The sequence below is a fragment of the Blennius ocellaris genome (genome assembly GCF_963422515.1).
Source record: "Blennius ocellaris genome assembly, chromosome: 15".
NCBI lineage: Eukaryota > Metazoa > Chordata > Actinopteri > Blenniiformes > Blenniidae > Blennius > Blennius ocellaris.
In genome coordinates, this window is record NC_137664.1 from 19248302 (window position 1) to 19392480 (window position 144179).

General features: G+C 43.7%; 1 protein-coding gene across 1 annotated transcript; it reads right to left on the reverse strand.

Moving 5' to 3' along the window:
• Nucleotides 1-7771: 7771 nt before the first annotated feature.
• On the reverse strand, nt 7772-105194 carry LOC308140438 (ephrin-A5-like). Its single transcript, XM_080510232.1, has 5 exons — nt 104430-105194; nt 21017-21309; nt 11723-11788; nt 11518-11598; nt 7772-10235 (listed from the first exon to the last, which is right to left on the reverse strand). Exons 1-5 carry the CDS (start codon nt 104552-104554, stop codon nt 10111-10113), a joined length of 690 nt encoding a protein of 229 aa, XP_080366358.1. The 5' UTR covers nt 104555-105194; the 3' UTR covers nt 7772-10110.
• Nucleotides 105195-144179: the final 38985 nt, after the last annotated feature.

Here is a 144179-nt window from a genome sequence, read left to right on the forward strand (position 1 = left end):
CATTGACGTTGCTAATCAGATATTTCACGCTAGTTGTTACCGTCATCACTGATCATCATGATCATTAGTGTACGTCGTATCAAGGCGAGGACGCTGGTGTCAAATTACAGGCACAAATAGTGGGCGTAGCCTCTCCCGTGGGACACGTTGAAGCTCAACACGGATCCAAACAGTCCTGAGGAATGTGGATCAGATTTGTAGGCTGATCTGGTTCTAGCGGGCTCGGGTGGTCTTTCATGTGGGCTCCGTTTGTCACTGGGCTCCAAACCGATATCCTCCATTTGTGCGCCACATGTGAGGACAGCCACTCCTGCAACCCACGTGTGTGTCGGACGCTTCCCAGAAACGCAACCCCATCACACGCTAATAAATCTGCTGCCTTTTGTTTGCTCCTTCTCTTGCAGTGTTGTGCCAGCCGTTCAGCCTTCAGTTGTTACGCTCTCGATCACACTCTGTGTTTTGAAATCAGACACAATTCACTGCAGCTCCGCGCACAATGTAAACAGTCATGAACATAAAGTAGATCAATGTGACAATTTTACGGGACACCACCGACAGAAGCAGAAGAAAAGAAGTCAGATCTTTAATAATAAGCGTTTTCTACAATAATTGGGTCAATCCTAATCCAAGTATAAACAATAGACAGGTACAAAGTTGTTATTCTGATACCACGAAGTAACACAAAGTGTACCAGAGAAGAGTCAAGATCTGTGATAGAATATCAATCTGCACGGCGCAGGATCTCCTCCTCTTCCTCCATATCTGTTTGCTGGAGTCTCTGTGTCTGCAGGAAACGCCCGTCTGTCTTCTCAGGCTCCTCCTGAGAATTCTGGATCCTCTCCTTCAGACTCATCTGGTCACAACTGCAGTCCTGCAGACTGTCGGAGTGTTGGCTTCCATCGGTTTCCCTCCAACGTGAGCTGGCCCGAGTTAAAAGGTTTGCAAACCTGTAGGTCATTCTCTCTCGCAGGAGTATTTTTGTAAAGGAACCACAACATGCACACAAATCTTTTTAATCGCATAGGCCTGATTCTTCTTCTTCTTCTTCTTCTTTTTTCCCACAGTGCAGGTAATTTCATGCTGTGATGCTCTTTCTAGCCATTCAGGCAAGCTGACTCCAAAGGTTAAAATAAACAAATAAAAAAGGGTACGAGTTTAAGGCTTTAAGGGATCAAACCCTCTCACCTCATCCAATCAAAGAAACAAAAGAACCGCTGAACATCTGAAGTTTGTTGTTGCTCGAGAGCTTTTCTTTTCTCGCAAGGTTGGACTAAATACGTACCGGCATGATAATCATCATTATGACGGCGCACGGTGGAAGAAGCTGCTGCCCCTCCTCAAAAAAAACCTTCTGAAGGAACTAAATCACAACCCAGACTTGAATCCAACAGAACATTTTCAGTGTTCCTTTTGGAAAGTTTGCACACTGAAATAAACCCCCCAAAAAAGCAGAAAATGCTGCAGTTTCATTGCCACGCCACTAGTGTGCGCTGTGCTTCTGTAATCGGACCACATGTATGATGGAAACGTGCACAAAGGGAAATGATTTGTCTTTTTGCAGGTGATGGTGTAGTAAATGGTAATAAGTTGGTAAGAATCGTTTGTAAGAATTATGCTCTTCGTCATTTCATTAGCACTTGTGTCGGTAGCCTCAGGTTTGTACTCGTCCTTTAAAAGAAGGACTTAAATAAATCATTGCCTCGCTACTAATAAATGTACACTTTGTTGGAGTGCAGCGAAAAGAGAACATGTTTCAATATTACATGTCAACATTTCATTGTCTCTCAATTCTTTCCTGAAGACTCCATGCAGGAACGTTTAAACCCTGACGTCTGGCTCCTTGTGGGTGGAGCGCGGTTCACATCAGCTCCTTACCGCTCGGATGTATTTAGGTTGGTTCGCCCCGTTCGGATTGAGTCATTTCTATGTTCAATGAATTTATGTTTTTTGGTTTTGGTGAGGTTTTCTTTGGTGCCGTTTCAAAAAAGGGTCCAACATTTTGGACCGACGGTCGCTGGTTGCGCTCCAAGTCAGACTGTGAAAATACCTGCGTGATGGCTTCTACGGCTCTGAAGGGAGCTTTGTTGGGTCTGAGAAAATAACCCAGATGATGTCAAAGACAAAAATTTATAAGCTTGCTTTACAACCTGGAAGCCGGGAGGCTTTCAAAGAAGGATGTGGGCATATTCCAGCGGGGGAGGCAGAATTGCAAATTGGAAGTGCAGAATTCTTTTGGGACAAATCCAGTGGAAGGAAATATCTGTCTTTAGCTGCAACCTAAGAAGTTTCTTCAGTTCTAAACGACCCAATCAGAGCCCTCCATTATTCAGGCGCTCCCGCATGCTTGCTAATAAAACAGCTTGTTGCATTAGGCCTCAGCTTCTGACACCCAAAAAAACTTCCAAACAACGAGATCCAAATTGTTACGTTCTCGCAGGAAGTTGTTAAACGGTGGCAAAGTCCCCGTGAAGACGGAGGCAGGGAGGGGAGGGGACGTCGGAGACAAAGACCCAGAGAGAGAAATGAAAGTGGACAGCGGGTGAGAGGCGGCGAGCGGCGGACCGGCGTGCGAGACCCGGGTTTTCTTGGCAGAGCTCTCCCCCGAAGCTCTCTTGCATTCCCGCAAGATTAATTGAAGCTGTTTTCTGTTTTTGTTCCTCCAGCCAGTGAATTACCTCCAGATTATAGAGGAGCAGCTGTTCTCCTGCTTCTTTCCCCCCGTCGACGCGGCCCCCTGTGATTACACGTGGAACGGCAACCAAGACAAACATCCAGCTTTTCCACGTTCTTTCCATTTCACAAGCCGTCACTCATTACCGTGATGATTAATAAAACAAATCAAGACAAGATAATCACATCCGAGCACTATTGATTCAATCTATTCTTGTTTGTTTTAGTCTGTCGGAGCAGCAGCAGCAGCATGTGTAGGAATGTCTTGAAATGTGTGCAATTTCAACATGACACTTTGATTTCCCCTTCTTATCCTGACCAGGATTTTTACTTTATTGTCAAATGTGTTTGTTTGTTCAGGTTTTCTTGATTTTTCAAATGACATTTTGTTTTGATCTAATTTTGCATTATTTTCTAATAATTCTGTGTTGTCATTTTAAACCGTGTGATGTGTGTGTGTATGTGTTAATAATAATAATAATAATTATTATTATTATTGTTGTTGTTGCAACTCAATTGTTTTTGTTTATACTCAATGTAAATGTTTTAATTTACCCCCCCCCACCCCACCAAGTAGTTTTGCAACATTCCTTTGACTTTTCCCTTTGATAAAACTTGCTTCATTCTGTAAAATACTTGTAAAATATTCAGTATTTTAATATTTGTTTTAGATAATACTACAATAAAAGTATTTCTACGTTTTTCTATCATCTTTCTAGACTTCCTTTTCTCCCTTTTGAAATATTCAATAATGGAATATATTAAAAAAAAAAAATTATTGATATATTAAATATCAGTCTTTATGTTTTTGATATAAAAAAAGTATAATATATCTATATATTATATCACAACACATTTTCCAGACATTTCACTTTTTTTTTTTTTTTTTAAACATTTGTTTAATTTACTATTGCGCAGTGTTTGTACTGTGATCTATTTATTTATCCATTTATTTATTAAACAGAATTTGGTTCCAATTCTTGAGCCAACCAACTAAGTAAACAAACAAACAAACAAATTAATGGCCTCTATTTGAAAAACAAACAAACTGTCATAGTCTTTAATTACACAGATATGAAGCCATGACTTGAAATTCATACTGCCGCTTTTCTATGTAAAGTTACACTTTTATTGTAAAACTCCATGTTCTCCTGTAAGTTTTTAACAGCCTACAATTAGTACAACTTGTAAAAAATACCATCTGATAATGGCGCAATGAACAAAAAACAAACCAGACAAGATAAACGACAAAGAAATATTTATTAAATCTTTTTTTTTTTCCTTTTTTTGTTGGTTTCTTTTAGTTAGTCATAGCTGCTCCAACACGTGTATTTACAAAGAAATGGCCTTTTTTTTTTTTTTTTTTTGTAGAAAAGTCTAGTGTGGGACTGAGCGGGAAACAGCTTGGATGAGTACAGAGGAGGACGGGACTCATTTAGGCACAAGGTACAGTTACGACAATGTTAAAGGAAATGTGCAGTTTTGTGGCACATCCATGTCTATTTGGGGGGGGGAGGGGGGGGAGTCAGGGAGGGGGGGTAAAAAACACAGTGGTGGCTAAAGTAACAAAAAGCGTCCCACTGCTAGATGCACTGACGAAAGCACACATCTAGTTTTCAAGAATACAAAGGATGCTGCGAACCAGAGACACAGTGGTGTTAGCTTCAGGCTACATGGCACCAGAATCAGGGGGAGGAAGAGGAGGAGGAAGAGGAGGAGGAGGAGGAGGAGGGACGCGATGTCGCGGTTTGTTTTCACCAGATTCTGATGCATTTTTTAAACGGACTTTCGTTGGCGCTCGGCTCGCAGTGAAAACGAGTCACCGAATCTCGCACCTTCAAGACACTTTGGATGCAACAGTACAATGAAGAAGAGCTTGGTTTTGTAAAAAAAAAAAAAAAAAGAAAAAAAAAGGGGGTTGAAATAGAGATTTTTGGAGCTCCATCTGTTCTTCCCTCAGGGCCGTTGGTTCATGATTGTAACCCGGCCATACTGCATGTTCCATATGTGCCACAAACACATGCCCACGTGACCTTCATCCTGTTTCTTCTGCTTCATATAAAAGACATATAAAATGAAATCAGCATATTTTTTGTTGTTGTATCAAACTTTTTTTTTTTTTTTCCCATTGTTTGTTTCTTGCTAATAATGTTAATGTGTCGGTTAAATCGCCCTTTAAAAGAAGTGTAGGGGGGGGGGGGGGTGGGACCACTGTATGTTACAACTAGCTGCTGGATACACGGTATCCACAAAACCAACGCCTTGGGTTTTTTTTTTTTTTTTTTTTTCCCCGGCATGGCGAGGCTGCAGGCGACGGAGGGCGGGACACGTGTTGGAGCGAGGTTACGTGAGGCGTACGCGGGTTGACGGGTGACAGGAGGATGAAAATATTCTTCTTCAGCTCTCAAAAAGAAAAAAAGAAAAAAAAATCTATCAACGACTACCAAGGTGCTCGAGAAATGTGTGAATCTACAGAACCTGTTAAAGGAGACCTGCGACGCTCAGAATGTCAAATGACGAAGGTTCGTCACATGATGAAGAAGCTTCATTATACATATCAATGCTGATTGCTTGTAGATTTCTTTAGGTCAATTGCTCCTGCCCTGATGGAGCTGGTGCCAAATTACACCGGCTCACCCAATCACGAAGGAAGAGATGTTTTGAGGAGAAGAGGAAAATATTTTCAAGAATTTCTATACTTCAATTTTCTTGTGTTTATTTAGTTTTCAAAGCTTCTATTCATTTTGAAGCTGGTGCCAAATTCCATTGGCTTCTTGGTCTCACCCAATCAGAAGGAAGAGATGTTTGTAGGAGGAGGCAATTTAAGTCTTTCAGAGAATTTGCACGTTTCAGACTTTCGTAAATGCTCGCTTCTCTTGAGTCAACGTCCACTTCTCGAAGCTTCAATACATTTAGAAGCTGCTGTCAAATTACATTCACCGATGTCACATGTGAGATCGAGCATGTGGAGTAAACACAAGCGAGCAATTGGAGAAAAAGTGAGTGTGGATGGAGTTGGAGGATGAACACTGAGGCTTGAATGTCTGGGTTGGCTTTGCTGTGAGGCTTCAGAAAGCTTCAGGCGTTCATCAGTAAATCTGAGGGTCAGGTGTCGACTTTCCTCAGGACCTTATTTTTTTACAAATAAAGACCATCAATTGAGATCCACTCCACTTAGAACAAGTAGCAATACACTGAGGTTGGTGTCAAATGACAACACTTAAAGTTCAAGCCACCCCCTTTAAAGAACCAGGGACTTTTGGTTCTTCCAAATGATTTTTTCTTAAAGGAACAGTCATTTTAAACGAGGATCATCTTTGTGAAGCGTCTCCTTCCCCCTCCTCATCTTAGTACTTTTGTTTTTATGCATTTACTTTGAATATAGAGAAACTACATATTCATAAAAGCAGTTTGGAGGCACATTAAAGTAGTGTAAGTGACTAGATATAGGAAACACATGTCAACAGAAATCTATTGAGTGCATTTTCTTTTAAGGTAAAAATCTAGATTTTTTTTTTGGTCACATAGATATTTTTCAAGTGACATTTTGAGTTGAAAATGACACATTTTAAGACTTTAATGTCTTGAAATCTCCCTCAATAGCACTTTGGGGTTGAACTTTCCAACATTTCAATGAGTATTTGATAAAACGGTTGAAGTGAACGCTCAGTTTGAATCTCCTTTGATCTCCTTATATAGTCATCTCGTGAGATTAAACAGCAGACAGTGAGGTTGATGTCAAATTACAAGCAATGGATACTGGCATTATGAGTGGTGTTTTTTAGTAGCCCAATCAGATAAAAGTGGACTTTCAGGAAGGGCAAACTCATGGATTTGACTATTTAAAAAAAAAAATTGACTGTGAATCCTGAAAAAAACTGTAATAAATAAGCGCAAGAGGTCCCCTTTAAATTAGTAGCTATTGCAGCCACGATCTAACTGAAACACAGCCTGAAGAGTGATGAGAGCTAGAAATTGTAGGTTCCCTTAAGAGGAATCAACACGATGGAAATGAATACATTTTGCAACAGTTGTTGAAATCTCAGCAAACCGAGAACACAAATCCCCTTCAGTTTTCTATCGTTGATTTAAACCTGACTCCAAAACCTGTGACGATCAAACGAAAAGGTAAATATCAGCATGTTTCCTTCTGTTTCTCCACTTTGGTAACAATAACATACAACGCTTCTTTAACCCGCCTGATGTTGAGCCTCTGAACTGGAGTGTTAGGGCCACTTCCACTGGGAATCAAATATATTGTGACATGAAAGAAACTAAATAAACTGATACTTCATTTTTAAATAGACGTTTACATCTTTATTACCTTTATTACTATCATAAAAACCTTCATTTACTGTCAATATATCTTTAAGTATCTATTTAGTTTGTAATATAATATTTGATTCATAACCTATTAATAAAGTTTTACATAAAATGAGTGTTGCTGTTATTAAATTAGTTTGATATATTCTTAAATAAAACTTCTTGTAAAGTTAGAGCTTAGTTAACATAAATTCAGATTTCCTCTTAATTACAGTAATAGTTTTAGTTAAGTGGCCCTAATACTCGAGCAATTCTGTAAAATTTGGACCCCGTTGACACGACAGTAAATCCAAGTGAAAACACATTGTTTTGGCGTTTCAGAAAAACTCTGCAATTACGGGCCAACGTTTTGAAAACGATGTCCGTTGCCGTGGAAACGGCGGAGAGGCTGAAAAGGACGTGCCTCTGGCGTTTTCACCCGAAGACGTGGTGGTGTAAACGTGGGCCCCGAGACTCGCAGAGGGAAACGTTGACCGTGTGGAAGAGAAGCGATCTCAGCAGGAGGCGCCGACGCAGCTCCTCGTATCGCGTTTCCCTCTGTTTGTCTTCCCAGGTCCCCCCACCGGGGGAGTTTTCCATGAAGAGCACACGACACCGTCCCTGTTTATTCTGCCCCGTTCCCATTCGCTGTGTTTTTCACTCGGGGCGATCGACACCGTCGCCTCACGCTGCGCCACCGCCTACTTCTTAGCTTACTCGTGGTCTCGCTGAAACACCTTTTAGCTCCAGCAACTCTTTATCCAAAAAAAAAAAAAAAAAACTTAAGAAAAGAGCGAGAGAGAGAGAAAAAAAAATCTTGTTTTGAACCTCATGTTCGGCATGGACACATCCCTGAAAGCTTTTTGTAGGAAATTTGCCTCTATTTACAATAGCTGTGTTATGACAGTGGTTCACGAAAACAATAGTGAAACAGTAAAATTACATCGGTGACATTCGTTAATGACAAATTCCAAACAAACTACAATTTCTACACCCTGATAGCACATCAGACTTCTTTTTTTTTCTTCTTCTTCTTCCTGGACTTTGTTAAAAACAGTTAAAAAAAAACAAAAAACAAACATTGTAAGCAATCAATCAAACACGTATGTAAACTGTGTTTTCTTTTTTTGTGTGTGTATAAGTGTATTAAATGTATGAGAGTGTATCGCTGCCTCGGGGTGTGGAAAATTAGAATCACAGTGTAATGAATTGCACTTTATCACAATAAAACTGTTATGAGTTTGTCATACACAAATATTTCAAAGTGATAATATATTCCCATGTTATATCGTGAAGCAATAATGAGTTAAAGCATAAAAATAGAATGGCGTACGATCATGTTATCATGAATGAATGTTTTTTGATACATGGAAATTTTAAGTGAACAAAATGTTAACGTGTTATATTGTGACATGTTAAAACATAAAGAAAATGTCGTAATACGATGTGAAGCCAAAACATGCTATGACATCATAAAATCGTATTGTGTTATATCGTGAAGTGTTTCGTCAAAATGTACATGTTTTCTCATGAACATGTTATGTTACCTAATATTATCATGTCATAACAGTAAAGGTGTCACAAGATGGCACTGATATGCTAAAACGCAATGTTATCAAATGATATAAAATGTATTACCATGTCATAACATAAGGTGTTACAACATGAAAAATGTTAACGTGGGAATACATTACCACTTTGTAACAAATATTTCATGTTAGCATGAAAGTAACTCTGTATTATGCCACAAAATGAAACCTTAACGTGTTACAATTTTGAAAAATATCACGTTAATACTTCATACGTTGATAATTACCTAAACAAAATACATTTTAACAACATTAATTTAATATGTCATCTTGTGACGCTGTAAAATCCCTTTAAAACAGAAAAATTTTAATTTTGCATTGCGGTCATGCAGTTTTGCTCATAATGTAAAAAGTTCAATCTTCCAATGTGATAACAAGGTGATAATTCTTTAACTACATAGCCTGACTGTCTTTCTTACATTATAATATGAAATTGTTGTATTGATGATAGATTTTCACATTATAATGTGATACGGACCTTCTTTTTTTTTTCCCCCTCCGAGGCAGCCGACAGCTTCATACATGTGATCTGAGTGTAACTAACGTAATGCATACACTTGCTTTAATGCCTTTCTATTGTACTTACAGACTAAACCGGAACAGAAGAAAATCACGAGGACTCCACAATAAATAGGAAAATACATTTTGCCTGGCAAAAAACAAAACAAAAAAACAAGACTTCTACACTCCGTTCCAATATTTTACTGTACACCTGTGTTGGCTGCTACAATTGAATTACGTGATTTATTAAAAAACAAAACAAAAAAAACAAAAAAAAACATACATTAATCTAACATTAAACCATCTCTAATGAACACTGAAAGATGAGTGCTTCTTGATTTACATTTTTTTTTCTTTCTTTCAACAAGGGTCCTTCTCATTCGGAGGCTTTTTAACGTGAGACGTTAAGTCTTCAGAGGCCCCGGCCACATCCTCAGTGGTCTCCTAGCAACAGCGTCCTTCCACCACCATTAGTTTTGATCTTCCACTTCTGGATCTTCTTCTGCTTCTGAAGCGAGAATTATTGGTGTAACGTGTTGTGTGGGGGGTGGGGGTGGTGCGGTTTATGCGATGTTTCTGAATAATGTTGCGTGTGGGGACGTTTGTAGGCGTCCCGCTGTGCTTTCCTAGCCGTTCCAACTAAAGAGTGAGCTGATTGTGTGTTTATATGTCTAAAAGCATGTTCGTGTGCTCGTCTACGACACAAACAAGAGGTGTAATATCTGCATACTGTGAGCGAGCGAGGCAAACAGGTAAGAGACACTTTTGACTTCCGGGGTGCGTCGAACGTCAGCGCCCTCGGACAAGTCAGAAATCAACACGAGTTGGCATTTTACAAAGTCAAAAAAAGAAAAAAAAAACAACAACAACAAAAGGCTCCAAATTCGAAGTCCCTTCCTCTCTTTCGTCCACAGAGAGATTGTCAGTGTATTTGTTTCGATTGAAAAAAGTGCTCCTTGAGGGGAGGGGTTGCAGGGTAAGAGTGGCCGATGGTCCAATCAGGACAGTCCATTCCCGGGGAGGGGGCGGGGACTTGTCAGACCGGGCGCTATAAAGACAAGATGGCAGCCAGGAGCATGAGGGCAGAGCTTAGCAGGAGGGTCGAGGTCTGAGGTCGACCGGCCAAGTTGACGTCCCGTCTCGCTGGCTCCGGCGACTCGTGACTGGTGCCGTCTGGACGGAAGAGAATAAAATGGATTAGACGAACGGCTAAAATCACTAAAAACAGCTTTAAACCTGCTAAAACAGCTCAAAAAGCTAAACCACAAGGACAGGTGGAAAATAAAACCTCTACAAATTGGTGAAAATGTGTAGAAACAGCTAAAACAAAAAGGTAGAATGGCTAAAACAGCTGAAGTTGATTCAATTTCAAAAAGACATAAACAGCTACAAACTTTATTATATCTTCAAAAATAAAAAGTTATGAGAAAAAAAAAACTGCTTAAGCCACAACAGAAAGTGAAAGAAACTATCATAAAGTGGCATACATTGTTAGCAACAATGAAAAGTAAAGAACTAAAGCAGCTAAAGTTGATTACATTTCTAAAAATATAAGCAACATTTAAAGAAAAAAGAAAAAGGAACTGCTAAAATACAAGATAAAACAAGTTCAACAACTAAAATCAGCTAAAATAGCTCCCTAAGGATGAAGAAAGTGATAAGACACACTGAAATGAATTCAAGTAGCTGACACCACAAAGACAAAAACCCCAAAACAGCTAAAATGGCTTAAAACTGCTAAAGTTAATTTAGTGGCCAACGACAGAGCCGAAAACAGATAAGCCTTAAAAAAAAAGAAAAGCTAAAAACCGCAAACATTTAAAAACAGCAAAACATGTTTAGCTCCATTGATAAAACAGCTGAAAACAATTTTAAAGCCATAACTACTAAAAATGGAAAATTAAAATGATTAAAACAGCCAAAAACATGTGTAAACAGAAAAATAAACAATCACAATAAAATTGCCCTGAACAGTCAAAAGGATTAAACAGCTAAACATACTATAATTCTTTTGAATATCTAAGAACAAAAAGCAGCCGTCATGTTAAAGAGTGAAAACAGCTCAAATGGCAAAGATAATTAAAAGCACCAACACTGTTCAAAACGTGGCTGAACATCTGCCATTCTGATTTCAGTTATAAAAGAGTTAAAAATGACAGTTGGATCCTCTTCAGTTTCAATGTTGAAGATGTTTTTCAGACCGTGGCGCCAAAATAAGAACTTAACTCATCTGCAATAATGAAAACCAGCTGACATTTAAAACACGGTCGGGAGCTTTTTTCTTTTTTCTTCTCTTGACTCATCAGTTTCTCAAAAGTGCCGAATGCGGTTTGGGAAACATTCAGAAGAAAAATGTGATTATGGTTAGAGGAAATGTAGAGCTTAACTTCTCTGAAATCACTCTAATTCGGTGTCTAATACCCAGCAGCGTTAAGAAGTGCGCGTCTCCACCCACCTCCGGGTTCTAGGGAGTTGTGACTGTTGTCGTCAAAATCCACTCCTTCCTGCACGCTCCCCGAGCTTTTCACACAATTGTCTTGGGGAGAAAAAACAAAGAGATATGGAGATTAGACGAGGCCGACGTCAGCGGGGCTCCGAGGAAAAAGAGAGAGAGAGAGAGAGAGAGGAGACCCGGGCAAGACACGGACCGGCCGACTCACTCTGAGGCCTGACGAAGACTTTGAGTCGGAGGCAGCTCCTTCGCCCTTTGTCGTCGGTGATGGAGGCTGTGGAGACGTGGAGACGGGTTACTCAAGCAACAAATCGCAAAGACGAGAACATTACCTCCGACTTCACAACGTCCTCCGTCTCGTCGAGCGCGGCACCTCCGGGGAGAATGTCATCAGGAATTAAAATGTCAGGCAAAATGCCACTGTTATTACCACACTTGAACTTTTGAAGTTGACGAGACATCAACCGTCCACTTCAGCGTCTGATCGAACGCTTTGAGGAGCGCGAGGCGTGTTCACGTCTCACCGGGGCCCCGTTTACATGGCAAGCTTTTCATGGTGAATAACGGAGAAGGTTTTGTTGTGTTTCCGAGTCTCTTCACACGACAACGGAGCCGACAGCCACTGAAAATGGAGCCCTTAGAGAGAGAGACTCCCACGAGGTGAAACTTTTTCGAAAACACTCGGGGGAGGGGACTCGACTTCACGTAAGAAGCAAAACTGCACATGCACACATCAAGGCTGCAGTAACTTCATCATGCAACTTCATCCTCTGTCCACACCAATGTTTGTGAACTCGCCATTGTTATTGTTTATAGGATGTTGTTCTCTGCACGCTTGTTTGTGTGTTTTACTTACGAAAACGAACAGCACCACCCACTAGTGGCCCGACAATGAAAACTACATCATTTTCCATGAAAATGCTGTGAATGCAAAACTGGAAAAAAAAAAAAAAAAATTTTTTTTTTACTGGAAACATTGTTGTGTCGAGTGTTCTGCAAAAGTTGCACCTTGAGAATCGCTTTAGGAAATTTTGGAAAATTCTAGAATTTTTTTTTGCCGTTTCCTGGAGCGTTTCCAAAAAGTTGCATTTTCTCCGTTCTCAAAATCCACGTTTATTCATAAACATCAGCGGAGCTATGGAAAACGAACGGTGCCACAAGGTCGATTGTTCCTCCCGTCAGAGGTGTCCCACACTTATCCTCTTCCCCATCGAGTCTGAAGAGCTTTATCTCGATCATCTGAACTTCCCTCTCATCCTCATGTAAAAGACTTCCTGCTCCATATTTGATGTCAAAGTCACCCTCATATTTCCAAGTCTAATTTGGCCACAGGCAGTCATTTCTGCAGATGTGTGGCATACGGTTACGCTCACCTACAAAATCTCATTTCCTTTGTTTCCTGATTGTGAAAGGAAAGTATTCCAAGGGTTTTTTTTCTTTTTTTTTCATAACGTGGGGGTGGTAAGGGTTGCTGGGATTGTTTTGTAGATCCAACAGAACTAATTAATTTGACGTAATGCAGTACTAATAAAGTACTGATGGTGTTTCCAGCTGTGACGAATGACTTGCACTTTTTTTTGTGTTCCATTAATACCTCGGAGTCTCTGGATCCCACATGGATTTTTCTTATTTCTGTCTCTGACTCTGTCTCACACGTGTTGAGGAGAGCTTGTGACCCGTCGGGTCTTCCTGCCTGCTCGATCTCTCAAACCGTTCAAACTCAATGACTTCAAAAGTGTCTGGATATTTCGTATTGGGGGTGTGTGTGTCGAGCTCGTATGTGTGTGACTGCTCACTGCATCGTCGGCGTGTGCATCTGTCCGCGGACGCTGCAGATGATGCTCGGTGCGATGTAATTTCAGCCCAGCGGTGGATTCCTGATAAAAGCGAACCGTGTCAGTGTTTCCACAGCCGAAGACGACTCGGGCTCCTATTTCAAAAAAGCCACTTTATCAGATGCTTGCGCGGCTGTGAGAGGAGATAAAAATCGTCCTTAAACTTTAGCGTGAGGGGAATATTGGAAGTGAAGCGGCGTAGAGAGGGGGAATATACGAGACGCAAACGTTGTCAATCACGCTGCTTCTGTCTGTGTCAGCGGGTATCCAGTAACTTACCTCACACCCCGACGGTGGTTGGAACAGACGCGAAGCGGACCGGCCAAACTCAAAACTGACTCTTTATGTCCTGATTCTCTGGTCTCAGTTTTCTTGGCCGTCGCCTCTTAACTTTATGCGACTCTCCTTAAGTCTGCATTTGTTAAGTCTTGCGCCCAGGGAAATGTTTCCCCACCTGGGGTTCAGGTTCACCTTGGAGGGCTCGCCAGAGGTCACAAAACAGCCACGGGCTTTCATTATGAGTGCTCTTGGTTTGAGAGTTGACGTATCCACCAGGATTTGGCTCCGCTGGAACGTTTTGACAGCGTGATTGGGAAGGGATGACATTTTAATGGGGAGTCAGCGGGAAGGGTCCCCCCCCCCCCCCCCCCCCCCACTGGGGCTCCAGGAGACAAAAGGTTGCAAAGCACTGATTTTGTGAAGATAAACACGATGTAGCGCTGGGGCGTCGAACACGAGGCCCGCGGATCAAAACCGGCCTGAAAGGGGCTCCAATCCGAGCAAACCGTCAAGCAAATTGTAAAACTATCAAAGAAAATCATGATCATAGATTGTTTTACAAAGAGTAGCAGACGCAACGAAACTCTGAGCGCCGAGCTGAGATATCGTGGCGCTGAGATGAAAGCTAGCAAACTAGCATTAGCCTCAAGGCCATGCTGTCAGGGCGAGTTTGTAAAAACATGCAGGACACGACAGCTGTAGGGGAAGTTTTTTTTTGTTTTTGTTTTGGACATTTCACTGTATTTCACACTAGAGGTTTTCATCAAAATTGGCTTTATGTATTGACTGTCGTCATTTTCAGGAGTAATAGTTAAGTCTTGTGAAAATATCGAAATTAGCCTGTATGTGGCCCCTGAAATAAAATATGTTTCAGGTGAAAAACTGTGACATGATGGTGCTAAATGACGATTAGATTAATGCAAATATATTATTAACTGCATTATATTTATATAGAAATGCATATCCAGTTAAGCCAGAATCCTTTGAACTGTTGCTAAAGCCATCAACTGCAGCCGTGGCGTTTGTTCTCCCCAGTTAGCGTCCTGCTTTACCTCCAGTTTGAGTTTTTGCAGACATTTTAATGGCACAATCATTTTTGGAGGAGTAAACGGTCCCTTTCTGTCACCGGAGTGACAGAATTCTGGCGCGCTTAATGCCGAAAGTACTCGTGTCATGTTCCACCAGCGAATCCAAAAGAAGTAAATTTACATTTCTTTTAAAATAGAATTAAAAAAAAAAAACCGGTGAGTCTCTTCAAGAGACTGGAGGCTTCATGTTGTCTTGGTTCATCTGCAGGAAGATTTATCGCCTGTCATTCATCATTTTAGCACAAGCACAATTCCTACGACCATTTTATAGATTTTTACACAGACCAATTTTTGCTTTTTACTGCGATCACTAAATCACACACCAAGACACATAAAACTGCAGGTAGCCATGGCTACCATGCGATCGCTTCACACTACATTCGGTGCCGAAACTGACGGTATTCAAAGTGGCTGCAGATGTTAAATGGCAGCACCGTCACACCGCAGTTATCAGCTGTCACGACATTTAGGCTTTTGCTTTCATTTTGATGCGAAGCCAAGGCAAACTGTGAGACGTTGTGAGATCTTCCAGCTATAATCAGCTTGATTTGCAAAGGCCTTAGGAAGATGGAGTTTGGGTAAGAGATCTGTGTCGGAACGCGCCAGTTTCTGACTCTCAAAGCATGCAAAGGCCAAACCTGCTGACCAATCAGAGAAGGACCTTGGCTCAGGAAACCAGAGCAGCTTTGCTATGAAAACAGTGGAGTGTAACAGTAGCTGCAGTTGTTTTTCATGGTATAAAATGTAAAAAAAAGAAGCCTTGAGAGAGATAAAGCTCTTGTTTTCCTTCGTATATGACCGCGGTATAGACCTGGTACTGCACCCCGAGGTGTCGTATATCAATAGACCTTGTCAAGCGCATTGTTTTATGTGTTGCAGACAACTTTGATGTGTTATTTGTTTGATGTTTTAAAGGTAGCGACTTCATAAAATGTTCTTCTTGCGAGAGCTGCCGCAGATTCGCTTCTTCCCTTTCCTTCTGTTTCTCGATTCCTCACTCCCATGCCTCGTCTTTTTCTGACATTGTGTCATCGTTGTCTTCCTCTCGTCTCACTTTCCCACCCCCCGCCGCCACTCGGCTGTGCCCCCTCCCCCCCACGACTCCTTCACAGATTCCGACGCACACACGCAATTACCCAACTGTCTCTCTTCCTGTCTCTCACGTCTGCCACTGAGGTCAGAGTCTGGGTTTTCTATCCTCGAGCAACACTGTCATGCTTCACCATGACTGTAACTTCAGCTCCGCCGTGCAACCCGAGACCGCCGTGTTAGTCAGGTCATCCGGCGTGCCATCCCGCCGTCCTCTCACCGTGGCGGAGGGACGGCGGCGGAAACGTCGCAATCGCACGCCTCGAGCATCGCAGCGCCGCACCGGTCTGGACTCGGCGCTGCCGTTCAAGGCCGTCCTTCGCCGGGTGAATTAAGCGAAATCCTGATATAAACACAGCGAGATTGGTTTGTTTTCCTTGCGATGATTGGTTTTTATCTCAGGGACAAAGCCTTTTGTCTCCGCCGCAGCCGCGAGAAGCTAAAGGGGAACTGCCGAGACACTGCGCTCGCCGGGGTTCATGTCATTATCGATGTAGATCTCCGCTGGCTGCACAGAGCAGGACCTGGGGTTTGAAGCGCGGGGGCTTTGCAGGGAGACAGTCATCTCTCTCACACGGGGAGAGCCAGACTCTCAACTGTCTCCTCTGAAAATTGGATTTCTATCCCCCGAGATTAGGATCAGGCTTCCCTCGCTGCACCGCGGCTCTATTAGAAAAACATGCCGCCCTCCGAGGCCGGGGAGAAGCTCGCAGCACAGACCCCGCCGTCATCCCCGTGACCTTTGCCCCTCCAGGACCGGTCGCGGTGCTGATCCCACACCAGCGAGGCTTTCCCCGGAGGTGTCAGTCTGTCTGCCAGACGGGGTGGCCTGTAGCCAGCCACAGGTGTCATCCATTTGACGTGGTCCCGCCCGGCCTTCCTTCACCCCCCCATACGCCTGGGGCGAATGACGATCCCCACGCAGGAGGACAAAGAAGTGTCTGTCTTAACTGAGACAAGCAAAACCCCCCCACCCGACCCCTATGTGTCACTTACATGCTCACTTAACAGACTCTCAAACCACACTATATGTATAACACCGGTATTAACTATCAGCTATTGTTAGGGTTCCGAACAAGACACTGTCAACATGCAATTTGACCCCGATAGGAGCAGCTGATAAAATACAGTCTACTGTCACACAGCCAGCTTCACTGGAGCTGGAAGGAGAAAAAAAAACACCAAGACTCCATCTCCAACCAGGAACGTTTCCCGTGTGTAAACAGCGGCTGCAGTTTTTAAGCTCATTCGGAGGGCCGACACTGGCTTAGAGCGTAATGGTCGTTGTTTAGTTTGTTTAGTGTTTAGTTTGATTGGACTTCACAGAGCCCGAGTACAAATGGTGCCTTGTTCTTTCAAGAAAAAAAAATTGAAGGTTCGAGCTTGAGGACAGATAGGAAAAAGCTCTTATGAAAACAACATTCGATCGACAAGCTTTAAATAGTGTTATTGTGTTGCCAAAAGCAAGCAAACTACTGAATTGTGCCGTGTAGAAACTTGATTATAAGCTCAGCAACTTATCAGTATTTCTATAACAATCCAACCCGAAGGGTGCAGTTTGTGATCAATAACACATGGAGGTGTTTTCAGCTTTACGCACATTTTTATCTGATTTTCCTTCTTGGTCATTGTCAGTTTTGTTTATTCTCATCAACCTTTTTCAAATGTAGAGGGATAGCTCAATAAAGTATATGCACAAAACGTGTTCAGTAAAAGTCAATCGCTATGTTAAAGGGTCCTTTAAAACATGGCATGAACCAAAAGTGTAACTATTTTAAAGATTAAGGCCTAATTAAAGTAGTTAGAGAGTTATAACTGTTGTGTTATTCACTGTTTCTCAGCTTAAACATCCTCCTAAGAGCCAAATGTAATGTGCTTTACTTTAAATTACTTTTCATCCACTTTTCTGGCTAAAACTAAAATACACTTTCAGCCACTTTGGTAAGTGGACTGGGGGTAAATATTCTGGCTGCACACTTTGTACGTAGCACAAAAGTGCAGGAAAAATGAGTAATGAAATATCAGAACTATAGTTTAGTGGCATCCAGAAGCAAAGGACACAGCTCATTTGTTGTGGATCCGGTGAAAAACGATATCAAAGCTGAAAGGGGGTACAGGAAGGTGCTTTCCACACCACTCCAGAAATATTTAATATCACTCGGTCTCTGCCAGATATGTAAATCCTTCCTTATAATGGAACAGTAAGTTATTGTGTGTTCCTTAACTTGTGTTGCTACACTTTCAGCATCCAAAATAATCCAGTAATGTTGCTTTAAAGGATATTTTCTTTCAATTCTTCCACTTTAATTTAACAGTGATGTGTCCAAATGCATTTTATTCTGTGTGATATCGCAGTGATAATATATAAAAGTAACTAGTATAATAGAAGGTGAACAAACCATACTGAGATAATAAGGTAGACTATTAAGATAAGATTTAATATATTTATTAGGCTAGACTGTAAAGAGCAATAACTAAAGGAAAGTGATCACCCTAAAGATGTCAAATCCAGGTAATATATGGATGTATTAATCTGATGTAGCTGTTAGGATCATATTCCAGATAGAGATCACTGCTCATCTGCCTTCACTCACCATTCAAATGAAAATGGAAAACTGCGTTTCGGTGTCTGTTTATACCACAACGAACACAACAACTTTTTGAAAACAATATGTTTCTCTAGAAACAGCTTTTCTTTTTACCTATTTTTTTGTCTAAAATGCTGCGACTGACCAAAAGTATACTTAGATTGTGTGAAAATGTCTTTGAATGTGATACGATTCTCATTGGATTTTTGAGGAAAGCTGTGAAATCTCATTGCCACATCATTAACACCTTGAAGTACCACGGTCCTATAATGTGATGCAGAATTAGAAAGTTTTTTTTAAAAATGTGACAGACTCCATGGAATGGACAGAATGACTTTGTGTCATGAATTACTTTGGTCAGCCACCGAATCATCGATTATTGCAAGCAATTGTCGAGTGCATGTCTCCCGTCGGGGCTGAGCAGACTTCTTAAAACCGCGTCTTCGGTGACTGCAGTTGATTTAGCGCAGTTCAGTTGGAAGAAACAGAGAGAGAATTGCTCAAGTTACCAAAAACACGGAGACAAGAAGTCATTCATGGTGCTTTTTATATGAACTTGGAAACACTGAAATGAGAGAGTGTGTTTAAAGTCCACGGGACACAGGTTAAAGACCACACTGCGGATCCTTGATAGCTGTCTGTACTTCCTCAACGACGGTGAATGGAGCTCCTTCAGGCCCTCATCCAAACCCCAATGTATATTTTGGTTGCAGTATTTTGTATTATGATGAATTGCATGTTTCTGTTAGATCTCCATGTCTTGTTTAAGTCTGCTTGAGTCCGTGTTTCGTAAATTGCGCCCGTATTGTTTTGGGAACTGCGGTCTACCGACGGCCGTGCCAGAGCCTTGTTGATGGCGCTCCTTGGACGTGGATGAGAAAAAGTGGTGGATTTGTTGCGCTGGCTCTGAAGTGAGTGACGGCCAGGCTCTCGTGGACGTTTATGATGATTGATCTTCACAAAGAGAGGAAGACGGAGGAGCAGTCCGTGTGGCTGAAAGCAGTTTTCGGGCCATATGGACTCCGTCTTGCTGACTCAGATTCATGACTCATCCGTCAGATCTTTAGAGTTTTTCTTTCCTCTGAGAACTTGAGACCCGAACATGTGACAGATTCACCTCCAGGAACATACCGAGACGTCGTGACTCGGAACAGATCTGTGTTACGCAGATGGTTGTCACAGAAGTACTTTTACTTCTCCACATCCTTCAAGCTCTTCGTGAGGTCAACGTATGATGGCTGCACAATCAACTAAACATTGACTCTAATATTATTAAACATATTTCTATAGCTTCAACACCGGTGTCTCTGTATGTGCTGTGGGGAAAACTCGGAACTTGTTCCCTTTCACACGTACTGCATTAGCAAATCAAATAGTGTAAATGAAGGTGAAACTTTGAGGTGCAAAGTTTCATGTTTGCCCGGCAATGTTTTGAAAACAATGTCCGTTTACACTGCAAAGGCAGGATCACTTCAAAATGATTGAATAGGCCACTAGTGGGTGCTGTTGCTTATTTATGTAATGAAACCACACAAACATGCACACAGAGAACTATACTGCTATAAACATTAACAACGGGAGAACACAGATATTCGTTCTTTTTCTTTCCTGACACAGTGACTTCATTCTTAGTAATAAAATGTGGACTAAAGTGACCAGACAAGTTCACAATCAATCAGAGGAATTTATAGTTTTCTTTTGAGGCAGCGTTTTGAGAAAAGGCAGCGAGGAACTTATGGAAAAACTTTCCACCCTTCCTCTTATCTTTAGTCTCTCCTTTGTTGCCTCTTCCCCTTTGTGATTACCACTTCCTGTCAATGTGGATAAAATTCTTGCCTGACCGCAACGTGTCAGCTGAATACCTTGAATCTCGCACTGTGCCTCATTGAGCCCGTCTCTCCTGGCCCTGCAGGGCGCTGACTTCACTTATGAAAACACGACTTCCCGGCTGCTTGTTTTCCTCGACTCTTCTCACGAGGAGGGAAAGCTGAGCTCAGCCGGTCTGCAACAAAAGGCTCTTCAGGCGAGACCTCGACAGCGGAGATGTTTTACTCCCTCCGGCTTGTGTTTTGGGTTTGGCCCTCAGTCAAAAGGAATTGCAAAACAAAATATGAACACTGCTGCGCCCCCCCCCCCAGTTTTGTGAGATGACGTTGATTTTGATCAACTGATGAAGCTCTTGGAGGTTGATAATATTCTGAACATTTCATGAAGGTGCTGATAGTAGACGGAACAGTCTCGGGATTCCAACTTTGAGAAATGCCAGTGTTTTATCAGGAAAACGCACAAACAAGAAAAAACATTTGCTCACAGGGTTTTTGCCGTCTACATCAAGCCGGAGATCGACCGTGTTAAGTGGCTCCGAGAAGCGTTGTCGTGTAAATGGACACTCGGAACACAAGAAAAGCTTTGCGTTTTAACTTGAAGATGTTGTCGGTAGACATAAGTATTAAGCCCTTACTTTGCGAGTCTGGGCAGTCCCAGTAGTTTGGGAGTCTACATGACAATGAACACTCCACTTTATCTGTGACTTTTTACAGACTGTGGCTCAAATTGCTGCAGACATTGACTTCCCCGGAGGTGCTACAACATTCAGGTGGTTTTAAGTCACGGCAATACTCACAGATGTAATAATACTCTCTGCCCGGACGGAACTCGAAGCCCAGGGAGAAGGGGGTGAAGAGCTGGAACTTCTCGGAGAACTTGAGCGGCCCGTTGGGCGACAGAGGCCTGTTGCACTCCCAGCGCTTGAAGCCCTTGGCGGTGTGGTCGCAGGAGCTGTAGCCGTCGTAGTTCACCATGTAGAGGACGTAGCGCTCCGCCCGGTCGTCAGACACCGGGCTGATGTAGTGCGGACAGTAGACGTCCAGGTAGTCGTTGATGCACACGTCGATGTGGTAGTCACCACGGTAAAATCTAGAGGGGAGAGAGGAAGAAAGAGATGAAACAACATATCCAGGCAGGTTTAGGTTGGGAGCGTAAAGAATCAGCAGAGTGTGACGCTTCTGATCGTTTTGGGGCAAGTGAAGCCTCAGGGCTTTTCAAATAGATTGGATAACATCCGCCCATCTTTTAAAGCATCTTTTCTCACTATGAGGTGAGTGTGTGAACCGATACTCCACTGTGAAGCCGGCACACTGGCTCCGACCTGTTATACTCTAAATGAGATATTTTGCCTAATTAATTGTCCATTTCTCTGAATGTTACAATGCAAAAAATTAGAAGAAAAAGCTGAAGTTGCTGTTTACTTTTTGAATTTAAAGATTTCCAGACAAAGACTATGAAGACGAAGTGATGCAGAGCAACAGTTGCTCATGAATCGACTGTTTTTTTTGTTAAGAGATCATTACCATTGAGCAAAACTCAAGTCAATTTATGACTCGGCCCTCGATAGTAGTGACGATTTTTCATTTGGCATTCGACAACGCCAATGCTACAATGCGGTCGACACACACTTTGTGCTTCTACCTCACCAGCAGGCATAATCGAATCTTGAATGGAGATGATATTTGATTTTATTCTCAATCATTCGACATTCTCATCGAAGTTGTGAGTCAGTGTCGTGCCTTTCTATGTGTATGCCCAAGAGAACAAAAAAAAAAACATCTCTTCAGATTGTGTCCACAATGTGGCACTAATACAGTGAAATAGTTGCCAGGAGGATACCACCGAGCAGCTTTAGGGCCGAACACACGAGACTAAAAACACACACATGTGACCACTTGAAAAAAAAAAAAAAACTGGACTTAATTGTGTTTCTAATCAACAATGATTGTGGTGTTTTTGTGTGTCAGCACAAACACGAACGCTGCTTATTTCAGTGCTGGTTATTAACATGTTTGCTCTGCCTGTTTACATGCAAAGATCAGTCCCACAGGAGCCTTATTTGGACGGCCGTCACTGTTCTTGACCTTTCCAATGATTTATTCACTAATTAATGTTACGCTGAGCATGCACACGCTGCTTTGTGTTGTGCTCACATTGAACATTCAGTTCAGATCTCACCGAGGCGGAGAGAGGGTACATCGGGAGCAGCTGTTTGAGTGTGGAGGAAGTTACTCGTTGATTTGTTTGGGGAGTCTCCTGCCATCACGCACTGCGATGATTCGTCCCTTCAAGAGTTATAAATGCTCTTTAAAAAAAAAAAAACCTGTCGACAAGAGACGGCACTCTGTGTGTGTCGACGAGGCCGCAGCTGAGGAACAAGTTGGAAAACGTTCAAGTGAGCTGAAGTGCGACCTTTAGAGACGCATGTAGGTTATGGACGCTTCGGTTTTCGATCATCACGTCAGTCTCAATCATCTTGAGCCTCATGCGGGACTTGAAAGAGACCCCCCCCCCTCGAGTGGAATTCTCTCATGACACACGTCAGTCTTGAGCCATATATCAATGTTAGTGCTGAGCAGCAATGACTTACGCCAGTGCTGAAATCAAAGTCCCTGAGCGTTACAGGGCTAATCCCCTGGTTAGCATGTTCCTTTAGCAGCTCTAAGAGGATCCTCTCTGTAGAATGAGATTTTCATTAGCCTGATATGACAGCTTGATGTAAGAGACCCTGGTGGAATCTACGGGTGTGGGAAAAAAGAGGCCCGATCTCAAGGTTTGCCTCGAGACGGCCGAGAGGTTTTTTTTTTCTATTTGGGTGTTTACTGTAAACCAAGTGGACAGGAGAGGGGAGAAGAATGTTGCGACGGTCAGTTATGTCAGGTATTCGTTGCTGAAGAGAGCGATTGGAAACACGTATTCCCATAGGCGCCGTATAAGGTTGCGTTTGGGAGGCTTTTAGCGGAGACAGATTAGGCTTGGACAGCCGGCCGCTTGTGTGTCTGTAGCTGCTAATGGCCCGCGGTTCAGTATCACTGACATACTGCGGATGTCTTCAATACTCCACCTCTGTTCATTGACACAACGGGGGCCTGTCAGGGGAGGCCGTGTTGGAGCACGCAGCGGGCAGATGATCCGATATGGGCGAACCCGTCGGGGGGGGGGGGGGGGGGGGCGGCGTCGGAGGGGTGATACTCTTGACTTTCCACGGGGCCGACGCAGATCAGATGCTCCGCCTACAAGTAACAATCAGCTGACGGGGAGCCAGGTGAGAAAGAGAGCGATCGGGGAGGGGGGGATCCGAGGCTGCAGCTGTTGGTGCCGCTGACACGTTCACATTCGGAATGCGCGAGCGGCATAAAGGAAGACGTGCGCGCCGGCCTCGGCCTGCCGGGGGTATCGGGTTGTCGTTACAAGGATTGTAAATGCGCTGCAGGATTAGTGGCGGTCCTACCGGGTTTGCGAAGGGGCTGCAAATGAGCGGATGTGTCCGTGATAGTGGGGTGTGTGGGTGTCTCGTGGCATTGTCGGCCTCATTCTAAATCTTTTGGTCTCTAATTATAGCACGGCCAAAAAGTGAAATCAAAGCTCTTGTTTTCTCAACCATTTTTCATCTGCGAGCGCCAGCCGGGTGCCTCGGCTCCGGGCGGCACAGCAGGCCTCCCAGTCCTCTCACTTTCAGAGTGGGCTGCTGATGTTATGGCTACCGAGGGGGAGAGCCGGCTCCACGCCATCACGTCCTCCACCAGAGGCACCGAGGGACGGCCTGCTCCGTCCTCCGCCGCAAACGTTAGCTTTTTTGGTCATGAAGGTGTCAGCGGCTGTCAATTAAATGTGACCCGGGAGAAAAAGCTCAGATGAGCCGGGATTAAGAGTTTCTCACTAATGCCTTTTGTGGGGGAAAAAAAAGTTCACAAAGCGACAACGAACCTGCTCAGACCAGGATATGTGGAGTCATCAATAAGTGCGCTGTAAAAATTAACAAGCGGAACTCGCTTGTTCTGAAGTAACACGATAAAGATCACAGTAAAGGAGACTTCAACTCTTTCAGGCACCTCCTGGTCACAGCTTCTGTTTCATTCAAGCGATGGAAGTTCAGAAGACGGGACCTACATTTGAGTTCCTTTTCGAATAAATAGGTAAATACGAATAATTAATAACAAATATTTGAAGTTGCCTGAATTTAATAACGAGCAGCATGACACTTCAGAAAAATAATCAACTCAAAGTTTTCTGATTCTCTGAACTGGTAAAAACAGCTGAAACTTTGAGTGATTTTTTTTGCAGTTTCTCTCCCGTTGTGCTTAAACTGGAAATAAACGCAAACAATCACCACAAATTGAACACAATAGGTCCAAGCTGGAGGAGCTTTGGATGAAAAGACGAGCTTCTCTAGTGATGTGAAGTCTTTCAACACTGAACACATCAGCTGCAGCCTATTGGAAGGCGAATCACTCCCCGATCGATATCTGAGAACTTGTGCAAACAAAACTAAAACCGCCTGCATGAGTGGATACCGCAAGAGGTCTGTGAGAAAACAGAGCAAATAAAACCAGAGTAAGTAAAACCAGAGGCATCGGTGGAAAAACAAAGCTAATACACCCTCAAACAACACGGATTAAACGTGAAGGACTAAATGCTTGAAGGAATTCCCTGAGAATGTGCGATTGCTGTTTTTCAGTTGCTACTTGCGCTGGAAATGTGAAAGCCGAGTGAAAATGAAGATGAAGATGCTGTTAATCACCTTAAAGGCAATCAGCGGTTATCCAGAATAAAACTTTGTAGCCTTGAGAATTCAGTTCGCGCATCTCTTAAACTCTTTCTTGTGAATTGTCGACGAGAGCAAACACTTGTTCGATTGTTACTTTTCTCGTTTGAAGCATTTTAATAGAAATTTACTGTTTGAAGAATAATGGCAAATTTTGCTTTTTAAGGTTAGATAATCTTTTATTTTCCAGGTTTTAACAAAAGAAAAAGTCTGTTGTTTCAGGGAATCGCACTCAGAGAGATGATGATGATGATGATGATAATAATTATGATGATTTGTTTTCATTTCAGACTAGCAGAAGATTGCTTTTATTTTTGATATCAAAAACTAAAAAGACAAGCCAAGAAAAGCCATGAATGATGTCTCACATATGTACCAATAATATTTTGCTGTTTGTTTATAAACGTTGGAGGTGTTTTGACATCGAAAGTTGATTTAGCTCCGTCTGATGATGAGAACGACACTCATTCACGCGCCACAAAACCATGAAATCAAGATTAATGCCTTTCAAGTGGCCTTTACACTTCCATGCATGGTGCAAAATATTGGAATGAATGTGAGCCAATCAATCCACCAGAGGGCGCTCTGAATCAACACGCTGGTTAAAAACATGAAAAAAAAGAAGAAGAGGGAGGGTGTCACACTAATTTTGAGTCAACAGAGGGGCATGATCATTTAAACAGGTCAACCACTTATTATACGCTTCAAATCTCAACACTGCCCCTCATGGTTCCCAGTGGTACTGCAATGTTGGAGAAGACTAAAATATGGACGAACTAAAAACAGAGCGATGGACGGACGGATGAACCAAGAGCTTTGTGTTTTCCTGCATGTGTATCCTGCTTAGGAGCCAAACAAGACAATATATTGTCAAGTGATGTCTTGCAGAAATATCCATCCATCACATTCATCCATCATCATCTAAACCTGCTTTATCAAAGTTATAGTTCAAGAAAGGAAGTTCGAGAAAATCCATACCAACACTGCGCCAAAGTCTAAAGAGTAAAACCTGAATAGCTTACAACTGCAGACCTTTGAGCGTCACTTCTAGACCCCAAAGAATCGGTGGAGGACCGTGGTGTAGTCGTTAGCGTCTCGCTTCCGGGCCTTTCTGCGTGGAGCTCGCAGGTCCTACCCGTGTGTGCGTGGGTGAGGGTAATCGGCGATGCCAACGTTGCATCGAGGTGTGAATGCGAGCGTCTTTCTCTGTGATGGTCAGTCCAGAGTGTATCTTCTCTCAGTCATGGTGAACTCAGCGACCCGCGACCCTGAACATGATCACGTGGTATAAAAGACGGATAGATGGATTGTTGGACTAAGTAAGAGGAGACAAGCAACTCACACAGAAAGCGAAGGGCGCGAACCACCGCACCACACTGCTGTCAACTACACTTTCCCCCCAAAAATTAAAACCATGATCTGAAACTTGCAGTCTCACGGTAAGACAGACTTCTCGGGTCAGCTCTGCCTGGACGTCCCCTCATTAATCTTTTAAAACAATACCGCGAAATAATAAAATCATGTCAATACTTCCATTTTATTTTAATGATCTTGTTGGATGGAATTCTAGGATACATTAATATTAACATTTGGTAATAGGCTGCAGCGCTCGGTGCATTAGGATCCTTTTTCTTGCTAAATCTAGTTATGCATACAGGGCTTTTGTAACCCGGCCAATAAAACCACAGCATCACAGTGTCATGTTCGCACAAAAGACTCGCACCGTCATAGATCATGATTTGACAGCGCTGTATGACATTATGTCAGCAACATGATACAATAATAAGAGACGGTGGAGCAAGAAAATGTACTTTAGTCATCAGGATAACCACACCGGGTGTACAGAGTGGCCTCTCATGACAACACTCAAACTTCTTCAAGTGCTGCTGAGCCGCATTCAAAACTTTGGGTCGTGTCGGAGAGGCCGTCTGAACCCCGTCCAAACCTCGCAGCCATAACAGATCAATAGGAAGTACTATAGGGTACAATGTAAAATATTATAGGAGGCCATCTGGAAAGTTTGCAATAAATAAACCAGCGGATCTCACAAGGGAGGGTACAATGTGACAAAAGAGACGATCCACATGCCACATTCCTTGGTATGTGTGTGCGTGTGTGTGTGTGTGTGTGTGTGTGTGTCTGCCAGATGCAGGTTTTTTTTTTGCACTTCAGTGACTGTTTAAAGTAAAAAATTTTTTTAAATGTTCAAGTGTAAAACTGACCAAAATCACGCTTCTTTCAGAATTTGACACGAGAAGCATTTAAAAAAAAGTCCTGATGACTGAGTAGTTTGATTCATTACATACATGCCGCCTGTGAGAAACATTTTGTGTCAGGGTTGAACATTTTACAGATTTTGAAGAAAGAAAGAGACTACCAAGTCAAAGGAAATGGCCCAAACACACCAACGTGTGTGTGATCCAGAAGCACTGAAGTGAAATATGATGTTTGCATCTTGAAATTTCTTGGATTCAAAAGGTATTTTGTGTGGCCTGGCTCCATCGCCTGCGCAACCTGACTTAACTTTACAGAATGAAAGACATATTGTGTGTGGAGCAACCGTGATTGATCACATTTGTGTTTCTTTTGCGATGTGTATACAGCAGATGTTTCTGCCACCTTAACGTTACGTTTTGTGATTTTCTTTGTTGACTCAACTCAAATGTTTTTTGCAGGTTGAATAAACCTCTTTGTGTTAATTGCTCACAACATCTTTGAGTGAGCAGCTTCTGCTGAACTCTCAAAATATTTACACATTCAAACCCAAGCGGCGGTCAGTGTGGGCTCCAGTTACTGTGGAAATAACTTCCTCATTTCCACTGTTAAAACCTGGTATCAAGCGCACATTCCTGTCTGTTTGCAAAATGCGCTGTTTTCTTGGAAACATTTGCTCTTCTTCGTGGTCATTGGACGATTGGATTGAAGGCCTGATCTGGGTCGAATGCGACTGGGAGGGATTGCGTACGGATTGTAGGAGTTTGCAGAAAAAAAAGACGATAAAATGATCAGCGAGAGAGAGAGGAGAGCCAGATGTTTGCCAGATGGAGGCTGAGAGGAAGTTTTTGAGTGGCAGAAATGAAATAGTGAGCGGAGCCAGAGCCACAAAACACGCAGAGCAGATCCGCGATCGTCCTTTAACCCTCGTCTTCCTCCCGTCGACCTCCACCCTGAGCGCCGCTCCCGCCGTCGCCCGGCGAGCAAAACAAACCTTCATTTGTTTACGACAGACCTTCTCCAACAGCCGGGTTTCCTGATTTTCATTACAAGCAAGATTTATTCACTTGATTTCTTTTTCTAAACGGCTTTGTTGCCGTGGGCTATTTAGAGAGTCATTAAGCCCTCGCGGGGCTGATGGAGAAAATTCCATCACTTGTTTTCCTTTTGCCGTCGAGCGACAATCAAGGATCAGACGGTTTGATAGTAGGAGGTCCTGATGTTTACAAAGAGAGACAAAAAAAACCCACCCTCAATCAACCGTGGAGTTTGGTTATAAAAGTGTCATAATGAGCCTTTAACCAAATAAAAGCAGCACTAAATCTATTTGTCTTGGGGATTATTGATCCCCGATTGGCTGAATTACCCGCGGCTAGTTAGAGGGGCTTATCAATGAATCAGTAACCGGAGCGCTTAACAAAGCACACGTCCAGGTCTAATCCGTCTTTTCAGCTGGCTCCCCCACTTGTTTGCTTTCTTTATCCCCCGTCTGTTGTGTCTGTGCCACGCAGGTAAAGGAAGGCAGGGCCCAGAGAGAAAACACTCAGATCGCGGAGAACGTTGGGACGACAAAAGAGAAGAAATAGGAGAGAAGCCAAATTAAGGAGAGTTTTTTTTCCCCCATTTTTGTTTTAATCGTCAAATCATGAAATTAGTGGTGTAACTTTATTTTCTAAACCGCATTGCAACTCACACAAACTCAAGCCGAAGGAACTTTGGTCTAATCTCCATGCCAGATTACAAAAATCTTTCCTGGAAGTTCTGGGGGAAATTCTTGGGAAATTGCAGACCCATAAATGAATCGTTACAGTTTTATTCCCCCACATTTACGGACTGCAGGATGTGTCAGGCGCTTGCCGTGTGGCCAGGAAAAACATCGGGAGTGCGATTCTTTATGTGTTTACATTTTGTTTTATACTGCGCACATGTGCTTCTTTTCATCCGGACTCACCTATCATGAGCTGGCAAAACCTGAGGCGCTCGAGTCGGGAAAAGTACTTTGGAGACAAGCAAAGGAATCAAAGCGAGGGTGGCAGTTGCATAGTTGCAAGTCAAATTAACAATTCAGAGAAAAAGTTTGATTCAAGTTTCATAAATTAGGTTTAAAAACCAATGTACAGAATTTATTAGCACATATAGCAAATAACTACGAGCAATAGTGAGTTTTCTCCTGTGACTCACCTGAGGCATTATTGGTTATTTATGTGAGATGAAGTGATCAATGTTTTATAGTGAACTGTTGAATAGAGCTTTATCACAGTTGCTGTTGTAATTATCCTGCAGCATTTTCAGCACTTTACTTATGGGAGACGGTATTTTTTTTTTCTTAAAATTTTTCCAAATCACTTTTGCATGGATTTTACTTGTCAGCAAAAATTGACAACCAAGCTGTAAAGACCGAACTTAATTTGCTGATTTTCCAATTCAAATGGGGTTGACGTACCAAAAAGCTACTCAAGTTAACTTCCAGCATTTTGAGTGAAATCAAAACCTTGATAAAGAGGAAAATAGGTTTGTTTGAGAAAATAAAGAGAAGCCAATTGGAGACATGAGAGGAGAAGGAGACGAGGGTCAAACACAAGTTGGTAGAGAGCAGCGAATGAAGCCAGAGAAGAGTCTGGAGCTCCAAATGAATAATAAATGTGAGAACAATGAGGGGGAAAGGTTAAAAAAAAAGAGAGAGACAGGCAAGGAAAAGGACAAGAAAGAATTAAGCAAACTGCAAAAGAACGCAGGGGGGGAAAAAAAACGTCTGGAAGTGTTGAAAATGAGATAGTAGAAGAATGCGGCGAAAACAAGAGAGCGAAGGAAGGTACAAAAAGGAGGAGGAGAAGACGATAAAGCCCTCCCGTTGTTTTCCTCATGAACACAGTCGGGTCAGATGAGGGGCAGCTTCCCAGGGTTATTCCACAAAGAGAGCAGAGAGGAGATGCTTTCAGCCCACAGAAACACATGAGGCTCCTGTCTTCACACACACACACACACACACACACACACACACACACACACACACACACACACACACACACACACACACACACACACACACACACACACACGCGCGCACACACACGGCGGTAGCGCCTGTGCTAAAAGACGCAAACACATAAACCACAGACTGCAGACCTCACGCTGCTTCTATATCAAGTCCATCAATTTACTCCCCCGCAAGCCTCCGCGGCACGCAATCAAAGCCCGAAGTTCCCCCTCGCGGCCTCCAGGCGGCGCTTTGAAAGAATAAAACAGCCTAATGGGGCTCTGACTCTGCCCCTCCATGACACCAGATGGGGTCTGTCCGTCCCGTTGCCCTCGGGCTCGCTGAGGTCTCCATCACCCTCCTTCCACCTGTCCCATCATTCATAGCTTTCCGCCAGAGAAGTTGAATCCATTATTACTTAGTCGGCCTAATTATACACACACATCTGTCACAAACACACACTTTTTAAGCACATAATGTGTCTGCCAGAGGGTTGAGGCCAGCTGAGCGCTGACAGCACGGAGATGGGAAAACTGGAGCCTGTAAAGGATAGAAACTTCTCCATTTTCTGTTTTTTTCTCCCGCTGGGAACAAATCCAGGGGAGGTGAATAATTGGCCTCAGATTGAAAACACATTGCCGCTTGTGGGAAGGCACCTCGGATTGTTAAAAAATACTACAGAGGCTGGGGGGGAGCGGGAGGAAGCAGGGGCAGGATGAATGAGGGCGCACGGTGTGTTTATGGACGCCGGTGGTCCTGATGGTGCCGATCGCTAACTCGTCGTTTGGCAGCGGCAGCAGCGTGCCCGGCTGACGGCCAGGCTCCATACTCCTTTATTCACTCCTCCCTCTCTTATCTCATCAAGCTACACCTTCTGTGTGACTGAAGAAAAAACTTTTTACTGTTAAATGTTAGATCCCAAAATGTTGCCCTTGTTAGCTTAGACGTTAGCATTACTGTGGCTCTCTTGACGAAAACCGAATAGGAAATGTCCATTTGCTATTGGGTTCTTCTCCAAAATGAACTTAATACCATAAAAAACAAAAAAACAAAAAAAAACTTCTGGATTTTGTCATCTACTGGAAGTAAAACTCAAATGTCAGGCTTTAACAGAACTTCACCACAGGAGCAAGAGTGCAACAACAGCTTACAACCTGTTATTTAAGCTCGCATGCTGACCTTTTGTACCGAAACTCATTTTTAATACAATACAAGTGGATTCAGATACATGTTGAGAAGCCATGAACACAACAATCCTCCACTGGCTGAATATTCCGCAGCAGAATGTTCCCAAACAGCCCCTCTAGCCAATCTTTAGCCATGTGTTAGCAATTTTCTTTAAGACAAGTACAAGTTCATAAACTCATTAGAAGAGCATTTACTGATGTATCTTATATCACAGTGCAGACTTTAAAAATCCGTCGGGACTGTGTAGAACACAAATTTGAACACAGATGCCATCATGTGTGTTACTAAAAAGCTATTACAGAATTAAACCGACAGCCTAAAAGCGACGTCAGAGTCATTATTGTAAACTATTCCATGAAGCGGCTGAAATTTCTGTGAGAATCACGATGTGGACAAACGAAAGAGAGCTGTTTTTCATTTAGTTTTCTGTCAGTGCTATATGCTGTCAGTCTTTCTCCCAGACACCAGGAACCTGAGCGACCCTGCCAGGTGCTGGGTCTTCATCACGGGCGACTTGGGAATTTTGTTGCCCCGGGGGCAGTTCTGCACGCAGACAGGGGGCAGCCTGGGACTGAAACACACACTGCCATTGTATGTTTGGTTTGCCAAAAGAGAAGACTTCTCGAGAAGATGTATGAAACCCGAATCAATCTACACATCGAGGTTTGGGGTTACCTTACGGAAGGTGTGTTTGTTTTAGCTTCTGACAACTGTATCCAGGTACGCAACATTTTCATCTCAGAAAAGTTTTGTGTTGACACGCCAATGTTTTGGTAACGATGCCGCTCCCATGGCAACGACAGAAACACTGTCAACACAGCACAGAACAATAAGCAGTAAATGTTAATAAGGGAGAGTGCACAAGCATTTGTGTGGATAGACGACAAATTCGATGCTATTAGAAGTGACTCAACTATAAAACTACAATATGGGAGTCGTGTCACTCTGGGGGCCGCCATTTTGGTTATTGTCCATCTACTCGCACATGTGCAGAAGAAGTATTTAGTGTGGCCTTGATGCACATTTCAGCAGCATTTCTGACCTCAACAAGGAGACAAGCCCCGAGACATTTTGGAAGGTCTCGTTTTTTGCCCATTTACACGGCAATGGAGCCCGAGCCTTTCTGAGAAGTTCCACCTTTGACGCCGTTTTAAAGACGCTGTATTTTCAGTGGCTCCGGCCACTGTTAACGGAGCCACCAGATGTGACAACGTTTTTGCGTTTTCACGTGAAATCGTTACTGTGTAAAAGCCTTTCTGTCTTTCTGTGTGGAGTTTGCCATGTTCTACCAGGGCTGACGTGTGTCTTGTCCTTGTAGTGGTTTCCACCAACAAAAAACACTCACGAGGTAAACCTTTGACTCTCCAGATTATCTGTAAATGAGTTTCTGTTTGTCTTTTGATGATTCTGGTTAAATATTCCGGTTGTACACTGCCTGTTTTCTGATGTAATAAAGTGGGATTGCCTCCAATGTCTACCGAAACTGAACTGGAATGAGCAGTATTTTCATTAAATTGTATTTAGACTTCCAAAGTAAAGAAAATGGTTTGCAAGTCAATCAAATGTCATCTTGTCAGTGTCTTGTCAATCGAACAGATCCTCCCGAGCCCTTCTGATGTCAGAGTCAACGGTTCAGTTGAGAAAGATTCCTCTCAATAGGAGCTGAAGTGTTGTTCCACACAAAGTTCAGCAAATAATTAGAGCATGAGTGACTCTATTGGAGTGACCTGACCCATCCGTCCATCCATCTTCTCCTGCTCAGGGGTCGAGGATGTCAATAAGGGAAGCAGAGGAGAACAGACGTGACCCTTTCGTATGAATATATACGGCGTTCAAACCGAGACGAGCGCCTCTCCTGCTGTCTTACATGAATGAGGCAGGTTAATTACTGACGGAGCGATTCTGGTGTCATGGAGGTCAAAGCAGCAACAGCAGTGAAGGGTTGCTGTCATTCATAACACACACACACACACACACACACACACACACACACACACACACACACACACACACACACACACACACACACACACACACACACACACACACACACACACACACACACACACACACACACACACACACACACAGCAGGTCTCCATCATTCAGCCAGTGTAAAACCCCGAGGGGGCCGACAGGGCGACTCATTAACCCCCTCTGAGCTAAACAAGATTGCCGGTGTTGCCAGGGAACCACTTTACAACAACGTTCCTGCTACAGTGTCTGTGCTTTCAACATACCTGACAGTGTGTACATGCAGTACAAAGTAGACGACACACAATTACTCGCCTGCCGCGTCTCGTGCCACGTGGCGTCTTGTTAAAATACCAACACATGTCCCATCAGCACCTGCTGCAGAGGCCTGAAGACCAGTCAGGATGCGCCACACCGTCACGATGCAATCACACTGAGACTTCAGAGGATGAGCAGGTAGCACATACTGTATGTTGGGCGCGGACAATCGCCCCCATCAGACGAGACGCTGGCCGTGCTCAGACGATATCGATCTGACACCTTAGACTCGGAGCGGAGGTCAAGGGTCACTGACAGCCCATTATTCAGCCGCAGAGCCAGTGTTTGGTCAGTGTCTGAAAGCCAGGCGATGCTCTGACCTCCATCTCGTCCATCTTAGGAGCTGCTGAAGGATGGGAGGCGAAGTTTAAAAAGAAGTCTCCTGGAAAAACTCAATTTCCCATGAAAGGCTTCAAGCCTTGTTCACCTTCCTACCCGCCTTCAGGAAACTGGATTCCTTCTTAATCCTTCCACATCATGTTAAATCATTTAGACGAAGTGGGGTTATTAAAATCTCCTGTCAGTGCTAAAAAGAAATGAATGAGCCTTCCCAAAAATAATCTAAAAAGGGGGTTTAATTCCTCATTTGATTGGTCAAGCTGAATATATAATTTTCATACATGATTGCCTGATTTTGTAGAAAACAATTTGAAGGTACGGAATATAGATTTAGTTTAAACTAATGAAAATAACACAATATAACATAAGGAACCAGCAGAATATGAGGAAACAGTGGCCATTATGACAACCAACCAATGCTTTGTAGAAAGTGAAAAGGGTGCTATTCATGTCAAACCAGTTTGTACCACAACACAGATAATCCTGACAATTATTTACATTATTATTTATATGAAAATATAGCAACATATTTACTTTATTTTTTTAAATGCAATGAATAATGAGAAAATAATTCAAATGTATAAAAGTATTTAAAAACAATTTTATCACACAACCGGAAAAATTTGACAAAGTTAAAAAGAAATGTGTGAAATTTAAAGATCATGCCATTCTGCCAACCAAAATAATGCAAATCCTTTCCTGGAAGGTATTTGATGCTACTTAAATGATAAAAAAAAGAAAAAAACCTTTTTGAACTGGACTCCCTAATCAATTTGCGACTTAAAATCCAACAAAACTTCAAAAGAGTTGATTTAAAAAGAAGATATGCCTCTTTTTGGTAATCACGCAAAGCTCCCTCACATGTAAATAAACACAAAAACATTCAGTATAAATGTAAAGTCGATTCTGAAATCAATACCCGTATAAAGAGTCTGACAAAGTTGTTGTCTGATTGGATCATAAAATTGATCAATTCCTTTGTGGCAGTGGGATTGCTTGGAAACTGATGAGGATGATGGCAACGAGGGAAAAAAACTTGTGGAGGTAATCACAAAGCCACTCACACAAAGGGAAGTTTGACATCACTGCAGCTTTAATTTTCCCCACATCTGATTTCCTCCTTACTTTTGAAGAAGTCGATCTTCTATTGGTGGGGGGATGCAATTATTTCCCTGTGCAGCACAATTCTCTCTTCATTCTCCCCCGCTGCTGCTTGCTATTCAGTTTTCAGTGCCGCCTGAGTAAATGAGCACTTCTGCAGGTGTGGAGGCCCGCACACACACACACACACGCACACACACACACACACACACACACACACACACACACACACACACACACACACACACACACACACACACACACACACACACACACACACACACACACACACACACACACACACACACACACACACACACACACACACACACACCTCGCAGCTCATGCTAGTAACCGAGGTAGTTTATTTGATTATGTTATTATTTCTTATTCATTAATGAAGCACAAGCACACTAAACCCAACTGAACTGCATGCAAGAGAATAATCAGTAATCATATTACTGAAATTATTTGTTAGTTTTGGACCGTTCCAGTGATTCTCCACAATCTACGAGTAAAATGACGACGTTCGTATCAAGAGCCACATGGTAGCGTTGTTTGTTTTTTTACAATGAAACCACACAGGAGTGTACAGAGAACTGTCTACAAACATTTACAATTGCAACGTTCTCATGGACAGACAGAGCCAGAGCATTTTCAAATAGTTCCGTTTTGCCGGTTTTGCATTTTCACTTGAAAACATTTTCATGTAAAGGAGCCCCGGGGACACAGTTTAAAACACCTGATGATGAATGTAGCTATTAAGGGAACATTTTGACAGTTTCCCTTTTTAATCTAAGTTGCAAGGATCATCTCTATTATCTATGATATCATCCCAACGGTCATAAAGAAAACCACTCTTTCACGCCGGCCAAAACATGAAGGTTAAGTATTTTCTTCAAATTGTGGCTGAAGGTCCTCCGACTTTGTTTAAAAGAGCGTGGCTGACATTGCCATTATCTTCCCCCGACTCCATTAAGTCCATTAAAAGACACTGTGGTCACCAGCAAAATGTCAGAGATTTTAGGAATAGATGAAGACGCAGAGGGAACATTAATGCAAACCCGCGGACAGAAATCCAGATGTGACATGGACGAGACCACCTGAAGCCTGTTTGAGTAACACGGCCCCGATCCTCGCTCTGCAGGGCCGAGACTCTGACCCCTGACCCCCCCTCTCCAGGGGCCATCCATAGCCCCCTCTGCGCAGCCCTATCACTTTACTGCACCCCAGGGAGCCCCCACCACCACCACAACCACCACCACCACCACCCGCCTGCCCTGGGCCTGACAGAATGAACCCAGCACAACCAGAGTGTGGGTAGGAGGGCGGGGGGGGGGGGAGGGGGGGGGCCCACAACGTCTGGACTCAATCATCCGCCCATGACAAGCCTCGCGGAGCTTTCACACACACACACACACACACACACACACACACACACACACACACACACACACACACACACACACACACACACACACACACACACACACACACACACACACACACACACACACACACACACACACACACTACCACCACCGTCACTGCTGCACACACACCGACACCAGCACTTATCTACCAGTGAGGTCTCACACACATCAAAGTGAGCTGGAGCCGGCTGGCAGAGTAATAGTCGTTCTGTGGGGAGATGCTAAAAACTCCAGGGCTCGTGGAGAAAAGAAGGGGGAAAAAAAAAAAAAAACCTGTTGTTCGAGGAGAAAAACGGGTGAAGGGAAATGTATTTGAGGTATGAAGACAGAAACAGTAGAAAAAAAAAAAGAGGGGTTGAGGAATGGACTAGTGAAAGAAGTGATGTGAGAAAAATGTTAAGGGAAGTGGAGGAGGGACCCGGGGAAGGAGCACATCCTTGATTTAAAACTCCCGCAGGTCCCGTATTCCAGCTAGGAGGTCCGTGTGTGAGCGCGCTGCGCTCTGACTTTATTTGTTTGGCCCAATTTCACATGCGACGTCTCGACGGGCTGCACCAGCGCCCCAAACATCCAGCGTTTCCATCGCCAAACAGCCTCCGACTGAGCTCCGGAGAGAGGCGGCTTGAGCGGGGGGGGGAAAACGCGGTGGAGATATTACGTTTTCATGTTTTTTAATGGAAAACCCAGACCGATCGCTCTCTCGTGGCTCTCGCACATAATTTTTCTGGTTATTGTGATCACCATGAGCGGGATTTCACGGTGGTCCCTCGACTCCCCTCTCTCCTGGTGACAGTGATTAGAGAAGCTTTAATGCAGCGTTTTATGGGTCCCATATATTTGGGGCACGTTCTGGAAATACTTTTAAAAATTAGCTCATTTTCTGACCGAAATAAGTAAACTACTTCCAAAAACGTTCGCCACACGACAAACGGAAGAAACGATTCACCACATTGAGTGTAATTCAACGGAGTGTAACACTGAAAATGACTACAATCTTAAAATCAAGACAATTTTAATGAGATTTTCTGGTTCAGAATGTAGTGAAATGTCTAGAAAACATGAAGCGGTTGGACTTTACATGTTTTTACAAACTCACCCTCACTGCATGGCTTTAAAGCATTGAGGCTAATGCTAGTTTGCCCACAATGATTGAAGAGTTGTGTTGTGTCCACTATTCTGAGGAAATCAATGTTTTCTGTTTTGTTTTGGATTTTTTTTGGGGGGGGGGGGGGGGGGTTGACAGGCCAGACTGGAGCCTTATGTTTGACACCCTTGGTGTAACTTCTAACTGCAGTTTTAAGAAGCCGATATTGGTTTAGGCTTATTTCTACCTTGTTTATTTTGTTGATTTAAAATGTCAACCGCAATTATTAAGATGAATTGAAACCACCCAAGAACCTCCATGTTTTCATATTCAAACAACTTCTGAACAGATTTCACATCTTCAAAACATGAATTATCCAACTTGTTGATGTTAATGAACACGACGCCTTGTTATTTCAGAAACGAAGGCAGTCAGACCTGTTTCAAATGAGTTTCTGGATTAACCCTGACTCAATTATTTAAGCAAAATCGTTTAAAGCTCGCCCAACTTCTTGGTGTTTTTTTTTTACTGTGTTTTGCTGGATTAAAGGAGACAAAAACATGGAACGAAAGAACAAAGAATGAGTCCAAATCAATAGAAATCAATGACACATTGTTTGCTGCTTCCAATTAGGAATTTAAAAAGAACAAATGACGAACAAAGCTTGAGAGATGACTTCAAAGTGAGTATGAGCAGTTGTTTAGCATGACAAAAGAAATTCGAAACCTTTGTTAGTTTGTGTCTGTAGATTAAGGATAGTAAAATAGTTGAGTATGTACTCAGAAATCAGCTTTATATGTCCTGTGAGTTCATTAAATATTAACATATGCCATTAAAAGTATAATGTTATACATAACCCTCGCTCACAAATATGCTACAAAAGGAAAAACTATTGTACTGAAGTGCCCTGAGGTGTTGACTACGTGAAGTAAACTTTTAGTTTGTACATACTTTTCAGTTCTTTAAAACAAGAGTCATTAATCATGGTTTCAAAGATTAAGCAACAAAAAAAAAAAATCCAAACTTTCTGCCTCAGGCTAAATGAGACATTTCACAATGTGCAAACCTAATTTCATGTTTACGCGATAAACGTTTCTTAAGTGAAAATGCAAAACTTGCATTTTGGGTGTGAACTTTTCAAAAATGCTCAGACTCTGTGGAAACGAGGTAAAAAAAAAAAAAATGCAACCATTTGAAAATGTAGTCTTCATGTCGACGTATGGTTTCATTAGAAAAACAAACAACAGCACCCACTCGTGGTCCAAAATGAAAACGGCATTGTCTTTAGCATTTCTGCTGTTTCCATGTAAACTCAAGACCTTTTGGAAACAGTGTTTTTACTTGAAACAATGTTGTGAAAGAGGCCCAAACAAAACCCACTTGTTGCTTTAATGTACTTTGTTGAACTCGTCCTGCTGTGCTTTGTAATGGCGACGACTCAGCCAAACAAGCTAAAGTCGCTCAACGCTACGTTTATCATTTGCTGTATGTGGTCGGTTACATGAACTCTTAACTGTCATAATTTCAGGGGACGGTGGTCAAGTGAACTCTAATTGTTTCCTTATAAAGATAATAAATAAAGAGTGGATCTAGCTTACTGTTTTGCGATGTGCGGCGTTCGCACACGTTGGAGTTGAACAATTGTAAAAGCAGTAAAGAGGTTGAGCGCGTCGGCAGCGTGGGGCGGGGGGGGGGCGAAACGGGATGGGGGGGCGTGGCGGTGCTGGGACCACTTAGGAGATCTGCTCGCTCGCCCTCACATCCCACAGCAGGCCCAGAAAAAACAGCACATGTAACATCATGTAAGGGCTAAACATAGAAGTGCCCGGCATGCCAGCGCCGAGCCTCTCCACCTGGCCCGCTCAATCTGCTGCCCCCCCCCCCCCCCCCCCCCCCCCACCACCACCACACACACCCCCACCCACCCCCATCTCCCCCCACAGAGCGTCTGTCAGAGTCTCGTCCATCAGCCCTCCGAAAAAAAACAAAAAACGGAGACTATCTCAGATCTGCGCATACCGCCTTAAGAGAGCCCCGGCTCAGATTCACGCACGCCGCCTTTAGAAGTCCCGCGGCTCAGTTTCGCGCGCCTTCCACCTTAAGAGGCCGTATTTCATATTCACGCCCGCCGCAGCGCTCCGGTGTCAGCGCCGGCTGGAGCCCCGGGTCCTCACCGACATATTCAGCCTCCTACACTCAAGTGAGGTAATGGCCCGTCTTCTGGGGGCTTCCTGCGGGCAAATTTCAATGCATATAAAACGGTTTCCCACTGCTGCCGAGTATGAACGGAGCGACACTCAGAGCACACGTCCATATGCACCTGCCCAGGACGACACACGGAAATACACAAACATACACACAAACAGGGGAGGCGGGAGTGAAAAGGTTGAAAAGTTAGCCTCGAGATTAATAATGAATAAACCTCTTTTATAACCGATGCTATTCAGTTTATATCCAATTCAGAAGAATCTATTGTTTAAAGTCATTAGGACATAATTATAAATGACCTTTTCTCTTTCTTTCTGGTAAATTTCGCCCAATAACATGTCATAACTTTGTTTTGTTTTTTTTATTCCACATAACAACACCTGAAAATAACTGATGGTTTTAAATGTTGTAAACTCAATTGTGACGATGTTTGTTGAATTACCTATTTCATTAAGCAAAAGCACATTAATTTAAAGAGTACCAGTCAGACACAAGGCCATTCATAGTGGTTTACAAAGAAATGCATTAAAATGGAGCGATTAAGAATCTTAATGATTGAGATTCAGATTATGGAATACATTAAAACGATGGGACTTAAAAACTAAATAAAAAAGGAAGATAAACAAATTAGGAGCTTCATTAGGATGCATGTATTATAATAAGTGACAATCTGTTGTTGCATGCCGTACAAACACCCTCCTCGGCATTTTCACTACATTCTTTTATTTTGGCAGCACGAGAGAGAGAATGAGAGTTACGGTGTGTGAGTGGATCTGCAGTGTCCCGCTCACACGTTGTGAAACTGGTTTCCTACAAAGTCTTAAGTCTTAAGACATGTTGGTCCACTGAAACCCAGTACAAGAATAAAAGAAAAAAATGCCAGTCATGTACTGATTAACTGTTATAGTGTCCCATGGATTTATATATTTCATGACTAAAAACTAAATACACCTAAATAAAATCTTGTTCACAGTAGTTATATGCTAATGAAAAAAGAATATTAAAAGTGAAGTTTCACGCTTCCATGAAAACGTTTTGAAAACTATATTTGTTTACATGGCACCGGCAGAAACGATGAAAACATCATTTTCATGTTGGGGCCACTAGTGGGTGCTGTTATTGTAATGAAAACACACACATGAGCACATGCATGCAAACACACACACCCACACACACACACACATACAGAAAAGTTTTTTTTTTTTGCCATTTACATGGAGATGGAGTCGAACCGCGTTAGAAAAGTGTCGTCTTTGGAACAATTTTCAAAAACTTTTCTGTTTTCACTTGAAAACGTAGTTTCAAGGGGCTGTGAGACGGCCTTGCCTGGTAAAGGGTCGAGCCAGGAAAACCTCACGACAGCAATCCCGGGGCCAAATGTCCCCAATCCCACTCTGGATTACCAAAAACCCACATGAAAACATCCTGGAGGTCGGAGAAAGTCTCCCTTTAATGAATTTCAGTACGCGGCTAATTAAGAACTCAGTGTTCTGCGGAGCCATAAAAGGCTGCGGTGTATAAAGTGGTAATGTGGTTATAGCCGGGCGTAGTCCGCAACAGAAAATGGAAAGAAAAAAAAAAACTCTCCGGAAATGAACGACTTTAAAAAAAAGAAAAAAAAGACACAAAGAGAAAAAACGCCTACGTGCACACGCACTTTGCACACAAAGCTCATATTATCCTAATCGAAAAGCCACTGAGAGCAGCGGAGATCTGGAGCAGTACAAAGCAGAGCGGTCCAACATGGCGGAGCGGCCAAAAGAAATACGGCCAGCTGCTATCAACAGCTGATCGCCATTAGACCCGGCCCGGCCCGCCCGCTCCGAGACGTTTCAATAAGCACCGCATCCAAGAATCACGTCCGCCCTCTGCTTTCTCCAGTGTTTCAGAACGCCTGACACTCTCTCACGCAGCCTCTGAACCCCAGAGGTGAGGCTCCGGTGCCTTCCTGGGATCCGCGACGTCGCCGCCATTGCGAAACGGCGAGAGAGATAGGAACCACATGTCAGTGGCTGCACGTCAGTTTGAGGAAGGATTTACGGCGTCTATGTGATGATGGAGAGGGCCATAAAGGAGAGATAGAGCCCCCCCCCCCCACCCCCACCCATCCCACCCACCCGCACCCCCACCCGTTGATAGATCGCCTCGCCGCGGGCCGCCTTCCATCTTTTGAGAGCACAAGCAGACGCTGCCTTCACCTCCGCGCCTCGCCAAAAAGAGAAGACATATGTGTATCTCTTTTTCTGACAACCTCAGTGTCCAAACTGTCTTTTTTTTTAAAAATTTTTTATTTCCTCCCGTTGGCTTTTCGATCCTCCACCGCCTGTGCGTGTCCACACGTGGGCTCCGTGCCTGGGTTAAATTAGGCGTTTGGCGGCGGCCGAATCCTCCCACCCCTCCCGTCATTATCGCCGTATTTTAGGGAGCAGACTGCAGCGATTAGCCCTCGCCTCTGAACCGTGGGCCACCTCATTTAACACACCACTTCATGTAATTGTTATTGGAGAGGAGATAGTAGCCCGCTGTTCAGACAGCGACGAGCAACAGCTCGCCATGTTTGTGAGTTAGGAAATGAGAGAGAGAGAGAGACGGAGGGGAAAAAAAAAAAATCAAGATTTGGCACAGTCACTGCTGAAATGTGAAGAATTGGTTTGTTTTTGCCCGAAAGATAAAGAAGAAAAGATGCAAAAGTTTGTGATTTGCCGGTTTAGTTGAGTGTAAAGGCTGAATGTGACTTTACTGACATGATTTACATTGTCTACTTTGTTTTTTGTTTTTTTCTTCCTGGTTTCAGACGACACATCTGCAGAATTGTTTCAGAGAAAGTCTGCGACTTCTACCAAGTCCTACGTAGTGTCTTACTTATGCTCCATGTTTTAATGACTTTTTCCCCCTCTGTTTCCAGCCACTAGGGGGCGATCAACTCGTGAGCATTGCATTTAATTTGCACTGACATGTTCAATAAATGAACACATTCTTGACACTTCAAAATAGTAGAAACAAAAGAAGGTAATTGTTTGTTTTCAAAATAAAAGAATGTAGTGAAAATGCTGAGGAGGTTGTTTGTACGGCATGCAACAACAGATTATCTCCAGCGACTGAACAGCGACTGAGATCAAAAACATGTTTTTTTTTTTTTAAACACTGATTGACCAAAACCTGTTGCCACATTTAGACTGTTGATAGCTGTGAATATAGAGATCATAAACTCGATTTTGTTCACGTATATAGTGCATTGTTTTCTGCACACGTCTGTGTGGTCTCAATACAAAAACAGGCCACAGCGCCCTCCAGTGGCCCGGCATACTAACTACACCGTTGTCACCTGCTTTCCCGCAGTTCTCGATGTAAAATGAGACGCGTGGCAGGGGTGTTAAACATGACGCCCACAAGCCAAAACCTCTGGAGGACTCGATCTGGCCTACAGGATGACCTTGAAATTTGTAAACATGACAAAAAAAAAAAAAATACACAGTAATTAGGTAGAACCACTGTTGTTCCTGTACCTGAAAGCAACGCCGCTTCAAGCTGAACAATCAGTGATGCAGAATTCCTTCAAATGACTTGATTATCATTAAAAAACTAACACTAACAATGGTCGCAGTGGCTTGTTTTAACATCATACATAGGATTGCTTCCACATTTACTGAATTCCAAAATACATACTCCACATAAACATTACTTGCATATCATCAGTCTGACTTGATGGCAACTGGAGCCCGAAAATATCAAGGCATCGCTGCTTTCAGACATAGGAAGCTGCAGTTTCACAGACAAACCGCGTAAAAGGAGATGTGAGAAGGAGGGGGAAGAAAGAAAAATTGAAATGAGAAAAATTGTAAATGAAAGATTTAAAAGAGGAAAGAGCTTAAAAAGGGGATTGAAACACATTGAATGGGAGTCGGGAGGGTGGACGGTTGGATAAATATACTCCCGTCTGCTGAATGATAGGCATTCTCATCTCTCATCTGCCCCCCGGGGAGAGGGAAAGAGCAGAGCAGGGCTGGACCTGCCATCTTAACCCTTCCTCTGTGCTCATCTTACACTGCCAACCCCTTTCTTCATCCCTCCGCCTGCTCCTCTTTCACTCCCGCTCAGGGCTGCCATCTCAACCCCGCATCTCTAATCATTTTAATACAAGGCCTGCGCCCCCCCACCCCCCCCCCCTCCCCCCCTGCCCTTTCGCTGCTATTAGGGAGCCGCTCGCCTCTGTCCTAAATGGCATGTGACCGCCATTATCGCCTCGTGGAAAGAGCACCGTCATCATGTGTGCCATCATTTTCATCCATAACCATTAGGATCATTGTAAAAAGATACGACCACTCACACGGTGTCTTCAAATAATGGACTGCAGGCACACGCTTGGACTGCAGCTGCTCGCCAGCACCAGCAGACGCTGTCATTACTTTTTACGACTTTGAGTACTTTGGCCCTTAATGTACATCCTTCCTGTCCTTCAGGGTTTGGAGGAGGAGGAGGAGGGAAGATTGCGGTGGGAGAGACCATCCGGTTATCAAAACAGCCACAGGTTTGATCACTGCACCAATTACCAGGAGCTGCGAGCAGAGCTTTTTTTTTTTTCTCCAGCTCAATCAATGCTGCTGTTATTTGACCAGGGAGGGGCAGCAACTCGATAAACTACCATCCTGTTTCATTACAATCGCATCAGGATCTGCTGCCGCCGACCTGTCCTCGTCCGACGCTTACTCACCCAAATGGTGGAAATACCGAAGAAACAGGGACCATTAACGGGAGCATTTATGTTTAATGAGTGAACGCGGCCGTTATCGGGTCATGAAAGGACGAATTAAGTTCGAGTGACGAGCGGCCGGGCCGGACTGGAACACACAGAAGCTCCACTTAGACTTTGATCATTGTGTTGTATAACAGATGAAGTTATGCAGCATAAATAATCACTTTATTAAGTCATTACAGTCCAGTTCACAAAGCTTTACTAAACATACCTAAATGGCTTTATTGCCAACAGTTCCATAGTACGACGAAGTAATCGAATAAGTTTGTAGTCCATACTTTGTTGTTTTGTTCATTATTATACCTGCAGTTTATCTCCACGACGGCAGTTATGCTCCTTCTGTGGGGCGGCTGCCTGGTTCGATTCCCACCTCACCTGTCCACATCGTCGAAGTGTCTTTGAGCAAGACACTGAACCTCAAATTGCTCCCAGTGGGTGTACTGGAGTGCCTCGCATGGCAGCCGCCTCCATTGGTGTGTGGATGTGGTTCGCAGTTTAGATTATTTAATATTCATTCAAGGAAATCATATCCAAAGTTTCATTTAAGAATGGTTATTTTCCTAAAGCTGATCAAGTAAAGTTTTCATCTGAACAAACAGCAGCCGCACACCAACATGCTCTGCATGTTTTCCATCATTAGCACGGTGGCAACAAAGTAGTGTCACTTTTTCAAGCACTTTTAGTTCAGAAATCAAACAAGCAGCAACTTTGTATTCTCGAGCCACTCATTTGAGCTTTTTGTAACTGAGAAGTGTTTATTTCTGGCTCTTTTTAAGTTGTTTCAGAGAAAATTGTTTAAATGTTATCAACGTTCTGTGAGGGCGGAGAATTTATCTGACAGAATGCATTTCATGGAACGTTTGATGGGCGAATGACTGAATTTAATGGCTGAAATAAGTGGAATACATATCAAAAGCCTCAATCGTTACTATTTCCTCAGTCTCACCAAGTACTTTTAGATCCAAAACTGAAGAAAGAAAACCTTTTTTGGTTGATTATATTGATGTAGTCCAAAGTCCTGATCTGGTCTTGAACTTTTATGTTTATGAAGGAACGGGTGTGAAGCTGTCCCAGTCACAACATGATTATTTTGAGCGTGTGGAGGAAGCGAAGGGGACTCCTGTTCATTTTTAGCCTGATGAAAGACTATTGCTGGTCGTGTCAAACGCTGATAAAGCTTGTTTATATAGGTCCTAGATAAGCGTCTATTGAGCTCAGTACAAGGAGGAAGTGGTCCCCACTACTCCGTATCTGAAGGGCAGATAAAAACCCACAATGGCTGTTTGAATTGGACGACCCTTCCCAAACGGGTGACCTTGCAGTGATGAGAGATTCCATCAAGCTGGTTTCTTAGTAACCCTGCTTTTCACAGTATCACCTCTACACTATACATAAGTCATGTACATTTATGTTATTTGGGACCAGCGAGACACGCATTCACGCATTCCAGCGAGAATGATGTTTTGTGTCCAACTCTGATTGGTGTCCTTGAAGCGTTCACGATGCCGACGCGTTATGGATTCTGCTCTCTTCTGCATATCGACAGCTTCCAAGGCTGGCAATGAAACAGACTCGGAGATGAAAAGAGACCTTTGAAATCACGGGGAGAAAGGTAAAAAGTTTAATGGAAATGAGGACTGCACAATATATCGCAAATCTTTATCTGAGCGTCAACAGAATGAACTTACTGCTAAAGACGGACTGAACTGGGATTAATTATAGTTTGGTTTACTGAACATTCTTCTTTTTGTAAATTCAAAATGACAGAAATGTAAATATGGAGTTAATCATAACAAATACATATGAACTATATGATTGACTAATTAAAAAAATACACTGGTCATTGAAAAAGCAGTGTTGTGCAGAAAAACCAATATGAAGGCAAAAATGTATTGTGAATTTAACATTATTGCAATATAAACACGCAAAAGACTGACTGGACTGTGACGTTTCCATTTATTGTGCATCTAGACAAATGCAATGAAATGCAGTTTAATTTGACAGAAATTGTGCAGTTAACCAAGAGACAACTATCGACTGACAGTCCAGTTAATTCATATGAGGAGGTCTGCAACCTGCCACTCTGCAGCCACATGTGGCTCTTCAGCCCCTCCATAGTGGCTCCCTGAAGCTTTTAGAATATATAATGTAAATAAACATTAAGATAGGTAAGGTAAACAGCTAAGTCAGTCATAGCTTTCAGGAAAGCAACAAAAGAAGAAGAAAAAGTGGAAACGTTTAAAAAAGGAAAGAAAATCAAAAGAAAAAAGGAAGTAATAGCAATAAACAGCTAAATAACTTTATCTTTTCTTGTGTTGCAAGTTTTTTAAATGTACTTTAAAAAAATTTTTTATTTCAGGTGGCTCCAGAAAAACTTGATTTGAGGGAAAATCATGAACACGACTCCTTTGGTCATAAACGTTGGCGACACCTGTTTTAGACATGTAAAAGTCAAGGGGGAAAAAAATCACTCAAAACAACAAGAAGTCTACACATCTCTCCTCTTCTAAAATGCTGTCATCTGGTGGGAAAAAAAGAAAAAATCTCCATAAGTGCTTGTATTTATGATTGTGTTGAAACCTGAACAACGTAATCAAGCGAAGCTCCCGAGGGAATCGCCAATGATCGTCCAACCAAACAGGCTGCATTCTGAAAGAGTCAACAGCGTCTGAAGCTTTCCCAGCTTGTTATTCAGTAAATGTCGAGCAAAGCAGCCAGCGTGCTGCGTGCCAACACTTCCTGCTGATACGCCGACATTAGTGCCAAAAAACCCGACGTGCGATCCACAACAACACACCCGCGTACAAGCGGGGGGGGGGGGTGGACCAAAGGCCAGAGTTTAAAATCACTCAGAACCAGCATCCGTCAGCACAAACACACACACACACACACACGCACGCACGCACACACCCACCCACCCACACACACACACACACACACACACACACACACACAGTGCACTCAGCACTCAGCACTCACCACGTTAACACACACAGAGAACACTTGACGGGCTCAACACTTCTCAGATACTGTTTACCCTCAGAACAATCGCCAATTACGCGGACGGGGGGGGTGGGGGGGTTCGGGGGGGCTTTCAGCAGCTCCACCGCCGTCACATGCAGACGTGCGGCCGTGCCCTCTGTTGTCCAGCCGTTTGGGTTCCATTTAATACTTAATCAAAGCACCGGGAGTCACTCGCTTGCAGAAGCAAATATGGGGTTACAACAGCTTTTCAAAGGAGCCTTAAACGATTGAACACGGTGACGTCTGTCGGCGGAATCATTCCTCATAACTACATGCTCCCTCGCTTTTCACACGATTAGAAAGACGCTTTGATGAAATGCGTCATACAAAGGGGACTGGAAGCGTGGTCATTGCCCCGGGGGGGGGGGGGGGGGGGGGGGAAACACCAGCTGTGGGCAGCCCCTCCACTCACTGTGGAGTATTTGTCTGACATGTCATGTGTGCAGTGGATATTTTTAAACAAATGTTCGCTCTGAATTAACTTTCTGGGAGTTCTGCGTTTCATGTCTTCTTACAGTGAGGATGGAGTTTTGAGTTTACTTCAGCCGTCAAGCACCCGTGACGAATCGAGGCGCCATTTACGTGACGTCTTCAAGTGAAAATGCCTTTTGCGGGTCCGTTCACACGACAATGGGGCGCCGAGCTACTGGAAATGCACATTTTTGAAATTTCTCCCAAGGCAGAAATTTTTGAAAATGCTCCGTTTTCATATCAGTTCACTAAAGATCAGCTCGGATTGTCACTTGCTCACAGAACAGAGGTACAGTAGCAACTGATTAGCCATTGAAGCCGATGTCAAATTACAAATCTTTTCCGTGGCTTTAACCAAAATACACCCAAAGACCCCGGAAAATGACTGCCTGGTGAACAATTTCATATTGTAGAATGTTCACTTTACCTGTCTAATATTACTCAGCAATTAGTTACTCTTCACTACTCTGACATTGCCTGTTTGGACACTCCTTAAGTTTACTAGTACGCGATTCCTTTCTGTTAATAGAAACTGTGAAGAACGTTGTATAGCAGAGGTCTCCAGCCTCGGCCCTGGAGGGCCTCTGTCCTGCAGGGTTTAGCTCTTTTCCAGTTGCAACACACCTGATTGCAATGAGGAGCTCATTATGGGCTTTTTCACAACCTTGGTGATGACATCATCATTAGAGTCAGGTCTGCTGAAAACCCCACAAGCTCTGGTCGAGCTGCATAAGCTACATGACGCTAACAGCAGGAAGAGTGCGGCCAGAGACCTATAGAACTGGAATTATATAGAGGTTTATGACAGAATCTACTTCTAAATTTCTATGTGCTCTGTCGTTTTTGGTGTGTTTGGTGAGTCACAGCGCCCCTAAAGGCCTGGCATGTGTACTCCATGCCCCGAAGCCTCGTGTTGAGCCGTGTTCATAGTGACGTGTGGACGGAGGTTTTTTTCGAGAAGGCTGGGGACAAAAAAAGATCGTTCTTTTCCTCGTGTGGATGTACCCTTAATCTTGCAGCTTAATCTTTCACTCGCCTCCAAGAAACACAACGCTAATGACTCACAACTATTTACTCCGAGAGAAGACCATGAAAATGACTCGCGTGAAGATGTCTTGGTTGAATGAGGATCCTAATGAGCAATTAGTTGAGGAATTGACTGACTGTCAGCTCAAACTCAGTGACTGTCAGCATATCTGTGCTTTTGGTGTCCGAAGTGAACATCGTGTTCCCGCCAGCGTTCGCATTCACTGGAGTGTTTCTAATGTTGGCTGAGGTCATCCACGTGGGAAGACTTGGCCCGCGGCGTGAAGTAGAGATGTCATCCCGCACATCCGAGCTGTCCGACGGCAAAGCCGCTTCATGGCAGTCGAGAGAGGTCCCAGTTTAACGCCTACAGGTCACAAAGTGCCCCCTTCCCCCTGTCATTAGGCGCTAGCTGAGCCTGACCCTGGCAGTAACCCGAGCCCTGCCCTGCAGGCGGCTAATCCGCCCCAACAAAGCCGCGCGGCGGCTCTGACAGCCTGAGCGATCGCCGTGCAGGTAAAGCAAACTGCCGCGACCTCGCCGCCATTCACACAGGTGGCTTTTCCCAGTGTTTGAGGAGGTGTGAGTGTGTTTGTGCGAGCACGCTCAGGTCGAAGGACACGCGTTTGATAAACAGCGTGTGTCCTGTCTGGCTTTGTGGCCGCGGCCGTGTGTGTGTGTGTGTGTGTGTGTGTGTGTGTGTGTGTGTGTGTGTGTGTGTGTGTGTGTGTGTGTGTGTGTGTGTGTGTGTGTGTGTGTGTGTGTGTGTGTGTGTGTGTGTGTGTGTGTGTGTGTGTGTGTGTGAGTGCGTGTGACGTGCCCAGACACAGAACTGAGAAGACCACAGCTTCATCACGGTTAAATATTTGTGATTATAGCTGCTATATTGTCCAATATTGTGATGCAGGTTAAGAAAAAGCAGGGAAAAGGAAAGTTAAAACACCGTTTCCCACCATGTTGTGCATTACCAGACACATTCAGGCATCGACAGACATTTTGAACTGCAGCTTTGGAGCGTGAATAATTAAGACCAGCTCTTGGAGGAATACCACCAAGTGTTAATGTTTGCGTTAAACGAAGTGGCATACGTTTGGACCGGGTTTGAAGCCGTCTTTGTTCCACTCTGGCTTGAGAGACAATAGTGACGCCGGATGACACAAAAGCTTCTTCTGGAATCAGACTGTCAAAGATTTCATTGTTCGATTCCCTACCAAGCAAATTAGCATCTTGCGAACGAAACACACCAAAACAAATGTCACTCCAGTGTAGAAGCTGGAGCTTTTGGTAATGACAAACCAAATATTATCTTTCCACACAAAAACCTTTCAAATGAACCCAAAAGTTGGCCGACTGACTCGGATGTTTACACTTAATCCTCATAAAAAAAAAAAAAAAAAAGAAATGCAGGGAATGTGGTGTCTTTCTGATGTCCTTGTGTTGTGTACCCAGTAGAGGAGGCTCCGCCTCCTTTTACTGTTACGCTCCAGTCAGTCAGTGAATTAGTGAAGAGGGACAAGTCGACAGTGTATTTACTGAGCTGAGTAGTTAACCTCAGCAACTCGTTTGTGAAACAACTCAATAAGTTCCCCATTTCCCATGATGTGCCTCTTCTTTTAGTCTACCTAACAAATACATTCCTTGATTGAGATGCACGTTTAACATTTAGGTTTGAAACGGATGTAAAAATGTGAATGTTTAAATGACAAGAAGTCAAATTCTATGACACCTTGTACCCACATCACTATACATTTCTGTGAGTATTATGAATATGTCTGCATGTTTCTTTTATCAGAACAATAGCGTGTAAGCTGCAGGTATATATCTCTAAGAATGGAAGCAACAAGTTGAAAAATATCTTCATGTTGACGAACCTTTCAGATGATAGGTTTCCTATGATAAACATGCACTCATTATGCCACTAATCAGCGCTCTGATATCCAAGATAATGAAGGTAAGCAGGTGGCTGACATCCAGCTCCGATCACCTAAAACTGACTGCTGGAACATGTTGGCACGGCCGGCGGTTACTCAGACAATAATTACATAACCGTCTGGCTGGCCAGTCTAACAACAGCAGAGCTTTATTACTCATGACACTTAATATTTAATTTATTATTTTCTCTACTTGTCCCCCCCCCCCCATTATTGACCTCAGTAGGAGGCAAAGTTTGTGGTGTTCTTTTTTATACCCACGGCAAGGTTTTAGTGTTTTTTGACATGGGCGGCATTCACATTCACACAACAAGCAAAAACACATGGATTATCATGATGAATGATAATCACTACTGCTCAGTTTGAGTAAGTAACAGGACAACAAGTGTGACATAAAAAGGAAGTGAAAGGATTTTTCTCTTCTTTTTTTTTTTTTCCAGCCGGTTGGTTGAGATTCTCGAGGAGACGCAGGTTGGCCCGAGGCAAACAAACTAAGGAAACAACAATTGCCTTCAACAAGCCAGACAGAGCAATTCCTCCACACTTGAGTCACACAAGGGGACTGGGACACACACACACACACACACACACACACACACACACACACACACACACACACACACACACACACACACACTGGTTACTGCATTCCTGTGTGCCTCCTGGCTCACATCCCACCACACTTGTCACCGGACAGCGCAGGGCCCCGCAGTGTGTGCCAGCCGGCCTGAGGAGGCTCTCACGGGCCTGTTAGCATGCAGATGGTGTCAGGTGACAAGAGCCGGAGTAGCGGAGGGGTGGGGGGGGGGGTCGCAGGGAGGCCTGCGAGGTGGCCGAAGCAGGTTCAAGACTGCAAAATGCTATGTTGACCTATTTGTACAGGAAAGACTCCCAAACTTAACTTGGAATCAAATTGCTTCTCTTTGAATGTTGTCTCCCTGCATGTTGCATGCCAACATGCTCCATCCATCAGATGGACTCCCACTGACAACAAATTGTGTTTCACTACAGAATTTCAAAGATGAACCTGTGACAACATCCCGTAACTGACCTGCACAGATACATCTAAACACAACAAAATCGGAAAAAAGGAAACGGTCCTGGTGGGACTGCAGATCTATACAATACAGTTGCAGTTGGTTAATATTGCATGTAAGAAGATAAAGAGCAACATTTGGAAAATTATGCCCAAAAGCACGGTAACATATTTGTCATTAACTTAATTGCAGGTCATATTGCGATAACCATTTTTACAACTCTAAAGTGAAAATGCATTGTTTCTGTATTTTCCTTTCAGAAAATACGTTTCCAAAGAAATAGCAGAATGTGTAGTTTACATGTAGGGCCACTAGTTGGGGCTGCTGTTTGTTTTTGTAATAAAAACCACATGTGTGTATATAGACAACAATATGCTATCAAGCCTTTGTGACCTCAGTCATACAAAAAGATACACAAATCATATTAATTCAACATTTGGAAAATAGTTAAAAAAACAACCCTGTTTTAATCTTTTTCTCGACCTACTCAGGTGTACTGTTAACCACGAGGTGCCAAAAAGGTTTTCTTTTATCAGGAATCATTCAGGCATCTTTTACAACACGCGAGTGTAACGTCTCTCGGGGTTTCAGGGCGGCGATAAAAATGTATTCACACTTTCAAACAACTGCACAGACTGACACGCTGTGACATGTGGTTGGATAAAGCCGTACAAAGAGATCGGCAGCGGAGGTGATGATAGTGACGAGCATGTTGGAGGGCGTCCTAATAGGACAGGAAAAAGCACTCGCTCTTCTCAGCTCAGCAGCAGATGTGAAGCAGGTTTCAGACGGACGGCACATGACGGGAACGTAAATGACCTTTCTGACCCTCCAGACCAGTAGCCAGCACCCTGAAGGTCACGTCGAAATGTATGACCTTCATCACAACGTTATTATATTTTGTTGTTATTTGACCAAATTATGTTAATCAACATGACAGACAATGAAATGAATGAAATCAGAGTAAAATGACCTCCCACACATTTGGCGAGTCCAGTGTGTTAACTCCATTTAAGCCCAGACATGGTTGACTGGCCTCGGATCTGGAACCGGTCGGGAGATTTGGTGGTGGGATCCAGAACCGGGCTTTCATCATCTTGCACATCTGGCAATCTTCCAAGCTACTTCTGTTAGAACACGGTTACATTTGGCCACAATTACTAAACATACGGAAGAATGCATACGTGACAATAAATTAAAGTTTGAGGCAATGCTCTTCAAATACCATGGAAAAGATGGTGTAACTCACTGGTGGTTCCTAACATACGTACATCTCACTCTACACTTAATGAGCGTGCCCTATGTCGTTGTGACAATGGGGTGTGGTCAGACACATATTAAACTGATGAGAAGTCGGGGTGTATTGTTGGCTCATTGTCAGTGCATGGATGGCGCATTATTGATTGATCGTTGGCCCATTGTCGAGTTGTCGTTGGCCCAATTTTGGTGCATGTTGATGGATTGTTGGTGCACTGTGGATTGCCCGGTGACCCACAGCATGCGTGGCATTTTGTTGGAACATCGTTGGGGCAGTATTGATTACATTTTGGCCCACTGGTGATGCAATGTTCATTCATCATCCGTCCAACGTTGGCACATTTTTGATTCGCTGTCAGCCTCTTTTTTATTGACTACGGTTGTAAGGGGACATGCAAACATTCATTATGAGGCAAATCCATCACTCCACGTCTTGGTTGTGGCCAAAATACATTTTTTGCTTCACACGTTGAGAGACATCCTACGGTTTCACCATGAACGCTAATCTGGTTTTCTGAGGTATCAGACTCATACCTACAATGTCCAACTGTCCTTTGAAACCAAAATCCGAGCCGTGCCACCTGTACTCAAGTGTGTCGCCTTCGTGACCAAGTGCTGCTGTGAGCTTTCCCCAGACGATCTGAGGTACAAACAGAGAGGGGGGGGGCTGGAGTGGGGTCTGGGGGATTTCAGGAGGAGCCAGAGACCCCACTGAAGGGTCCCAAACCAGCTGTGCTTACTTGGCTTCATAAGAACCCAGAGAAGAACACACAGATAATAGGGAGCAGGCATAATTAACTTTTTGGTGCACACAAACGCTCATGTGCACTTGTCAAGTAAAACATTTACACTATCTGTAATAAGTGGTAAATCCACACGCTGAATATTTAGATTTTGCAGGATATGTATAGTCTACCCTGTGTGGCACGGTACGTCTTGTCGTGTCTTGTATATTGTACACGAGGGGCCTGTTTATGCTTCAGAATGCGGCGCTGTCACACAGCCCCCAATGGCAGCGTCACTGAAACAAATCCTTCCCTTCTTAATGTTCTCTGGTGATTAATTGATTGTCGGGGATCATGGAACGCTTGCTCGACAACGACTTTGTGTGCACTTTCCTTACAAATGTATTGCACTTCGAATCAGATCAGGGATGATTAAAACGGGGGTAAAATGAGCATGTGTTAATAACCGCTAACAGGTTTTTAGCTGAGAAATCCTTTCCACCCTATATTTGTCTTGATGAGGAGGAATTTCCCCCCATTTGGAATAAATATTCACCTCTGCGTTTCCTCTCTTTGCACCGCCGATCTGACACCGGAGATGAAGAGCTCATATTCATAACACACCTCCAGGCTGCTCTGCTTCTCATTAATGCCGCCGTGATCTTCATCTGCGAACAAAGGCACGCATGCACGTCCCCACACATTTGCATGCACGCACACACCGAAAGCTTGCAAATGAGGCTTCTTTCAGTGCAATCAGAGGCGCCCGGTCCAATATTTGACACCATACTTTGCTTATGTCTCTCACACACACACACACACACACACACACACACACACACACACACACACACACACACACACACACACACACACACACACACACACACATCACACACACATCACACACACATCACACACACATCACAGCAGGCTGCGTTCAATCACTCACTGGCCGACGCTCACAAAGCACTCGCTGGCCTGCAGCCTCCAGGCCCCTTGTCTTGAGTGAAGCACTCACTGCGCAAGCCGTGAAGGGAATGAGCGCGTCGGGGTGGCCTGGCGGTCAGCGGGACCGGTCCCCACAAATGACATGTCACGGACTCGATGCCAGCCGCCTTAACGCGCATCTGTGGCCGCGTTAAGTGGATGGTGTTGACAGTAAACGCAGCACAATAGGATGATATTACAGTCGATGAGATTTTAAATGGCCCCGGGTGGATTTGTCTGCCCAGAGCGTCAGTGTCTGTATGAAGGTCGCTGCGGACGGAGGAAATGGACGGCACATGTGCTCGGATGATGGACCAGGGCGAGTGAACAGCACAGGTTCAACGCTGTCGGAATCCTGATATCGGAAGCAGATGAAAAAGTAAGGTGCCACTTTGACAGGCAATGATGTGGTACTCCTGCAAAGAAATATGAGAAACACATGGAACTGCACTTAGCGAGGAACCAAAGCTTAACTGTAGACTATACCGATGCTCCGTCGTTAGATTTGAAAGAAGAACTTGGACCTCTGGGTGTACGCACAATAGACGACTTACTCTTTGGCTATTCAGGCGGACTTTCTCTCGCGTCTTCAGTTCGGCCACGGTCCATGAAATGCTCGAACCATCAGCCATGCATCTGGCTGTCAATGAAGGGTGTCAACCCCCACAGCCCAAACACAGCAGTCCCTACTTTTCTATCAGGAAACACAAGGCTGCTTCACATTTTCTGTCCAGCCACACCTCCGGGTTTGCCGGAGCCACAACCACACTATGCACTCCATTTGGTCGTCAATGGAGGGCGTCAATCCCCAAAACCTGACAACCACAAGCCTCGCATCTTTCCGTGACACATAAAGCAGCTTTTTTGATCTTGAATCACTCACATTATGCTATTTGGTCATCATTGGATGACAATGAACATCAAAACCAGAATACAACAACATCTGCCTTTTATAAGACATAAGACTTGTTTGGTTTGGAGTTACAAACACTTTGCTCTCTATTTGGCCATCAGTGAAAGTTATGAATTCCCAGTGTTCAGGTTCCAGCGGTGACACATGCTGTTTGTTTCAAGTCAGACACAGCCTTCAGTCTAAAGGACACACTCACCATGTGCACAAACCCTGCAACACAAATCCATTTCTCATTGTCCGGTGGACGATTCTCATCGGTGAACCAAATCCACCCACATGGTACACTTATTTTGATTGCCAGCGGCGAGTTTCTGCCTCAACGCAGCAGTGTAAGCTACAGTATATCCCATAGGATATACAGTATCTATGTGTCCACTGAGATTTTGTTTTATGTATTGCCCAGGATGGAAAACATCTTGATTTGTTTGTCAGTGGAGGGTATCAGCCCCCAGAACCTGGAAATAACAGTGTTTGTGTCAAACAGACAGGCACCCTCCTTATTTGAAGATGACTATAATCTGAATCACCCACATCTCCAATCGGTCACCACAGGAACAACCCAACAGACGAAGACATGTTCACTTTTATGTTTTCTTTTTAACTCCTTTTCTGGACCACCATGAATATCTTGGACCTACATTTTGGATGGACTCATTTCAGCTACAGCCCCACCAAAAGGTCAAGCATAGGAGCCAACATCCCCTATTTAGGAGGAAATGTTCATCTGCTCATGACATTTGTGGGACACAGAAGGTTATATGGAGTTGCTTGAGGCAGAATAAGCCTGAAACTGGAAAAAGATCACTGACAACACATTCCGACTCGTTAATACCAAGATCCTCATTTATATCCAGAGATATACAGATTGGTGAAGTGGAAAGAAAAACAAAAACTCTTCTTTGGGAACAGAAGTACAGTGCAATTGTTTTGGGGACTTTTTTTCTTTGCTCAGTCATTTGATTTTAGATCAACTAAATCGTGGATTGGAGGATGGACAATAGATGTCACCTTGTACCGTTTTTACTCCATAAACTAAGTCAGAATACTTTTGGAAAAGCTCGTAGAAGCACTTGGAGTTTCATTATTTAGACATATTAATGTAATTGGAATTTGAATTAAATATATTTAGCCCACAGGGTGTACAATTCCTTTCACATTTAAAGCCTAAATTTAGCAATTTGAAACAAAGCATTTAATTTTAGAAGTTTGACTTTTCATTGCATATTTGTAATTTAGCTGAACTCTAATTAGCTTATATTCTTGTGGGGGGGGATGTGGGAGAGAAATGCTTCAACAAGTCTCAAACTCTGATTATACCAAAACTTTCAGATGAATGATGAATTATTCTATTTTGTTTTGATCTGAGCACCATGTGGAATCGCCTGAACATCTCCACGGAGCTCCACCCAGATCTGGTGACTGGTCACAGTTGTAGCCACTTCCTAATTAGCGACCTCGGGATAAAAGCCAAGGGAACGCTCGCTATGATGCCACTGAGCCACTGGAGAAAGCTCTTTCAAAGTGTGTCTTATCGTGCGCTCAGCCAGCTGGGAGTCGGGGAAGCTCCCACCTGGGGGAGTCCGACTTCCGAGGAGTGTTCACACAACAACAACTCTTGGTAATCTGCACGTATTCAGCAACGCATGAATGGAAAAAAAAAAAAAGTCAAGGTGCTGATATACCTATCTACTACATTTGAAGAGTTTAGAAAAATATATATATATTAACCGAGCAATTAACCCAACAAGCAAATTTCATTACCCAAGTGTGACTATCTAAACCTCAATGGCGCAGCCAACCTTTCTTCTCTTCCACTGTAATAGTTCTACTTAGTGATGACAGTCCATCATTAGGACTTTAACAATGGGAGTACAAGTACATTCATATGGAGGGACGACCAAGTTGGATCACTATTACAGGTGATTCAAATATAAAACTACCAAGCCCCAAGAGAATATGGACTGGGAGCCATGACACTCGTCCATCAGGAATTGGAAACAGTAAGTGATCTCGAAATAACGGTTTTTACAAATCAAAAGCCCCATTTTTTCCAGATTCGGTTCCCCCTTGCATCTATTTTGACCCGTTTGTGTCGCCAGAATGGGCAGAAAACTTGCTGAATGATCTTTAATTTAATCCGTGAAGTGCCAGCTTCACTTTCCATTCAGCTGGAAATCACCAGAATGCCAGGCACAAGGTTTTACTATGTGTGTGTGTGTGCGTGTGCATGTGTGTGTGTGTGTGTGTGTGTGTGTGTGTGTGTGTGTGTGTGTGTGTGTGTGTGTGTGTGTGTGTGTGTGTGTGTGTGTGTGTGTGTGTGTGTGTGTGTGACAGCTGCGATAAGTCTAACTGCACCCTTCAGAAAATGGAACGCTTGCTGGTTTAGGGCAGAAGAAGAGAAAGGGGGAGTTGGTGAATGATGGTGGTGGGTGGAGGGTGGGTGGTGTCCTCCCTCACCAGGGTACTAATCCACCTGGGCTCAGGAGAGGGTGTCGGCGTGGAGAGGGGACCTGTCAGCGCCGAGGGACGCCGGGCTTTCTCCCTTTCTCCCTCATCCCTCTTTCCTCCAGCAGCCCCACATTCCTCAGATAAAACAGCAGGTAGAGAGGAAGAGGAGGGGAGCAGTGGGGGTAATTTGAAGGGGCAGCTGGGGCTCAGGGGCAGCGGAGGGGCATTGGGTAAAGCCCACCGCTGAGGCACTGATAAGCGTATCTCCCTCCCTCATGTGTGCCAGACAAAACCCATTTGTTTCTCATCTGTTCCCCTGATTTGGGCCTGACAGCTCGGGGTGAGCTGTGGAAGACCAATGACAAAGTGACGGAGGAGGAGATGAAGAAAAAAAGAGCGAGACGAGAGGACGAGGGAGGGAAAGGAAAGCATGCTTTTTGAATCCCCAACACTTGTTGTTTGCATGGTGTCCTTGAGTTCCTCCGTGTTGCTTTTTTCTCAGATGTACACAATTACGGGTAGGATTTCTGGATTTCATTTGAACAAGATTTGAGTGTTTTGAATAAGACTCAACATTTGCGATTCATCCGGGACTCTTTTATCTCAAGTTTAAAACATCTTTCTTTTTTTGCCATGTTTTGGCAAAAAACGCATACTGACGATAACTAGTTGCATACACAGTTGAGGATAGAAATCACTGCAGATTCAGTGAAAGTAAATGTTACTTCTAGAATAAACGAGCCTCTAGTAAAGTCCAACATTGTCCTTTTTTTGTGTATTTTGCTTAGTTCTGAACCAGAGACCAACTCGCTGGCAAGCGAGCAGCTAACTATGCCATTTAATTCCAGGCTAATAGTGTTTGGACCCCATAGAGTTGTGTGTCCTATATCTGTTACGAGCTTATTATCTGGAATGCATGAACAAAGAAATATGAGTGGAACAAACAATGCCCCCTACAGGCTAAATACGGCGTGAACCTTTGGCGAATAGCTGATTACGAGTATCAATGCAAGTACTTATTAACTGTCATTAAGTCTTATCTATTTCCATTTAGAATTGAGACTTTCCAAGCGGTACGATGCCTGAGCGCAACAACATTTCGATCGTTTTAAAGCATGGCAACACTGTTTTAAGTCCAGGATGTTTGCTCATATACAGATAATAGGCTTTGATGTGCATTCAAATGAGGCTAATGTGGTGCTAAATGCCAGATTTGGGGTGGTTACTAACAGGATCCTCATGTTCACTGAGCAATGATGAAAAAATGCGAAACTCGACCAAGATCTGACTCTTCCAAGGTTGCATGGGTTCTGTTATTGTCTCATGAATCATCTCTGGTGATGTCAGGACACTACTGAGGAGATTCACTTAGTTTTGTTAAAATTCACTGTTGAGAAAGAATTTCTTTTCTTTTCAATAGTTGTGTCTGTTGGACATTAGCGGTGCCTGGACCTCAAAGACAGTCCTCTGTTGGACTAATGGGTAGTCATTACATTTAATGAGATTACAAAAGAATGACACTATCCAGACATTGTAAAGACTTGGTTTCCATACTTTTTCCCAGCTTGTCCTAATCGTACGGAGGCTTTACGAAGTGCGAAAGACCTGGAAAAACTGAATGTGCAGATGAAAGCTCTTCATCAAACAGACGCCCCTGCACGGCGCGGTGTGGCTGTGGCAGAAAGCAGGACCCCGTTCTATTAATTTACAGAAGCGACTGCAGACAGCGAGAGCTAACGAGGAGGAGAGAAGTGTGTGGTCCAGAACGGCTCAGCTTGCAAAGTACGCCGCCGCTGCCGCCGCCACCGCCGGCGGCCCGGGTGGTAGCGGGGCTGCTGGTGCAACGCTAAAAAAAATGTATGCACGCATGGTACGGTGAGGCACTTTGAATGAAAGCGCCCGCTAAATGGTGCAGGAGAACAAAGGCGGAGAGGAGGCAGGCGGAGAACACGTCAGGAGGTGGTAAATGGACTCTCTCTCCCTCTGTGTTATTCCCTTCATCCTGTTTTGTGTGAATGTGGGTCTCTCATCCCTCATAATCCCTTCCCCAAACACCGATGAGTAAGTCCTGACACACAGCTACATTGCCGGGCTCGGCCCTGCCTGCCGGGGATTTACTACCTAAATAAACACTCCACACATACACAAGAGGCGCGCGCACACACTCGCATAAAAAAGTAAATTGAAGCAATAAATTCACACTGTCATCTGTTGCCAAGGCTGGGTAATGCTTGAATGCTTTTTTTTGTGTGTTCTTGTGCTGATACCTGAGAATCAGGACTGATAGCAAGATGATGCATTTCAGAGGTCGCTTACTGAGGAGGATATTCATTTTTAAGTGTTTTGAAATGGTAACTCTTGATTGGATACATGGACTCGGTCGATTCAGAGCCGCACGGCATCAGTAAATCACGCGATGCACAATGATGTTGTGTATTATGATCATATGACATTGGGATGAATGAAATTAAATTTCTTTGGTTATTGTTTTCTTTGGTGGTTTGGGGTCTTTTCCAAAAATGCTTTTGCAGTTTTTTATAAGTACAAATAACAGCATCATTTCCATTTTTTGACTCAATTTCCACCATGTTTCCTTTATTGTTTGATTGCATGCATATCTGCAGTTCCCACCATCAGTTACAATTTGTTGACAAAAAGTGACCCATTGTTGATACAATCTAATGCAGTTAGGCTTCATCTGATTGGCCAAATATGTCAGAAGAGCAAAGAAATCTAATATTGATCGCTGCTCATTCAGTCTTTCACAAATGTTGATGATGACAAAGTTGCAATACCTCATGCGGCCTCATCAACCCTTCAGTATCACCAAGGTTAGGAAGAGTAATAAAAAAACAATACATTTCAATGCTGGGAGGTTATTGCAGATAAATGATGGATCGTGACAAATTTAATTGGTTTGAGATACAGCTGAAGACTACAACAATCAACAAGGTTGATTTTCACACATTATAATATGAATATTATGTCCTATGAGGGATTATTATTTTATACTAAAGCCAGCTTTCACAATGGCGATTTGTGTCGGAACAACCGTGGTTGTGCCGTTACGGTATTTAATTGAAATAACAATGACTTTAATCTCATTAGAGTACATCTTCAATTCCATCCAAACCAACCTTTTCCAAATCCAGGAGGAGGAATTCCTGTGTACTGATCCACGTTTTGTTAGCACATTAGCACCACAGTGGCTCAGTCAACCATCTTGTGGTATAAAGTGGAATTACAACACATGTGGTGGGGCTGGTTGATGAACTTATTTTAGTTGTGTACTATGATTGTAGTATAGTTTGATTCCACATATTTCACACCCCACCCGTAAATGTAGAAAATGCCTCAAATTGTAAAGTTTAAGGTTTCAGACTTAAAGCATTTTTTTACCCAAACTCCACAACAACAGTTTCTGCTTTCTCCATCAACAACAGCTGATAACGCAGCACAAGGTTATAAATAGCCATGGTTTCTTCCATACGATAAAAGCTAAAGCTAATTAAATGCGATAAGAGGATTTGGATTCGATTAGTCGAAAGCGATACTGAGTCGGGAAGCCCCGTCACACAAAGACTACATTCAGAAAGAGGTCACAAATGTTGGCAGATTCCACTAATCTGTGTCGCAGACATATTTTTAAACGCTTGAAGAATATAGAGAAATCCGCCGTCGCACCACGTGTTGTCGACGTTAAGAAACCTGTAGGCAGAAAGCGTGTATCCACTGGAGCCTCCTTCAGACTTTAGCTTGCTGCACCTGAGATGTCACACTGCCTGAAAGAATTTAATTAGCACGGGTCTCGGTGGAGATTTTTAGTGGTGCATCAGCTCGATGCTTGTCCAGAGGCCAGCATTAATTCTGGGGCGAGACCCAGTCTAAAACAAAGTTAAAATCTCATCTAAGACAATATAAAGTTTTATGTTCCTCCTAATGTTATACACAGAGCCGGAGAGACGAACGGCTCCCAGGAGGTTTAGGTTTCCCTTCCCGCTTCCTCCTATCCGCTCGCCCTCTTCCCTCTAATGACCATGTTGCTTGCTGGCACATGGCCCGTGTCGATCTAAAACCGCCCATCTGGCCGGTGTGTGCTGTCGGCGTGGGCCCGCGATGAGCCGGCGGTGGAGCCGAGTGTGTGCGTGCGTAATGTTTTTTTTCTGACACACCTGCTCCGCATGCACGGCCTGTTAGCTCCACTCGACACGTCGCATTGTGCCGTTAGCCAGCGTGGCGTTGCTAATCCGTAGCATTCGGGGTTAGCCGGAGGCTACGGCGCTGCTGTCTTTACACTTGTGTGACGGCGAGAGGAATGTGGCACAGCTGTTCACAATGGGGACGGACACTGGCGCTAACCTGCGTCGCCACATTGAAGACAATATATTTCTACACAGTAGCAATGCGACCAGCGTTCATCATGAACTCCAGGATAGTAGTGGCACTCAAATGCTAACGTCAAAATAAACTTGGCACATTGAACAACAAGGTTATTTATATGCAATCATTAAGGTTTCTTCAAAATAGTGCTATAATAACTTTTAAATTTAAACTTGAAAACTTTTTCTTTGTTTTAACACATAGAGAAAATGTCTATATTGTTGCAAAACCAAACACTTACTATAGAAAACGACTACAATCTCAACATAAAGTAAATTTTAATGAAAGTTTCTGGTGAAATACAGTGAAATGTCCAAGAAACGTCACCTACAGCTATTGCATTATGCATGTTTTTACAAACTCAGCCTGACAGCATGGCTTTGAGGCTAGTTTGATAGCAACGAGGAGGCTAACTTTAATAGCAGCATCACTGACATCCCAGCTCTGAAGAAATTTTGTTGAAAACTTTTTTTTTTTTTAACATCTTTTGCAGTTTCCTTGTTGGTTTGGGGGAAACTGAGCCACTAGTGGTCACTACTTTTGACCCGCGGGCCTGATGTTTGATACCCGTTCTCGACGATATCAAGTCACTATTATATTTCTCATAATGTCTTTGTGCCTTGAGATTTGGTTTTTGTACGTTGTTTTTTTTTTTAAATTGAGTTAACCATGAAATGCATATGAATGAATTACATCATTATATGATTGATCACCATTTTCTTTTATATATTTTGAATTTGCAAAGCATGAATGCACAGCATTAAATGTTCCAGACCCCATCTGCAACGTGCCAAGACATAACAGTGAAGCCAAACGCTGATGAATTCTCACAAACATAGAAAGCCCTAAAAAAAAATAAAGAAAACATCTTTGAGGCTGTTTTCCAGATTTTTTTCAGTGAGGCTGAGGAATCAGAATGTCAGACCCTCGTGTTTTCCATGGAAGCCCACTCACCATCAGGTGCCATCATGAGCTGCCATGCGGCGACGTCACCTCGACACAAGGCGCCGATCCAGAAGAACCATTTTATCACGTTTGGCATATGCCTGACTACTTCTTCTGTTTCTGTGTCGCACATTCAGTTTGGGCCGGGGGGGGTGTTCAGATGACATGACGCTATGTGACATGGTGGGTGTGTATGTGTGTGTGTGTGTGTGTGTGTGTGTGTGTGTGTGTGTGTGTGTGTGTGTGTGTGTGTGTGTGTGTGTGTGTGTGTGTGTGTGTGTGTGTGTGTGTGTGTGTGTGTGTGTGTGTGTGTGCGCTCGCCCTTCAGGTCCTGGCATGTAGTGAAAGCCTCGTATGCTTTATGAAATGCAAGCAAATGCGAGCAAAGTCACTGTTTCTCATCTTGGTTGAAATGAAATAAATCGGTTTCTACCAAGTAAATGATACTAAGACGGGGTGCAGATTTCCTCTGGAACAGAAATGGATGTGCTTTTAGGACATTCATGTTTGGGAATTGCAGAAAATAAACACATGCTAAATGAAGGCTAAAGTATTCTCTGGTAATGGTACGACATTATGTAAATGGTGCATCTCTATAATTATATTTTTCAGTGAAAATGTCAGAAAGAAGAAAATAAATCCAGTGTGGCTCCTATTTCTGTTTTCACGGTAGTGCTGAGGACAGCTGCTATGAAAAACACTCCTTTTTTTTTTTTTTTAAATAAAAGGCCTCTTGAAATTGAATTTCTTTTTTTTTTTCTAAATGTACAATATGTTTCTTTTTGCTCTTACAATTTACTTAAGTTCTTTGTCCTAATTAATGTGAAAGCGATGACAAACATTACATTAAAGTAATAATGTGAACATGATCAGACTTCTAATAGAAACAAATTGTATGTCCGGGGCATCAGTGCTTCAAAAATGCAAGTAATGTATTTAGTATAGTTCGTTTTTGAGCTTTTCCACACACAGCAGATGTTGAAATAATGCAGCTTTCTCAACCTGAGCAAACAGATTTTAACAGTGTTCATACCTTCCATCTTGTGGACTCTGCATATTGATCGTCCAAGCAGCCGCTCCTGCATCAACATGACAGTGAAACTGGCCGTCCGGCCGTCCGGGCTTTCCTCACACGAGCAAACAAAGTCACGGCTTTCCAAGAAGAAAACACACAAACAACTTCAGCAGAAAGACAATGAGGCCGTAACTCTTCCTCCCTGAAAGGATGTCTGTTATGACAGCGGGCCCATTAGCTAAATGGAGAAAGAGCATGTGCGGCTCGTAGCCCCCGGCTATATAAATCTGCATCTCTCACCCTGACCTCCAGCAGTCACTCCCCGGAGGAGTCGACCTGGGGTAATTCCACGCACCCCTGTGATGGCGTTCCCTGGGTCGGGTCAACCGTAAATCTCACGCTGATCAAGACCGGGTGACAACCAGGAACCGTCCCCCTTTCAGCAGACACGAGGTGCGTCAAGGACTTTTGTCATGAACCAAAAAGTGCTTAGCTGGGCAGCTGGCGGGCAGGAAGCGGTGGGGGGGGGACACCTTGTTTTTACCCCCATTTGCGATATTTATGCGTCTCTCAGTAGGACCTTCAGCGGAGAGACAGAAAGGAATTAAGTGTGGCTAATAGCCATGTTAGCTAACGAGTCACACGTGCGTAGAGGTTAGAGAACGACTTCCCCTCCGTGCTGGAAAACAGATGAGGGCTGCGACCGCACAGTCGCGCTGCAAAATACAGGACATAAATTAAGGCCTTCTCCTCTGGTGGAGAGGTGAAAATAACGCTCCTAAATCAAACGCTCCGGCGGGCTTCGCCAGGCCCCGCGGAAAACCAGACCTCAAAAATCCTCGAATAAATGACGCACAGATTCATGCCAAAGACGCGAGCGTCGAGTTCCCCAAACAACACACTGAGGCCGGGCGACGACAAGGGCCAACAAGATCGTTTTCCTTCAAAAGTTGTAGATTTACAGGAGAATCGGAGAGGAACAGACAGCGCTAACAACACGGGCTCGGATGCTTCTAACACAATTAAACGTCCATCGTCTCTTCAACTTAATTTATGTGGCAGATGTTTGCTGCGCAATGAAAGCCACATTTTCTTCTTCAGTCAGCACTTTTGAATTCGTTCGTTGATGTGATTTAAATTTTCCCCAACATTCTCCTCTGTCCAACCCACAGACCCGATCGCTCTCCAAGGATCGTTCCATGACCTGGTTTGGCCACACTGGTGAAGACGGTCATACTTGCATGTTGTGCCTGAGTGTACGTGGGTTTTTCTCAAGGTAATCCCTCACAATCTGGACACATCGGAATATATTTTCATGCCTCTTCTGTTGCTCACGAGGGGCCCAACCCTTTCCCAGCTGACATTACGCAAAAAGACAGAGTCGCATAAACCAAATACTTCAAATGTTTATCTCAAACAGACAGACTGAGGATCTACGCCCAGGGATGGTAATCTTCATGACTGAGGAAGTCCTTCTGGCCTCTTTTCTCAAGGAGCCATTTAGAAGCAGCATCAACCATTTTTGAAGTTTTATCTGTTTAGGCCATTTACAAATTTTGCCTTTTTTAGGGGGCTATTTTAGCAGTTTTTGGACATTTTAACTATTTTAGCAGTTTTTAGAAGTCGTCCGGATTTAAAATTGGTTTCCGGTATTCATTTGTTTTTAGAGATTTATCTGTTTTTACAATTTTGGCAGATGTTTTTTTGTCAGTATTAGCAATTTTAGGACAGTTTTGGCTTTTCACTTTTAGCAGTTCAGCTATTTCACATTTTTCAGCTCAATTTAGGTATTTCAGATGCTTTAATATGTGTGATCTGTTTTAGCAATTCGAGTCATTTCTAGCAGTTCAAGCCTTTTTCCGAGTTACAGCTGCTTTAGATACTTTCAACAGTTTTGTCACCTTTATTACTTTTTATCCATTTTTATCAGTTTCCTATTTGACTACTTAAATAAGCATTTGAAAAAAATTTGCATTTTCCCCTGTGTCCAGGAAGACAGAGTAATTTGTTATTTGAAAATTCCCACCTCGGGGGCCGTTTAAAAAAAAAATTGTGCTTTCAGTGACTTCAGTGGCCGAGTACTGTCACACACGACTAAATGGGGCCTTAAGTTTATGCTCGTCTGTTTCTGTGCTGAAAGTCCTACTCATCAGGATGATCTCTTAATCTACATACTCCTCATGGACTCCCAACATCCGGATCGAGAACTGAATGTGGGAAGAAAATTCATCTCAGAGTACAAATGAAGACATTACATGTGCCGGTCGTCATCTTCGCACCGTGTCTGCTCAGTGGGGCATGATGGGCATGTCAGACGCAGAGGTATTCGGGTGTTCGGCTGTAGGTTCACCTGCACTTTAGCATAGCGCCCAGAGCATCTCGCGATCACTGCAGTAAACAAGACATGGCTTCAGGTGAAACTTTTCAAAATGGGCAAACTCTCGCCGCATTAGCAGCACCGTGCTGATATGCATACGCCCACATGACATAACCACTACAGGCTGTCTCCTCTAATGTCCCCCTTTTCACCAGTGAGAGCCCATGGCTATGAGCTGGTTTTAGTTCTCTGTTTAGCATGCGGCTGAAATGAGCACAAAAAACTAATAAAAGCTGGGATTTTTGCCCTTCCTGTTCCCTCGTCCCGAAGCTTTTAACAGGAGTTTTCTGGTTCGATGACTGAAATGAGTTTTGTGGCTGAAATACGCTTATTTCAACCACAGAAGATACGTCAGCAAATAACACAGTCATGATTTGTGAAGCTTTTACGGATCTTAAAAGAGGTGGTTTCAACCAAGTGGGTAAATGGGACTATGGAGGCTTTCAGACATGTTATGTCATCATGCGGAACACCGGCTGCTCTGCCTTAATGTGGTTTCACTCGCAAATAATTCCAGTCGCTCGGTTTAACGTAAATTAATCAGCTGCAAGTAGTTCCAAAGTCACACACGGAGAAGAAAGGCTTTTGTTTGACAAGGTGAACTACATCATATTACAAGTATCATAAAGTTTTGACTTGTTGAAAGTGTTTATTTTCAGCCGTAGCTCAACAGGACGATGGTTTCCCCCTGTGGTGGGTATGAGATAAAAGCTTTGGCCCCGTTTACATGACAGCCTTTGGAAACTTTTTGAAAACAATGTCCGTTTACAGGGAAATGGCAGAAATACTGAAAATGATTCAATATGCTATAGACATTAACAAAGGTGAGTTCAAAAACATGCATGGACGGACAACAAAACATTGGATTGTTATCACAGTGACTCCCAACGGCAAAGAAGCATTTATTACAGCCGTGGTGTACATGCGCTGTAGCAGCGTTTTCACAGAGTCTGAGCATTTTCCAAAAAGTCTTGTTTTCAGTGGTTCCGAGCACTGATGTCGTCGTTTTGCGTTTTCACTCTTAAACGGGGCCTTTGTCTGTTCTGAAGTTGTCAAAAAATAACTACATTTCTGGTGTTGAGCAGACCTGGGAAACTTCTTGTGGCTTTGAATTTATTGGTTAGAGTTGGTGTGCCTGCTGAAATTTGGCTTCACTGTAACATTTCTGGATTGGGCTGTGTGTGTGTGTGTGTGGGGGGGGGGGGGGGTGGGGGGGGGGGGGGGGGGATTACACAGCCTCCTTTAAAAGCTTTCTGGGGGTGACTCCTTGAAAAAAAAAAAGTCTGAGAAACCAGTGGTAAGTTCCCATTAGCATCAATCTGGTTCAGTTGACAAAGAGCTGAATTCCAGGTTGGATGAGCGTTATACGTCATGCCTGCACCACTCTATACATCACCACTCTCCCATTAACACAGCGCCAACATGCAAGAGGCGTCCATCCATCTTCTGCACTCCCTTCATCCACGTTGAGCCTGTAGGGGCTCAAACTCAGCCCAGCTAACACTGGAGAAGGTGCGGGTTACACCTTGGCCGGGCTGCCAGTCCATCACGGGGCCAACACAGAGAGTGACAGAATATTTAGCCATAAACTAACCCAACACCCAAATGTTTGGATTGTCAGAAGAGGCCTGAGAAAATCTCAACCACTTCAACATGGACTAACATCCTCGTCTCTTCACAATGAGGTACAATCACGACCAGGTACACCACCGTCTTGCAGCTTCCTCTTCAAAGTTTGTTGTCAGCAAACTGCAATAAATATAAAGTAGCTTAAGGATGTCGAGCATTTTGCTTTGGAAGGCCGAACCAAAAGCCTTCAAACAACACCCAGTCTATTGAGCGGCAGAGCAAGTTTTTTTAGGTCCCGCTGACACGACAATATTTTCAAATGGACACAGAAAACTTTTGTTCTGTTTTGGGCGTCTGTTTATATGAAAACGACGCTGGGAGCCACTGAAAATGCAACTTTTTGCCTCTGTTGTCATGAAAACAGGAGAAAACATAATTTTTCTGAAACGCTGCTACTGTGAAAGGCTGCAGTAAAGAGTTGTTGTGCACATGCATGAGTAGACAACAATATTTGCCTCCATTGTGACATGACTCCCAGTCCATACTCTCCTGGCACTGGGTAGTTTTATAGTTGAGAGTCACCAGGAATACCAATCTAACCTGGTTAATTGTCCATACAAATGTCCGTGTTCCCCCATTGTTAATGTTTAAAGCATATTGCTCTCTGTGCACATGTGTTATTTTCATTCCAAAACCATCAACAGCACCCACTAGTGGCCCAACATGGAAACTACACAGCTTTTTTTTGTATTTCTGCCGTTTCCATGTAAACGGACATCGTTATCATTGAACATCATTCGGCTCCAGCTGTGAAGTGAAGTGGTGTAGGTGGATTATTGAACGCAAATCAATGATCGGATTCTACCACTGCCTTTGATTTCTCACTGACACTGCCTCGTCAATATCTGTTCATCACCACAGAGTGACGAGAATCACATTTGTCTGGTGTGGTCTGGTCTGCAGGGGAGTGTTTATATTGACGATCTCAGGTGGAGACATGGAGGTTTGGATTTAGGAGGAGGAGGAAGAGACACAGTGATAAGGTCAGGCCCCCATTACGTCTTGGAGAGCTGATAAAGCAGGACACACTCACGCAGCCATAGCAGAACATCAAAGACTGATAACACACCTCGTGTTATCTCCCGTGGCTTTGTTTCACAGGGCAACACCACACACAACATACACACACACACACAGATTTTAAAGTATTTTTGCAGTGGAGCGGATATATGGGCCTTCAACAGAGCGGATCTATCTTCAAGTGCTTACAGCAGATCAAATGCAGCCTTTATTCTGATGAAGTTTTGCTTGAAAACAAGATTGTTATCAACTGAGAACAGACGAATTACGATGATTACAAAAGCAACATAGCTGTGTTAACCCCACTGATGCTGGATTTCAAGGAAGCTGATGGTTTTGGAGGCAAATCAGAGCATCGGCTGATTTGTAAGTCTTGCAGCTTTAAGGCATGGAGCGCTGGCCTCACCCGAGTCGGGTGTTTTGTTTGAAAATGAACTCGAGAAATTCCACGATCTCCACCTCAGACTGTTTGTCTGCGGATTGGAAACCGAGCGACTGAAGGTAAACTAAAAATCCTGGAGCATTGTGACAAAAGCGAAACCCAGACAATAGTCTTATCCTTCATCCAGCACAAAGCTCATTCAGTGGGGTCTTTCATCTCTGCAAACAGGGCGGGATGAGGGAAGGAGGGAGGGAGGTAGGGGGGACACAGAACATTTGATTAAGTCAAAGTTAATCTTCCAACAGTTTGAAGTCGCCGAGCTTTGTTTTGTGGCTGCTGTGCTGTTACCTGCCAGTGTTAAAATGCATTTCTGTGCAGTTTCATATCAAAGGCTCACTTTGCTTTTCATGTTTTGTTTTTTTTTTGTGTTTTGTTTAAAGCGTTATCAAGAGATACTTCTTGCACTTGTGGGACAACATCTCAAAATCTTAATAAATAAAAGGTGGTAAAAACATGACTTAACCCTCAAATGACCCTAAAAAAAAAAAAAAAACTGCTTCGATGACTTCGAAATGAACCACATGCAAAAGATGTAGGATTCCTTGTATTTGTTTTAACAGAACTCACATGTGTACAGTACAGACGGTCGCCCTTCAGTCGTCCTTAAAATTGTCATCGCAGCTCAGCAGTACTAAGACAGCAGATTCCTGGTCAGGTTAAGTTTAAACATGTCAAACTTTCTCCGTTATTCACAGGGGCATACAAGGAGCGATGTGGCCTGAATTTAGGGGGAAAAAAGCAGGAAATAATCAGGTGGAAAGGTATTTATCTACCAAAGTGTTTATCTGTGTAACTGGAGCATGTTGTCAGGTTAAAGTTGCGAGACGTTCAGGGACCTGCGGGGAACCAGACCCAAAGCTGCGCGATAAAAAAACCCCAACAACAGTAGCTTCAGACCCTGGTGATAAGGACATAAAGTAAGTTATTAAAATGCATTAAGTAAACAGTCAGGGGCGAACTCGAGTCCACCTTTAGCTGGCACAACCGGGCGGCGAGTGCCACCCGATCCTGGAGCCGCGGGGCCTCGCCGTCGTAAATCAAGAGGCATCTGAGACGCTGAGCTCGCGGATGAGACGAAGACGAGACCGCAACCAGACAGGCAGGAACGCTGATGTGTTTCTCTGATAGCACAAGCGCGTGTGTATACACACACACACACACACACGTATGCAGAGATCTGCATTTCCCTGAGTGTTCCCACTGGGCTCACAATACAGCCCCACACAACAGTCGAACAAGAGGAGATCACAGGACGGCTGACATAGTTGTGTACACACTAATTAGCCATACTGGCAAAGCCACAATGGGGCTTTTTCATGGCCTGCATGCACAAATCATACACTCTGTCTCACAAACACACACACACACACACAGAGAGGATGGCGATCGGGATCGGGATCTGCGCCATGTTTGCTATGATACCCCCCTTTGATCCGGGGTGAGAAGTTCTGTGCCCCCGATAGTTTCAAGAAAAAAAAAAAGAAAAAAAAAGTGATAGTAATAAAAGGGATCGGAGACAGCCGGGCTTTTTGAGACGGTGGCAGCGTTTGTTGGGAGTGTTTGACAAGTGTGAATAGAGGATGCAGCGTTTTGTTCCGGCTCTGTATGAACAGGCGTTTTGTTTGCCAGATGACATTTAGACAATGGCTGCGGGCCGGGTGGGGTGGCTGTGAAGGGGAGGGGGGGGGGTGGGGGTTGTTGGCAGCCATCGTGTGAGTGACGTCTTGGGAGCTCTTGTGGACTGGTGAAGAGCAGAAAGGCCAGGAGGTCAAGACCAACTGACCCTTGGGCTGACATCAAGGCAGGAATCGACACGCGGGGCGAGGAACCAACAATGGCTCCATGTTGGTTTTCCACTTAATGTCATGACATCAGCATCATGTTGCCGTCAATCATATCTCCTGCCGCCAGCACCCCAATCATTGGTGGGATTGACAGGTTTGTCTCAGTTGAGTGAACCAAAGGGTTATTCACAACTAAATATAGTTAGATTGGTTAAAAAAGACATTTAGACTCCGTTCACACGGCAACATTTCAAGTGAAAACACAGTTTTTGCATTTCTGCTGAATTGTTTAGGAACGTTTTGAAAACAACGTCTGTTTACAAAGCGACAACAGGAATGCTGAAAACAATGTAGATTTCATGTTGACCCACTCGTTGGTGCGGTTGTTTGTTTTTGTAATGAAACCACACAAACATGTAGAAAAGTGTGGTATTAACATTAACAATGGGAGTACAAGGACATCCGTATGGACAGACGACAAAATTGGATTATTAATAGGGAGACTCTCAACTATAAAACTACCAACTCGTAAGAGAATATTGTTGTTATTGTTATTTACTACATCCTTGGTGTGATGCACAGTAGCAGAGTTTTAGAAAAGTTGCGCTTTCCCCCTTGACCATGGCGATGGACTGAGAGCATTATTGAAAAGTTCCACCTTGGGGGCCATTTGTTTGGAACATATTTGTAAAATATACCAAGTTTATGTCACCTGTAGACTATCGTATGTGAGGTTTGTTTGTTTAAGGTGGTTGTGGATGAGCAACATCAGGTGGGATGTACTGCCCCCCCCCCCCCCACCACTCGACTGAATACAAAAGAATACCTGGATGGATGATAACTGAGAGGAAGCACATCTTTTCCCAGCACGCAGCGGGACAACACAAAATCAATGCAACATAGCCACATAATAGACAATGTGAAACCTGGAAAACCCTCAGTGAAACATATACATAGAGAAGATTCTCAAAAGAGCGCCACATGAGAAGATTGTCTTTCCTCCAAGCAATCCAGACACAAACACCTTCCACGGGAACGAGTCCGTTCTTGTATGATCATGTAAAAGAGATGATCCACTCACGCGGAGACGCTGACACTCGTGTGAGCAGAAGTCTGTCTGCGTGCTGAGGGACATCCCGCTGCCATGTTTGCCTTCTTATCTCTGAAGCAGAGGGGCTGATGGCTGCGATAAACACCACAACAAGGTCATTACGCACGCGTGCGAAAACATGTGGGTAACCCCCGATCGAATCAGTATTGTTTTGTCGCATCTGTCCACCACAGGCGGCGACTGGTGTGGAGGATATCAGCAAATGCACTCCAGAGACCGATTCATTGGCGCCAAACCGGGAGTCCGAGCAGCGTGAGAAAGGCGACGGCAGACACCGGATCAGACGGCGTTTCGGTGAGCGCAGCAGGACCTCGGACTCCGCCCAGCTGGGCGCGTCTGAGTTTCTGTCAAAGAAGATGAAGGCGGGAGAGGATTCAGTCTGACTGCTGCACACAGGTGGTGGCGCTCTACCTGTGTCCTTCACCTTGGACAACTCTCAGGAGAAATCACGGTAAATTGTGGCAAAGCTTTGTACGTCTTTGGAGAGGAATGAGGTATTTATAATGAGACTATATTAGCTTTTCAAACAGTGTCAATCATTTGTATTTTTACAGCGCTGTCCAACAGAGGACAGAGAACCAATCCCGGCTGACATTGGGTGGCAGGTTGGACACACAATAGACAGGTTGTCTAATTCTTTGAACTATCGGGGGGGAAAAAAACCTCAAGATAATCAATGCAGAACAAAGGTAGAACATGCAAACTGTAAACATATGGCTGAACCTGGATAAAAACTACAGGATATTCTTGTTTTCAAAGTGTTACCCAGTACACCTGCAGGCCTTCTTCAGTCATATGAGTTTTAGATTTCAATCACGGTTTTATCACATCAAAGGCTGGTTCAGGACTCCCTGGATTCTTTTCTAGTGCCGCTGCTACAGGTTTAAACTGCTGGGAGACCTTTACTGCACTGAGCTGCTTTCCCTTCTCACTCTCCAGGTGTCACTAACATTTGGTCTCTATCCTGTACTCAATGCTCTCTCTCTCTCTCATTCTCTCTCTCTGCTCCTTCCTGCAGGATGTCTGCCGGTTTCTTCCTTTTAAAAGGAATTATTTCCTTTCCAATATTGCCTGTGCCTGCTTATGTGGAATTGCTGGGTTTTTCCTCTATATAAGTGTCTGAAATGACTGTGTACCATTCGGCACTATATTAATGAAATTGAAACACGGATTGGAGAAACACATTTTAACTGTACTGAACAAAAATTGATCAGTAGATGCAGCATATTATATTTTTTATATCTTGAGAGAATAGCAGTTCCTTGCATCATGTTGATGTTTCATCCCAACCACGGTGTGTACACAACCTGAGGTCGCCTCCCCCACAAAAGTTAAACCCAGGCCGCCCAGGACACAGATTCCATCAGGACTCCCCGGCTGGGCCTTCATCCCCCCCTCCCCTGAATTTAAACACCTCATCAAGCAGGCCTTACACCTCCCCCAGAAATAGCCACGTTCCATAGATAGTAAATAAAATAAACAGTTGTGTCTCCGTCTGACTGCGCTCCCCGGCTGCCTCGGTAAGGGATTTTTGCTCGCTATGGGGCACTGGTCAAAGGGAATCACACATTTGGCTTGACGAGAGAGCGTTCCATCAGACGAGCAGGAAAACGAGAAACGAGTATGAGAGATGGCGAGAGGCTGATTTTACTGGTTGCCTTCCAGCCCCGATCGCCAGCTCCGTACGCTCCGGCGAGCAAAGCGAGGTAAAGGGAAACAGATTTTTATGAGGTTTTTACAGTGTGTGAAATATTGGGTGTTGATAAGGCGCCGCGCGGTCGCAAACCTGAGAAGAGAACAAAACATTTTCAAAATCACGGCCCAGCTTTATTTTGGGGGGTTAGTTTTCCCATCAATTTCTCCGGAGTCTCTAAGAGGTCCATTAAGGCGAGTGGAGTAGAACAGCGACAGAGGGCAACCTGACATCCATCACCTCGGCCTCTCCGCAGCCCGGCAACACACACCCCAAAGGAAGCTAATGAAAGAAAGTTGGTGAAGATTGTGGGTGCGCACAAGCCAAGCGCCTGCTTTTGTGTACAATCCTATCAATGTCACAAAGGTTACGCTCCCTCAAGATAACCCGCCGAGATCGCTGTGGGCTCCGGCTGAGGTTTTTTCACTCCTCTCTTTTTGTGATTAGGTGTCAGCAGAATTTCCTTGGTGCGCCGACGACGGCTTTCATGTGGACGGTTTTCTCATGGTCTCATGGCCCTCTCAAGCCACCCCATTCAGACGCAATGCAAAGAGGCTGCGGAGGAAAGTACACAATGTCTGTTTGTAGTCTGGTTGCAAGGGCAAGAATCCATATTTATCTGAGTGCAGCCACGTTTGCTCCAGCACTCTCTGGCGTTGGCTGGCTCCATGGAACATTTCCTTTGTTGTTGATTTTTCTTTTTACAAGGGCCATTAAGTTTGGGGCCTAATGTGCTATATCAAAACAAGAAATGCAAGTATTTTCCACAAACAATTGGCACAAAACTTCTAGCGTGAATACATTTGGACTGATAACATCACCTCTGCACCGTCTTGGAAAGACCTCATTGGAAACTGGTCAGCCTGTATCTGGGAACCGGAGAAGGTTTGAATAGGTACAGATGTGGCAGAATATTGTCCCTGCAGGTTGTTTGTCTGCCACATCTCGGGTGGACTTTGGATCGGTTGGCGCTTGTTGGGTTTTTTTTTTGGTCCATAAACTTGTTATTTCGTTAAGTAAACATCCAGAAACAACCAGTGGCTCTGCAGGACTTTGGAAGGTAGGTTCAGGATCTGTCAGATCTTTAATTAGCATACCGCACCATTCATCAAGATTAATCAGGATTTCTGGAGGCTTGTTGACTGCTATTAAAGCCATTGCAGCCTTTAGTTGACAACAAATAATACTTTAGAAAATCTTCCTTACTTCCTTCCTATCTGCCCACAATCTAAAGCAGGGGTGGCCCGAGACATACTGTTTCTGCCCTTCCTCTTCCACCAACTTCTGGTATTTACTTTGCTTGTTTTGGCCGATAATGGTTATTTTAGATTTCTCAACAAGTGAAATAAATTCACGCACGCAATAGTCACACTCACTATACAAAGTTTAAGAACTGAGGGCATGTTAATGCAGTGTATCAAGTGAAAAGGCATCCGTTTTTCCGTTAATGGGTGACAAAACTATGCAGATAGCGGTCTGTTGGCGGGGGTCTTGGGGGTCGAGGCCATGAACCCTCAACTGTCTTCCAGGTGCTGCACCACAGCAGCTGACTGCTCCTTGTGTGTGTACCTAAGGTTAAAATGGGAAAATGCTCCCCAAGAGGATCATCCATGTGTGTCTGATCTTCGGCGTGATTGTCTTTCTGTGTTTGCACTGTGGAGAGTGTGTGTCTATACATTCACACAATGTCAGCTGGGATAAGCTCCGCCCCTTCACAACTCAAACTTGGATGCATGTATTGGCAAAAGGTGACACATTTATTGGGAAAATTTATTTTATAAAAAGCAATACATAATGCAATGAACGAAAGCCGACAAAACCATTTTCCATCAATGAGCAAACTTTTTTTTTTTTTCCTATTATGATTTCATCCAAGAAATCTATGTCCTTTTGTACAAACAAAACAACTCCATCATCGTCTACAAGAAAACATACAACTAAAAATAGAATCCCATCATTGGCAAAAAAAAAAAAAGCAGAGGTTTGTCTCTAAAACATTCAAATCAACATTTCCACACTCGTCAGTATTGAGTCCTCACGTTAAGTTTTTATTTATGTTGAGAATTTCTTTTTCTCTCTCTTACTACCATGCAGGCTGGATTTGGTCGCAGGAAATCTGGTGTAATTTTCCCAGTAACCTTTAATAGAAAGGATTGGGAACTTTTTTTCAGGAGCAGTTCAGATTTGTGTAGACGAGCTGCAGCTCAACATAAACTGCTTAAAACTGTGTTGGTTGTTGATAAAAAAAAAAAAAATCAGTGTTAAATCTTCTCCTCTGCTCCTACCAACAGCGGGGCCAGTGCTGGCCATTACGGCTTTTTAATGAAGTCCAAGTGGGTTTGAACGCAGCCTGCCCCGTCCTGCCCGTTGTATTCTGGATGAGGCCTGAGATGTAAATGTAAATGTGATTTACCATGGGAACTTCGTGGCATTCTTCTTGTTTTGGAGAATTGTGAAAAGGAACCGGGCTGGAGCCGGCTGAAAGGAACAGTGCGCTTCACCGGCCAAGAATCGGCCGCTGTGAAGCTAAATTGAGAACGACACATAAATCTCAGTTTTATAGAGAGCGTCGTCTACGTGGAACTGCTCTCACACACACACACACACACACACACATGAACGCACACATGCGCAGCAGCGACTGTTAGCGGCTGATATGCTAATGTTCCCATCGCGGGCCGGGTTTGGTGCCAGGGCGCCTAAAGAGCCTCTTCTTCTAATGAATGAGAGTTCACCGAAACTCATTTACACAAGGACGGATGGTGGAGAAGCCCCTCTAAAGTGTCTTGTAACTGAACGCCAGTGTGCCCCTCCAGAGTGTGTGAGTGTGTGTGTGTGTGTGTGTGCGCAAGCATGTGTAAAAAGTGTGTGTGCACAGCGGAGGCAGCGGTGGCGGTAGACCATTACGAGACGAGAGCAGGGGTAAAGTGTCCGATTGGAGCGGCCGTGCACCTCGGGTAGAAACGTCTGGAGGAAACGGAGAGGTGAAGGAAGGTGGAGGCAGTGAGAGAGAGAGAGAGAGAAAGAGAGAGAGAGAGAGAGAGAGAGAGAAAGAGAGAAAGAGAGCGGCGCTCGTCACACGGATGGAGGAGCGCCGAGCAGAGGGTGTTGAGGAGGAAGAGAGAGGGGAAGAGGGAGCCGGCGGTTAATTTAAGGACCGTGGGGAAGGAGGTGGGGGGGGGGGTTCAAGGATCATGATGTCAGAGGGCGGAGACCTCGGCTGCAGACGTGACCCCCAGGCTTTCCTGAGCCTAATTATGCCAGCAGTGCTCCCACACTCTGACAAAGGCAAGGACTCGTTACTCAACCCCAAAATACCAAAGAAGCTCCCTTAAGTTTAAAGTTGTTTAAACGTTTCTCCAAATCCGCATCACACAACACTGGGAGTTTCTCACGACTATCAAGGTTCACAGGCAGCACTGACCCGAGGACATGATTGGTTATGGTTTGTGTTGCACATTTCAGCAACAAGGCACCTCACATAGACAAACAGGAGGACAAAAGCAAGACTTCTGCAAAAAAAAATTATGAATCAAAGGACAACGAGTAAAGTAAAGATGGTGCTAATAATTAAATGCTGTAAAGAAATAGTGGATTTTATCATTCATGATGCATTAAAAACATTACAGGATTGAGAGGAATATGTTTGTAATAAAACTGGGGAACAATGTGCATCAAGTTAAAAACCCAACCAGGAGGAAGAGACCAGGTCTGAACACAAACTCTTGGTCCATTTAATGGTAATCAGGAAATTGTTTTGCAGTTGGATTATAACGCCTTTCACAATGCTTGGCCAGTATGTTTGTGTAATTGAACAAGAGAACATAAAAGGGGGGTTGTGCAGCTTTTATTTTGAAGAAATTCTGAGGGGTTCCTCCCAAAAAAATCTGAGATGAATGTGGCTTTTTTTTAAAAGAACAATTTGAACGTATTTTATGGTTTTGTGGTAAAAGAATCCCAGAGCTAACCTACTTTCTTCCAGTTCAATCATGTCACCTACAAGGCCCCGTTTACACGACAACGTTTCAAGAGAAAACGTATAATTTATCACTGTTATGAGGACCATGTCTCTTTACACAGCAGAAAAAATAAACAGAAAACAATGTAGTTTTCATGTTGGGCCATTAGTGGGTGCCAATGGTTGTTTCTGTAATGAAACATTGGCAGGAGCAGCGTTTCTGCCGTCCAGACGAAGACGTTGCACTTCCCCTCGTTTCCACGGAAAGCACTTCCAGATCCCAATATGAATCAAAAGCTGACTCAAAACAAAACATAAAGCCAAGTAGATGTTCCTCATAACAACTCATTTCCTCCGGACGACATGTATGACATCTAACTCGGAGAGAAAAGCGTCGACCTTTTTATAATCACGAGGAATTGAGTTGTTTTCCACCAGAAGGGATGCCAACAAAACTGGACGTCAGAATAAATGAACGCGACCCTAAACGTGCGCACGCGTGTGTTGCCGCCGTTTGAGAGGCATAAATCGATACCCGCGGCACACGGCAGACATGCTGCACGGACAGAAAAAGCTAATCAACATATAGTGGCCACGATGCTGCGCTCTTATTAAAAAAATAAGTGTCCACCGAAGGCCAATTGTGCTTTTCTGTGGTGCGATTATTACACATCAGCAAAAGTTGGACGGCATAAAAGTTGTAGGCTGACATGTCGGTGTGTGTCAGCCAAACGCTTGAACCAGTGCTTCCAGCGCGTCTCATGTTCTGTGCACTTCATTTCTACGCGGTTCGACCACGGATCCAGCTGCCGCACACCTGACAAAGATGAGAAAACAAACTTATTCTTGGACTCCTTTTTTCCTTCCTCTCATGACGAAATGCCGCAGCGGTAATTATCTGTGAAGAATAAGTGAAAGGCTCCCACGTACAACATGGGTGATAAAGCCAAGATGTGATGGATTAAAGGTGATCTATTCCAGCGTTTTCTGTTCCTTCGGTCACGTCCAAAAAACAACGAGGTGAGCTGCGTATTTCAGGGTTTTGAAGTTGGGGCTCCGTCGCCATGTTGCTACGGGACACGTGCGCCACGGTCGTAGTAAATAAGTCTCTCAGTAGATGGACAATAACTACAATGGGCACCATGAGGACGATCCAACTTTGTCATCCGTCCATTTTGAATGTTTATAGCGTATACGCTTGTCCAGCCTCTCTGACTTCTGTAAGGAGGCGATGAGGCTGGTGCCAAATTACAAGCGCTCGCCGGTGAATGCTGGCAGGTACCGTCAAGGCTGGTGATCGAAAAGAAAGCCATCTGTCTTTTGAATTACGGCTGACATATTGTCGGCAGATGTTAAATTACTGATTAACAGGTTCCTGTAGGAAAAAGGGAATCACCTAATGATTGAAAAACACAATCTCTGCCATTTTCCGTGGACTCATGGAGCGCTTCGCCCCCTTCAGGCCTCCGGCCATTATTCAAACTAATTAATGTGAGAAGTTGTCTAATGCACATGATCAAAAACTTGATGAGGTGTCACTTGCCAGGATTTGCTGGGAGGGACTTATTTCGGAGGGATAAATCACCTAATGGTTTAGTGGGACACAAGTGGATTGATGTAAATTCTTCTGGAACTGGAGTGAAGCCCAGATTCTGTGCCGGAGCTTCATTTGCGTGAGCTTAAGTGTTAAAGTGAGGCTGCATTACTTTCCCTAACTCTGGGAGAATGAACTCAAAAACAGGCATCGGCACTTTTGGGGCTCATTAAAAAAGTTTAACGGCTTTATCCACCCATCGTTAACATTTTTTGAGTGTTTAGTTCTCGGATCAGCCGAGGCGTGCGTTTGCAGCTTGAAGCTGCGCAGCCCGCTTGTTTATTTATTTCCTCCTTCGGGTTCCACGGCTCGGGGTCGGCACATGCTAACTGCGAGCGCCGGGGACGAGCGGCCTCGTCCCGGACACCGCCGACGCCCTAACACATGGCGCGGCTCCCCTTTTTTTCAGCCTCTCACTTCACCCTCACCACACACACACACACACAAGTATGTCTCCCGCTAGCCAAACACACCAAATAAACAGGGTGGGTTTGCGAGGAATTACAAATAAATGCTGAGATGTAAAGCAAAGAAGAAAAAAAACAAGTGTGAAAAAAAATAAAAGTACTGAAGCCAAGGAGGGTGAAGCAAGGCTGGCAATGAACCAACACAGACACACACACACACACACACACACACACACACAGACGAACCCTCAGGTCTGCACCAGAGCGAGGTGTCAGAGCCCGTTAGAGGCCTTTGGCTGGACGCAGCCCCAGAACAAGCCGGACAAAAGCGTTGCCTGTCTCCCCTCATTAAGTGATTTAAGATCCCGTGTTCCCCCGACTCCTTTCATCGCCGTCCAAAGTGAACACACTTAAAAAGCCCAACAAGAATGCCAGGGCCCGCTGACATGAATGGGGTGAAGAGGGGCAGCAAAGCCAAGTTCATGGCGCAGGACCAGGGTCTAAAGCTGAGCCGCGCCGGCCATGCCTATTAGCATGCGCGCAGATGGAAGCGATGGCGGCGGCGAGGGGAGGAGGGGAGTCCAGTTTGAATGAACCGGGGGGGGGGTTTGCGTTCGAGACTTGGCTCCCCCGGGTGGGAATCGGCCGCCACTTAATCCATTAACAGTTCTTCCTCCCACAGAAAAAGCAATGTTTTTTTTTATTTGGGGGTTGGGGGGGGATGTTTCCACATGAAGGTTCGTTTTTGTCGGAATTGGTTTCCACATTCCGGCCAACAAGGCGGCGCTATCTGGAGGTGGGAGACGACGCGAAGACTGGATGGAACATCAGAGCGCCGTCCAAAATCAACCTCATGAGAGACGCGTCACCAGCATGAGTGATTAAAGCGGACTATCATATATCACACGGTTACCAGGATTTGCTATGAAAACCCCATTACTGTCCGTGATCCAGGTCGGCTCTGGATTTGTCTGGATTTGAGAGGTTCAAGCAGCTGCTGCACAGACATCTTCTTCTTTGTATTCCTCAGCTCCAGTTTTGGTTACATACATTGGAGCCGAAAGCAATTGAAAGAATAAAAATAGAAAGAAAGAAATTAGTTTGCAAACTTTGTCCATTTCATCGCTTCATCATTGAATGAAGCAATGAAATCTTAATAATCTTAATAAAGATAGAGCAGGCTGCAGAAGACTTGTTTTGGAAAGAAAACAGTAAAGTGTAAATGGATCTAAACAAAAGACAAAAAAACGGATCATAAGAAGTATATTTTCTTCAAAACGTTTGTCTCAGCAACTTTTACAGACTATCTTTAAATCAGGAAACATTTTCTGAAACGCCATGGAATTTTTATTTTATTTCAGATGTTTTCTGGAGACAGTGTGTTTTTCTTAATCAAGGAGTTTGGGTATGTAACTGGGAAATGTTTTTTACACTAAAACAATTTAAATTCATCACTTCAAAAAGGTTTGAGAACAGATATGAAAAAGTTTCATACAAGTTTGTGAAATGTGAGAAAGATAACTGCCGATCCCATTTATCATGGAGAATCTGTGTTATTTGTGTCAAAATTGGCTCCATTGTAGCCTTAAGAAAATTATTATAAAAAAAAAAAAACAACACAAAAAAACCCCTGAAAGATCTAATTTGCCATAAAATTTTCAGTGTGGACATTTTTAAAAAGCAGGACAAAGAAAGAATTTGAAGCATCAAAGTGTTTCACAGTTTTGTTTGTGAAATGGTACTCTCCAGAAGTTGTTTCTAGAGATCTGCGTTGGACAACACACGCTTTGTTTCCAAAAGAACAGCAAATTGGAAAAGAAAACTGTTTTGTTGGTTTTCTGAACACAAGTATCCCAAAAATAGGAAGAAAAAAAAAAAGCCATGTGATGACAGTTAACCGAAAAACAAAAACTTTGAGACTCCCTCCAGTATTTTGCCCAAATAAACACTCCCATACATAAATAGCAGGCAGAATCCACTTGATGATACAGATTTGAGTGTGTGTGTGTGTGTGGGAGGGGGGGTGGGGGGACCACACACAGCTCCAGTTAACACCTGAAAGCCTCCTGCATCATCTGTTAGCGTTCAGAAGAAGAAGAGACGCCTCCTCAGGTCACCACACTTTCCCCTGCAGCCACTTTGATAAATAAAGCAAGTGACGCAGGAAGAAATCCTCCGTCAGGTGAGGTGGGCGCAGCCAAACGTCCGTTCGCGCGTCGATTTCAGGAGGAAAAACACAAAACTTCCTTTGCGTCTCGGGTGTTTTGTTCGCACGAACAGCCACGCGACGAGACGTTTACAAAACAGATCGGAAACGGTGCGGCAATAGTCGGTACGTCTTCTGCACATGCTCAATAGCTGGACAATAAAAAACTATGTTTGCCTTCAGGGTGTCATGACTCCCAGGACAGATTCTCCTGGGACTTGGTAGTTTTATAGTTTTATAGAGTAAAAACAATCCAACTTTCTCGTCTGTCCGTTTGAATGCCTGTTTACTCCCATTGTTGATGTTTATAACGTATTGTTCTCTGCGTGAGTGTGCGTGTGTGTGTGTGTGTGTGTGTGTGTGTGTGTGTGTGTGTGTGTGTGTGTGTGTGTGTGTGTGTGTGTGTGTGTGTGTGTGTGTGTGTGTGTGTGTGTGTGTGTGTGTGTGGTTTCATTACAAGAACAAACAGCAGTGTCAAATCCACATCATTTTCAGCATTCCTGTCGTTTCGGTGTAAACACGTTGTAAATGATGCGTTTTCACTCCCAAGCGTTGTTTAAAAGGCCTAAATGTCCAGTTTGGATCTGTGTGTGTGTGTGTGTGTGTGTGTGTGTGTGGGGGGGGTGGGGGGGGGGGGGGGGGGGGGGACTCCTCCGACCAGCCAGAGTCCAATTAGTGTGGTGGAGCATGTGGGATCCAAACATTTGTTTACAAGAGGCCGTCCTCGTCCCTCCTCTTCCCCCGGCTGCTCTCAGGGACCCCGGTAGGATTTCCAATGGCGGCTCCACAACAGAGTGGGTGTGGCCACGCCGCGCAAACCTCTGGGCCTTTTGACATTACACTGCGCAACCATGAGGTCAGAGGAAGGCTCTTTCTTCGTCGGCACAAAGGAGTGATTTTTCACTCGCCCCGTGAGAACAGCGGCGAATAATGAACTCTCGGGCCCCTGGTATCACGTTCGGTTTCACACGCGTCAACTCCATTCTGGAGCGGAACAAAAGAGCAGTAGGAGAAACATTTGTGGGGAGGGAACTGCGTGGCCAGGGCATGCCATGCAGGGTGAGTCTCATGCCTTTAAAGCATTTCACTCTGATACTCATGAGATTAGAAGGACATTGTTGATTGTGGTTTTTTTTTTTTCTTTTTTCTTTTTCTTTTTTCTTTGCATCCAGTCTTCCTCGCGGTGGGATCTAATGTCCCCGAACCTTCGACTCACGGCAACGCGACTCAAATCAGCTCTAAGCTTGGAGCTGCCGTCGAGCATTTTGTCTAACGCGACGCGCTGAGTGGGCGTTCGTATCCCGACTGTGACTCCACTACGTCGCCAGATGACAGCTTACAAATCATGAAAGGTCTGGAAGAAGAAGAAGAAAAAAAAAAAGAAGGTTGTTTTTGCACCAAATCTGGGAATTATGGGTTTGATTTGCTTCTCAGATCAGACTGTATGTCTACAAGCATTGAGATGCTCATGTTCTGCATTGACTCCCACTTTATGCTTGGTCAAATGTCTAAACTGAGACATGAAAGCATCAAATTCCTACTAAAAGCAACAACGCATGATTGGAAACTGATTTTTTTTTCACACATTTAGCTAAATGTTTCCTTCACGTTCGATTTCATCTCTCATTAAGTGCTTCCTGACACCTTTTCCTAATTCAAAATGAATATTCTAAAGTCATCGACGTGCAGAATCAGCGTTGATTTCTCTTTTTATTGCACCTTTTCACACTGGCTTCATTATAAACTGTAAAACTGTGATCCGGTATGCAGACGTACTCGGTTCCATTGCAGTTTACAGCAGGGGGAAGTCAAACATAAGGCCCGTGGGCCCAAAGTGGCTCCCGAGAGTCTCCAATCCGGCCAAACCGCCAAGACAATGATAAACATTTCAAATAAAACGTTGACTTTTTTTTTTTCCCCCCCAAATTCAATAAGAGTCAACTCTGAGCTGAGAAGAATAGACACCAGAGGCTATGTTGGTGTTGAAATCAGTAAGTCCACATTTTCCTAATAGTGTAAGTAACTCCTGCAGATGGAACAGAGAGAAGTCCACCAGATGAAACTGTGGGGACGAGAAAGTTTCCCTCGCCGTTGAATCAGCGAGGCAGGAATTTTATTGTGCTGGGAGTGACGGCGGCGGCGGAGGCAGGAGCAGCCGGGGCGGCCGGGCCGCTCCGTGTCGTCTGCCCCGCTCCGCAGACGGGATTAGACTGCAGCTCCCCCGACATGAAAAGCTGCGCCTCATTCAAAAGCCCTCATGGCTGATTAATCACAAATTATGATCAAACAGCTGACTTACAGGATAAACACATGACACCCCGGCGCACACATGCCTGCGTCTGCATCCTTGTGTGTGTGTTCCTGCATTCTGCAGATTAAAAGTCTGGACCAGCCAACGAAATTAAAAGTCACCAGTGCTGCGACTTTCATCCCAGCCAGAATCTGAGACCCCTTTTTTTTTTTTTTTTTTTTTAGAAACCGCCTGCAGAGGAATCTGCTCCACGCTCACCACAAGCCGCCGCGACTCGCTGCCTCCACACATGGCGGAAGTGACTTCAGCCGAGAGGCGGCCGGGCGGTCCGCCCGGGGGGTCAAAGGTCGAAGCCCGAGCCGTGAAGCCTGGGAATGGTTTAACCTCAGATGCCGGGGAGAGCAACATCTGGCCTGCAGGGCCGCGTGGAGACGCAACCCGGGCAACATTTTGAAGAGATAAAACTCGTCTGAGCTGGAAGCCTCTGCAGGACGTTCCTGATAAACGTACAAGACACAATCTGTTTCCTATGAGCAGCAAATGTTGGCGGCACTACAAGAAAAATAGGGATGCAAACCTTTCACATCAGATAAAAGTAACTCAATTTTACTTCAAAACAGATGATAAAACTGGACTTTACAAGAAAACAACAACGCAAGTGGATTTATTTTAGATTAATTTACTAAAGTCGCCACAAAAAAGCTTCTATAAACAAAAATATCTGGGAATAAATTATTATTTTGTCCTTCAATAGAGTCCGTTTCGAGGAGTTAAATGATTTAAATTCACTATGAAGCATTAAGACATGATTAACTTTCATTTTCAACCTTTTGAGGACTGTTAAAAGGATTTTTTTAGTCAACCATGTAGAAACATTTTATATTTGTTTTTATATTTTGAATATGAAAATCCAATTTGAATCGCAATACTTGTCATTTTGATTTAGATTTTTTTTATATACGGTACACAAATTCATATTTTCAAAGTATTCACACAGATAAGGCTTTACCTTACAATTACATACATGGAGATTTTGTTAAATTACATTAATCAAATTTAATAGTGGAAAACTTTTCCATTAAAGAATAGACAATTACATTTGGACAAATTAGTATTTTTATGTTAGAATAAAAAAAATGGATTCACAGACAGACACAGAAAGTAAATGTGTTTTTATTTAAATATAAATACGCTAAAACTGCAAAAAAAAAAAAAAAAACATGAATAAAATGCTCAGAATTTGTCTTAGAAAATGTTGTTTATTAAACAAAAGGTATGTATTAAAAATTGCAAAGATTAAATGTTTTTTAAATTCTTTTGATCAAATTCTGTTTTGTTTTATTAAAAAAAAAAATCTAATTATAACGAGAATTGGGTTCTTTACATGGAACAAATTCCAAAATTTTTGGGGAAATAATTTTTTTAAACTAAATGTATTAAATTGTAACAGTAATTCTCCTCAGTTATGCGTTGGATGGTATCCATGGTCATTTCAAATGCTGATTAAAATGCGAGCAACATTTTTTTTACATTTAACATGCAAACTAAAGTACAATGAAAGATTTTTTCATCAAATTCAACATTTTAAATTAAAACAAATCTTCCAAAAAGTGGTTTTTCAGGAAAAATAAATATACTTTTATTCATGATTTCAAAAATATTTCTACTGTATTGAGATATTTTTGAATTTTGAGTTGTATTTTTGAATGAGCTTAACACAAAGTGTCTTCATATGAACACATATTGTGACTTTTTTAATAATTTTTTTTAACACTATCTTGATCATTTGTGGATATTTTATGCCATTTAGCATGTGAACTGCCAATTTAAAGGATAATATTTAAATGTAGTGATTATTACAGCATTATATAAAATTTGAGAGTTATCATAAATAACCAATATGATTTTGACGTATAAATGTGACCAAAAGAAATCAGTTTATTCTGCAGTTTTACTGGCTGATCTTTATGAGAAATTTGCAAAATATGGAAACGACTCGTGTGCCGTGGTGCTGCCATAAATTTATTGCACACCGATAAACTGCGGACGAAGTTTTAATCGCGAAAACAGGAAGAAATGAGAAGTCGTGGAGGAAATAATGAGCAGGTGGGGACGGAGGAGAGAGAGAGAGAGAGAGAAAGCAAACTCAGCTCCCTGTAACCTCGTAACATTTATACTGTGTGTGTGTGTGTGTGTGTGTGTGTGTGTGTGTGTGTGTGTGTGTGTGTGTGTGTGTGTGTGTGTGTGTGTGTGTGTGTGTGACTTGAACATGCTGCATTAGGAGCTGTGCTGCCTTCAGGCGACAGGAATTGTGGGATACTTCTCCGCCGGTGTATCTGGCACAGTTTTGGCGAGCCAATGACGGCACAGCTGCTGCACGCCTCATTGGCTGCTCAACGCTTACTACTGAATCATGATTGGTGACTTTGTAAGAGTACAGCCTGATCTTTTTTTCCCCCCTTCAGAATAGATGAAATTTGCATATTTGTGTTTTTTTTTCTTGGGGGTGGGTGAGTAAGAGGTTTGTAACCTAATTTCAGCAGACTTTTTGCTTCCAAATAGACAAATATGACCAAAATTTTAAGAAAAGACCTTTGAACTTTCCCACGACGATTATTGAAACTCCTAATTAGACACAGAAATAACGATTGCACCCATTGTGATGAATGAGAAAACAAGTTTAAAGAGCTGCGAAGTCAGAATACGGGTGGAAATGTGTGGGAAAACGAGGATTGGCGAGCCGCCGCGCCGCTGCAACCACAGCTCCCACTCCGCTGCTGGGTTGCTGGGCAAACTCATGGATGGGAGCCTGCCTCCACGCAGGAGTGGCTTGGTGGTGAACGTGTGTGACGTGTGAGCCGGCGTGCTTCTCTCGCCCCCCCTGTGTATCGCGTGTCTAGACCTCAGCAACAGCACTTCTGGAGAGATCATGTGACTCACAGGAGGCGTCACAGGACTTCAACGTCGCCACTTTGGGCCCGGTTTTTTTTCTTCTTCTTCTTCGTCTTCTTGGTCTGGTTCGATCGATACATCCCCCCTCCCCCCAAACCCCCCCTCCCTTCTGCTTTGCTCCAGCCTATCAGAGTGACTCGAACACATGAAACTGAAGCAAAGTGACAGAAGTGGAACTCGGCGCCAACAACACACGGCGGCTTAACGCCACGCCGCTCGAACCCGCTAGCTCCGGCTCGCCTTTGAACATGTTCAAAAGATTTCGCTCTCTTTCAGACATAAAGTGGACTTTATGTCTGGAACGGGAATTAAATATAAGATTAATGCTTGTGTTGCACGAATGAAAATTTTTTTTTTAAATCCAGACACATGATCTTTTTAGTCTTTGATCATTTGGTTTAATTTCACCAGATTTTCTTTTTTTTTTTTTTTCAGGTCAGTCTTTTCTATCAGTACTTCAAATTCCTATTCATACATTCACATTTAACTCAATTTCTCACTTTGACTCACATATATTCACTTTACCAAAAGAACAATGACATTAGTGCTCAGAACTTGACCTTTTAGTAAAATTTTAAATGTCAGCGAAGACAAGAAAGTATTTTTGAATTATGTGAAAGATACGTCCTATAAATGTTATTTTCAAAGTGGAATTATATTGCTTTAAGCACAATGGTGTATACATTTAAACATCTTTATATGATAATGAGGGCTTTCTACTTCTGTTTCTATCTTTAGGATATTTAAAAGCTTTTTCAATGTTTAATGGGAGAACTGGAAAATAGGATGAAAACATACCAATTTTAAGACGTATTTTAACCACAATGACTCACACAAGATTATTAAATCCATTTGGTTAAAAAAAGGATATTTTATATTCTAATATAATATACAACATCATTTATATTCTAATATAATATTAGAATTATTCTAATATTTATGTGTTTTTTAAAAACAAAATGGAAAAATGTTGCATTTTTGACTACTACTACTAGTAATAATTTTAAAAAATTATGTGTAAATACATTTAAAGAAATTTCTTATTATAAATTGTGTATACCTTTCACAAAGTTGCATTTTCTTTAAAAAACCTTGTCAAAAATTAGCAACAGAATTACAAAAAAATATATTAATATTTCTATCGTTCTTCAAGAATATCTTGAAATGTCTGTTTGTAGCAATAAAACCTTTTTTTTTTTTAATTGCCATTAAGAAAGTGGATAAGTTTCTTTAGGTTTATTAATAAGGTTTATTTTCTATGAAAAACTAGATAGATAGATAGATAGATAGATAGATAGATAGATAGATAGATAGATAGATAGATAGATAGATAGATAGATAGATAGATAGACTACGGTACATTAAACAGATGACAGTTACTTCTACAAGCGAGCTCTATGACTTGATTTACTCACTGATTGAATTACAGTTACATCTGCTTCCATTACAATTTCTCTCTGATGTGGATATTTTAACCTCCTGCCATAAAAAAGTGACTCTCAGTCCAATGAGATCCGTTCCGGGGCGTCACATTGCAGAAAGTCCATTCATGAAAGAAAGCGAGCGAGAGTGAACTTTTGGTGACCAGGCGTCCGCTCCTTACAAAAGTCCCCTAAACCTTAATAGTCACCTCCATGCAGAGACAGAAATATGAGCGCCGGCCATAAAGACTTCTGATGGAAACCTAAGCAGCCGGCACACTCAGGAAACAAATAAAGCATCTTTATGAGCGTGATTTTACGATCTTAATAGGAAGAGTGGCGGTGCAGCGGCCTCTAAGTGCTCCGCTGGACAGGTCTGCGTTTCAGAGCGCGCTCCAGACGGCCGCTACCGTCGGCAGAAATCTCCGGCCATTTCCCCTGTTTTTATTTTCATTACGCCGGCTGGCCGGATAATTAAAAGAACACTTTCTCTGTCTGTGAAATTGCAATAAATTCCCATTAGCTGCGACCGATTCTGCACATTAAGGAGCCCCGATATGAAACTAATTGATGCACAGCGAGCAAAAAAGTATGTAGGAGTCGTATTGTCGTAGTCAAGGGAAATAAAGTGAAGAAAAATGGAAAAATGGTGTATCTTCCTCTAATGTTTTGGGCTCTAGCAACACTTTTTCTTCACAATAATCATTTCTATTTGTGAGAATTTTTGGTGAAATCAGGTCGTGTGTTGATTTGAACACGGTTTTTTACTGTTTTCGTCAGTTTTTGACCTGATTTTAATCAATTTGTCCTTCGAAAACTTCAAATATCACGTTTGAAATCCAGTTTTACCTTTCGTCTCGCGCCATTTCGGCTTTCCGATGAGAAATCTGCCGGATTTGTGTAACTTTCCTGTGGTTTGATGATTTTATTTCACGTTTTTGTTGAAGTGAAAGTGAAACCGTCTTTAAAACTTTCCAACTTTCGTCATAGCGCTCTGGGTGGACGACTCATATCACATTAAGTGACGTAGAGGTCCAACACAACCCAAACTCAAGGGGTTCGCCCGAAAACGGGGCTCGCGACATGCGATCGGATCACCTGAAACAGCGCCAGGTGTGGACGGGCCCTGAAGGAACTTTCCTGTGGTTTGACGACTTTACGAGTTTTCTGCAGCTTTTGTTTCAGAGTCCCTTCCCTCCGTCTCTCCGCTTGTTTGAAGCAGGTGATCTGTGACCTTGTCTCCTTTTGTCACGCAGACAAAGCAGCCGTTGTCGGGTCATTAGTTTCTCTTTGTAGGTGCTGGTGTAGGTGCGAACCCCCTCCCCACCCCCCCTCCACCTCGTCCCCGCTGCAGCGACCTGAGGAATGCACCGCAGGAGACGAAGAGAAGCCCAAGAGCTGCTAATTATCCAGATGAGATCCAGGTCAAAACGGCTCAGCAGCTCTGGAGTGATTCATGAAAAACGTAGTACGGGGCGTGTGGTGGAGGGGAGGGGAGGGGAGGGGGTGGGGGGGCTGGAGGCCCGATTGGCCGGGGCGGCGTGGCATATTCTGTGTCGACTCAGCTCGGGGGACCTGTTACGCCAGATGCCCTCCTCTCGTCCCCTGCAATGTTTGCAGCCCCACGCACGCGATCCCTCGCTCCGCCTGGCTGCACCCTCTCATCGCATTACTTCTGCTATTCTAACTCCTCCATCAATTATGCACTAGAATAACTCAGGGCCCTGATGGAGCCAAGACATAAAAGGGAGGGGGGGGTGAGGGGGGTGGTGAGAGAGGGGAGGAGGGATCATCGAGCCGCCAGCGCTCCGCAGCGTCTGCCCACCGTGTTCCCACCGCCCCGATACCGACTCACGTAAAGGGGGAGGGGGGAGGAGGGGGGAGGAGGGGGGGTGAAACAAAAAGCTCCCCAGCATTGTGTTAGTGGGTCAATCAGGCAGGAGGGAAAAAGTGGAGAAGCCAAAGTGAATAAACTTCAGAAAGTCTCGCCCTCCGCGTCTCATTTCGACTCGTTTCATCTCGAACGCTGCCAAACGCTTGTGACGGAGCAACTCGGCCGCGTCACTTCGGTTCCACCTGTTCTGACTTGTTGTAAGGAATTTGTTTAATAACAAATCTTTTCATGAATGTTTCCTGACTGACGTTTATTTGCGACTTTTACCTCCAAGTTAAACTTTTGGAGGAACTTAATCGTAGAAAGTCGTTGGTAACATAAAATACAAAATAAAAAAAGATCAGACTGATTGTTATATTCTTTAGATCTTTCTCTTTTGTTGTTTGTTTTGTGTTTTTTGTTTGTAAACCGTACATATTCTAAATTATTTGATAGAATTTATAAGATAGGCGTAATTTATCTGCTGGTTTTAGTCTCTTCCTTTTCGTGGTCAGTTAATGTGAACAGGATTTTGTTGGTGTTTGTATTTCCTATGTGGCCACATTATGACAAGAAATAAAACATTAATTTAATCATTCATTCATTCAACTCAACAATATATAACAAAGTTCTCGTGAAACTTTGAAAATATTCCCAGATTAAGTAGTTTTGTAGTCTGTGTCTGATTATGGTCTTGTAAGAAGATAGTTTCCATTTTTCACAGTTTTAAACAATAATCAAGCCTTCAAGTTACATCAGAACAAGATACAACATTTTCCTGAAAACTAAAAACGATCTAGAAACAAAATGTTTGTCTACATTTTCTAATTAGACAAGGTTGTATAAAAACCTTTTTCCTTGGTTAAACATGTCAGAATATGTAGACATAAATCAATGAATTCACTAAGTTAACTCACAGAAACTGTAGGTTTGTATCACAGAGATGCAGTTTTTAGCTCATTTTAACTGATTATGTAAAAAATATATAAAATTCAGATGAGAAATTTATAGATTCTAGATTTATTGATTGAGAAAAATTTGAAAACTTAAGTAAACTGATCTATGTGGAAATATTTACGGTTTGAACGGAGTAGTATTAATTTAATTAATTTAAAAAAAAAGATGGTTTAACAAGCAGGTGGCTTTTTTTAATATACGGATGTTTGAATGCTTAAATATTAGTATGGCCAGAAATTATTGTATTTTCTTGTTGTTTTTTTTGTCACTGTGTTCTTAATCTGAAATTGATAGAAAAATTCTCACTTTGTTTCACATTTTACAGACTTTTCATAATAAAGTTAACTAAGAAACAAAAGTCCTTGAAAATCCTTAAAATGAAGCAGAATATTTAAACAATTATTGAATTTTTTTTTTTGGTGTGTTTTTCCCTCGTTCGTTTGCGGACAAATGTGACTCATGTCAGAAACGAGCGAGCTGAGGAGGAGTGGGTTCGTGCGACGTCACGTCAGAAAAGATCAAAACCTGCTCGTGTGACTTCTCTGGATTCGTAACCTACTTTTTCATTGCCTTAAACAAAATGGAGTCGAATTTGGGGGGGAAAATGGCTGCCCGCCTTCTCCTGCTCCGCCACGCAGGACGGAGGAAAAGAAAGAAAGAAAGACCAAAAAAAAAAGTGAAATTCTTTGGCAAGTGTAGATTTCAATTAAGAAACTGGCGACTCCAGTCGTGTCACAACAAGACGTGAAAACCTGTTTAATGGCAGTCGTTCATCACCGGCGTGACGCGGGCCTGGAGGAGCTCCGTACAGAGCAGCCGACCCCCGCTATTAAAGTCGCGGCGGTCCTGACCTGGATTTCTCCAGGTTGCGTGTGAAGGTTTGTCCGCGGCCTCTATCGTGAGATCACAAACAGCTTTTTTAATATTTCATCGGTCCCAGAGCGCCGGGTGCGCGGGAATCCAACAGGAGGAAAACACTCTGAGCCACGCGAAAGGTCCCGCAAAGTCACCCCAAGTTCACCAAACAGCACGGGCGGATAAATAACCCCCACCCTCACCCCTACACCCCCCCCCCCCCATGGGGTAGTCTGACTTCGTCCTGTCTGTTGTGGCCCAAACATCACAGCGCTCAACAGTGGACTGGAGAGAAGTCGGAGTCGCTTCTCTTCAACCATCAGGGACGTTTTGATTCGCCTCCGAGGGTAAATGAAGAGGTGGGAGGGTAGAAGGAGGGTAGAAGGAGGGTAGAAGGAGGGTAGAAAGAGGTGGGAGGGTAGAAATGTCCCACGATTCACCAAACCGAGTGGAAAAGTCATCCTCTCACACATCAAATGTCTTCCAAGATACACAGAGAGCGAACAGTCTGCAGACATTTCAAATCAGGAAATGTACTTTTTCTTTTTTTTGGTCATTTTTAAAAAAAAAAAATTTTATTTTAGGCCCCTCTCCAGAAAGCCGCATTGACCCAGATATGGTTCCAGAAACATTTCACTTGGAGGTTTTGGCCCCTGCTGTCAAAGTGATCACATTTGCTTTTTATCACAGCGCAAACGTTTCCAGCCAATTTACATCTCAGCTGTAATCGTGTGTGATTGGATCCTACAGATGTGCCAATTTTCTCATTACCTCCATTTGTCTTTAACCCGAAGAGACGGCGGCGGGCCGCTCCAGCCCGGGACGCTCGACAGGAAAAGTCAAACTTTAGTCCGAAACGAAGCACGGGGGATCAAATAAAAGGGGAGAGCTGCACATCTTGATTCCTCCTGCAGCCCTTGCTTGTCATCCAGCAGCTTTAACCTCGGCACCTTCGCAAAAAACATTAGTATTGTTCCGTCAACTCCCACAAATCAAAGAGAAATACAATATCCCACCAGATTTCCAACGCAAATAAGTCAAGCTTTCGGATTTTCCTGTTCAGAAATGACACGAAAACACGGAACCAAAAAAACCTCAGAACACAAGCAGGACTCGCGGCTGTGCTAACAGCTAAACACTTTCAATTCAAGCCCAAATTGTTTGTTACAAACAATGTAAAACAGATTTACCAAAGTAGTGAGACGCCAGTAAGATACGGTGACTTTGGATGAAGAAAAGCTTAACGAGTCCTCAAATATTTGGCTTTGAGTTTTGTTTTTATTTTTTAATCTTTACCATAATAACGTTAGCATTTTTCTGTCATGTCGTGGATTCCGACACCAGAAATTTGAGAAACATAATATTCCACCAAATTTCGAACACAAATATTCAAGCTTACTGGAGAAATGATTCAGATGAAGTCAAAACACCAAAACCTCAAAATACAAGCAATGCTAAATTAGCTGAAGTTCAACACTTTGCTTGTACTTAATTTAAGCACAAATTGTCTGTTATGAATGTAATTAACCAGATTCCCACAGAAATAAACACACAAGTAAGATGTAGTGACTCACTGATATTCAAATGTTTGGCTTCAGTGGGAATTTGTTTAGCTTTAGCATTGAAGCATTAGCAGCAATCCCGTCAGGTGCCAATTCCTAAAGTTGGAGAGAAATACAATATTCCACCACATTTCCAAAACAAATATTCAAGCTTCCTGACGTTTCCTTCCCCAATTGTACTTGCAAGAATACCCAGAAAGCTTCACGGGCTTGCTATGGAGAAGGAAAACTACTTTTAATGCTTGTCCACAAACAATAATCCTTAATTTTAAAAGAAAAGTTATTCAAATGTATTTGATCTGCACTTTCCAGGATCTATTGCAACATGTATTGCACATTTCACCTTTCGCAGCTTGTATTTTAAAATCTTGTTTTTTCTGGCCTATATTATTATTTCTTATATTTGACATTTATATTCTCTATTTTTTTCATTCTGTGTGATATATGTCAACACTCTACGAGGGAAAGCGAGACTAAATGTTTGATTCCACTGTATTCTGTGCGTATGTACAATAGAATTGACAATAAAACTCACTTTGTCTTTGACTTTTTGACTTATGGCAGGAGATTTTTCACTTCTTGGAGCTATGTTGACTCATTACAAGCAAAAATACCTATTTCTACCTATTATTTCTCCATATTTCCTCTGTGTCGGGGGCCTCGAAAGGCCACGCCTGAGGACGGTGTCTTTGATACGAGCGGCGGCGGCCGATCCCGCTCTGTTAGCAGCTTAGTGGCTCTTTAGGACCTTTTTGGAAGCAGTTTTCAGAAGCTTTACTGCAGTCATTAGGAGCTAAGGCTGATTAATGTGAATGGTCAGGCAGGGCCTGGCTTTCTGAGGGAAGAACAGAGCGGGGTGAAGGGTCCCACAGGAAGTGTTTTGTGTCTCCACACAAAAGGAAGGCTGACCTCTTAAGCCCCTTAGAGCCTCTTTGCTAATACCCTCACCGGTGCCTACAAAGACACAGGGGATGCCATTTCACCACTCACATTTAAACAACACACACACACACACACACACACACACACACACACACACACACACACACACACACACACACACACACACACACACACACACACACACACACACACACACACACACACACACACACGCACACACACAGAGAGACACAAAGCCCCGCCAAGATTAAAACGGCAGAAAAAGTGAAGCTCTGAGCAGCGGAGTGAGACGGTGTGAGATTAGGCCTGAAGAGTCTCGCATATCAAACAGAAGAAGCCACTGAATCCCAACGCAGCGGAACTTATCGTCCTGTTCACTCGCAGGTTAGAAATATTACTTGTGAGTGGGGAGGATGGGGGAAATCGAGTTCGACAAACATATAATTTTGTTATGTTCCCATGTCCAGTTTCTACCCAAAAGTGTAAAATAAAAAAATAAAAAAGTTTCTGTTTGTAAAAACTTAAAACTAAAACTGAAACAACTATGAAAGAAGTCTTGATTTTAGGCTGCAAAGATTAAAGGTGGTTACTGTACCGACAGATGTAGACTCCAGACCAGAGGTGTCACACATATTTTCAGGAGCCACATAGTGCAGCCAAATGTCACTTTGAGTGAACTGGACCGGTGAAATAGTGACGTAATAACCTTTAAATTTCAATTTTTTTCTCTGTTGTGGCGCAGACAATGTGTGATGAAAAAAAATCGACGTTTTTGCAAAAGCCAAACAATTATTATCAGAAAGTAGTGCGATTTGGACATAAAGCCAATTTCAATGAAACCCTCCAGTGCAAAATACAGTAAAACGTCTTCTGGAGCCGTTGCATTACGTACGTTTTTACAAACTCACCCTGACAACTTGGCATTGAGGAATGTTTGAGAGCAACAAGCTAACTAGCCTTCATGGCAGCATCACCAATATCTCAGCTCAGGTCTCTGGGTTTTGTTGTGTCCATTACTCTTAAGAACTGTGCTAAGAAGTGTATGTTTTCTTGAGAATCTTTACTATTCACTGAGTGGTTTGGCCGGATTGACGCCTCTTGTTGTCCGGTTTTGGCCCACGAGCCTCATGTTTGACACCCCTGAACTAAATAATTATATTTGGTAAAATTATTAACTGTTTTCAAAGCATTTATTCCTCCATCTTTTTCAGATTGAAGCATTGTATTCCCAGACACACGGTCATTCACTGCAAACACTATTGTTACACTTTAACTCATGAAATGTCTTGTCATTTCAAGTCATTATCTTTTCCTTCTAATGACATATACAAGATAATCCTGAATTATTGACAGTACTCTGCCATTTTTCAAGATGCAGGCACAAGATCAAACACAACAGCCACTGAGGGTAGTGCTTTTTTTCCACGATTAGTCTGAATTCAATCGATAGCCTCTGTTTAAGTCTCATTACGTGATGAAGATGTCTATATTTTCACAAAAACAAAATAATCATGACAAAAAATTAAAGCAATCTCAACATCAAGCCAATTTCAATGGAACCTCCTGGTGTAAAATACAATGAAATATTAAGAAAACAGTGCAATTTGACCCTGACCCCACGGTTTTGAGGCTAATGCTAGTTTGATGGCTTTCATGGCAGCGTCACCGCTATCTCAGCTTGAGTCTCAGTAGTCTCACTTGTTTAAAAGTAAAAGTTTTCTTTATCATTTTTACCATTTGCCTTGGTGGTTTGGCTGGATTGGAGCCTCTTGCGGGCTGGTTTTGGCCCACAGGCCTCATGTTTTCCATTACCAATCTAGAGTTCTTTATTGTTACTTTAGAGATCATAATCTCTTCATAAAGATCTGAAAGGAAACAGATTTGCAGTGGGAAGACATCAACATGGTACCAAGGCATTGCGGATGTTTCCATATGATTGTGATTAAGTGATTACAGTATCAGCCCTTTTATATTGCTGAAGCCCGTTGAAACCTGTGAATCTAAAATCATACAATTATGCTGTTGAAAATCTTCTGTGTTTTATCATTTTCACATCTTCCGCCTCAAGTGGCTTGATTTTTTTCTGGACTCAGAAACATTCAAGTGAACGAGACACAATCCGGCAGAGAAGTTGGGGGCAAGTTATCTCATCTCATGGAGCACTATTGTCTGCACCGAGATTGAGTTTGAGAAAAATCGAAAGAGCTATTTTCACCATGAAGCTCTTTCGCTTCCATTTTTTTTTTTTCTGAGGAAATTTCTTGAAAGAAGACTCCTCTCTCAGAATCTGGTTGCCATAATCCCACGGCGCTGCCAGCTTTTTTGCTTATTTTAATCAGGAAGACAAGAATCTGTGGTCGAAAAATACAAACAAAAGCAGTTAAAAAAAAAAAAAAGAAAGAAAGAAGAAGACGAATCATTGAAACGACTCTGCTGTGTCACAACTGTAGATCCGCCGTACTTATTAGCAACCTCACATCTCCAGCTCCTGTCAATCACTTCCCCGGCAGCCTGAGGCCTTCGCCTTATTAGTTGGAGCATGAGGGTAAGGCAGGGGGGGGGGACGCTCCTCTCTGCAGGAGGAGGTCATAAAGAGCAGAAGGAATGACGGCTGCCTGAGCTGGATGACCCCCCCCCCCCCCCTCCTCCTCCCGCAACACCGAAAAGCTGAGCATATGAAACTCACACAGCCTAATTGACCCAAAGGTTCATCCGTCCTGAGTGCGTCCTGTAAGGTGCGGCTGATTAAAGCAGCCACAGCGCCAGGAGGGGGGAAAAAAAAAGAAAACGGCTGACACGATATGAGAAAGTGAATATGGGAGATTTCCTATCTGAGACGGGACGCGCTTTCATTTCACGAGCTGAGAGACTGAAGTGCTGCGAGGAGGCTTAATGCCCCTGCACTTTGTAATAAAATGGAAGGTAAACCTCAGATAAGATGCCTCTCATGCTCACTTTTATTGATGGCTGCCAAAAGCCCCCGCTGCAAGGAAATCACATTCACCCCCGCTCTCTCTCTCTCTCTCTTTGATGCCCATGGAGATTGACACCTCCTCGGGGTGGAAGCGCCGGTTCTGGCTGACCCCACCCTGTGACTCCGCGGCCCGGACGCCACCCCCGCCTCCTTCTCCCGCCCCTCATCCAAAGGGAAGTTTCTCTCACACCCGCGACTGTGCCGTCCCGCCTGTTACAACCCCTCCCCTCCCTCACCCTCAGATAACATATGCACATTCTCCACCGCCGCCGCCGCCGCCGCCGCCTCCTCCTCTCGCCGTGCCTGCGTCTCAGTGCACGGACGAAAAGCCGGCTATGGGCCGCTGAGTACGACTGGAACAATAGTGGCCTTTCAGCCGACTCCTGGTCCGAGCTGAGAGAAGGCGCTGCGGTGTTCAGACCCGGTCAATATTTGGACGTGGTTGCCTTTTTCTTTTCCTTTTTTTCCTTTTTTGTTCTTTTTTTTGGTGTGTGTCCGTTTCTAATCCAAGCGGAACCGAGCGGCGGGGAGCCGGGAAAAGGCTGAGAGGGGAAAGCGAGGGTAAACACTGGGAACAATGCAAATGGGGCAACTCACAATACCACTGGGAAACTATCACAACATCGGCTCGCCACCGGGCGAAAAAAAATGGAGCATTGTTTCTTTAAGTGGAGATTAAAAAGAGAAGCAGTGGAAGGAAAGCAAACAGCGGAGGTCATAGTGCTGTGAGAAGACGTGCGGAGGTTTCTGGGGCCGAGCGTGTTTTAAAAGAAACCCCCCCCCCCCCGAGGGAGTTTTCAAACGCCCCCGTTTGCACGGCAACGAATCCACGTGGAAACGCAAAACTTTTTCTGAGAAAAACAACGCGTTTTCACGTAGACGGGGGCCAAAGTGAACATGTAAAAAAAAAAAAAAACCAGACCCTTGAAAAGGGTCTTTGATTGTCTTATGGAGAAATATGTTGCATCTGCCGTGGCAAGCTTTAGACGGGCATTATCGGGGATTTGAGGAAACCCCCCTGGGGTGACGGTGCGCCCCTGCAACACTGGAATCCTTCTCTCCCCAGCTGTCAGGTCGTTAGTCCCACCCAATGAGGCTCTTTGATGACGCGGGGTATCAGTTTCCATGGCGTCTGAGACACAAACAGCTTGGGAGATTAGGGACGGAACTCGGGCCCTGATTCTCCGCTGATCCCACCTATCAGCAACAAATAAACACCTTGGGCCGAAGGCAGCGCCTGCGTGCGGACCATATGGGCCCGGGTGGGCTTTAATGAAGCAGCTAAATAGCCGGTGAGCAGGGAATTCGCTAATAGCTCCTTGTCAGAGCGGCAGTAAATACCCGACTCTTGCACTTTCTTCCATCATTTGGTTACTGACGCAGGCGGCCGGGCTGACAGGGAACATCTGTGGCTCATTTTTCTAACATGAGCTTTTTCCACCACAAAAACCTTCCCCCTTTGATTTGGGGCCCGTTTTTATCCTTAACAGCGCCCATTTCACACGAGCTCCCGACGCTGTAACTTCGCCTGTTAATAATTCTTTATGGGTCACATTACAGGAACTTTCCTTTATTCATTACTGCTTTAATAACTTCAACCAATAAGACACACCTTATCAAGGGGTTATAAGCGCCACCCGACCTCTTTACAAGCGAGCTGGAAAGTTCACGTCTTCAAGAAGAAATTACGAAGAAATGCTAACTATTAGGAACAGCTTGCGAGCTAATTTGTCCAGCTGAAACTATAACAGTACATTGTTATGAGGCCCCATTTACACGTTTACAAAAAAACCCAAAAAGACGTTATGAGAAGAGCTCCCAAGGTGGAACTTTGTGAAAACATGACGACTCCGTCATCATGTAAACGGGGACAAACACAAGTCCCTGGAAACACTTGGGCATTTTTGCGGACAGCAGTAATGCTGCTACTGCTTCTGGGCCCCACGGCCATGATGAATAGTTCTCCTGCACATGTGTGAGTTAATGGGACAATAACGACATTGTTTGTCTCCAGCGTGTCATGACTCCCCGTCCATGTTCTCCCTGGTAGTTTTAAGAGTCGACAGTCACCGTGATGTCAATGCAACTTCCTCGTCTGTCCAACACCAATGTCCGTGTTCTCACCGTTGTCAATGTTTAGTGTTTTATTCTCTGCGCAAGTGTGTGTGTGTGGTTTCATTACTAAAACAATCAACAGCACCCACTAGTGGCCCAACACGAAAATGTAGTTTTCACTGTTTCGGACGTTTCCATATAAAAAGACTTTGTTTTCAAAAAATTGTCATGCGAAAACATAACTTTTCTGAAATGAAAATCCAAATTCCGATGCGTTTTCACTTGTTGAGAAGCCTCAATGCCATTGCTGCTCCACTTTTATCTCCAAACAGCTTTAGATTTCTCTCCAACTAACTCGTGTTGCTGTCTTATAATTAAATTAGCATTTTTTCTCTTCCACGCATTCATTCCAGTACGACCTGACCGTAGGCTGTAGGTTGAAATCAGGTATAAATAACACAAATAAACGAGAGGAAAAAAAAAAAAAACATTTCTTTCCTGCATCGCTGTGCTTTGGACCACACACACGTTCCTGATGCTGAATCTTAACATTTGGGAACATTACTGTACTGCACGTCTCCTCTTTTTTACAGCCTGGAAAACTCCAGCTTCCCTTTGAGGTCTTGATATTTTCCCTCGCACCTAATTCTATCAGCTTTTTGTGTTTTTAGCAATCGCAGCTGCACAAACAAACGCCTTTGTGTTTTGGCAATTCCAGCTCATAATTGGGCGCCGTTTTGGTTTCTAGGTGTGATGATTTCAGATCATTACGAACTTGGGAATATAGACTCCTTTCTGCCAACATAAAGAGTTGGAACGATAACAGTGAATAATAAGAAGTTGATTGTGAGGTTTTCCTGACAAATGAGGTGTAATTTATCATAGCCAGGCAACACGAAGCTTCCGCCGACCCACAGCTTCAAGGAAATCAATTGTAATTCGGTGTCCTGCAGCAGTCAGTGCTGCTCGTACATGAAGTCCACAGATTGTTGTGATCTTTCTGCAGTTTTTGGAACCCACATTTACGCATCCTGCAGACTTTCCAGAGCCGCCGTGCGCACGACTTGCAGAATCTCAGCAACAGATTCTCCCGCAGCCCCCCCACGCTGTACAAACTACAGCTGAGTGATGAATACAGGAACGGAACCATTACCTGGAATGATTCAGACTCTTTTTCAAAGGATTCTGAAGACTGAAAGGAGAGGGATCATTATAGCAACAGTCTCACAGCAGTGGGGTTTTTTTTTTTTTTTCTACCCCTCTTCTCCCCGACACTGGAGTTTCTTTTAATTTCATTAAGTAGCTTAAGAAGCGCAGCTACTCGCTGTCACCGCGGCAGCTTTGTCAGACTCCAGGCGAGGCTGAGCCGTCCTCCAGGGTTGTAAATCCCTCCTCCAGCCCCGCTCAGCTCAGCCTCATCAGCAGCAGGAATCAGCGCCGCAAAGACGCTTCCTCCCCCAAGCATAAAAAGGCATCGCTGAAACAGGAGTGTACATTTATATAAATCATAAAGAGGACGATGTTTCAGCCTCCTCGCCCTCAAAACAATACGGGGGGGTTAGAATGTCAATGCATTTTCATTTTTCACGACTCACTTCCCATTTCAATTCCAGGGCTCCTGTAGAGGATTTCATGAATGGGTGAGTATGGACTGCTGCTCCGGATGCCATTTTTCCCCCACTTTGGTCAAATATGCAGGGGGAGCGGGCTGAGGATGGGGGGGGGATCATCTGGAAGTTGGGACTGTACCACAGCAGGTTTCCCAGGGCTCCAATACCGACTATGGTTACATTAAACAGTGGGGGATCCGCAATCCGCAAGCTCACATGAAACACTGTGAGGTTCTGCTCCGGGTCAGGAGGGGAGGGGTTTGGGGGGGCCCGGGGCTGTATGAGTTCCCCCCCCCCAGCTCTGCTCAGGTTTAGATTAAAGTCATGAATGAGAAAAAGGAGACAGTCATTTAGAGTTACTCATTTATTTAGCCTCCTTTCTGGCAAGACAAAGCCCAGGCGGGGTGCCGAGCCGGGGCAGCCGTGGAGAGAGGGGCCCCCGCGGCCAGCGGTACTGCCCCGGTTTTGACCCTGACAACGGTCCCCTCTGTGCTGCTTAACCCACGACTCGCCTGGTTACCAGCGAGTGTGTGACCTCAGCATGTGCGGATCTCTCACAAGACCGGGCACCACGCTGCGCCTTGGCCACGGCTGAAATACCCCGTGTGCACCCCCCCACTCCCCCCCCCTCATTGTCTGCCCCAGCATGGGGCTTGGGGAGGAGGTGGAGATCGGGGGGGCACTTGGACAAGAGGGGCAGGCGAGTGGGGGGGAGGGGGGGGGGTTCGTAGCAACAAGACTCAGGAACTGGCTGAGGGGAGAGATGAGACGGGAGGAACAACACAACCTGCTTGCCGGACAGTATCAGTGGCATCTGAAGGAGGAACTCCACCCTTCAGCATCCAGTCAGTCTGACTCACCCACAGCTTCACTTTGCCTCGGGGGGTCATCCGCTTCTCACTCTCACACACACACACACACACACACACACACACACACACACACACACACACACACACACACACACACACACACACACACACACACACACACACACACACACACACACACACACACACACACACACACACACACACACACACACACACACACACACACACACACACACACACACACACACACACACACACCTCCGTGTGTGTTTTGACTGTTAAGACCAACAAACCAGTTCCTCATCCCTGAGCAGATGTTGATACAGTTTGTCCTCTGGTGACGTCGGCTCATGCTTCCAGAAAAGAGAAAGTACTGTATTCCCCGCCTGACAAACAAAAACACGCCCACGATTCCACTTTGTAGACCAAAGAGTGACACACCGAGTTGGCGCAGAGAGGAAGTTCAGACACATCCAAACTTCTCGACTGCTTTCTCTCACTCCCTCTGCAATCTAAAGACGCTTCTGGAGTCAAAAATCTGTCTGCAATCAGGCCACAACTTTGTCCCTTCACACGACAGCTTATCCAACACAAACTCTCTGATCAGCAAGTGGAGACTGAAATCCCTGCGCACCACACCTCCATGCATACCTAACAGCTCCTGCAGCACCTGCGTGTCATTTCTGAGCTGAACCGGTGTAATGCTGCGTAATGATGGAGAGGAGGACGAGGAGGAGGAGGAGGTGTTCTCCTGTCACTGGATGAGATGGATGCCGCTAAATGTGCACAGTTTAAATGCAAAGATGATTCCGGTGTGTGTTGTGAGGTCAGACTGAGCTCGGCACCAGCGAGTCACCAGCAATCACGAGAGCCAAAGTGCCATTTTCTTTCCAAGCGTTTGCCGGAGGAGCGTCGCGGACGCGTGGCGACGACGGAAGCGAACATGACGCGAGGATACGGCGCGGCGGCGGGTAGTGATCGGTGTCCCGGTGCCGTGGGCTGATCACACGTGATGTCTTGCCACCAGCGGAGGCTCAGCTCCGCTCCGCGCGCGCCGGTCACGCCAAACATCCCGTCAAACACGCATCAAAGTGCAGTGGGAAGCGTTTTAAGCCTGCAGCTGCAGTATCAAGGCTGCAGGATCCTTCAGCAACCACCCCGAGAAGGCTGGAGGGCGCATTAACAGACTTTATTTTATTTATTTATTAATTTTTTATTTGACTTACTTGGGGTTGGTCCGGTTCCAGAAGACTGCGTAGCGGTCGGACACCACCTTGGAGGCCGGGTCCTGTCCGTACACACACATCCCAATGATGAGGATGAGGAAGATCATCATTTCCACCTGCGGCATATTTGCTCTGGGAGTCCCGTGCAGATTATAATAGCAATATATATAAACAAAACGGATTAAAGTCCACTATGAGGAGCTTTAAATGAGAAGAGCCGGCAGTCCACTTTCTTTTTAACTCCTTCGCAGATCCTCCTATATGTGCAAAAAAAAAATGACAGCTTGGGTGTCCCTCTCTTCTTTTCGAAACTGCAAATCCGCTTCAGATCATGTCTTCAACTCGTCACAGTTCGTGCGTCTATTCGAGAAACGCGCAATGTGTTTGCGCTCCAGCCGCGATCAGAACTCCGCCGCGCGCAGACAACACTTTGTCCAACTCGAGGAGCTGCGTGCTCAGAGAGAGGAGAAATAGGAAGAAAACCTGGGAATAAAGGCTCCTTGTAGAGGGGAAACAAAATATGGAGCGTAAACGCCAGAAAGACGCAGCTCCGTCTCCAGATTGGAAAAAAACCCACAGCTGCCCCCGGGAAACCTCCTGTCCTGTCTTACTGTCCTCTCCAGTCCTGTTCCTGTCCGGGCGACAACGCGTGGCAGCGGAACACAGCGCGTAAAATAATCAGAATTTAAAAAAAAAAAATTTAATTGAAAGCGCACAGTCTTCAACGTCCCCTGACGCACGAACACGGAGCGTGCGGCGCGCTGGATGATGAATCAGACGGGAAAGAGGAGTAAGTCAGCGGAGCTCTGGATCCTGCTGCCATGCTCTCCCGGACCAAACCCCCCCACAACCAACCAACCTCCTCCTCCTCCCCCTCCTCCTTCAGCACCCCCTCCCACCTCTCTCTCTCTCTCTCTCCCTCTCTCTCTCCATTCCTCCTACTGTGCCAGTCAGGGGAACACTGGAAAAAGTGTTTGTCTTGACACTATAGCTAAAATAATCTGTACTTAATGTTAACCCAATGTGACGCCCGATATCCACACTGCTGTACAATTAATAATCATAATAATAATAATAATAATAAAGTTGGTGGAGCTTCATAAGGCACTATCTGTGAATATACAGTTTCTTTATTATCTTTTGTAAAGGACCGTTCCTGATCTCTGAGGATGAACTTTGGGTTCACACACCTTCAGGGGGCTTCTTGGACTGGCCGCTGCTTCAATTTGCACTTTCAACTTTTCATTCCCGAGTTTTTCCACCACAAAAGATGCACTTTGTGAGTGATGTGACATCAATTCATTTTAATGCTGATTCGTCTGTTTTTAAAACCCCCTAAAAATGTTATACACCCTCAGAATCAGGAGGGCGTTGGCGTCCCACATTGGGGTCGAGACCCCCTGGTAGGGAATCACTGCACCATTCAACCCAGTGACACTCATTTCTTTATTGAAATAAAGCTTCATTATAATTATCTTTAAATCCACTGTGGGGGAGCATTTTTTTTTTTTTTACAAATAATGAAAGAATATTCCTTTCCACCCCCCAAAGAAAACCACAACTCCAGATTGTTTCATTTCCAGGAGTCACAACCAGATGAGGCGTTGAGGACGGACCGTGCGCGCGTCCGTTGCGCGCCTCGCAGAGCCTTGTTTATTATTGCAGACATTTCTTGCAGTGTACAGTTTCACGGTTGCGCGCAGCCTCATTGGCTCGCTTTTTGAATGACGGGCGTTTCGCTTACAAAAACAACATTCCCTCCTCCTTTATGGGGATGTGGGGGGGACCAACCCCCCCCCCCCCCCCCCCCCCCCCCCGATCATTCTCACAAACAGTCGCGCAAAAAAAAAAAAAAAGAGCCGCACTCCATCCGACATTCTCAGAGTCAGTGTGCATCATTTCAACATGTGTCCGGTGCGTCTTTGGCGCAGTGTAAAGGCTCTGCTGACATGTTAGTGTGGTCAGCCCGTTAAATCATCCCCCGCATCGGACCGCGTCTGGTTTCAACACAACTCTGTCACCGGTGAAATTGTCCTTGAAAGTCGTAAAGTGATCTGAAGTGTCCCTGCTGGGCCGGCCGACGCTTCTCCTTCAGAGGGAAACGCTTCCTTTCAGAATAGACACACATTTCAGGATCTATTCAAAGTGAGGGTTGCTTTTGATTTTTTTTTTTTTATATTTATTATTGTAGAGATTTTTCAAAAACCATCAGGGGAGAAGAAAATAAACGCTTCCCACACATTTCCTCAGTGCGCCGTGCTGCTCAAAGCGCCACGTAGTGGTGATCAGGGGAAAGACTCCATCGTCATCCAGGAATCATCTTTTTTTACAGAGATTTAATATTAAATAATAATAAATAATCTCCTCAGAAGAAGAAAAAAAAACAAACCCTACAGATGAAATATATGTTTTTATATTTGTTTTTAAATCAATTCAACTTTATTCCTGTCGCACCAAATACAACACTGTCATTTCACAACACCTTTATAGAGAAAAAAACAACAACTATTTCACATGAGCAAGCAGAAGTGATTTGGGGAAAGGGAAATCTCCCCTTTGACAGGGAAAACACCCGCAGAACCAGATTCAGAGGTGGCGAAACCTGTAGAAACACATCTAGATTTGAATAGTTTCTGCTGTTCCAGTTGGGGTTTGACCAGAGGTCTGAGACCGTGTCACTTTACACCGAAATCAAATTTTATCCGGAGCTGCAAAACATGTCTGAACTTTAAATGCAGACTTAAAATTTTAACATTACAACTTCTACAATTTTGTTGTTTTAACCATTTTGGCTCTTTTTAACTCAGCATTTTTTCAATTTCTAATTTGTTTTTCTTTTAAAAGATCTGAGATATAAAAAATAAAAAAACTGCTTAAACGGCTTAATTGTTTTTAATAATTTTTTTGTCCTTTTAGCATTTTATTTAATCTATTATGCCTTTTTTCAGAGCCCTTTTTAGCCAAGTGTTAACAGTCCTTTCAAAATTACTCTTTTGTGTAAAAAAAAGAAGGATCAAATGTTTAATGAGGTGTAATTTTGTGAATGTTTCTGAAGGGGCTGAAGAGCCACATGGGGCCACGGAGCTCCAGGTTACAGACTCCTGGGTTATAGACGATAGAACAGAAAGATGGTTGGGAGGGATTCAAACCCTGGTTCTGGTCGGAGGGCAAAGATTCTCGATTCATTTCAATTTGAGCAGAGATCGTGGACAGTGGATGTGTCGCTGTTGGTAAATCAGTTTATTTAACCATTAAATGTCCCCACTTTTGGTGAAAGTGGAGTTATTATTAAACTTGATCGCTGCCACGACTTTCATACTCCAACTGCTGAAGCTTCAGTTGTGGAGCTGCTGTCTCTCTCCGCCTCGCTCCTGACATGAATGAAAGTTTGAGCTATTCTGAGCGGCTCATCCGTCCCGTCCTGACAGCAACGCGCAGGACGTCCCACTGTAAGTAACATTAGCATTAGTCTGCATTCACAGCAGCTGCGTCGGCGGCCTTAAATAAACGTAGCTTCTCCTCCCGCGGGCCGTCTGCACGCCGGCGGCTCGTCTCCGCCGTCCTCTCGTTTCATTACTTCATAAGTCTGTTTATTTTTAACATCCACACCAGACGTGAGCCACGTGCACACCCCCCCCGCACTCAGCATACGTCGCAAAGCAATTTCCAAACGTTAATGAATTATTGATTTCACAGGTAACGATAGCGTTGTGGTCATTTCAGACACGTTGGGACCAGGTATCAATTGAAATCGCTCTCGATCGCCGCGTTGCTGAGCTTATTTCAAGGTTATTAAATACATGCATATTGATTAAAATTAGAGGCGTACAATTAGTCTTTATAATTTAATTAGCTGCCATAATTCTCATGAATGCTTGTGGTCGATGTGGCGAAGAAGAATCTGGTCCTTTAATAGTGGGGGTGATATTTTTGCAGCAAACTTACCGTCAGACAGAATAACTTGTTCTAAGGAATTTCTAACACATTTAATTAGCTCATCTTTGGGATTTTCCTTTTTTTTTTTTTCCATATGAACAGACCAGAATCATATTTGAACCCAGAAAGAATCCATAGCTGCCTTCTAACTCCAGTAATACATTTGTTCAAAATAGATTTGAAACTAACCCGAAGCCAGAATGAATCACGACGAGGAAAATTGATGTTCAAATCTCAAAAATGCACAGAAAGAAATATGTCGATCACCTTGAAAACCATTTGAAATCCCACCAGCTACACTCAGGAAGCTTTGGTGTGTCAAACATAAGGCCTGTGGACCGAAGCTGGAAAACATTGAAGTTCGGAAGGGTCGTGGACAGACTGAGCTGAGATATATAAACTAGCATGAGCCTCCACGTCATGCTGTCAGGGGGAGTTGGTCAAAACACCCATAATGCAACAGCAATAGGAGAAGTTTCACTGTACATTTCATGACATTTCACCGTCGACGTTTTCATCACGTAAATTGTGCTACAACAAAGAAAAACTACAAAGTTTGAATTTAAAGGTTATTATTTCACCGACCTGGCTCACACGAAATCAAATTGGACTGTATGTGGCCTTTGAACTAAAATATGTTTTACACCACTGTCTAATAGTTGTCAATAAAATATTTTGAACATTAGAGTTTTGTTACTGCAGCTCTTTAAGTTCTCTGTTCTGCATGTTGTCTGTGACACATTTCGCACGACTTATTAGTCATTTTAAAGCACGCAATGATGGTGAAGGCTGAAAAATAACAATGTGTTTGTACCAAGCTCGAAGTGGTTAAAACAACACATGGTTAAAAAATGTACCAAGAGCTGATTTCAGAGCTACATTAAGTAATATAAATATACAAATTAAGTAATATAAATATACTAAATCCAACTCAAACTCAGCCCTCATAAGTTATAACAAAAGATTAAAAAAAAAATGTCTGAGTCACTTGAATTTCTGATTGTTCATTGAAAGAGCAGAGCAAAAGAAACTAATGACACTTATGACATGTATAACTACCAAAATTAGCCCAACAGGGAAAACATGAACATAATTGTCAAGAGCTCAGTCAGAATGTTGAAAGTAAAAAACAGAGATGAACTTTCAAGAGAATTATTAACAAAAGAGAGGAAATATTGACGGAAATGGCGAAGAGAATGGTATTAAACTGGAGGATGACTATAAAATGTAGAGGATAGAACAAGAGAAACAAATAAAAGTACAAAACAAAGAAGGGTCAAACAACAAATCAAAATATTCAATTAGGTCCAAAAAGGTCAAAAAAACTGAAAATTACAAAGTCGAACTGTGTTTACAAAATGGTGAGTCAAGTGAGAATGTGATGTAAGAGCAAGTCAGAATTTATAAAAGTACGCCGAGAGCAAGGTTGAACAACTCAAAAATAATAAATTAAACAAATACAGCTGAATTCAGGATAAACAGTAAATTTACAAAAATGAATTGAATAAGTAAAAAAAAATAAAAATCCAATACAAATAAAGTAGAGAAAAAGTTTTTCTCTTCCTGTTGTTTTTATGAAAACCTATCGACGGTGTCTGGATGCAGTGATGCGTTGGGAGGGTGACCTTTGACCTTTTGAACCTTAACGTCACTGTACAGTTTGAGTGCGGCGGCGGCAGCCACTCCTTCGGTTGTCTTTAGTCTTCAGACACTGTGGAATGGAACTTCTCTTGAATTATGTGGGGACAATGATGCATTTGTGGGATGGAAACTAGCAAAATAGACACCTGGTAGGAAGAAGAGTCTGTACATTCAAAGTCCTGGTGAAGAAATGTTAGCTTATGTTGGAGTCCACAGTCCAGAAGAGGCCGTCGCAAAGTGGAAAAATGACAAAACATTAATTTGAGAATTTTTAAGGAAACGTGTGGAGGGCAGAAACACTGCTTTACCTGAAACATCCCGTCTTGACTGAAGCCAAACGGTCTGCAGGAAGCAGCGGGAGAGTTCACTGCATGTTTGAAGAACTCGGTTAAGTAACTTCAGGGCTCTGACTCCTTCGCGTCGTCGTTAAACTGACTTCCCAGTGTGACTTTTCAGAATTGTACTTTACAGAAAGGACCTCTTGAGAATTTGGTTCATGCTGTAAAGACGTGTCGTATTTGCTTGATATTGATGAAGCTTTATTGATTCTGGACAGACTCACAGGCCAAGTCCGACGTGACGAGATGAGCTCCAGAGAAAACAGAATTAACCACCGTCATCGTCCGTCTGCCAAACGCCCTGAGGTGGAACCAGCCCGACCGGGACGGCCCTGCTTCACATGCAAACCGTTTGTCCTCAAAACAAAGAAACCGGCCCTTTTTCAAACCGTCTCCGACTGAAAACAATGGCCACCTCTTGGAAAACACGACGTGTTGATTAGAGATCGGTTCACGAAACCGTCTGAACCAACGCGCCCCTCCAATCGCCGCGGATGGAGCCGAGCGCCAAACCCCGAACGGAGTCGGCCTCACGCAGGCTTTTGTTTGCAGAGGATCCGCCGCACACTGCGTCTGTTTGGCTGCCGGCTGGAGGTCGCTCGTTGCGTGTGTCTCGTAGACTCATCAGTGAATCGCAGCGCGTACGCGGCCCGCCGGGTCGAGCCATTTTTTGCGTGTGTGCTTGCGAGCTCGGGTGCGTGCTTCCTTGTGTGTGTGTGTGTGTGTGTGTGTGTGTGTGTGTGTGTGTGTGTGTGTGTGTGTGTGTGTGTGTGTGTGTGTGTGTGTGTGGGGACACCAAGCTGATGATCCACCTCACCCAGGCAGACTAATCCATGAGCTATAATCACCTCATCTCCCCAGCTAAAGTGCCTGTCCTACTTCATTTACGCCTGATATACGTCTGTGTTCCCCAAGACAATGGAGTCATTATAAATTAGGGTCAGTGGGGCTGCCAGCACAACACGCAGCATCCTAATGTTTCTCATGGAGTCGCACACACACACACACATGCACGCACGCACACGGAGGCAGGACGCTCCTATATAATGTCTATATATCACACGCTGTTTTGCCACGGGAGGTTAAATCACTCACGGCGACAGTGGAGCAGAGTGGCCGCCACAGATTGTTCACATTTCTTCACCTCTTTTGTTTATGAATGCAATCTGCAATAAAGCAGCGCCATCAAAGTGCCAGCGAGTGTTTATATTGTGACACGGACATTACAGGCCCCCCCAGTCCTCCTCCATTAGCTGCTGGTAAACAAACTGTAATCACGTTCTGCGGAAAAAAATCCATTTCAATATCGCTGTCCTGCAACTAAAAGGCCAAACAAATTGCTTCTCTTTTTATTAGCACTAGTTCCATTTATGTTGGAACTGCTTTTTATGATTTGTAGATTAATCTGGGCTTCATTGAGATATGAAAGGAAGATTGTGATGTGCTGTGTGAAATGAAAATAGTACAAAGTGTCACATACTCAACACAACAGCAGAGATTTCTGACGTCTGCCAAAGGTTGACCTGGACGAAGAAAAAAATACAAGTGTTCCTGGATCACCTCCAAAATGTAATCTTCCATGGTCCAATATCTATCTTCGGTGAAAATGTCAACAATATCCATGCAGTAGTTTTGACGTAATCTTGCTAACAGACAGTAGCGTGCGGTGGCGCTTCACCAGGGCCAGCAGGCCAGCAGCTCCACTGAATAGAACCAGTCGCCTTCTGGATAAAGTTGCTAAAGTCACTTATTGATTCCAGACACAGATTTCAGAATATTTTTTTAATTATTAAAAAAAAAAGAAAAATAATTTTTGATAGGGCTAGCCCTGCTGGCCCTGACTGCACACCACTGCTAACAGACAGACAAACAAAACATCATAATGAAACACAACAAAACATTTTTATTATGTCCTTGGTGGACGTATCTACCAAGATTTTAATGGATGAAAGCCCAAAGCATGAAACTAAATTAACTTTTCAGTTAATCAGATTTTTCCTCTTCAGGATGTTTCTGCTTATGTGCAGCATGTCAGCGACTAACCAGTGTGCTGCAGTAGTACAGCTAATAGTTAGTTGGAATATGATGTCTGATAATGTGAATGAAATGATTATGAGAAGCAGGGTCACAAAAGTCTGGGAAGTTGGAAACTTGCCAGGGGAATACATGAAATTGTATGGGAATTGATCAGAATAAACAAGAATAAATTAGGGATTTATAAAATTGAAGTTTGGCTCTAAACATGGAACTTAAATAAAGTTTTGGGGAAATAGAGTTTAGCATAGTGACTGAGGAATAGCATTGATGTTCAACAGCACTTTAGTCAGTCAGGTGCAGGTGGCTCACAGCTGACTGCTGGGCTGTTGAGGCCACGCCCCCTACCTGCACCACACATCCCTCCATCACATGCACAGATCATTTCTACCATCCTGGACCGCTTTTGAACCCAGAACACAAGAATATTGAAGCCACACTTTTGAACCTATGGATTACACAAAGTGAAGTAAGTTTTGATATGATGTGGTGAGATGTTTAACAAATTTGACTTGTTTGTTTAACTTAACTTACTAAATATCACATATAAATATTTGAGGTGTTGAAATTAATCGAGGGCAATTCTGCATCGACGCAGCGACAAAACAATTCCTCGGCTTAACTTCCCATGGAAATTTACCAGAAACGTTCTGAAAATTTAGCCGCAACCTCAATGAGAAGCAGAAAATAGCTGGAATGCAATACAAGCATGTTAATGAGATAAGAGAGAGTTTGTTGAAATAGTAACACTGGATCAAGTATGGGTATATATCAGGTTAACGTGTGATAATTATGTTGAATATTGCAATAATGAAATGATTTTCACAAAAACACAAAACTTGATTAAAGTATTGTTGCCTTGAGATTTGCTTGTCCAGCGAAGACCCTTTATGAAAAGGCATCGTTTTTACATTTTCGTTTTGCGGCAACATTAACAATGGTCATACTCATGGACAGACCGCATACTTGGATTGTTATTACGTTTTCCCTCGTTTCTACGGAGACAGAGCATTTTCAAAAAGTTTCACCTTGTTTCACCATTCTCAAAAAGTTGTTTTGGCTTGAAGCATCTTTGTCATGTTGATTGGAACCCAAAATGCAACGAAAGTTGTTTGTTTCCACCCACCAGTGAGCCAGTCATGCTGTTTCCAGAAATCATTTTCAAAACGTTGCCACATCAATGAGAAACTTTCCTAAAATGAAAATGCTACATCGATGCACTTTCACTTTAAATGTCACATCAACTCAGACCCCGGCTTCATCCCCCCCCTCCTTCTCTGACCCTGCAGATCCCACTGTTAGTTTTGTTAAGTGGCAGGAATTGTAACTAAAGCACAATTAACATTTCTGCAGTTTTGTTTAAAGAGATTGAAAACACGAAAGGTTGAGTTCATGTGAAAGGTTGCGGCACCAATGTGAAAAAATACACAAGTGGTTTACTTTCTGAATAATCAAGCAGAGCTATCGCCTTCCCCGAGCGTGTCTGTGACGTTCACCTCCACCGACCAACCACTTTGTCAGGGACATATAATATTCTGACGTGATCTTTATGAAACAGCCACGGATTCTGCCTTTTTGAGGGTTTTAATGCTCAGTTTGCCTTGAGCTTGTCAGGGTTTAATTGAATTATGGGTTCTTTTGTGATTTGTGGCAGCGGCAGATCAATCGCGTTCTGAAAAATACAACACCATGGCTCTTCATGGGAAGATGTGGATCAATGGACCCCATCAGCTTTTCACCACTTCTTCTGATAGATACCGATCACTGCAGGCCTCTGAGAAGCTGGAGCCTTGGAGACGCTCGGGCTCGGCCATCGGCACATCAAAACATGCTCCTTGTCAAGCTCAAATTCTTTCAAATCCTCACATGCAGCCTAATATATCCCTGCTCACTAACAGGTTCCATATGAAGTGTTAATCCCTTTATTGACTTTTCCTCCCCATTCGTCTAAACTCCATTATCCATATCAGGATACTGCTCTCGTCAGCGGTCCTAATGTCACGGCTGATTGGTAGACGTCAGCTTCTGCGCGAAAGATGACTGAATCTATATCTTCAGCAGGCTATCTGATATGCTTCAGTCTGAACTGTGGATGCATTGATACCACTTTTTCAAGTTGGGAGTTCTAACCTGTAGCTGCGTGCTGATATCAAGTACAGGTACGAGTACTCATTAAATATCACTGCAATTACAATTATGTTCAAAATGTTCAATTTTCATCGGATGTTTTCAAATTTCAGACATTTAACTCACACATTAATGTCCACTGTATAGTTTTGTTGGACGTGGCATTGCAACGCATTGTACAAGCACGTGCAGTATCAGACCTGATACAGGTATTGGTATACCCATGTACTTTTCATGTAGGGCCACTAGTAGGGGCAGTTGTTTGTTTTTGTGATAAAACCACAACCACATGCACGCACAGAACAATTTGCTCACAATGCACTTAATGTAATGATAACAATACGGTGACAATGGAGAGTACACAGACATTTGTATGAACAAACAACCAAGTTCAGTTTCAAGCATCTTTTTTGGCGTGTGTTCATAATGACAGGCCTAAATAGTTGCATAACAGAAATGCTGATCACTATCAATACGTTGCCAGAACAACCGTGTTGATAAGTTACACACTTCCTCTTGTGTTTCTCTTCCACTTCATTTCACTTTCACCTCTTTTCCAGCTGCTTGTAATGCTATCTCCGTCCCCTCATGGAAAAGTAAATGTTTATCTCCTCCCCGAGGGAGCGCTTTATTCCTCCAGCTCGCTTTCTTCATCGCCGTGTCGGAAACTCCACCGTGAGCCGTCGCGGCCGGCCTCCAGCGCCGCAGCTCCTCGCAGGGCTCCGACGGGACAGTCAGAGTCAGAAGAAGAATAAAGGATGGGGAAACGTATACAAATTAAGGTGAAATGGGAGTTAAGGGAGGAGGAGGAGGAGGAGGAGGAAGAGGAGGGGGATGTGTGAGGAAGATGTATGATGACAGGTTGACTGGGACCCAGAAACGCGTGGGAGGTCCGAGTTATTCCTGTTCAATCTGCACTTGGAGGTCTGTGTGTGGCACCTGGGTGAACTCCTTTGTATACATGACCTCTCGCAAACACAAATACGCAAACTCACACTCGCGCACAAAAGCCGGGGAGTGTGCAAATTCACACACACACCTCACACACTGTTTTTATAGAAAGAGGGGGGAGAGAGAGGGGGTGGGGGGTGGGGGGGGAGCAAATCTCCCCATCGGTGTTTTCACAGCGATGTTTCCCTGCGTGTAGGTAAGTAACGTCTGTGACCCGTGGAGCCTGAACTGCTTAAAGTCATTCAGACTGAGGGCTGCTGACACTGGAATGCATGCTATGTTCCTGGGTGTGGGTGGTGGTGGTGGTGGTGGAGGTGGTGGTGGTGGTGTCTCACCAGGCTTTAACATTTATACCAGAGGCTGTTGGTGGCTTTTCTTTGTACTCTCAATATAGCCGGCGTTGGAGTGACGGTTCCATGCCTCATTTTTTTGCCTCATGGTCACACCACAGGGGGTATTTATATCGTCCAAATGCCTCTGGTGCACCGGTGTGCTTCGACCAGTTGACCCAAAACCCCTACGTTTGCCCCGAGTGGCCCTTGCTTTGGACGATGTGCCCTGTGATCAGCAAGAGTGCACTGAAGTGCAGCCGAGGGCCTTTCTGATTACTGAAAGTGTCTCTTCAGGATGTGGCCTTGGAGCTCCATGAAGACCCTCATCCACTTCTTACCTCATTGCATTATCATGGTACGGTTATCATGTTATATTTCATTAATAAACTGGCCTCCGTCTACAAGTTGTGCTGCTTGTTGACATCCAATCAAATCACTAAAAGTTATTCAATAAAGAATCCTCTTTTTTTTCTGACGTGAACTATAGTTTTCAAATTTCACATGTTTAGACCACATTTATGTGACAACTTTGCAAGTGAAAACCTTTTTATGCATTTTGATTTCAGTAAAGTTTTGCCTTTACACAGGACTGTTTTGAAAGTGGTAGAAAATTATGTAGTTTTCATGTTTTTTTTGGTTTGTTTTTTTAATTAAAACAGACACACTCACAATACGCTTAATGTATTATTAAAAATACATTAACAATACATTAACAAAGGAGAGGACATGGACATTTGTATTGACAATAAGGCTATATTGTTATTACAGTGACTCAACTATAAAACTACCAACTCCCAGGAGAACTGTGGGGGCCACCATTGTTGTTAGTCGTAGTATATAGCTCTTCTGCACATACATGAGGAGATGGACACTGTGAGGTGCATGCGCAGTAGCAGCGTTCCCGCCGTTTCCACGGAGACGGAATCATAGAATCAAAGAAGACAAATGTCGGAAACCACTGCACTTTACCACCCCGTAGCTTCTGAAATTGCTAAAAGAAGATGGCAAATAAAGGCTCAGGCTTCACATCATAATGTAATGGGAAATACGCAAAGAGGTATTTATGAATGTGGTTTTACAGAACAACCTGTGAGTTAGGTGCAGTGGACAATAAGAAACCTAAGGACTAATGACAAAGCATTTATTGCAGCGTTTCAGTATCTTGTGTAAAGTTGCTACAGAGACTCAAAGTGATGTTCAGGTCAGGCCATTGTAGTGAAAATCACTGAAAACCTTCATGGTCCTCTTGTGGTCAGTTAAAATGCCACTTTGGTCAGCCTGCTATTTCAGGCGCCCCCCCTTTACAGGCTAAACCTCTCTAATGTTGGGTCAAGAGCTCCAGTGGTCAACCTGAAATTGTCTTCCAAGCAGACAATTGTATCGGATCAAAGTATCTTTCTAGGTTTTCCCATTGTCACATTCATCAACCTTTGTTCAAGTGCCGCTCCAGTTGATTGAAGTGCCGTTTGGCAGAGCGTCTGTCTGACTGAAGCTGGCCTCGTTCTCACTATATGAACCCCAGTGGTCGGCAAGCATGTTCCGCGCATAGCCCCCAATCAAAGTGTTCAATCAAGCCTATAACTGTTGTTTTTGTGAGTTTGTGACCAGAGTTCTTCTTAAACCTGAGACAAAATGACAAGGCGCTCCTTTACTTTGCCACCGTCGGCTTTGAGAGACTGAAAGCGTCACTTTTCATTCAGTCAAGTGTTGTCGAGCGGGCCTGAACCGGTTAAGAGTCGCAGCTGTGAGTTGCTGCCACATGCAGCTAAATAAGCGAATGTCATCCGAATCGAAGCAAAATCTGCCTCGGGGAGTTCCACACTGCAGAGTTGAAGGTCCAGCTCTGATCTGCACATTGATCGGCCCTTATTGCCCTTTCAATCAATCCACTCTCTCCCGTTCTCATAACACAATTTCCTCAGCCTGAAATTGGCTTATTTCTAAAGCCGCAGGAGTCTAGATTAGATTTGGGAAGAGGAATAAAGACTGAGGAGAAAATTGCTCGGTATATTTACATATACTGAATAGTATTTTTGGGGTCTTTTTTTTTTTTTTTTGTCTGAGAGGCTGCGTCTCTACGCCTCTTGAAAAACAAACCGACATTTTGGACTCCGCAAAATAAAATGACCATCTGAAGAAGGCCTTTGAGGTGATTTCCATCCCAGCGATGAATTATACATGCCACACTAACACCTTTTGTTCCACCGAGTGTGGAAGGTCCCGCAATGGAAATAGGCAGCGTTTATTCGATAGCCTTTGATCTGAGGCATTTGGAGATGAAGTGGGCTCTCGATCGCGAGCAGGACGTCGGGGAGCGGTGAATCGGGCTGGTAAAATTGATCTGAGGATAATGATCGAAGGGGCTCATCAGCTCCTTCGTTTCTGTGGGGATGAATGAGGAGGAGGAGGAGGAGGAGGAGAGGAGAGCGACATGCAGTGGTAGGGTCAAGATCTTGACCCGATATTGTCCCGCGTGGGGGAGGGGCGGGGCGGGAGGGAACACATTTCGTCTGGCTCTGCTTCCGACAGATATCTGATCTCCCCCCCCTCCGGGAAAGGTCTGTGTGAAAATGAAACTGACACTTTTCAATAAAGCGGGTGGCCTTTAATACCGGTTCAGAAAATAAATGGTTTGCGCTGCGGTCAGATTGAGGAAAATCCCCCTCAGATTTATAATGGAAACATCTCATAATCACAGGAGTGATTGCAGGACAAAGAGCGGCGAAGAACTCCCGAGTTCCACAAATAAACTCTTGAGTTACAGTATCGAGCTAAAAATGTTTGAGGTTTGATATAAATGACATCAGATTCAAGAACAACAGGCCGGCCGCTGGGAAACGATCTGATCTCGGGACTCCTGCGAGGGCAGAAAATAAATGTTGTTTTCATTCTCAGTTCATCCACGTGATTGATTATTTTCTCTGTGAACCATTTGCTTTCGAAATATTACTCAAGAATCTGGATTTTTTTATTTTTTTATTTTAGGGTTCAGGTTGCCACAGTAAAAGTACCCTTGTACATCTAATCCAATGCAATATTCAATTTCTTGACCCTCCATGAAATATACACTTTTGTAATGGAAAATAATTTAAAGACGTTATTCTCACACAAAAGTAGAGGTTCTTAGTTTGTCTTCAGCCATTTGACTGAACCGTGCAGTGAGGACTGATCAGATAATTCATCACATACCATGTCGTCATCATGAGGTTGGGCCTCACCGCACCTATATCTTTGGTGAAATTATTGTTTGGGCCAAGCAGGAAAACAGATATTAGACATTCTCTGGGTATTTTACAATCATGAGAAATCGGGGTAAAGAAGCATCGCCAACAAGGATCGTGGAATAAATCTTAAATCCAAAAATGATTATGGTTCTCTGGTTTCAGGTTTGTATCAACATTTTTAAATGGGGAAAAAGAAAAAATTCTAAGAGATTTACAGACTTTCCAAATACTTATCACTGTAAGAAAGTAGCTTCACTCATTTTAAAAACTTGTAATCAACATCTCGTAAATATTAATTTGCACAATGCTCTGAAACGCGCTCCAATCCGTTAGACGCAGATTTCGTCATTGTCTTTTTTGTGCAGCATTTAAAGAAACCTCGTATTTGAAGTGGAACCTTTGCAGATCGCTATACTGAATTTTCTAGACAAGTCGCATATTGTAAAGGCCAACTGACAAGCTGTCAGTTAACCCATGAAGGCCATTGCGTAAACAGCCGTAACTGCAAGGCGGCTGCTGTTTACACTCCTTGATAACAAGGATTCACAACATTGATGAGTCACTTAAATATACGAATATACAATGGCTTACATGTTCACGTAGTCTCACGTCACAGAAAAGTGACACAACAGGCTGGAATCGCTCAACAAAGTTACATTTTATACATGTGAAGGCATTTGATCATTATGGTACAGCTAAGTTTTAAACTAGATTGAATATTCTTCAGCAAAGATAAATTATAAATGGTTGTAACAAAGGAGGGAACAACGCACCTGGCACAAATATATACCCTAACATGCCAATATATATTTTATTGAGAGTGTTGAAAGCTTTAGTTATACTCTGTAATGACATAGATCCAAAAAAGGGACTTACCGCTTTAACTGATGTTACTGTTAGAAACTCCAAGCTGTATTATAACCATAATAGCAAACATTTATTGAGGAAAAAGAGAAAAAACTATTCCTGGAGGATTTTTTTTTTTTTAATAAAATCTTTTGACGATTAGAATTTTTAGATTACAATTGTACACAAGAGACACAGTCACATGTTTAAAATGAGACATATGACTATCATTTGTCTTTATAGAATTTCCCTCTGGGATTAATGAAGTATTTCTATTCTATTCTATTCTAGCTTTGGAAGGATCAGGAGAATATTTCACAGCCTAACACAGAAACACACATGACCACCGCACCTAAGAATCACCACTTAAAGCAACAAGAGCTTATATAACTTGTAGGAGGAAACCTTGAAAAAAACAATAGCTGCAAGAAAGTAAGTAACATCTTCAGCAAATTGTTCTTCTACCTAATGTATCATCATTGAATGTATTTAAGAAAGTTTCTGTCATGTAAATCACACTCAATTGCTCTCTGAATAAAGACATCGCTGCTTTACCCTTGAGTGCTAAATACTATTAAACTAAGAGCGAGATTCCTTGCCGCTCATATCACCCTCCCAGGATTTTATTAAATTACAACATTTAGACCTGACAAAGAGCCGTATGTGGATGGAAAAGTGATTTAATTAAATCTGCCGTGCACCAAATAAGAGCTGTCAGCCCTACTCATCCTCAGTTGTGTATATCTGGTTTCCAAACTTTGGCCCGACACCAGGTCTTCCCGCGAGCGGCACCAGCCACCGTCGAGCTGAAAACAGCCAACAGGAAACGGCTGCCAGGTACATCACCGGTGGCATTGGGGCGTTCGGCGTGAACGAGGCAACAGTTGGATGTGGGCGACGATGGAGCGATCTCACTGTAGCAACATTCACCGGCATTTTTAATAAGAAATAGCTCCATTTCAGAGGTGAGGCACAGCTCAAATATTGAAAATGTACCATGTCTTTGATGACGTGTAGCACCCGACCTCGAAAATGTGTCAATGCGTTTGTCCATTTCCAACTGCAATTCATCTCCCGACCCAACTTTTTCCACCTCATTGGGATCCGGAGCTTCTTCCCCAGGAAGTGACCCCAAACTTTTGATACAACGGCACATTTAAGCATCCTCTCACCGAGCCAAATGTGAAATATCTCCGCTCTACGTTGGGAGGCGCGTGCGTAACTCGTGCTGTAGATGTTATTTTATTGCGCCGGAGCTACTTCACCACTCTGTGCTTCTCCTAATTAGCAGACAGCCTGCGGAGAAGAGTGTTGCCGCGGTGACTCCACATTGGCTGTGGCTGGTGATGATGGATCGCGGGCGTCCGTGCCAACCCGGCAGAGCGGTCCGGCCAAGACTCCGCGGAGAAGGAGCTGCGAGATCTCCGCATGTTAGCTACTAATTCCATCATGTCGTGAGTGTGTGGAATTGAAACAATGAGGGGTTTGAGTATCTCTGATACTCTGATGTTTTATTAAACATGGTGTACAGCATACGAGTGAAGAGTTCAGTGGATTGGGCCAAAGTGAGGCTTTAGCAAGTTTTAATAGACTTTTTGTAGCTGGATTTCTTAGTATACTGTATATACCAAGAAGCCTAAACAAAAACTTAGAAGGATGGACTGACTTAATCCCAATATCCCCATATCATTATGTGAAATTTTCCATCTTATGCACACATAGGAAAGCACAGGGAGAGCATGTCAGCTACAGAAATATGGTTGATTCCAAATTGCAGCTCATCATATTGCTGTGCCTTCCAGTGTTAAATGTAAATCCGATCAGGACGTATTGATAAATCGGTTTTATTTAGAAAGATATTAGCTCATTTTAAAATTGACTGCCACATTTGTTTCATACAGGTGGCTTCAAACCCCTCAACCAAATATGTCAATGGTCTTCAGATCAATAACATGTCCGGGTATGAAAAGTGTTTGTTTTGTTTTTTTTGTTTTTTTAAAGAGGGACCCATCTCTGCACATAGGTAGAGATTTACCATGCACATAGGTAGAGATTTACCACACACACTAAGACATACCGGTATGTGAAATTTTGAGTTGTCAAATACATACATAGGAAGAACATGCAAAAGCATATTTTGGCCCAACCACGATTTGAAAACAGGGATCTTCTGACCCTGTGCAGCCTTAAACAAACCAATCATACATAACTTGCCTGTTGCTTAGCATTCATGCTGATCAGTGCTACATATGCAGTACATTCATTTATACAAAACTTAGCATTCACTCACTGGTTTGAATATCAAATGAATTCTTAAACCGTGGTGGACTGCTTATGGTTCGATCCTTCACAGCTGAAGTGCTCCTTGTGTTCATGATCATAAACGTCGACCAAATACAATATAGTGTAAAGACGCACTACTGTTCATTACCTGAGGGAAATAAACAAATCCGGTCATGAGTCGTTGCCGGATGCAGAACTCGCAGACAACTCAAATGTGTTACAAAAGCAGACAAACTTGGTGATGTTTAGTCATCTTTCAAATTGTTAAAAGTCTCTGGGGTGGCAGAAGCATTAAAATATCCCTGTTTTCTTTCTGCCTCACAAATCACAGGCGTGAACTGAAACAAAGTGCTGCTCGAAACAAAGTCACCCAAAGTGCCGGATATCGTCAGATGCTCATTTACAGTTTGCAGAATAGCTCCTTCACTTAGTCGATCCGGAGACGCGTTTGGGTCCCAGAGGAGAAGTTTGAAGCTCAGAAAAACCATTTTCTTCGCCTTATTGGATGTCTTATTTAGGAGATGGCTGAATCCTGACCTGCTTCTCCTGCACGACCCCCTGAGGAGAAATAAGAAGGAATCACTCTTACCCAAATGGTTTGAGCCAATCTGGCTGACAGGTGAAAAACAAAAGCAGCCCAAAGAGAGAAGTTAAATGACTCAATCTTCTTGGTCAATACATAAAGATATGTGCCGGATTCACCCACACGCCCCCCCCCCCCCCCCGCCCCCCTCCCCCCCATGTAGTTGTTAGTGGGAGGTAACAACTGTCAGAGTCACAACTACTGTGTTGTTTCTTTTCAAAACTTAAAGAAGCATCATAGTCCAAAAATGTGCCACAGATCAAGCCATGCAGGTCGTCCACATTTCTGGCCTCATATAAGTTTGGTCTTTTTTTTTTTCCTTGTCTCAAGATTTGTTTCTCTCAAATCATGGAAAAGGGTTAGCGCTGGCCGACGACAACATCAAAGCAGAATTATTTGTCAAAGGTGGAAAACACATCCCTCTTTACCACCGTCTCGATCTCCAACCGGTTGAGTGAAAAGGACACAATAAAGGACAAAACAACCGAGGAAAAAAGTGAGACAGAGACAAAGATAAAGGCGTTTTAGTCGTGATGCATGAAGAGTGAAGCTCGGTGGTTTGAATCTGGTCTCCTCACTGACAAAAGGCTCCGACAGTCTGCGTGATGTGAACTTCATAATGATAGATAAGAGTATGATTGCACAATGACTCTGAATCAGAGCTCACGGCTGAACAATGTACTTTATACAATCGTGACATTATCCTGTCGGACGTCTGCTCGCCCAGTTGTTCTCTAAGCTCTTATGTACAGAAAGCATTATAAGCGTTCTAAAAGTGAGAATGCTCCAAGGAGGATAACTGCTGTGTTGGTGTCATGTTGGTTTTCATGACATTTTCTGATTCCTCATCATGCGTTTACGTCCTCGCGGTTTGACCACTGCAACAGTCTTTTCGAAGCTGTTGACAAGCAGTGGTATTCAAATCTCTTCACTGGGCTCCCTGTTGTGTACCGTGTCCAATTTAAATTTTGGGTGCTGACCTTCCGAAGCCCTACATGGCCAGGCCCCCCACCTACATTGCCGACCTAATCAGGCCCGACAACCCAGCTCCAGGACCAAGGTCGTCTGTGCAGTTCCTGCTGGTTCCTGCTTTAAAGGATGGGTCTCCCCGAGTTTTAATGCCAATTGAATTTGACGGTTTTATCGAAATGTGACTTGGACTTTTAACACAGAAATCAAAAAGCTTTCTTTCAAACTTTACACACAATACAACCTCTAGTCTGCATTTGACCAAGACGACACATTAAACTGTGTAAATCATGATTTTATGCAGCTACCACCTCTTAAGCACAATATATTGGCTTTCTTGTTTTTGTAATATTCCTATAATCAAGTTAGGAATGAGCATCCTTAATATTTACCTTACGCAACCACAACTAAAGTATGTTGCAACTTCTTTTTGAAAATCTGTGATTGCCCGTATATAATCTAATCTCACTTTTATTAATGCCAAGCTAAATATAATTGTCTGAGCCCGACGTGGCATCAGCCATTAGTACTTTCTGGTACGGCTGGTATTATTGGTAATCGCCTGGGCTCTGTACCCTTCCTGGAAGAACAGAAATAATATTGCAGAAGCGAACAATTCACGTTTATATTGTACCCCTCCACACACACACAATCAAAAAATGTGACAGTTGCAGCTGTGTGGCAGCTGATGGTACGGCCTTTTCTAAATGTTTCCAGAGGGAAAATGAAGTGAAGTCATTTGGGCGAGGCAGAGCAGACATGGAAGGAGGAGGCAGTCACCCAAATAGCTTCGCTCGCGGCAGGAAACGTCTGAGTGTCTCCTCAGAACCTAAGAAACAGCCAGCTGTGAAGAGATGACAAGCAGGTAGGTGTGATTCTGAAAACCCATAAAGGAGGAAAACCTGGGGAACACATAGCTCCTTCAAATAGTTCCTCTTGGGGGTTTGAACCGGCGTTGCCTCCGCCGCCGTGCTTTGGTAGTCTGGGTGCAGGTGATGCACCCTGCAAAACCTTCGTGCTGACAATTGACATCACGCAGTGAAAACCTTGAACTAATGAAACAATACAGTCTCATATACAACCTCTATGATGAATTAACATTGAAGTGCAAAGCCACTGATCTTCCCCCCATTCAATTACCTACAAAACCAGTTGAGCTGACGTTGGAACTCCCAGCCAGCAGCAGTGTGCTCTGAGAGAGGAACGCTGAGCTTGTTGGATTGTGGGTTGAAGCTCATGATTACAGTTGGATTTCTTTCATATTGACCTTGGACGTTCAGGATTAACTGGGCATTTTTCCATTGAAAGAGGGTTTGGAGAAAATAAAAGAGCTGCTCTCCCTTTTTGGCCGCAGCGTTCGATGATGCTAAAGCCGACTGGAACAATAAGTAAGAAAATGAGCTGTTTTCTTCCACAGTCCAGGTCTATAACTCAGTCATTTCAGAGCACATTTTCAGAAGAAAAAAAACAACAATTTCCAAGGAGTGTGTCGTATTTGGCCTTATAGAAATAAAACTGCCTTGAATTGAAGCGTCTTTGACTGTAACTCTCACCCATTTCTAATCATTAATCTGTTTCTAATACTTTAAGTGTTCCAGTGTGGTCTTAAAGGAAGCCATTAACAGTAATGTTGATTTACAAGTCAACATTAAGTTGATGCAAAATTGACTCGGATGTCAGTTTTGCATGTAATTCTTTGTCTTTCCTACTATTTTTATTCAACATACACTTCTCAACACGTCCGTTGTTTCTCCAGTTACTATGCAACAAGATGTCTGATCATGCAAAGAAACAGTTTTTCTGAGTAGCAAAGTCACATAATCTTTGTCTGACAATGACAATGGTTGGACAACCTACTTTGAAACCAAAAGCCACTCCACTGATGTTGTGCCCATACTGTACAGACGGCAAAAATAATCTCACACTGAATAAAAACCCAGAACTCTGAGGAATACGAGATGAGATTGGATATAGCTCTAAGAGTCGTGAGCAGATTTATGGACATCCACCCTTGAAGGACGCCAAAGACTCTACTGTGAGAAGTACATTCCAGTAATTGAAACACGTCGCGCCTGACGTCTGTCTGTTTAGATCTTCATGAAGAGAAGCGTCGTAAAACGTGCCTGCTTGGAGAAAGGTGAGGAAAGCCAGGCCGGCGGATTTAGTATCCGCTGAGCGGGCTTTGTTTTCACGTATCCAAGTAATGTATTTGTTTTTAAACCCAGTGCGCGCAGAGGTCTTCATCTCAGATCCATCCATTCATCTTGTATACTGGCTTTATCCCCTATTGGGTCGTGAGGGCTGGAGTGTATCTGAGCCGACACTGGATGAGAGGCAGAGCGCCAGTCCATCAACGTAGACACTGGCACACACACACACACACACACCATTGATAAAAGTATGAATCACCTTTCAAGCATTTCTTTGGACTGTGGAAGGAATCCAAGAGGAAAGTAACACTCGCACAACAGGAACATGCAAACTGCACATGCACCCCCTTCTCATTATTCACTGACTTAGTTAGTTACACCTGTTCAAATAGAAATTCAGCCAATCACATTTTGCAAACTCGATGTAAGAGAAGCTGGTGGGGTTCAAACAAAGCAATGGAATGGAGATGAAAAGTGAATTTTATATGTGAATATTTCACAAACCGTGAGTCTCCTTTCACACGCAACTGTCTTGAGTTGAATAAACAGTCTGAAGAAGAGAAAATGTCCAGTGAGCAGCACTTCTCTGACATCAACAAGCAATTTGGGCCAGACTGGTTGGAGATGATAAAAGTCCTACTTGAGTTACTGTTGTCTTTCGTCTTTCTAACATCTAGAACAGGCACTCGGTAGAGCGCAAACCTCCGCTAACGCCGTGATTGTTTGTGGAATCCGAGATAGCATCGATATGAGCTAACGGCTAACTGGGTAGGTCAGGTTGCTACATCACTACATGAAATCTGCTGTAATACTAAAATGTGCTGATCTCTTTTGATCTCCTCTCCTCCTCAAGGTGCCTCTCTAGCCCACCTTGTATGGGAAATTGTCTCACAGGTTTTTTTTCATCCCAAAATCTAATTGATGAGTCTTTTGAATAATGAAAAATCATACCTGAAAGTTTCATGCAATATGGGTTAATGGTTTTTGTGAAAACTTGGTCAAATACATACTTCCAAACCAATGAATGAATGAAGAAAATAAATAAATAAAGATATTGCTTGCAGAAGACCATACGTTTTTGGTGAGAGTAATTGTATCAACAGTTTAAGCTCAATTCCTTGGGCCTTATCACCGTGTCCTACTGTGGGATAGCAGAGGTACCAGATGTTAATGCTCAGTCAAAGTGCTCCACACGTCAATCCAACTTTCTATACACATACACAGGTTTTACAGTAGAAGGTTATTTGCCCACCACCCAACCCCCACCCTGGAGGGCCGGGGGATTACTCTGTGCAGTCTCTACCCTTCGGCCCATTCGGAATGGGTGACCCTACTTAGAGTATAATAATCCAGCTGACAGTGCTGTAGGGTCCTACAGAGACACAAGCTATCCCACCGATGGTAACGAACATTCAAATAAAATCCAAAATCCAAATCTTTTAGGAAACTGACTTGAAAAGTTGTCACGTAAACGAGGCCTAACAATCTTTCACAATAAAAATGTGAGTTGTAACGACAGATTGGGAGAATTTCCTGACTCTGGGACGTGCATCTCGCCTGTATTCACTGGTGATTAATGAGGTGTTTGAAGGCTCCGTGTCTATCGCTCCTCAGCTGCAGGTTCCCCATTGAGCTTCAGCTGCCAGGCTGCAGACATTGTGCCCCGCTTGTTTATTTTCACCTTGTTTTGGGTGCAGTTTACAAAGCAAAACAAAGACTTTATTTTATGTTTTACCCCGAGAATAGGTTACATGTGCTGAAGGAGTGGGTGCCCTCTGGCAACAAATCAGAGGCCTGTTTCTGTTGGCTTTTGCTCAAGGACACTTCAGCAGCGAGTGACACATTGATTGCTGTAAAGATGAAATGTGAGATTCCGAAGTGTTGGGACGCCCTCAGTTGCTATCAGATCACCCTGCTGTCACACGCGGACACCTCGGATTCATACATTGTCTTTATTTCCCCCTCGCAGAGGTCCCGTCCCTCAGCAGTCTCCTTGAAGACAGCTTTAGCTTCCAAAGGTGATGTATTTGTTTAGTTAATCTCCTCTACAATCCTGAAAGCTCTCGCTGGTGAATTGTCAGCGAGGATTATTGGGGTAAATCTGTGAAGGGCTGCTCTGAAAGGAAGCAGGGGTCACTTTTTTTTTTTTTTTTCTCCTTTCAAGCAGAGGAGTCTCTTGACTAAATCTTCACTTTGATCATCCGGTTCAATACGATCACTGAGATTGTAAAGAATTTTTCTAAAGCCGCTGGGCTTGAAGGAAAACTCCTTCAAATGATACGTGGTCATCGATCTGAAATTCATATTTTGTTCCCCGGCACTTATGAGAAACCAACACTTTGTGTATTCCTGCTGTCAGGTAAATGTCAATGTCAAAGTGAGTAAATTCCTCACTATCTCTGGTTTTTGTCACCGGGTGAATACGGCAGAAGTGATTCATAGCGAGGCTGAATGGGAGCCGGCAGTGATAGCTCAAGGTAATCAGCGGTTGGCGGCATTGAGGCGCCTGGTTATTGTAACCTTGTCAAGAAAAAAAACAAAAGGTTCCCATAATGGACTGAATGTAGACCGGCTACACCGAGGTCTCTTTTCTCCAAAGGCAGTCCAAGTGAATTGAAGGTACTTCACGTGATGCGATGATGTAGCCTTCAAACTGGTGACAAGCCTCCCTAGTTTCTGCTGTGATTTCACCTCCAGCTGTACTGACAGACATTAAGCTTATGCGTCAATTCTTTGGCTGCCAATAATTGGACTTTACTTTGGGAACCGCTGCATTAGAGGAACAGCAGTTCTTGAAGGACCCAAATTTTTACCATCATAAACGTGAAGTACAGTATGGAGAGATTTGACTTTGCTCCTCAAATCCTCACCAAGAACAAAACCCAGACCTCGGATGTACTCTGGATTATGGTTTCTTTCAATGCAGTGTTTAGGAAAAATAACAGTCAAGTTGCAGTTACAGTGGGTATTTTGTCTACTACTTCCAGCTCGATATCTGCTCTGATGGGAGTTTTTCCACATATCTAAGAACTCGCAGGTTTGACTGGGATGAACCCATCAGGACCTGAGGCAGAGCCTCTTGCACTCCTCAGTGACTGTTGTTGGCAGTGCCTGTGTGCTTCTCCCCTCAGAGCTCGGTGTGATATGACTTCACCTTCTGCAACATATATTCCTGCAATTTGTGCTGTATTCCATTTTTTGCATAAATTGATTTTAATTCGGGACATCGTCGAAATAACATTTGCATTGGATTATGCTGTTGAAGTAGCCTTGCATGTAAATCAACTTAGAAGTTACAGAGTTTAAACATTTTAAAAGAATAAACCTGGCTGGAAGCAATTTTCCATTTAAAAAAAACGATTTATTGTTATGATTTTCGAACAGTCGAGCAATTAACTTACATTGGTTTAAACTGTGAAACCATAAAAACCACCTAATAATGCCCCCAGGGGTCATACAAAATCAATCAAATGCACTGCCACTGGACGACTCATGTAGTTTCATGGAACAAAAAAACAAAACAAACAAAAGATAAGATATGAACAACTATCATGTGCAAATCTTATCTTATCTTGATTCATGTATGTATATGCAGGAGGGAGGCACACCTACAGCTGTGGAGTGGACCTCTGCAGATGAGGAGATACTGTCTGTGGGCTCCAGAAGACATCATGTGAAATGTGAGGAAAAGTAGACTGCTGATTCAGTCCAAAAAATTACATAAATTAAAAGTGGAAAATGCATCGTAGGACCGAGAGACTGCTCAGCCTCAGAAGGAAGCTGGTAACATTGTGAATAAATCTACGTGATGAACAAATCATATTGTGGTGATTGGCATTTCTTCTACAGAACTCACAAACCATCGGAATACTGGACGCAAAACATCTGCAGAAACAGACGGAGCTGGATTTGTGTATTTTTAAGGGACATTTAAAACAAAATCATCTTCTGTCAGTTCCATTGTGGTCCAAATGTTTTGAAGTGGTGATATATAATTATCTTTTCTTTTTTCTCCTCCATCATCATGTCGGATTTTTTTTTAAATATCTGCATTGTGTTGCATCTGTTTGAGTCTGGTCAGATTTTTTATTGTATCTTTTTGAACCTTTTAGTGTTGGCGGTGTTTTAATAAGGAAAGCATTCCAAATAAAACGTCTGGCTTCTTACTTTTATTGCTCAAGTATTCTCTTTTTATATGGGCTTTTGGCCTTTATATCTAAACTTTGCTAATAAATTATACTAAAAGTCAACCAGCAAATTAAATGACTAAAGTTATAATACCTGGATGATGTAACGTGTTGAAAAACCATGGAAATTCTGTAAAACGCACTCGTTTCTCACAGCACTGACGGCAGATCCATCACAGGATTAACCTTATCCTGGATGTTATCCTGGTCTGGAGCAGGCTAGCTGCAGAGAATGAGTCACCATGGTTACTAGTCCAGGATAAACTTGGCCTGCTTTTGTGCAAGCAACTGGAGGCTAAGTTTATCCAGCATACCCAATATTTCCAGGCTTAATCCCTTATCCTGGTTTTGTGCAATACTGCAATACGTCATGAGACAAACTGAGGCTGGTTACCTTTGAACAGGCCTAATAAATGTGCTTTTGGTGCTGGCCAGGAATATTTATCTTTGTTGGACAATATAAGATCACAATATAACGAGTCTTTGTTGAGTTTTGTTGCAGTGTAGTAATGTCTGATATGTTCTGTGTTTGACTTAAACCATTTTAAACAATTTTCATCACGTTTTGATATCGTTAATTTATTCGGATACCTTATCAATGTTCATGTTCAATGTGGACTATGGCCCTGCTCATGTTGGGCCATACACATGCATGCAGATTATTACGCTGTAAACATTAGCGATGGCGAGCCGACAGACATTCGGATGTTGTTTTTGTGCGTCGACTTGCGCATGTGAAGAAGTATTTGCTAAAGCCGTGGTGAACAGGCACAAGAGCAGTGTTTTCTGAACCTTGTGAATCGCTGGCATTTCTAGTGACTCAGAGCACCGTTGTAAAGAGACATCCCAAAACAACAACATTTGGGGCATTTTCACTTGAAAATGTGTAGATGGAGCCTAAATATGGGGGGACTTTTTATTTTCTGGGCAGGTGTTCCATGGGGAAGGGGAAAACAGTTTTAGTCTGCTGAAGCCAAGTGCACATCTAAAGATGAGCTTAATGGAAAAAAATTGTCTACCTGCCAATTACCTGGTGGCGGACAATAGACCGTGTACCATGGAGGAATAAATATACATTCTGCTCTTACACTTAACACAGGCTGGCTATTTTATTATCTTAAAACCTTCACGCAAGGTTAGTTTGTGGAAATACACGCTCACAGAAGGCGGCAGAAAATGTGTGGCCAAAAAAGCAACTGGCATTTGCCAGCACTGTTCTGGAGAGAAACATCAACAGATAGGTTTACAGATTGCAAGCTGTCAAGTTTGGTTTGGTAAAATAATGTCTGCATTTGGAAACTTGTAGTTGACAGTATTTATAGGTCATTGCGCTGCGGGACTGTATTTGGCTTGAGCTAAAATTAGCTTGACACTTCTGTTCTGACCACAGTGATTTATTCCTGACTATAATCGAGCACTTTCCACTAACTAAACTTAAAAACTTCTGGATTTACGGGGTGTTACTCAACGTTTAATGAGCCAGTAAAACGTTAAATCCTGGGAAAATGCTAAAACCCCCAAGATGGCGTTCCCCTCGTTCAACTCGTCAGCGTGATTATGTAATTTTCCCCAGAACCATTGGAAAACATTTGTAGACAATACTTTGTCCTCGACGGTTCATTATTACATTGGAACAACAACTTCACAGCTTTGTATGGTCTCACATTATTTTTCTTTGCGAGCACACTTTGTGTTTCAAATGCCAGTTTGCTCAATGAATAAGATACAATAATCTGTTGGTTGTTTGTTTGTTTGTTTTTCTCCTCTTGACAAGCTGTGATGGAGTCCAACTGTTCTGATCGTCATCAGAGGCTGCCTGAATGAATCCAATCACAATATGTATTGTTGCTGTTTTTCACTGAAACATGACGGCTCCACCATGATGTGTTCAAGTACGTAATGCGGCCATGATTACTTCCATGATTGTTTTCTTATGATAATATGCCCATTCCATTGGCTCCTGCTCCTGCTGTTTACACACACATCTGCATCAAGGCCTTACAGCACACGACAATATGAGCCTCATCTGGAGATTATCTTTCTTTTACCTTCATCCAGTTGCTACTGGGGCCAGAACCTGGACACAATTTCACCCCAAGAAGTGTTATTTCAGCAAGAATTTAGACTTGGATTTCTTTTTTTTAATGTTGGGGTTCCTAGATTTACTGAGAATAGAATTGGAGGCAGAGTTTTCAGCTGTCAGCCTCCCGAACTGAAACTGAAAGCTGGTTCCACATGAGGGGAGCCTGACACAGTTTCTACTTGACTTTTAATAAAACCTACAGTAAGATCTGGTTCAGGTCATTCTGGTTCATTTTCCAAAAGTTGCAATTCTAGTGGCTCCGATCACTGTTGTCGTCTAAACGGACACCAAAAACGCAATGAATGTTGTGCATTTTCATGAGAAAGCATTGTCGTGTAAACAGGGCCTTAGATGAAACAATCAGATGGAGCACATTGTATGTTGTTTTCCTACAATTTTCTCATGAGTGACACAAGGGAGGAACGTCAAATCGAACGCAATTAGTCCCGTTCATGACATAATGTGTCCCATTCTTTGGGTTTACCCTGAATACAGTTCCAATTTTATTTACGGGCCCCACTCCTGATTCCAGTGGTGTCTTGGTTTGTCTTTCTCTTCGTGTGTGTGTTCGTGTGTGTGTTCGTGTGTGTGTGTGTGTGTGTGTGTGTGTGTGTGTGTGTGTGTGTGTGTGTGTGTGTGTGTGTGTGTGTGTGTCTTCTTGATTCTGTCTTCACGTCTTCATGTCTTCACGTGTGGAGGTTTTTGAGAATGCGCTCTGGTTCTCCAGCATTCATCTTTAATTGTTAATCTCTGCTTTGGATGGCACATTGTATGTAACCAGGTTTTTGCAAAAATTACCAAACCTTCAGGGATGATTTGTCATCATCCAAGGACCAATCCGGAAGAGTCTGGGATCAAAACAAATCCCGGAGAGGTGAGACATCTACTCTGTTGTGGACACACTGGAGGCCCACGGTGAGTCATAGTGATATTACTATCTGATGGGTTAGCTTGCATTGATATGAGCTAATGGTTAACATGCTTGCGAGGCTAACTTCACTTCATCCTATTAGCAACGGCTTTCATTCAAGAAACGTCCCCAGCAAAATAAAATACAAAGTCACTGGTTCAAACATGAATCCACCTGCGTGACTCCACAGCGTTCTCTGGAGCATTTTTATATTGCTGCCACTTTCTCCTGGCCCGTCCTGTTGTGTAAGGGCGACAGATCGGAGGGGAGCAGATGAAAGATGATGATGATTAAAATAATACGCCTCTTATCGTGGCGCAGAGAGCCTCCCCGTGCCCGCTGAAGAGGCCGTTTCAGACGGTCGATACTGCTTCTGTGTTAAAAATGAAAAGTATTGATCTCCCTTACCTCAAGCCGCTCAGCTGATTGAGCCTGAGAAAACCTGTATCAGCTGCCAACCCTCACAGGCGGGGCGGGGGTGTTTTGCGGGGGGTGGTGATAAACCAGACGGAACGTCTCGGAGTTCATCTGAGGGAGCCGTCGTTTCCTGTCAATATGATTTTGGTGGTTGGAGGGGGGGTAACAGATGAGTCGCTCGTCCTGTCCGGCCCCGTAAGTCACAGTGATAGCAGCTTTATCTTGGATATGCCTCCGTCCTCCATCGCACCTGGACATCTTCCAGTGTTCGGCAGGCCAGATGTGACCCCTTGTTTACACTTCCCTGTCTTAGCGGAGCTGGTGAAGGGTCTAAATGGAAGCGGAGGCTGGCCGCTCCCTGGGTAATCAGTCTGGGAAGCAGCCGCGGGGCTATCAGACTCGGCCCAGACACAGCTTGTCATTGAGCACAAGGTAACACGGTGACAGACTGAGGTCCGTGTTCACCAGCACTACAGTGCCTTTCATAAATGGCTGCTCGCTGAGCTCACAGCTGGATGATTAGATTAGTGTGACCTGTAATCCAATGACAGGGTCCAGTGACACACACACACACACACACACACACACACACAGCAGTAGGTGATTTCTCCACATCTCTCTGTATCACAACATCACATGCACATACCAGCACATGCTCAGATATGTGGGATAAATCTGGAGCTTGAAAACAAACATCGAGTGAGTGAAAGCTTCCCATGGCCACGTCCACGTGTGTTTACTGGCATGCGAGTTAATGAGAAAAGTGGCGCATGAGACGGGAGAGGCAGAGATCACCTGCTCCATACTGATGAGCCACATTGATCGCAAGGTGTTATTCACAATCTGTGACAGGGTGACTGGGTTCAAACACATCGTAGGTATGAAAGGGCCTTCGTTTCTTTACTCCCAGTTTGTTGCTCAGATTGCTTCATGGGTCTGAGTTATTCATGTATAATTAATTTATCTTTTGATCTATAATTATTAATATAAATGATTATTATTGTTATTATAATAGTTAATTGGTTCAATGCGTAAAACTACGTTATTCATGAATAGCTACAAAATATCAATCAAATCTGAAACATGACCACTCTGCTTCTATAATAGTTTGATGTTTGTTGTAGCTTCTTCAACGATAGTCGTCTTTATATTGACCTCGAGGCTCGAGACACGGACTAGTGAGCACAAGTTCACAGGTTTGAATCAGATAGCAGACAGGTCACCACCATGGGCCCCTGAGCATGACCTTTGACCCCATCTGGTCCCCGAAGCACCTTAATGTAGCTGCCCACTGCATCCCAAGGGGATTAATAAAGTACGATTATTTAGTTAGTAAATGGGCGACAGTGTGTTTATATTTATTCAGGTAAAACCTCAGAGCTTTTTATTTTCAATAAACTTTTTATTGAAGTGGAAAGCAAAAGGCACATACACTCAATTCAAAAGAATCAACAAAAATACAATAATGAGGAAACCATTTGAATTTCCATTCTGAATAAACAAAACAAAGCTGGAGAAGAATGGACTGATACGACGGATTGATTTGTCGCCAGATTGCACAGGATAGTAATGATCTTCTGGTGTCTGACATCCCTCACTCACAAAGTGGAACCTCAGGTACTTTGAAATAAAATGAGAAAAGAAAATTAAAAGCATCCACAGAGGCTCAGACATTAGAAGCCGTAATGAAGGATTTGTAATTAGTCCGTTGTCTGCACGGTGGCACATGCTTTCTTTTCCTCCACTTATTTTACAGAGTGCATGTGCAACACGTGTGGAAGCAGCTCAGCGTCAGGTGCTGTTTACAACAGAGACACTCCAGGCAAATGCAGATGAGCCACATCTGGATTCATTAACATCTGTACTCAGTAAATACCCCGCTGAACAGAATAAATGTGCAAATTAGCCTCGATGGTAATTTAGCGACAGGCCTGGTGAAAATACTCCTCTGTTGAGAGTCTGCTTTCAAATAAAAAAAAAAAAAAACAAGTGCGTTAATACGTGTTGCCCGATTAGGTTTAGGAGAAAAGGTAGGAGCAGGAAGGAGAACAGAGGACGAGTGAAGGAGCAGTGAGAAGTGGAAGAGAAGAGGGTGGTGAAGGAGGAGAAGAGAAGATTAAAAAGTGTAAGGAGAGCAGAAGGGTTTGGAGACGGAACGTAGAGGGGAAATGAAAGCAAAGAGGACAATAATGTCAGAGTCACAGAAGGACGAGGAGCGCAAGAGTTCGAATCAAAAAGATGGATGGCAAAAGTTCTCAAGTGAGAAGCGGAAGAATGAAGAGGAGACGAGTGATGAGGATTGTACCGGCGTCCTCGTTCAGCCCTGCCCGCGGGTCGCAGAGGCCACAGCTGAATCCACAGACGCTCCTCAGTCACAGGGATCCTGACGATGACCTCCTCGCTACAAAAAAAAAAGAAAAAAAAGAAAGAGAAAAGAGGTGATTTATCACAGAAGCCATGAATCAACCTGTCTGACCTCCCCGGCACACAGCTCACGCCCCGGACTGTTTACCCTGCCGCCCAGGCCATCCATTACGCAGCGGCTGTCGGATGCAAAGCAGCAGCAGATATACTGATACACCGGTCAGTCGCTCTGGCGGACACAGGTACAATATCATTCCTCATGTTGAAACGACGGCCCAAGATTCGCTCTCCGGGCGGAAAAACGCAGGTGCAAATCCCAACCCTAACCCTCATCAAATGAATCCATTTGTTTTCTTCAACTTTGTGCTATAGAAACGTAACTCAAATGAATTCAATTGAAAATAGAATCTTACTTTGAGGTCATGTGCCACGACACAGATGACAGTATGGCGCCAAACATTCTACTGGATGTTGGCCATCCAACAAAGCTTCTTCAGGAAGTGGAGACTGGATGAAATTCTGCTGACTTCATGTTTCAGTGTCGCCTCCACTCAACTATCAGCAGAGAAACACGCTTCTGCCTCAAAGGTCAGTCCAATAATTCATGAAGAACTGTAACTGCCGTTGCCCTGACGCAGAGCTGATAGTCTTTGCGTATACGAGGTGGAGTGAAGAGAATGGGAGGATTTTGGCAGCAGCCTGTATTTTGGATCCGAGACTCGTGACAATCAAACGAACGCTGAACAAGCTGGGTGAAAAAACAAACAGCGGGACGATGAGGATGGAGGGAAAATGCACCGTCACAAGCAAACATCAATCCACTCCAGTTATTGTCATTTTCACAGGCACAAAAAACAGTCAGGGCCCAATTTACACGCCAGAGATTTCAAGTAAAGACGCAAAACATTTGTTGTGTTTTGTGAATCTGTTTACACCGAAAATGCAACGTCTTGAAAACTGCTCCCGAGCTGGACCTTTTCAGAAATGCATTGACTCAGTCTCCGTGGAAACGGGAGGAAGCACAAGTTTTCGAAACGTTGTGTTGGAAACAGACGTCCTTTTCAGAGCGACATCATGTAAACTGGTTCTCAAAGTTGATTTTATTCACCTCATCAGCTGGTCAGAGAAGCCGTTTGTCTGGGAAAAAGTTGACAAATAACATGTTCCTTTGTTTTAGCTGCCATCCAAATCGCACAAAGAGCTACAACAGAGTACCAAGTATGTGAGCGAGTCTTCCCTGTTGAGGTCGGACTCACTGAAATATCAACCAGTGGCGCCTCGCCAATACAGGGCGCCAGGGGATCAAGGACGACTGTTTTTGTTGTTTAAAAAAAAATAAAAAATTAAACACTGCAATTCTGTCAAAATACGTTCATGCCAACGAACTAACAATGAGCCCTGAACTGCATTTGCTTCATTTTCTATCGATAATCTTCTTTATTTCTCTCTCTTTCTACTAGACATGAAATCAGAGACTCCCATGGAAGTCTGATTATTAACTCTGTCACATCTCTACTAATTTATGGGCTCAAAAAAAAAGACATTTGACTGAAAAGCTGCAGGTCAGGTAGTTATTTTTAAATGCACACAAACAGAAATGTGTCTCGAATTTTGCAAATGTGTCCAGGTTTGTTGTTTATAAATGTTTAGATATGCTCATATTTATTAATAACTGAACAGCTAAGAGCTTAAAGAAACCACCATTTATTTTTGCACTTTTTTTTTTAAAGGTTTCTTTAATAAGATGGATTGATGTGTGGTTTGAAAATATACCTGATATTACTAAACTCAGACTCATTTCCAGTAAACCAGCCCCAATATACATTTATTTTCTAAAAGGGACTAATGGAGCATCGGCTTGCATTTGTTTACAAGTATGTTAATAAAAGAGTCTTAATAAGTGTCGTCTATTCACTCATTTATCCATCCATTTTCTGCCGCTTATCCGGGGCCGGGTCGCGGAGTCTGGGGTGAGGGAAGTCTGGGCAACTCTGCTCAGACACTTCCTCCAGCTCTTCCGGTGGCACCCCAAGGCGTTCCCAGGCCAGCCGTGAGACATAGTCCTCCAGCGTGCCTGGGTCTGCCCCGAGGCGTCCTACCGGAGGGACATGCCCGGTAGGACATGTCCCTCCGGTAGGCGTCCGGGGGGGCATCCGAAATAGGTGCCCGAGCCACCTCAGCTGGCTCCTCTCGATGTGGAGGAGCAGCGGCTCTACTCCGAGCTCCTCCCTGGTGACTGAGCTCCTCACCCTATCTCTAAGGGTGCACCCAGCCACCCTACGGAGGAAGCTCATTTCAGCCGCTTGTATCCGGGATCTCGTTCTTTCGGTCATGACCCATAGTTCATGACCATAGGTGAGGGTAGGAACGAAGATCGACCGGTAAATCGAGAGCTTCGCTTTTTGGCTCAGCTCCTTCTTCACCACAACGGACCGATACAACGTCCGCATAACTGCAGACGCTGCACCGATCCGCCTGTCCATCTCACGCTCCATCTTTCCCCCGCTCGTGAACAAGACCCCAAGCTACTTGAACTCCTCCACCCGTGACAAGGGCACTCCACCGACCTGGAGGGGGCAAGCCACCTTTTTCCGGTCGAGAACCATGGCCTCGGATTTAGAGGTGCTGATCCTCATCCCAGCTGCTTCACACTCAGCTGCGAACTGCGTCAGTGCACGCTGAAGGTCCAGGCTTGATGGAGCCAACAGAACCACATCATCCGCAAATAGCAGAGATGAGATCCTGTGGTCCCCAAACTGGACCCCCTCCGGCCCCCGGCTGTGCCTAGAAATTCTGTCCATGTATATGAGGAACAGAATCGGTGATAAAGGACACCCCTGCCGGAGGCCAACGTGCACTGGGAACAGGTCCGACGTACTGCTGGCAATGCGAACCAAACTCCTGCTCCAGGAATAACAAAGACCGAACAGCCCTCAACAAGGGACTCCGGACTCCATACTCCCGGAGCACCCCCCACAGGACATCTCGAGGGACGCGGTCGAATGCCTTCTCCAGATCCACAAAACACATGTGGACTGGTTGGGCGAACTCCCACGAACCCTCAAGCATCTGGTGGAGGGTATAGAGCTGGTCCAGTGTTCCACGACCAGGACGAAAACCGCATTGTTCCTCTTGGATCCGAGGTTCGACTAACGGCCGGACCCTCCTCTCCAGTACCCTGGAGTAGACTTTCCCGGGGAGGCTGAGGAGTGTGATCCCTCTATAGTTGGAACACACCCTCCGATCCTGCTTCTTGAAGAGATGGACCACCACCCCAGTCTGCCAGTCCAGAGGGACTGTCCCCGCCCGCCACACGATGTTGCAGAGACGAGTCACGACAGCCACGACAGTCCCTGCACATCCAGAGACTGAAGGTACTCCGGGCGAATCTCATCCACTCCCGGTGCCTTACCACCGAGGAGCTTCACAACAACCTCAGTGACTTCAGCTTGGGTATTGGACGAGTCCACCTCTGAGAACCCAGCCTCCGCTTCCCCAACGGAAGACATGGTGGTGGGATTGAGGAGGTCCTCCAAGTATTCCTTCCACCGCCCAACGACATCCCCAGTTGAGGTCAACAGCTCCCCACTTCCACTGTAAACAGTGTTGGTGGAGAACTGCTTCCCCCGCCTAAGGCGCCGGACGGTTTGCCAGAATTTCCTCGGGGCCGACCGAAAGTCCTCCTTCATGGCCTCTCCGAACTCCTCCCAGACCCAAGTTTTTGCCTCCACCACAGCCTGGGCTGCGGCTCGCTTGGCCTGCCGGTACCCGTCGACTGCCTTGGGAGTCCTATGAACTAACGGTGCCCGATAGGACTCCTTCAGCTTGACGGCATCCCTTACTTCCGGTTTCCACCACCGGGTTCGGGCGTTGCCGCCACGACAGGCGCCAGAAACCCTGCAGCCACAGCTCCGAGCAGCAGCTTCGACAATGGAGGTGGAGAACATGGTCCACTCGGACTCAATGTCTCCAGCCTCCCTCGGGATCTGTGAGAAGCTCTCCCGGAGGTGGGAGTTGAAAACTGCGCGGACGGAGGGCTCGGCCAGATGTTCCCAGCAGACCCTCATAACACGTTTGGGCCTGCCGAGTCTATCTGGCCTCCTCCCTGTCCAGCGCATCCAACTCCCCACCAAGTGGTGATCAGTTGACAGCTCTCCCCCTCTCTTTGCCCGAGTGTCCAAGACACGTGGCTGGAGATCAGATGACACGACCACAAAGTCTATCATTGACCTCCGGCATAGGGTGTCCTGGTGCCACGTGCACTGATGGACACCCCTGTACTCGAACATGGTGTTCGTTATGAACAATCTGTGACTGGCACAGAAGTCCAATAACAGAACATCGCTCAGGTTCAGATCGGGGAGGCCGTTCCTCCCAATAACCCCTTCCAGGTCTCGCTGTCATTGCCCACGTGGGCGTTGAAGTCCCCCATGAGAACAATGGAGTCCCCAGCTCGAGCACTATCCAGCACCCCTCCCAGGGACTCCAAGAAGGTTGTGTACTCTGAACTGCTGTTCGGTGCATAGGCCGAGACAACAGTCAGGGACCTGTCCCCTACTCGAAGGCGTAGGGACGCAACCCTCTCGTTCACTGGACCACTGTGAACTCCAACACATGGCGGCTGAGCTGCAGGGCAATAAGCAAGCCCACGCCAGCCCGCCGCCTTACACCGCGGGCAACTCCAGAGAAGTGGAGTATCCAGCCCCACTCGTTTAAACGAACGATAATGTTTCATCACTTGACATCACTTAACATATTGCCTCTTGAATCTAAAATATGGTAAGATTGTTGTAATGTGGTTTCTAATAAATGCACTTTATTTAAATGAAGTTAACAGGCTGAAATCAAATAATAATGAAGAATCCCACCTAAGAAATAAATCACCAGACGTCACTGTTGGCAACACAAGTCAACATTTTCCCACATTAAAACAAGGTGAAGCCAAAAACAAAAAAAAACACAAAAAAACAATGCATTACCTCACGGTAATAATGCCCTGGTTTCATTCGCGTTTCTTCCATAATACATCTGTCTTTAATACTGCTTCATCCCGTTGAGGGTCGCCGAGCTCTGGAGCCAACGACAGAAGCACCGCGGACCGTCACTCTCACATACTCGCTGAGGAGCATTTTCCCCAATTGACCTCAGATGCATGTTTTTGGACTGGTGGGAGGAAAACCAGGCCCCAAGGGCCCCAATATCCCCACCAGCGGGGATATCCCCACTGTGTAGGGAGGACTTGGGAGATAGAAAGTGAGGAAAGACAAAGGAGAGTGTTCTCAATGTTTGCGCTTTACATGATGCATGAACAAGAGGACACGTTAAGGGGGAGCAAACAGGAGCAAATAAATAGAAACAAAGCTTTGGTGATGTGTGTAAGTGCAACACAACTTCACTGTCCTTTGGTCCACACGTTATAGGGGCATCATGTAGTGAATACTTGTTTCAATCTCAAGCCTGTGCAGTTCACACAAGTGATAATTGGGCTCGCCGACATAATGGAATATCATGTTAATGTCTATAAATCTGCCAAATGTTCCTCTTGACAGAAGAGTATTAGTATTAGATCAAAATCAAAGTTGAGATTTTTTTTTTTCTGAGGTTAAAAGAAAAAATTCTTCAAACACTTCAGAAAAACTCGAAAATCAAAGTCTTTTTTTTTTTTACAAAGTCCATCCATGTGACTGCTGCAAAATGCATCGCAGGCGGTTTAAGTGGTGAAAAGACGCTTTAGAACAGAATTTCTCATCAACAGTGCAGTTGCAGCGTCATTCTGCTGCGGAAGTTCGAGTACAAAGGACAAAAGCACAGATCCTGGGTGCTTATAAAATGTATTATTAATCAAGGAAATCCTGTGTAAAATCACGTGTAAATAAAAGCTTGGGTTTTTTTTTTGGACATAAAATGAGCCTTTTAATGGCTTCATGTGAAAGAGAACTTTAATCAGTGTGTGTTTAGCTGCGTTCCATCATTCTACACCTCCAGATGTTGAGGCATTTACGAAGGCAGTGCAAATAAATAAATAGATAAATAGTGTAACACCAGACTACAACTACATGTCGAGGTAAATAAATAGCAGGAATGGTAAAGATCGTATAATAAAAGCGTGAGTCAGATGTGAGCACAACAAGAGTGAAGGCCACAGGTTCAATATGTATCAGCGGGAGGCCAGGCAGGGATCAGAACTGAGTTGTTGGTAAAACGGTGTTCAGTAATGTCGTTTTCACAGCCGATATGTGAAATATGCAGTAAGTTTTCTTTGTGGACAGACGATGTCATCACAGGTCGTCTAACATCATGTTGCCCGTTTCCAGGTGAGCATTCCACCAGGGATCAATATGTCATGAAATATGGTCGACAACTTCATACCATCTCAGAATACTGTGAGTATTACAAACATGTAAACACGGGTCTTCAGTTTTCTGTGTCTTCGGACACTCGGGATCTAAAGTGAATTTTCTTGGCCTCGTTTACATAACATCTGAAGAGAAAACGCATCGTTTTTGCATTTTTGTTTCAGAGAGTTTCCATATTTGCACAGCAACGTTCTAAAAAACAATTAATAGTAGAGAGTACCATTGTCCTTTAACACAGACAGCAAAAATGCAACGGAAGTTTCTGTGTTGCCATCTTGAAATTGTTGCTGCATAAACAGGCCCTTAAGTGTCATGATCAGAATCCTTTCTCTACTTTCCCGACGGAGCAGAGAGGCACCGCTGAAGTCAGTGAATGAAAGGGTGGTGGTGAAGAAACTCCTGGAAGACAGGGTCCGTGTCCTTTCTCCTGTGTCCCAAGCCAAAGCCACAACTTCACCAAAATTGGTCGTTTCAGACTTAATTTCATTTATACTACAGCGTTGACCAGCAGGGGTTTATTTCTAAAAAAAAACCCTAACCCTAACCCTTTTTGAATGACATTAAGCCCAATAATAATCAATCATATGGAGAATTCCGAACCTCAGAGGTCCCAGAACAAAAAGCTGCCGTCCCACCATGCCTGCCAGACTCTACAGAGAGGACAGACGATAAGTCAACAACTCGACTGTCCACACTTCCTGCCTCCCAGACTGGACAGTGAAAACGCTTCCTGAGGCAACGGGTTCTCATGACGTGTCATAATGGTAACAATCCCTTTTTAAATGACTTTAAACCAAAAAATAACTATCTGGATTAAGGCAATTCATCCAAACACCCGACCGCCCACATTCACCGGCTCCCAGTTAGCGTCTCATATGCAGCTTCGACGACATCAGCGAGCCGTTGAATCGCTGGGTGTTACAGGGCCAAAACCACCATGAATTGTACATTAAACTGTGAAATTATTAAACATTTGAAATGCCAACATGAACAAAGCCAACTGTTGACATAATCAGCCTGCACCGGGGTCAAACAAGCACAAAATGGTTTCAAAGACTTGAAAAGACGCTTTTGCCTTCCGTCTCAACCATGCCCACATTTGGTAGAAACGTGAAAGGTTTAGAGGTGTGTCCTTGTGTTTGGAATAGGTGGGTGCATTGTGTGCGTCAAAAGTTGCAATTTGAATTGAGTAAATGATGATCCAACACCCCAGTTTCACCAACTAACTTTATTTGGGCCAAATCTGCACCACATTGGGCAGTCCAATAACAACTCCGATTTCAATGACTATATTTGGGCTAAATGACGGACCCACCAGGATTAACTTAAAAAAAAAAAAAAAAAAAAAAAAAAGAAAGTAAAGTTCTGTCATTGTATTTTTTTGGTTTTGCTTTTGGGAAAAAGTGAGGGTCTGTCGGAGCGTCAAGGCTCATAAGAACAAGCTCTTGTCTGGTAGTCTGGTGCATCATCTAGTCTTTTTATAAACCAAGGAGAAAAAAATTCTAACTGACATGAACAGATAGCTCATTTAGGCACCGTTTACGCGACGTTTCAAATGAAAGTGTCGTTTTTGTGTTTGAAAAAGCAGAACAATATCAATAATGGTGGCCTCCTGAAACAAAGTTACATTTTCAGTGGCTCCGAGCACCGTTGATGTGGAAACTGACTTTTTTTTTTTCCACTTTTAAATCCATGCCTTTTTTTTTTTTTATTTCTTTTTTTTTTTAAATACATTAGTTATTCCAATGTGCTTTTATAGAGAAAATAGAAAAGCCCAACATATCCACATGAGCAAGCAGGTTTGTTTGCGACTGTGGAAAGGAAAAACTCAACAGAAACCAGACTCTGCGGACCGGTTGGGGTGAAAGGATAGAGGAGAGGAGAGGAAAGAGAGAGATAGACTGGGTGGGGAGATACATACAATACCCTTGTTAGTGCTACATACATTTTTTTTCTTTTTTCATTATAATACAGTAATCACAGTGATCCAAATATTTTCCAACTGCCATGAGATTAAAC

Excerpts from the sequence above, each read along its gene's own strand:
- LOC308140438 (XM_080510232.1), bottom strand. The coding sequence starts at position 104,554 with ATGCCGCAGGTGGAAATGATGATCTTCCTCATCCTCATCATTGGGATG. Across the intron at positions 21,310-104,429 it reads TGGAACCGGACCAACCCCAA|ATTTTACCGTGGTGACTACC; the intron begins GTAAGTCAAATA and ends TCTCCCCTCTAG. Across the intron at positions 11,789-21,016 it reads CAGAGAGTATTATTACATCT|CCTCCATCACCGACGACAAA; the intron begins GTGAGTATTGCC and ends ACGTCTCCACAG.